Below are 144,179 nucleotides of genomic sequence, written 5' to 3'. Positions count from 1 at the left end.
CTTGATAGTATGTTATGATACTATAGATCATTGACATAGTTTTGTGAAGTCTTATCAGCGTGTGGTCTTAAATGCTGAATCATTAACTTCTTTTATTAGAAGAAAAAAGGCAAGAGTGGGTAGGTGCATGTAATATACCACGGTACATGATATACCCGTTGGCACAAATTTTCATGTTCTCATCAGCGTCTGGCATCTTACGTTGAATCATAAAGTTTTTAAGTAGAAAAGTAGGGTGAGAAAGGATTGGTGTGTATGATAGAGTACAGAACATAGCTGAACCATCGAGACAGAGTTTTGAAATTTTATCAGTGTATGACATTATACAATGAATCCTTAAGCTCTATTTTATAAGAATTGAAGTAACCCTTTGTCAATAGATGACTTGACAAGTATCTCTTACGCTGGTGACAATGCAATCAGGGTAAGCCATTGGGTAATGCTTGATGTTTCAGCAGAATATGAGACTTGATGCATACGATGTAACATCCTAGTTTTCAGGTATTTTCAAATTCATCTCTTTAAAGTATGTCATTTTGGTCCTTGTTTTGGAAGGAAGGAGTCGCAAGAAGCCCTAGTGGCAAGATTGTAATTTTGGGTGAAGGATTGATACGCTAAGCGTACTAGGGTATACCCTAGTACGTTGGGGGTACTCATGTCCGAAAGGAACCTTAAGTTTTAGGGTTTGAGGGGTATTTAAGCATCCTTATGGTCATTTATCCCCACCTTTTCTGCCCCCAAAGCCTTAGAGTCGTTCTTACAAAACCCTATCCCCCTTGAGTGTGATTTTGAGCCCTAAAGTGTGTTCTTGGTGTTTTAGAAGAAGGAAAAGTGCATCAAGAAATTTGGAAGCTTGAAGCAAGGATTAGATCTGGAAGTTTGTCTCTCTTTTCCATCATCTATAGGTAGAAAGTTCATACCTTTATGGTTCATTTGATAGATCTCATGTTTGGGTCTTTTTATGCTTCTTTTTGGTCCCAAATGCTCCATCTTGAGCATGACATGTTCTGGATGTTTTGATTCTTCCTTTCAGACCCTTGGAGGGGTCATTGGTCATAAAAATGAGGTCCTAATGGCTAGAAGTGTCTCATGCTCTTGGTAGAAGGCTCTTAATGGATTAACACCTCGTATTAGGAGCTTTATGGATGTATAAGGTCATAAAGTTGGAGATTTTATGACCCTAGTATGCCTCTAGACATTGGACCTGAAGTGCCAGCTTAAGTGTTGAAGCCATTAAGCACTTATGAAGAAAATAAGATTTGCGAGGGTACGCCCCATGTAGGGAGGTGTACGCCCTACATATGCAATTAGCCACCCCAATGGTGGATTTTGCACAACCTCGTGTACGCTGAGCGTACTTCCGAAGTACGCCCTGCTTACGCGGCAGTTTTGGGCCTCTTCGTTTTGGGCTTCGGTTTTGGGCTCGGATTGTCTCAGGCCATATTTGGGCCTTAGAAGCTTATTTTGGATTTTAGGCTTTTGGTCTTCTAGTTTGGGCCTTAGTTTTGGGCCAAGTTTGAGGAAGGGTAAAAAGGTCTTTTACCCTAATTTGGACTCAATGTGTGAGTCACAAGCTAGTTATTAATGGGTTGTCATTTTGGTGTTTGATAACACAAGGATGTTAGAGGATCTTCGGTCAGAGATTTATTTGCGTGTTCTGCTGTTGAGGTGAGTTTTCCTCACTATACTTACGGGTTGAAGGCACCAAGGCCGGCCCTTTGGATTCGATATCCTATTATGCTTTCTATTGTACAGTAGTGATCTGTTAGATCGGTATCCAAGTTTATAGGATGATGCCATGCTTAGTGATCTGTAGATCTGCCTGTCTGCCTGTAGACTGTTTATATGTTTATCTGTATATGTTGGCATTTTGTATTGGGTTGAGGTTGTACTGCTTCGTGCTGTAGCCAACAAACCCATGTGCATTCCAGATACGAGCTGAGGACCGGGCAGTATGCCAGACTCATACTGAGGGCTTGAGGGTATTCCATCCCGAGGATGACTAGACCCATTGTGTATTGGCATTCTAACCCGAGGGTTTATTAGGCCTGGGGTATTCCAACCCGATGGTTGACTGGACCCAATATGATAGTATGGTATGTGGTGAGACTGGATTACTTTGTGCGTCAGTCAACAAGCCTGGGGTATTCCAACCCGATGGTTGAATGGCCCGACATGTTTGGTATTCCAACCCGGTTGTTGATTGGACCAAACCGTTTATGATACGAGGATATTCCATCCCGGGGATGACTGGGCCTATCGTAGACATGCCTGGTATTCCAGCCCGAGGCTGATTGGACCAGGAATGAGTATTTGAGCATGTTATTGAATATGTGCTATTTGTTTGTGTGTTGGTACTTTGGGGGAACTCACTAAGCTTCGTGCTTACAGTTTTGTTTATGGTTTCAGGTTCTTCCGATGATTCGTGGCAAGGCGAAGACGTGACTGTACACATCCTTGGTTTTACAACAATTTGGATCTTGGGAGACTCTGATTTTAAATCATGTTTTGGAGATAACGTTTTTGTAAATACTTTTGTGAATAAATGGGTTGTTTTGAAAAGTTTAAATTTGTTAACATTTTTGGATATTTCATACGACAAGCATGCTTCCAGGGATAATGTCAAGGAATATATATTTAACCAAGAACATAACCACCCAAGCCTTGTAAAAAAAATTCTGATGTGGGCCAGGCAGTCTCATGTTGAATGATATGTCAATGCATAACGATCAGTGTGAGTGGGTGACTGAATGTCATCTCAGCATATGGTCTCGCTGATGAGATAGTTAGAGAGATTTATCACATACAACATCATGCTTCCAGGGACATGATTTGTCAACAGTTTCATACTTTTAGTTTGTTGGTACATGACAAAAATAATGAAAAAAATAAAAATAAAACTAAAGAATTAGTCAAACAAGGAAGCATTCAAAAAGGAGAATATGCAGCTTTATCAGAAAAGTCATAAAGACCGGATTTGGCGGATCCTTTGAATTGAAAGTTCATTAATGACTATCTTCTTTCCAAGAAATATACCACGATTGCTTCATCAATAAAAAGAACATAACAAAAACACAACCCACCACATTAAAATACAGATTCAAATACAAAAGTTAGAGAGAAATTTTCTCAACCTTTGAGGCGTTGTAGATGGATACCAAACTCCATATTTATCAAGGACAAAAGAGGTCCAACAAAACATAGTCTTTGTAACCAACGAGTTAGAAGGTTCCAATATTTTTAAACTTTGAGTTATGCATGCCAACAGAAGGAGACTCAAGAAACAAGGAATTGGGAACGGAGAAATGAGGGACATGGGGCATTGTATTGAAAATATGTTCTTTGGATCTCATATGGGGTTTTGTGTAGCAGTGAGAGCGACTACGGAAATTAGTCGATCCATACTCACTAGCTTCACCTGATCTCATTACAACAACAATAGGCTTCAAGGGAGGGCAAGAAGAGCATTCAGAACTTAATGTATAGACACAGTTCTTTTCCATCTTGTGTCAACCACCCTAACCATCATCTTCATACTGAAGGATGCAGGCACTGAAGAAAAGATGGAGAGGCAACCTTAAGTATAAGATCTTTAAACAAATGGTGTGCAAGGTTAGGCGAGCACGTCTTTTCTTTTTAAGAAAATGATATTTTTCAGCGTCAAAGGAAGGATATGAATGATCCTGAGACTAATAGATTAAAAGATAAGAAGCATACTAGTGAACATTATATATAGAAAATGTAAGCAAAAACATGTATACCCCTTTGGTAAAAGCAAAAGTAGAATTTTTTTTGTATTTTTTTTGAAGCAGAAATCTCAAATGTTTGAAATTATTCAAATAAAAGTAGTAAAGAAGAGAAAGCATAAAGAAGAATTGTTTATCAGATAGAAAGATCAATAAAACATGTAAGCATTGTTCTTCCTGATGGTATTAAATATGATAGAGTTCCCTGAGTCCACAACTTGTCCCTTCTCCTTGTTGAGAAAAAATTTCTAACCAGCGACACACAAAAGATTGATTGAGAGGATATTGTTTTGAAGTCCTTCAACAAAAGACACATTCTTCAGTTTAATTGATTTGCACTTTACATTCCCAAAACCTTTTATTTCTTCCTTGCTGTTGTCTCCAAGCATAAATTATAGGGCCATCTTTCTTCACATAATCATCCTGGAGAGACTTGAATCCTGTCATATGCTGCGAGTATCCATTGTCTAAGTACCAGATGTTCTCTTTACTCTGCAACACTAAGGCATGAATTAGCACACACATACCATTTTGCAATAGGTCTATTTGGAAGGAAAATGTTATAGCATTCAATTGGAAGATAATTTAGAGAATTTTCGTTTTGATCCATTTGTTATTTCAAACTATAATGTTGTCGGCACATTTTGTATTTTCATCAAATGTGCACTCGTTGATCTTGTGTGAAGGGTCTCCACAACGATAGCATATCTTGATTCTATTATTTTTCCTTTTAAAAATAGGCTTCCAATGACTGGACTCCTGTTCATTTAATTTAAAAACCCTTTATTTTGTCTTGTAACTGGATACGCTACACTATGAAGAAACATTGTCATTACACGCTGATGAGTTGGAAGATTCATCAGTGTCAAAAATGTCTGAAGGACAGTCAGTATCAATGTCACTTATAGTGAATTGAGGAAATTCACTAAGGATTTAATTCACTAAGTGAAATTCACCATTTAAAATGAGATATTTTAGCAAGACTTTGGTAGAGGGCAACATATATTCATGAGTTGGAGGTTGTTGTGATGGGTCAAGAGCGGACAAGTGAGATTTACATTAATTCTGTCCATTTGAGTCAGTGACACAATGTTTGTCAAATAAACTTCAATTTATAACGGAGTTACAGACAAATATAGTTTTAAAGTCCTTTTCAAGATCATAGGCGGTGTCAAAATTTTGTTCAGATTCAATATGTTCGAGTATTTTCACAGCGCCATCTATATTGCCACCAAGAATTTTCTCACATTGATCAGGAATTTGAGCGTTCATTATTTTCTTTAACTTGAAATGTGAATGTGCCCAATTGTGAACTATACGCTGTAACTTTTTGGCAATCTCATCAGATTTTTCCTTTTTAGTGAAGAAGAATTTGTCTGATAAAGAAAATTTTGCAAATTTTTTATTCAACTGTGAGAGAGAATTTTCAGTGGCCATCAATTTTTCCTTTAAAACCTTAATCTCTGATTTAAGTATGAGCTTTTCAGAGTTAGATTTTGCAACATCAAGAAGCAAATAATCAAACATATCAACTTTTTCATTAGAAGAGTAATTAACAAATTTCTTAACCTGATACATGGAAGATGAGTCCCAGTCTTGCATCTTTGAGTCCATGGCGGCTTGAGAAAGATCAACGTCAATAGTACTGGAACTTCTATTTGACTCCCCAGTGTGAAAATATGTGAACCATTAGACACTTCCCTTTTGGCTCCTCATCTTCCGAAGACTCTTCTTCTTCAACCCATTCCTCTGTTTTCTCTTGTTTAGCAACAAGTGCTTTTGTAATAGAAATGTTTTCTTTCTTCATATGAGCCGACAGCTTCTTGTAAATAACCTCGTAACTTTTTGAGTTTTTCGATGCTTTCTTTTCTTTGCACTCCCTGGAAAATTGACCAGTACTTCCACGATTGAAGCACTTTCCATCATCCTTTTTATCAGTGACATTCTTTCTTGCTGATGAACTTCTTCCTTTAGACTGAAACCTTTTAGGCCCACTCAACCTGCTTTCTTCATAGGGTTTGAAAATAAGTGCAACGCTAGAAACTAACTCATCTGAGTAAAAATTATCAGGAGTTTCATCCTAATCTGATGCTTCAAAGTCACTATCAGAAGTCTCCTTTCTAGAGAACAAGGCAACATATTTTTCCTTGTTGGAGTCCTTCATGATGTCTTTTTGAAGAGACTTGGTTTCTTCATAGTTGTGTAGATTTCCAAAGACTAAGTTTAGATCCATGGTCTTGACCTTCTCGCCGTTCTTAAGAACATCAACATGATGTCCTTAGCTTTTGCCCAAGGAATCCAAGAATTTTAACACCAACTGAGATGAGTGTTTAGTGGTGCCCAATCTGTGCATATCATTAACCAACCAATTAAACGTGTTAAAGGTTTGAGTCAAAGTCTCACTTTGTTGAGCAAAGAAGTGATCATATCTCCGGATCAAGTTGTTGATTTAAGTTGCTTGAACTTCTACAGTGCCTTCGTAAGCAACTATCAACGTCTCCATCATTTCGTGCACAGATTCACAGTTCTGAAGCAGGTGATAAATGTGATAAGGAAGATAATTCCCAATGGCAACCCTTGCTTTCACATCTAGACTCATGAGTCTTTTGTCTTCTTCATCAAAGCTTGTATTCGGTTTTGGCTTTAAACCACCAACGAGTGCATTATCAACCACAGGTTGATACATGGGAACATGTGGACCATTATTGACAATGTTGAGAATGTCATAGTCCATAGTTTCAAGAACAACCAGGGATTTTATCTTCCACATAGCAAAGTTATTTTCATCGAAAACTGGAATTTTATTTGTTGTTGAGGATTTGGGATGGTATTGAGATGAAGAAGACATGATATGTTGAATGTATCATAAAACCTGATCTGATACCACTTGAAGGTTTGCTTGATCAGATAGAAACAAGAAAGAACTAAGAACATCGATAGGTTCATAACATGTAGGGGATGAATTACGAGTTCAGGCGATGTATGAACCGTGTATTCATACGATGTACTCTACTGACATCTATTGAGGAGGAATCCCTAAAGTTGTACTGTCAATAGAATGATATGCGATGACCCGTAGGAGAAGCCCTTAGCGATGAAAAATATAAACTACGATGATAGGCGATGAACATTAGGAGAAGCCCCTAGTGATGAAAATCTAAAATGTGATGTTAGGCGATGAACCCAAGGATAAATCCATAGCAATGACGATATAAAAAATGCGATGCAAGTGATGATCCTTTGGAGAGCCTGTTAGAAATGAATAAAGAAAAAAATGGGGATGGGTAATTGGGTTAATTGTTTGATAATTAAACACATTAACTATATTATTATGGTTTGAAAACCCTATGTACTCACCAGGTTTCCCAACCTAACCCACTCAGATTCTTTGTATCACAGGTTGAGGTACAAAGGTACATGCATGATAAGAGATTCAAGAAGATGTGGACTGGTAGTCTAAGATACTGTAAGGCCTGCTTATGCTTATGTTTTGTATTAATTATGACAACCCAATATTTTATAAATCAATGAAAAACATTTCTTCGGAAATATTTTTACGGGACCAAATTTCGCATTTATAAATAACCTCTATTTTAAATAAGAATAAACAAAAAAATTTTAAATTGTCGTGAAAATGGGGATGCCACAGTTGCTATCAGAGCATTAGTTTAAACGAACTAGGAATTTAGAGGATTTCTAGACTTAGGTCCCGTTTGATAGTTGCTGACTGGGAAATATCTGTATGGGTAAGAAATCCTGACTGAGTAAGAAACCGTGTTGTTTGATTGTACATCTGACTGAATGTGCTGACTAATGAAAAATGACCATTTTACCCTGCCTTTCTATACGGTGATGTAAATTACACATAAATCATTTAAAAATCCAAATAAAAGTTATAAAAGGAATCATTATATTTATAAAGTTATAAATAAATTCATTATTTTTCAACAATTCAAACAATTCATTCATTGAACAAAAACGATTCAAAGCAACAGTAAACAAAAGAATACTTATCACACCTTCCCTGACCGATGGCGGAAATGCCGAGTGGTGATGGTACATAGATTACCCAAATAAAAGAGCGCAATGAGACTTATCTATCTTCAAGCTGATATTGCTTTCTTGCCTTGATCCCTACTCCATCATAGAAACACATGCAAGTTTTGGAAATGTCAACTTGATGTTGGTGAGTTCACAGGTTTTTAGATAAACATAATAAACTCTTTTGAAAACTTTTTATAAATTATTAAATTCGTGGTTTCCTATGCTTTATTATATTATCTCTTATCTTATTATCTTTTCAAGACATTCCGCTAATCCTAACTTATTATCTTTTTAGGATATTATTGATCCAAATTTAATATTTTTCTAGGATATTTACCGATCCTATCTTATTATCTTTTAACATATTCTATTAATCCTAATGTATTTTATCTACCACTCTAAGGCGTCCATTTTGGTAGTTGGAACTCTAAGGTAGTTGTAATGTATTACCATAAGCCTCCACAGTCGACATTGTTTGACTAGTGATTTACCCACACGACGCTTCATCAGACATTGAATAGTGAATAATAAGAAAGTTATCATGCCGAGATTGTAGCTAGAAATCACAGGTGGGGTGTCAAACCCGTATAGATCTATACATATCTTTCTGGATCTCGCAAGATTAACGATTACAGGTTTGGGGTAGCTGAATTTAATCAGGTTAAGGATGAATAATAATAGCTCACTAATGCATTAACCTTAGGTATTTTATCTTTTATCTTTCTTTGTTAGTGATTTCCTATAAGTGCCACAATATAAACCCCTTTAATTATATATTTGGTAATTATACCTTTTAGATCTCATAATTATCTTGTGTGTGTGTGTGTATATATATATATATATATATATATATATATATATATATATATATATATATATATAGATTGTTTGCCATAGATATATACCCTAATTATGGTTAATTTGAAAACCGGATATTTGGGCAGTGTAACGATTAGGTACAATGCATATTCGTATATTTGACCAGGATTACTTATAGGTAGTACGATATCCTAGGAAATTGGCCATTATAACGTCTGGGTAATAACTCTTCCTAGACTATTGGGCATCATAATTCTTAGGCATAAGATCATAGCTTACAACTAGGTATAATATCTATAGCTACATTATCCTTAGGTTTCACGCTTTATATAACAATTGATATTTATAGATACAAATACATTTTGATAAAGCAGTTTGATAAACATGTATCCCCCATATAAAACTTTTAAAATAGATAAATGGGGCCATGAACTCACTATAGTAGCGTAGTGTGAAGCATCCTTGCTACTGCATCCAAAGCTTCGCGCCATTAGGAGGACTTATGAAATAGAAAAAGAGATAGAGAGAGTGTTTTGGGGTGTGAGAAAATCTACTGATGAGCACCTGTATTTATAGTGTTTGTGCGCATGGTGCACTTCACGCACGACATGCACTCAACTCGTGGCTCCATCCAGAGTTTGCCACGTGTCACACTTCTAATGGTCCATGTCTCTCTAATCTCGACAATCTGGGTGTTAGACGTGAAAGCACTTGGCGTGCACCTCTAAATCTTTTTATAAAAAATCATATCTTCCTTATATGAATCTTGTTTCTTACCCGTATTTTATATTTTTCTAAAAATTGTGTGTTCTTCATACGAACTCCGTTTTTGACATTTTTCTTTTTAAAGTTCTTATCTCTCGGAGTACTATGATTTTTCTTTTAGTGACGTTGTCCAAAACTCAACCGATTTCTTTATACCATTTTGACATTAATAGCGTTACTAACACGTTTAATTTTTACTTTTTATAAAATCATAACTCCTCCAATCGGAGTCATATTTTTACAAAGTTTATATCCTTGGGACTACTTTGTTGTGTACTTTCCAAATACACTTACCATTATAAAAAGTGATGTAACTTTTTTGTCACTCATTTTTTACTGTATTATTTTTATTATCTAACTGGTCATATTTTTTCTGAAATATGAAAAGCTCTATTATCATCATTTTTCGATGCTAATCTCTAATGACGGTCGATGACAGGAAATTCCCAATTGTCACATTCTTCCCCTGTTTTATGCATTTCGTCCCGAAATTCGGACCTTAGGGTAACCTTATTAGGGGAGACCGCTTTCTTAATCAGGGATCGACCCATTTTCCTGTTAATTGGGACAACTAAATTTACTTCTTATTTTCCTACTTCTAATTTTTCAACTTTATCATTAGAATCTAACATTTTTCTTTTGAAAATCCATTAAAATTTATCCTTATTTTACACCAATAGGAAACCTAAACTTTTTATCTTAATATTGGTGTGGATTTTCGGACGGATTTCTATGTTCATTTGTCTATTATTACTTGTACTCAAATTAGATCTTTATATAATAATGATGAATACAACTTCAAGGTTTCCAATTCCCTTTTTAAACATTGCATAATGTCTACATGGTCTGAATGGTGGTCAGGTCAATCAAGGTTAGCATGGAATGGTTGTTATCATGAAATGACAACAAGAAGGTTACTCGTTTTTCCAAAAGGGTTTGTCATTCTATCCTTCATTTATTGGAATAATATTGCTTTCCTAGCAACCTGTCTCCTTATCGCTTGTTAACTTAAAGTATTTACTTGTATCTTTTCTTTTGTTGTTTTCTTCCTTATTACAACATGCCATTGTTGCTTTCCTAGCAACTTATCTTGAGAATGAAAATTTCTTATTATTCAAACAAAATCTCTCTTCCTTGCCCTTGGTCTTCTAAATAGATTAAACTCCTAAAGGTTTCTAATATCTAGGGTATCAAAAAATTTGTGTAAAAAGTGACAAGTTTCAAAATTTTTGATCATGCGCATCGGGCACACGATGTGCGCCACACACACCTGCAACATATCAGCAATAAAGTCGATTTTTGGCATCATTCTACACTTTTCCAACATTCCTTTGGTCCCCCCTTCTTCTGTCTCGACTGCGTCCCACCCGCACGACACACGCATTGTGCGCCAACTCCCGGCCTTTGATTTTTGCATCTTATTGGATTCTTCTACTTCCAGGTAACCTCTATACTTAATGCTATATCCTATTTAGGCTGAATATCGACTTTTTAGGGCCTTTTGAGGTTTTTATTAATCGATGGATTTTGGTTAATTTTCATGAAATGGATGAGAGATTTATCTAACCATACTACCGACTTTACTTCCTAGATACTCAATTTCGAGTTTATATCATCCATTGATTCTCATTTTGAGTTTTTAGAATTTGAAAATTTTCTAAATTTTTAGCTGAATCCATAAATTTGTAATGTTTTAGGCGAAATGAACTACTTATTTTTGCTCTAGAAGCTTAGTTGAATGTCCCTATGTGGTTATTAGTTTGAATATTGGACGAAACAGTAGGTTACCATGCCTGCTGTTCTTCGTGTTCTTGGAGCACACCGTACAGAAGTATGTGCGCCGCGAGTAGTCGCATGCAACACTCACCTTTGCTCGTTTGGTCCATTTCAACACCTTTTGAAACATTTAACTAATCTAGCTTATTCCTAACTGACTTTTGTCGATTTTTCTATAGATATGTAGAGACGAGGTTGACAAGATGCGGGTCAGTTACCTCATCACTGGCCATCACGTGCATTCCTACAGTTCCCCGATGATCTTCCTGATTGGAGTTACTTCATCTCTCGCCTGATCACTCTTCTGTCCAAGAAGATTGGCATTCCACAGGCTCTTTCCTGGAGGGTTATGAACGAGATTGGGTTGACAGCTCGTCTGGAGCCATTCCTTACCCGTGTCTTGCATGATGATAGTTGTCTCGAGCTTTTTTTTTGCCATGGATGGTGGCGGTTTGTTGGGGTTCGGTAGGTAATTTACAAGGAAATATGATGGGAGTTTTTTCAAATATCCGCTTCGACAAGGCGTCAACGAGATGGACTGATAGACCAATCCTTACTTTTCGCATGGGAGACGTATTGTCACACCCCGCTAAAGCGGAAACACAGGGCGTGGCAGTACAAAGGGTTTCATCGCAAAAGTTAAAAGACAACACCAACCATAGTATTAAAAATCATTACAAATTCACAATGGGTTTGAATAACTTTTAAAAGAAATTACAATGTAAATTGAAATACAACACATGCGAATGCTCCTAAAAGTGAAGTGTCCCTAAGTGCCACTTACTCGATGATTCCTGAAAAAGCATGTAAAACGAGCGTCAACTATAAAAATAGTTGGTGAGTACTCACAGATAAACAAAATAATACTGGTTCCATGAATTGAAATCAAAGTTTTGATAAAAGTTTCCAATAATAAAAGTATATTGTTAAGATGGGTAAATAAGTTTGTAAAAACAAAGTTCTTTGTCATCATGAGAGATAAGGTATGTTGCCCAAATAAGATGCAACATTCATATTCTCATGGAAGATAAAGTTCGTTACTCAAACGAGTAAACAAGTTTCATTTGCTAAAATAAGCAATCAATTTCGTTGCTACAAGGAGCAAACAATTTCATTGCTAAAACATGTATATAAGTTTTCAGTAATAAAAGTTCGTTGTTGTAATGAGAAACAAAGTTCATTGCTATAATTAATAAACAAGTTTATTGCTATAATAAGTAACGAGTTTGTATGTGTATGAGCGAACAATGAGTCTCAACCAAACCTATGACTGAAGCCCTATCAAGATCTATGCTTATCGTTCCATAGATGAATATGGTATCATGCACTCCAGCAATAGGGCGAGTGAGGAGTTGTCAATTCCTAATAGCGCTATCCATAATGACCATTGGCTCAAAGAGTTAATGGTTAGAGATAAGGGAAGGGCCTTAGTACGATAAGTTCTCATGTTCCGTGTTGCATAGACATACATAGAGAGACATAGCAATAAAATAGCAATCATGTTTGATACAAATCAATTTAAATACAACATTCAAATAATAGTTTTTCGGGACATGTTTTTCCACCCCAAAACATAAAAACTGAAAATAGGGGAGTGCGTGAATACTCACAATATGCATTGAGATGATGCAAATGATGCCTTGAGCTAAGTTCCACTTGTACCACTATCGATTCCTACAATAATGGTATTCGCTAGTGAGTCTCTAATCGAAATGTAACACTAGTATACTTACTACTACAATAGAATTATGCCAATATTGTGTCAAAATTTAATATTGATAAGTTACAAACATTTTTCTGTGAAAATTAAATTTCAATGAATCAATTGTTATATAACAATTTAAGTGGAAATTTCCCATTATTGAAATGCTAATATTTAACAATTTAAGAGGTGTTCCAATGATTAAATATTCAAAAACTAAATTAATTTAGTTCTAAAATTTCCCAAAGTTTGCATTTCAGTTTTAATTGAAGTGAAAGACCTCAAGATAAATTTTCTTGAATTTTTGATTTGTCTGACTATTTTTCACGATTTTAGTTTCTTGAATAACCATAAAATCTTGAAAAATACTAAACAGTTAATAAAAATTACCAAACTTCAGATTTTGGTTCTAAATGTACTAAAAGACTTCTAGATAAATTTTCATGGAGTATGAATATGTATAACCATTTTTCATATATTTAATTCTCTAAATAGATACAAATTCATGAAAAATAGAAATCAGTTTCCAAAATTACCCAAACTTTTTGTATTACTGTTATTAAACATTATTAAGCTGGGAAAAATATAAAAATTGATTTCTAAACTGCTTAACCAAATTTTATGATTTTTGAGCATTTATTCTAATAAAAATTGAAATAAATAGAAAACAGTTTCCAAAATTGCCCAAAATTTTTGTAACACTTTTATTATACATGTAGAAGCTGTGAAAAATATAAAATATATTTTTCAATTAGTCTTTCTATTTTTCTTTGTTTTATCCTCTTAAATAATCATTAATTGGAGAATAATCATCAAACAGTTAAAGTAAATTACCAATATTTTTGTACACTTCATTTACAGAGTAAATAATCTGGGAAAAATACCAAATGTGGTTTTTATATACTGAAATCCGATTTTGTGTATTAAGTGTATTTAATCTTAGAAAATAGAAGAAAAATAGTATACAGAAGAGAAAAATCATCAAAAATTTTATGTAGCCTCCTAATGTACTAAAAAGTGTTCTCGTAAATTTTCATGAATTTTGGGTGAGCAGAACTATTTTTTCTGTTTTTAGGCTATTATAAATACAAAAATCAGGGAAAAATAGGAATGCAATTATGAAAAATTCTGAAAATATTTTTCTAAGTCTTATACCTCTGGTAGAAGCTGCGAAAATTGTTATACAGCCTTTTCCAATTGTCTAAAGTGGTTTTATGATTTATTGGGGCTAAACAAAAAGAAAATTCAAAACCATATTAAACAGTAACAAAAGTCATTGAAACTTCATGGGAGATGTTTATTAACTTAAAGAACCATCCAAGAATTTTTCCAGAATTTATTTACTAGTGTAAGTATTTTATATGATTTAACACTCTATTTTCTTATTATTTTCATATAAAAAATAAAGAAAATATATATTGAGCTGAAAATTTCCAGAATGCATATTCATACAATTTAACAACAATGAAAAATTGTTTTCTTATTTTTTATGTTGAAAACCATGCCTAAAGACTCAATAAAATGTATAGAGAAAACTTGGTTCTTGTGATTTATGTAAAGATTATTGATGTTACTTTGACAATTTTTGCAACATGTTACAAAGACTTTTGAATCAAGATTTTTTTGTTCCTATTAATACATGATATTAAGAGTTTAAAATAATTTTTGAATGATTTGTAGTGATGAATAAGTCCTTTGAACATGCAACACAAAACAAATGTTCATAAGGAAAGTGCTGTTTGAGCAACAGTTTTGTAAAAATTGGTAAAACTCGAAATATTAGAATTTTCCAGTGAGGTCAGATGGGTTTGAAAGCTAACTCAAAATATTATATTTCAGAAAAAGAATCACGAATTTTGGCTAAGAAATGAGTGAGATATGACAGTTTAAAGTCAGGTAAAGAAATCTGGCAGATTGCATGCATGATGATTGGTTAGAAAAGTGGGTTTTCATCATTTCCTTGAGTAAATCTTTTCAAGTATTTTAAATATATCATGATAAACTCATATTTTAGTCATGTTTCCAGAGATCAAAAGATTAAAAATTATCAAAATGTATACATGCATTTATGAACAAAATTTTGTTTCTCAAAAACTCTTAACTTGAGTTTGATGTTTTACTCCTTAAAATCGATTTTTGCACTAAGATCATGAACATGCAACCTTGTTTATCATACATGCATGGTGTTAAAACACATCCATCATGTTGTAAAAACCATTTTAACAAAAAGAAAACAAGTTTGAAGAAGATGAAGAAGGAGAAAGTGTAAGAAAAAGAGCAAAACTTGAAGGAAAAGTGAAGTAGAAATCGATTTTACCTTCAAGAATACCACAAGATGATGAAGATTTCGAGTTTGAGGAGTGTTCTTGGGTTTGTTTTCTGGAAAATTTCTTGGTTCTTAGAGGGAGGAAGAGAGAATGGAGTGGTGTTTGGAGAGAAAAAGTAGAGAGAAGGTAGAGAGAGTTTTCTAGAGAGAGAAAGAAGAGAGATGTGTGTATGTTGGAGAATGAGAGTGTGAGAGAGATATGGGGAGAGAGGGATCCGATTTTAGGGGAGGAGAGGCTCTCTCTCTCTTGTTTCTTTTATAAAAATTCAAATCTTTTATAAAAATATCCAACTTTTTATAAAATGTGCACCTTAACCTAGTTTTTATGCATAAAACTCTTGATTTTTGACTTATAAATCAAGGGTAAATGTTAATAACTAAATCTTTATTTTTCATTGAATTTTATTTCATAATAATTATTATGATAAGATAATATTATAAGGTTCATAATTGTTTTTATAGGATTTTTAAGGTTAAAGTTTATAAATATGAGTTTTTAGGGCTTTTAGGGTTTTGGAGTTTAATAAACTTTGAATATCAAAATAAATAGAATATTTGAGACTTTAAATTATCTTATGGTATTATAACTCTTTTATAGTTATAAATAATGTTTGTAATTTATTTTTATCGGTTTATTGGCATTCTATGTAGTGATTCCGAGATTCAAGCGAAATTGAGGAATCAAGTATACTAGTCCTAGTCTTCAAATTTGACTTAAGTTTCTATGAGACTTTGAACTAACTTCTACTTCTAGGTCAAGTGCATGATGTGTGTACATGATTCATGAAATATTGTTCGAGTCAAAGAGTGATCCAAATATGGATAGTCACTACAGCTTAGTAGATGTAGAATTCACATATCAAGGTGAAATCTAAGTACACCATCCATTGTTTCTATCTGTTTCCAAGTTTCTAGTAGGTTATAACTTAGCTTCTAATTACTAAGTCTAATATGTGTTGTGCCTATATGTGCAACTAAGTTTATCAAATCTAGAACTAACTCGAATTTTGACGGTTGTCACACGTATCCCGCTCCTGCAACCTCATCGAGATGGGGAGACATCTAGGGATTTATACAGCAGAGGAGACTGTGAGTACTTATTTTTATGCTTATCTTGAAAGTTGTATTATTGAGCCACTATAGGAGTATGACTACATGCAGGTCTGGGGTCACGCTAGGGGGACCTATGTTTCAAGGACGGCCAAGGAGAGTGCCTTCAGATCTCCTATTTATTGATTGATTCATCGACTAGTCTCTTCTACTATGTCTCAATTCAAGGGGTGTGACAAGGTTCTTTCTGGGGACCTCTTCTATATGTGGTGCCTGACTTAGACTGAGGTTTGCCTCCATCTTCCCTTTGCCCTTACTCTCTATTTATCTGGTATGGATCTAGGTTTCATTCCTTCAAGCATGATTTGTGGGGGTCATTGGGTCACTCGGTTAGCCCTATCTTATGAGGTTGACATTAGCTGGATGGTTCCGATGCCTATCAGAGATTTGGGTACTTCCGCTCTAGGAAAGATACAGGTGTTGGTTCGAGGAGTGGGGCGGCAGTGGAGGGTTCTGGATGGCAATATTATGGAGCCGATTAGACATGTTAAGCTGGAGGACATCCCTGAGACTACCTTTGAGAGGCGTTAGAGACCTAGGAATGTAGAGCCTGACCAGCTGGAGCCAACTTTACGTGATGTGATGCAACATCTGGATGCTATACGGGAGGAGCATCGCTGGATCATGGCTTCGATTGCTGGGGTAAGGCAGCACCTTGGGTAGGACCATCCACCTTTTCCTCAGGAGGGTCCTTACGTTCCACCACCTGCTCAGCCTGGTCATGATGGTGCTGGTCCTTCATGCACACATCATGCAGATACTGATGATGAAATAAAGGAGGATACAGAGGACGAGGAGGGCGAGTATGAGAGCAGTGACGAGTAGGCGGACTGACACATTTGGTTTATATTTTGATACTTATTTCTGCTTATTTTGTGGGATAGTTTTGATACACTTATGTATGCTTTTGATTTGTGTTTGTATATATATGGTTTCTGTTTTTTCATTTATCGAGCCTGTATTTAGTCGATGTATTGGTTCAGTCAAGACTAAACATAGGTTATCATGCTACGTTTAGGAGTGAATCAACATTTACATACCGAACCAACTTAGATAATTGACTTATATATATATATATATATTGCGTTCTTGATTTGTATAATTTATTCAAAGTTGGCGGTTATTATTGTTTTATACTTCAAGACTATCAAAATATGGATTGGCTAGATGAGAAGTGTCGGAGGGTAATTAATAGTAATATTAGAGCTAGTCACCTCTCCTGTAAATAGTCTATCAGCAGGGTAATTAATAGTAATACTTTTATTTATAGGTTTGAGGGCAAACCTAATCGAAGTATATGTCCTAAGCTATAGTCGTAGTTCCTAAAGAAATACTAATTCGCTATAGCAACTAGCTCTAATACCATTCTGTCACACGTTCCCCAACCGATGACGGAAATGATGAGTGATGATGGTACATAGATTACCCAAATCACAGAGCGCAAACCGTAACGAAACTTATCTATCGTCGAGCTGATAGTCCTTTCTCGCCTTGATCCTTACTCCATCCTAGGAACACATGCGATTTTTGGAAACGTCAATGTAACACTCCGAAATTCAAGGAAATTTAAATTTTCAAAACCAACCATTAATCAACATTGTTTACTAAAAGATTAATTGTTTCAAAAGCATTATTTCAAATCAGAGTTTTCCTAAGACCCAGTGACATAAAACAGGAAGTTGTGTACGATCACGCCTTTGCCTTCCCACAATCCTCAGAAGTATCTGAAACGATAAACTAAAAACTATAAACTAAAGCTTAGTGAGTTCCCCCAAAGTACCAGCACACCACATGGAAAACAAGCATACAAATATGAGCAGCCAGCCTGACTGGATCGCCTCGTACGGCCTATAGCCTATCTGGACCGCTCTACGATCCTTTGGCATGACTGGACTGCCTTGCAGGCCCTACAACCTATCCATACCTCTCCACGGGCCGCCGTCCTGACAGGACCGCCTCACAGGGCCTAGAGCCTATCCCGTCATCCCTAGGTGTCTTCGCCTACAGCACAAAGCAGGATCGCCTCAACCCAACACAACATGTCGACATATGCAATAGATAAACATAAACATAGAACCAACAAATACAAATAATCATACAGATTTACCGAACAGTCATATACTAGCATATCACTATCCTATAACCAGATAATTCTCTATCCAAAAAAATCGGGTCAACGATCACCTAACCAAAACGAGGACCTAATCTCAATTAATCAGCTCAAAATACCCAAAATACCCCTAGATCAAACTTGGTCAAAGGTCAAGGTCAACGAGTCAACTCGGTCCACTCAACTGAGTACGTGGGGCGTACTCAACTCCTATGCTAGGCATACACAAGCCTTGACCGAGGTCGAGTGGTTGACCCCGTACGCATGGAGTACGCTGGGTTACGCCCGACGTACGCAACGAAACCCTTTTTCCTCAATAAGAGCTTAATGCATTAAGCTCTTACGTCCCAATTGCATATCCAAGGCCAAAATACCAGTAAGAGTCATAAAGTTTCCAACTTTATGACTTTGGATGCCCATTAAATGCTTAATACCAACAAACTTAACTTCTTAACACCTAAAGACCATTCTAGATCATGCATGGAGAATAACTAAGCATCAAGACCTCATTTTTATGACTCAAGACTCCTCATTGGGTCTGAAAGGACGACTTATTTGATTAAGAGCATGCCATGCTAAAAAATCACCATAGTTGGGACCAAAATGCCCTAAATGAAGAAATGATAAGATCTATAAGCAATAATGATCAATCTAGGAGCTCCATAGTCCTTCTACCACCTTCTTCTTCTTCAAGAACACCACCAAAACACAGAAATGAGCTCAAAATGCACTCTTCTCACTTAGGATTAGCTAGAGAGATGATTTTTAGGTAGAGGTTGATGAGGGTGAAGGTTGATGAGGGTGAAGGTCTTGGGGCCATAAAGAGGATTATATAGGGTGCAAACCCTCAAACTAGGGTTTTAGGACTAAACAGCATATGCGTTGCATACCTAAGGAGTACGTCGGGCGTATGCATGCAAGTCCCGCTTCCTTCATGAATGAGTACGCCATGCATACACCTCGAGTATGCACGCCATACAGACCAAAAATGGAAACCTTTTTTTAAAATTTAGGGTAAAATATGTACCTTCTTGGAACGGGTGTTACAGTCAACTTGATGTTGGCGAGTTCATAGGTTTTGAGATAAACATAATAAACTCTTTTGAAAACATTTTAAAAATTCTTAAATTCCTGGTTTCGTATGCTTTATTTTTTATCTCTTATCTTATTATCCTTTTAGGACATTCCGCTAATCCTATCTTATTATCTTTTTAGGATATTACTGATCCTAATTTATTATCTTTGTAGGATATTTACCGATCCTATCTTATTATACTTTAGGATATTTTATTAATCCTAATGTATTTTATCTACCACTCTAAGGCATTCCTTTTGGTAGACGGAACTCTAAGGTGGTTGTAATGTATTACCATGAGCCCCCATAATCGACGTTGTTTAACTAGTGATTTCCCACACGATGCTTCAACGAACGTCGAATAGTGAATAATAAGAAAGTTATCATGTCGGGATTGTAGCTAGCAATCGCAGGTGGGGGTGTCAAACCCCGTATAGATCTATACATATCTTTTTGGCTCTCGCAAGATTAACGATTATAGGTTCGGGGCAGTCGAATTTAATCAGGTTGAGGATGAATAAAAACAGCTCACTAACGCATTAACCTTAGGTATTTTATCTTTTCTCTTTCTTTCTTAGTGATTTCATATAATTGTCACAATATAAACCCCTTAATTTTATATTTTGTAATTATACCTTTTAGATCTCATAATTATCTAGTATATATATATATATATATATATATATATATATATATATTGTTTTCCATACATATATACCTTAATTATGGTTAATTTGAAAACTAGATATTTAGACAGAGTAACGATTAGGTACAATGCATATCCCTATATTTGACCAACATTACTTCTAGGTACTATGTTATCCTAGGAAATTGGTCATTATAACATCTTGGTAATATCTCTTCCGAGACTATCAGACATCATAACTCTTAGGCAAAATAGCATAGCTTACAACTAGGTATAGTATCTATAGCTATATTATCTTTAGGTTTCACGCTTTATATAAGGATTAATATTTATAGATATAAATATATTTTGATAAAGCAGTTTGATAAGCATGTATCACCCCTCCCCCGTAAAACTTTTAAAATAGTAAAATGGGACCGTCAACTCACTCTAGTAGCGTAGTCTGAAGTATCCTTGCTACTGTACCCGAAGCTTCACGCCATTGGGAGGACTTCCGAAATAGCAAGAGAGAGAGAGAGAGAGTGAGAGAGAGAGAGATAGATAGATAGAAAGAGAGAGAGAGATTTTTGGGGTTTGAGAAAATCAGAAAGTGATCACATCTATTTATAGTGTTTGTGCGCGCGACGTGTATTCGACTTGTGGCTGCATCCAAAGTATGTCACGTGTGACACTTCTGATGGTCCACGTCTCTCTAATCTCGATGAATCTGGATGTCAGACGTGCGCGTCAAGCATGATGTGCACGTGGCGTGCACCTCTAAATCTTTTTCAAAAATTCATATCTTCCTTATACGAATCTTGTTTCTTACCCTCTTTATATATTTTTGTAGCTCTCTAGTAGTACTACAACTTTCCTTAAGGTTGCATTGCTAGATTTTAACTTTTATTTTTAACCCGTATTTTATATTTTTATAAAAATCGTATCTTCTTCATACGAACTCCGTTTTTGACCTTTTTCTTTTTAAAGTTATTATCTCTCGGAGTACTACGATTTTCTATTTAGTGACGTTGGCCAAGACTCAACATATTTCTTTATACTATTTTGACATTAGCGTTATTAACATGGTTGATTTTTACTTTTTATATAACCATAACTCCTACAATCGGAGTCAGATTTTTACAAAGTTTACATCATTGGGATTACTTTGTTGTGTACTTTCCAAATACACTGACCATTATAAAAGTGTTGTAACTTTTTGGTCACTCATTTTTTACCCTATTATTATTATTATCTAACTGATCATATTTTTCCGAAAATATGAAAACCTCTATTATCATCATTTGCCGATGCTTATCTCTAATGACAGTCGATGACAGGAAATTCCTAATTGTCAGAATAACACTTGGACCAGATTGCCCCTGCTCCATTTTTATTCCAAAAGGACCATTCTCTGAGCACATAACTTTGAAAAATCTTGCTTTTCATGGAATTGAAAAGAAAAAGACCGCATTTCCCTTTAGACAAAACCGTATAACTCCAACTCTTGTAAAAAACAGACCCTCTCATCCATATCTTCAATAAATAACCTTTTATTCTACTAATTTTGGATTTTTGATCTAGAAAAACCAATTAAGAACTAACAAACATGGCTTACACTTACTAATCTTGAAATTAATCAAAAAAGACCAAACTACACTTTTCTTGAAAAAAATCCGAATCAGTTACCAAAAAACTTTATTCAATCTGTCAATGTAAAGATCCCACCGAATTGAAAGAATTAACATCAAAAAAACCTTCAAATTCTTATTCCCCTCTAACTTCATTATCCGAAAACTCCAACAGAGCAATAATCAAAAATTAAATAACACCAAGATGATGAATCAGAGCAATAATCCAAAACTAAAGAACAATCACGGATCGATTGAGAGAGGGAGAGACATACCAACAGATGTAGGGAAGGAGGAGGCGGTGTCGGTGGGTACGACGGTGTTGGACAGGGACGACGAAGGAATTGGTGAGAGAAGGCAAGAGTGGTGTTGATATTTGTTTTCCTTTGCAGATGTCGGAGGAAGGCAAGATGAAGGAACGCATGAGAACTGAGAAGGAGAAGGGCAAACAAGGGAACGAGTCTTTCTGTTTCAGTCAACGAATTTTTTTTGGATGATTGGGTAAGACCTTCAGGACCGAGTAAGATGCAACCTATAAGGGTATCAAACGCAATGAGCTGACCGAGTCATCCAAATAGGTCTGCCCTGACCAGGTCATCAACAAATCAGATAGAGCCTTAAGCTTAGAATGCTAAGCGATGTTCATGAGATGTGTGTCTATTATATTTTAGGTAGTACACAACTGAATTGATACAAGCACTAGCTTACTTTAGGATAAGATGCCTAATTTTCTTTTAGGTGATAAATCACTTATAGCATGCTTTAGGTTGCCTAATTGTTGTTAATTGATTAAATTTAAGCTCTGTTGCCGACCTAGAATTAAGAAATTTTATGTGTTCAGGTTTCTAAACGTTTAATTATGGTATTATAACTGGCATGTATATTTTCAGAGTGATAAGAAAGATTGTGCGTCTAAAAACCTTCTCTATCTATATTATCGTCTCGATACACTAAACGTCTGCTTTGGTGTATAGAATGTCATGGTGAGGACACGAAGCGGATTAGGAAATAATAATGGAAGTCAATAGCCTATGCCTAAGCATGTGATGGGTCATGCACCGGTCGTTGCACCTGCACTCGAACCTATCACAATGGCAAAAGTTCAGGAAATGATGCGAACCATGTTAGACTAACAAATGGAGGAGACAAAACGACTACTTCGGGAGAATAAAGATGAGCTTACTACTCTAATTATGCAATCTAAGTTAAATATAGAACAGTCGAAAGAAGGAAATTGTAGTAGAGTCATTAGACAGGCTGAACCACGAAGGAGTAGGGAGGATAATACCGAAGAAGAGGTTGATAGAGATGGATGCAAGTATGGAGACTTCATGGCATCCCAACTGAAAAGACTTTCTAGAAGGCCAACGCCAGTGACAGTGATGGATAGGATTTATGAAACAGAGATGACATTTGAGAGCTGCGACTGTAGTGATAGAAAGAAGACAATCTTTTGCAGCGAGAAAACTACCGAATGGTGTTTTAAGCTGGTGGAAACGAGTGGTCATCACTATGCCGAAAGGAGAAGCATGAAAGATGTAATGGGAAGAATACCTTGTACAGTTAAAAAGGAAATACTGCTCAGAAAGAGACAAATCAGAAATAAGCAAGGAATTCCAGAATCTGAAGCAAGGAGACATGAGTGTTAGTAAGTACGTTGTAATCTTTTTTGAGAAAATGAAGTTAGTTTCTCACCTGATTGCTACCGAATCCTCAAAGGTAGAAATTGTTGGGTCTAGGGTGTTGCGTCTTTGGGCTCGTTTAATAGTCCATTTTGTTTACCCGGTTTGGGCCTGTCCAACCGTGGTTTATTATTAGGGTTAGCTTATATATTATGCATGCATGTATAGCTTTCAGGTTAACGATTCTCATTAATAGCTTTTGCAATGTAACCCTTACACACCTCTACAGTCGAAGTTCTTCATCGAGCTCTTCTGAGGTGTGAGATATTAATCATTCGACACCATTTGATCCATTCGTGTGTTCTTTACTCGATTAATATTGTTTATCTGTTTAGAATCTATCGATCTTATAGCACATTATTCTCATCAATTGGTATTAGAGCAGGAGACTGTGTAATACATATGCATCTCTTCTGTTTGAAGAATCCTTTAGGGTTTCCGCTTTTGTCGAATATACAGAAGTCGTCTTCATCTTGTCGACGATGGATCTGGTGTTTGATAAAACCCTAAGTTCAACTTTACAAGTCTAATTCTTGCAGATTAAAAGAAAAAGTTCATCATGTCTCACGACGACTCTCAAATCAATCCAATCAACATCTCCAACAGTATAGGATCCACTACGAGGGTTCCCATTCTCTATACTCAAGGTTATGAAGTATGGGCACATCACTTTGAAGACTATGTCGTTGGATCTGAAGACAATGGCTATCTTATCTGGGAGGCAATAACATTGGGTCCGTTTGTTCACTCTGGAACGAATAGAATGATCAAGACTCAAAAAGAGTATAACCAACTCTTGGTGGACGTAGAGAAGATTCCTCAAGACGAAAAAGACAAGGTGTTATGCAATGTTAAAGCCATGAGTATGATCAGATTCGCTTTGCAATCCGACACTTTTCGTCTAGTAAGTTAATGCACAACAGCTAAAGAAATATGGGATAGGTTGAAAGAATTATATTCAACTGATGAGGATCTGGAGCACTCGATCCAAATCCTATTGCTCGCTGAATTCGGTGCTTTCGAACAAAAACCTGAAGAGAAACTCATTCAGACATTCGATCGTTTCAACCATCTGCTTAACAAGATGATGAAGCATGGTATTGAAAGGAAGGTGATCGAACAAAAGGTTACATTCATGAATGGCTTAAGGCCCAAATGGATGGCAGTGGTATCGACCGTGAAGGCTCATGAGCAATTTAAATCATATTCGCTGGCGAAACTGATGGGTATACTCAAATCTCATGAAAGCGTGGTGTCAAAGGAAGCGAAGGTAGTTTCGGGTGTCGGTTCACTGGCCCTTGTTTCTAAGAGCAAGAATGTAGCAGACGAAGAGGAGGAATCTGATATGTCAGAGTGCGATCTGTCTAGTGAAGAATATGCAATGATGGTTACAAACCCAAAGAAGTTTTCTCGCGAAAAGTTCCCTGTCAACAAGAACCGAAACTGGAAGGGAAGTGTAACGCCCGGGTTTCGGGGCTAAGCATTTTTAGACGATGTAATAGTCTAGGTCAACTATTGTAACTCTTTTGATGTAATAAAGATGAAATATTTGAGTATTATGTGAATTATGTGAATTTATATGCTTATTATTTATTTATAAATGTATAATAAAAAAGAATAAAAATAAGCGTCAAAATTAAAGTGTGAGATAAGCCCGATATCTTTACATAAAGTTGTAGTGGTCGAAACAAGGATTCCGGAGATATAAAGAACGCCGAAATCCGAGTTATAACGAAGAAGTTATGACCCGTCGAAGTTTCGCAATGGAACCGGCACGACACCGGGAAGCGTAAATAGTGAATTTACGATAAAGCGAGTTTTAGCCTTAGAGATCTAAACAAAAGTCGTAGAATATGTTAAACCAAGAGCGTCCATAAAAAGAACGTCCAAATATGACTTCGTATGAGGAAGTTATGATTTTTCGAAGTTTCGGCTTAGCGGTGTACAACCCGAAGTTCGAATATTAGATTGAGCGGTTTTTAGCCGACAAAACCTAAACGAGAATCGAAGATCTTGTTAATAGTAGCATAACGATAAAAAGACAGACGAAAACAGACGTCGGATGAAGAAGTTATGAATTTTTAACGGACCAATCCTGTCCTGGCCTATTAAAAATATAACTTTTAAAATAAAGTCAAAATTAGATGACGGAGTCTAAACGAACGTTGTAGAGTACGTTCCCGCCTACGCGTGGATATAAAGAACGTCAAAAACGGAGCTCGTATGCAAAAGTTATGATTTTTAGAAGTTAAGTGTGCAATTTGCGAAACTGTGATGACGTGGCAAGATCCTAGCCGTTGCTTGCTCCCCACGGTCTCGCATCCGATGAACGCCACGTCGCCTAGCGTCCAAGGCTGGTACGCCCAGCGTACCTTCGGACCTGATCCTCTTGCGAGTGCGAGCCAGCTGGTGCGAGCTGGCACCCTTATCCGAAGTTACGCCCCACGTAACTTGTTGAACGCCCCGCGTAGATCCGAACTTCGGCTCCTATAAATACCATGCGAGATTGCCCGGATTTTTCACACATTTTCACAACTCTTTCTCTCTCTACTTTCTCTCACTACCCCTTTAACCCCCCTAAACCCTAGGAAAAATCCCTAGCACCCTAAGGAAGCCCCGAGGCTCCCGGAGTCCCGAGAAAAAGGGTCTTTCGGTTCGGAAACGCTGCTCCGAGCAAAGCCCGGTTTTCTTTAAAATCCGATGTAAGTGAGCTACGCCTACGCAATTTTTAATATAACTTTTAAATAATTATAGTAATGTTATTAGTCCTTAAAATAATTATTTGGGCTATTATTATGAGTTATATTGAGTGTTATTTAACGCTTATATAATAATAATAATAGCTAGACTATTAATTAGTCACGGTTAACGTTAAAACTAAACTCTAGTGGTATTAATACTAGGTTTTGGTCAAGGAAAAATTGTTTTGAGATAACGAAGTGTTGTTCAAGTACCGAGTCACCACCTAATCAGGTGAGTGCATAGTTACTTTCATCTTACACATAGATATGAAGTATTTTATATAAATTACGTGCTATGTGTGCATATTATCTGAATACTTGCTGTCTATGTTGGATGAATGATTTTCATACACGTTTTTCATGATTTAAACTGTATATGTATTTTATATCTACAAAAATGTTGGGGTAAAACATGGGTAGATGTAATAAGACGATGTGTGATAAAATGATGAGAGGCCTCGATGTTGTTGGTGATCCAGTCATCTAGCGGAGTATAGATGATGACCATAGACTCTTCTAGACAGTCCAGTGGAACGCTAGCAGGCTCGCAACCTGTAGCTGTTTGTGAATGATGTGTTCACCGGTGTACTCCATCCCCCTCATGGTTGCCTTTAGGACATTTATTGCTGAGGAACCCCCTTAGCAGTGGTGTCCATCCCGATGATGATCCTTAGTCTAGATCTTCCCAGATTACCACCTGATAGACAAGTGGAGTTTCGTGTAGACTTGTTGCCAGGAACGACACCGATAGCAAAGGCACCATACCGATTAGCACCGACGGAGATGAAGGAGCTTATGACTCAACTTCAGGAGTTGTTGGACAACGGTTTTATCAGACCTAGTTCATCACCCTGGGGAGCTCCGGTGCTATTCGTGAAGAAGAAAGACGGAAGCATGAGAATGTGTATAGACTACCGAGAGCTGAACAAGGCAACGGTGAAGAACAAGTAGCCATTGCCGAGGATTGATGACCTATTCGATCAGCTGCAAGGTTCGAGCTATTTCTCAAAGATCGACCTTAGGTCAGGATATCATCAGCTGAAAGTGAGAGAACATGATATCGAGAAGACTGCATTCAGAACAAGATATGGACACTACAAGTTGTTGGTTATGTCGTTTGGACTAACCAATGCTCCAGCAGCATTCATGGATTTGATGAACAGGGTTTGTAAACCATTCCTCGATAAATCCGTGATAGTGTTCATCGACGATATTCTGATCTACTCAAGAAGCCAGGAGGAGCATGGCAAGCATCTACGAGAAGTGTTGGAAGTGTTAAAGAAGGAGAAGCTTTACGCTAAGTTCTCCAAGTGTGATTTTTGGATCCGAGAAGTCCGATTCTTGGGTCATGTGGTTAACCAGGAGGGAATAATGGTTGACCCAACAAAAATCGAAGCTGTGATGAAGTGGGAACGTCCGAAGAGTCCCACAGAGATTCGAAGCTTTTTAGGATTAGCCGAATATTACCGACGATTTATCCAAGGCTTTTCTTCGATAGCTGCTCCATTGACAGCTTTGACCCACAAAGGATCTACTTATACATGGAGCGAGAAGCATGAAGAAGCATTCGAGAAGCTAAAGAAGAAGTTATGGAAGCACCGATTCTTTCTCTACCCGATGGAGTTGAAGACTTCGCAGTCTATAGTGACGCATCTGGAGTCGGGTTGGGTTGTGTTCTGACCCAAAGAGAAAAGGTGATAGCATACGCATCTCGACAATTAAAAGGAGCACGAAAAGAACTACCCCACTCATGATTTGGAGCTGGCAGCGGTAGTATTTGCCTTGAAAATATGGAGGCATTACCTCTATGGTACGAAGTGCAAACTTTTCACTGATCATAAGAGTCTCCAGTATCTCTTTAATCAGAAGGAATTGAACATGAGGCAACGACGCTGGCTAGATTTACTCAAGGACTACGATTGTGAGATACTTTACCACCCCGGTAAAGCAAATGTTGTTGCTGATGCTCTAAGTCGAAAAGTCAATCTTGAAAGAAAAAGGCCAAGAGCGTTGAGAATAGAAGTTGTCTCGACAATTGTGGAAAGTATCAGGAAAGCTCAAGAAGAAGCTTCAGAAAAGAATGACCGAAAGGAAGAATGTTTGGGAAAGACGTTGGTATTCAGTACAAACCGTCAAGGACTGAAGGTATTCCAAGATCGGATTTGGGTACCTAAGACGGGAGGAATAAGAGATCTTCTGATGGAAGAAGCTCACAAGACCATGTACTCGATTCATCCCGGTAGCACTAAAATGTATAGGGACCTAAAACCCTACTACTGGTGGCCGACGATGAAGCTCGATGTTGCGAAGTATGTGGCCGAGTGTGTAACATGTGCGAGAGTTAAGGCACAACATCATAAACCGTATGGGAGTTTAGAACCTTTACCTGTACCCATGGGTAAATGGGAAGACATCACCATGGATTTTGTGACTAAACTACCCAGGACGAAGAACGGTCACGACATGATTTGGGTAGTCGTGGATCGTTTCACAAAGAGTGCACACTTCATAGCTGCCAACGAAAGGTGGTCTATGGATAAGCTTGAAAATGCTTACGTGAAGGAAATTATGAGACTTCACGGTGTTCCTCTAACAATTGTATCGGATCGTGATAGTCGTTTCACGTCAAGGTTTTGGAGAAGTCTACAAGAGGAACTGGGTACGAAGTTGTGTCTGAGTACAGCTTACCATCCGCAGACTGATGGTCAGAGCGAAAGAACGATTCAAACGCTTGAAGATATGTTGAGAGCATGTACCCTCGAGTTCCAAGGTAACTGGGATGAGCACTTACCTTTGGTAGAATTTTCCTACAACAACAGTTTCCACTCGAGCATCAAGATGGCACCTTATCAAGCCTTGTACGGACAGAAGTGTCGTACGCCGTCTTGTTGGTGTGAGGCTGGAGAAAAGCAGTTTATGGGCCCCGAGATAGTCCATGAGACTGCTGAGAAGTTAGAGGTGATTAGGGAAAGAATGTTAGCAGCGCAGGATCGTCAGAAGAGCTATGCTGATAAGAAGAGACGACCGACGACCTTCGAAGTTGGGGATTCGGTTTTGCTTAAAGTCTCACCGTGGAAGGGACTTATAAGATTCGGAAAACGAGGAAAGCTAAGTCCAAGGTTTATTGGACCGTTCAAAGTTCTTCAGAAGATTGGGAACCAAGCTTACAAGATGGAATTGCCCGAAGAACTCGATGGTATTCATAACACCTTCCATGAGTGTTATCTGAGGAAATTCACGGGAGAAGTTCCCGACATAATTCCGATCTCAGAGCTAAGAATGGATGAAAACAAGAGGCTGATTGAAGAGTCCGAGACAACTGTTGACCGTAAGACTAAGAAGTTACGACGCAAGATGGTCGACTTAGTGCTAGTCCAATGGAAACATTCGAATGGGCCGAATCTCACTTGGGAAACAGAGGATGACATGATGAGTCGCTATCCGCATCTGTTTGCTGACGCATGATTCCGGGACGGAATCATCCTAAGGGGGAGAGAATTGTAACGCCCGGGTTTCGGGGCTAAGCATTTTTAGACGATGTAATAGTCTAGGTCAACTATTGTAACTCTTTTGAAGTAATAAAGATGAAATATTTGAGTATTATGTGAATTATGTGAATTTATATGCTTATTATTTATTTATAAATGTATAATAAATAAAGAATAAAAATAAGCGTCAAAATTAAAGTGTGAGATAAGCCCGATATCTTTACATAAAGTTGTAGTGGTCGAAACAAGGATTCCGGAGATATAAAGAACGCCGAAATCCGAGTTATAACGAAGAAGTTATGACCCGTCGAAGTTTCGCAATGGAACCGGCACGGCACCGGGAAGCGTAAATAGTGAATTTACGATAGAGCGAGTTTTAGCCTTAGAGATCTGAACAAAAGTCGTAGAATATGTTAAACCGAGAGCGTCCATAAAAAGAACGCCCAAATATGACTTCGTATGAGGAAGTTATGATTTTTCGAAGTTTCGGCTTAGCGGTGTACAACCCGAAGTTCGAATATTAGATCGAGCGGTTTTTAGCCGACACAACCTAAATGAGAATCGAAGATCTTGTTAATAGTAGCATAACGATAAAAAGACAGACGAAAACGGACGTCGGATGAAGAAGTTATGAATTTTTAACGGACCAATCCTGTCCCGGCCTGTTAAAAATATAACTTTTAAAATAAAGTCAAACTTAGATGACGGAGTCTAAACGAAAGTTGTAGAGTACGTTCCCGCCTACGCGTGGATATAAAGAACGTCAAAAACGGAGCTCGTATGCAAAAGTTATGATTTTTAGAAGTTAAGTGTGCAATTTGCGAAACTGTGATGACGTGGCAAGATCCTAGCCGTTGCTTGCTCCCCACGGTCTCGCATCCGATGAACGCCACGTCGCCTAGCGTCCAAGGCTGGTACGCCCCGCGTCCAAGGCTGGTACGCCCAGCGTACCTTCGGACCTGATCCTCTTGCGAGTGCGAGCCAACTGGTGCGAGCTGGCACCCTTATCCGAAGTTACGCCCCGCGTAACTTGTTGAACGCCCCGCGTAGATCCGAACTTCGGCCCCTATAAATACCATGCGAGATTGCCTGGATTTTTCACACATTTTCACAACTCTTTCTCTCTCTACTTTCTCTCACTACCCCTTTAACCCCCCTAAACCCTAGGAAAAATCCCTAGCACCCTAAGGAAGCCCCGAGGCTCCCGGAGTCCCGAGAAAAAGGGTCTTTCGGTTCGGAAACGCTGCTCCGAGCAAAGCCCGGTTTTCTTTAAAATCCGCTGTAAGTGAGCTACGCCTACGCAATTTTTAATATAACTTTTAAATAATTATAGTAATGTTATTAGTCCTTAAAATAATTATTTGGGCTATTATTATGAGTTATATTGAGTGTTATTTAACGCTTATATAATAATACTAATAGCTAGACTATTAATTAGTCACGGTTAACGTTAAAACTAAACTCTAGTGGTATTAATACTAGGTTTTGGTCAAGGAAAAATTGTTTTGAGATAACGAAGTGCTGTTCAAGTACCGAGTCACCACCTAATCAGGTGAGTGCATAGTTACTTTCATCTTACACATAGATATGAAGTATTTTATATAAATTACGTGCTATGTGTGCATATTATCTGAATACTTGCTGTCTATGTTGGATGAGTGATTTTCATACACGTTTTTCATGATTTAAACTGTATATGTATTTTATATCTACAAAAATGTTGGGGTAAAACATGGGTAGATGTAATAAGACGATGTGTGATAAAATGATGAGAGGCCTCGATGTTGTTGGTGATCCAGTCATCTAGCGGAGTATAGATGACGACCACGGACTCTTCTAGACAGTCCAGTGGAACGCTAGCAGGCTCGCAACCTGTAGGTGTTTGTGAACGATGTGTTCACCGGTGTACTCCATCCCCCTCATGGTTGCCTTTAGGACATTTATTGCCGAGGAACCTCCTTAGCAGTGGTGTCCATCCCGATGATGATCCTTAGTCTAGGTCCCTTATGATAGGTGTTTAGGGACGTAATGTGAGGATAACGGGAACGGGTAATCGGGTTATTGTTGGTTGATGAATTTAATAAATTTATTTATTGTGGGTTGAAAACCCTATGTGCTCACCTGGCTCCCAAGCCTGACCCACTCAGTTTCATGTATTACAGGTAGTGGTGTTCGAGCATAGATGTGATGTTTTGGATGAGGGATTACGGTTATAGGCCTGTAGATATGAAATAATGTAGTAAGTATATTGTATTGTTTATGCTTTTGATCTGTATCGAGCATGACATCCCGAGTCTTTTAATGAAATACATTTCCTTGGAAATGCTTTTGATAAATCTTTATCATATTTTGTTTTGGGACAAATTCCGCAACACCTTTATTTAAAATGTTACTCTGATTTTCAAACAAGCATAAACAAAATCGGTCTTTTCTGGCCGTGAAAATGGGGATGTCATAGGAAGCTACAGTTCAGAAAAGGTGAAAGAAGAAACCAAGAACACCTCTCAAAAGGACGATGAAAAGAAGGAAAGTAAGCTTGTGGGAGACTCTGGTACGATTGCAACTACTGTCATGGCAAGAACCACTTTGCCAAGGATTGCATGCTAAGGAAGATGGCTAAGAAGAAGGATGGTGAAGATGACGAAGCTTACTACATGAGAAAGCTGGAGGACATAAAGAAGAAGAAAGAAACTAACGTTTCTATGAATGCTTTAATTGTGCAGGAAAATGTTATTGATGATGAGTTTGGTGGAGTAGAAGTCTGCTCTACAGACTCTGAAGATGAAGAGGTACGCAGACCCTCGCATGGAAGAGCTTATGTGGCGAAAGAAGGAGTTACTGAGTCGGCTGGAAGATGCTTAATGGTGTCAGCTGGGGTATCACAGATGAGGGGATACATAACCGAAGGTGAGCATTGTCACACCCCAAAACCAGAACGGCGGAAACGTTCGGGGGTGGAGGACGTCATGTACAGTATCACAACAATGCATAGTAGTAAACAAGCAACAACATCATCCATTGCATTAATAATATAATTTAATACAAGTGTGTTCTGTGAAGTTTAATAGACACCAAAAATGTAAATCAAAATATAAGATAAGTCTTGAAAGAGCTCCATCTTCTCAAAACCTAGCACCGGTACCTGTCTACTGGTGACCTGAGAATACAAATTATTTTGAAAGAGTTTATCAGCTTTAAAGCTGGTGAGATCATAAGTATTTTAGTGTCATTGTTTGTATGAAAGTGTTTGTAAGTACTTGAATGTATAAGTTTGTAAATGTTTGTATCTCCTAGAAAATCCTATATTTTCTACTAAACGTAGCCTTCTACCAAGGCATCAAATGAAATGTATGCAAGTTTCTTGTAAAAGTGTGTATTTTCCCAAATATGACTATCATTAACCAAAAATATAGTTTTTACATTACCGTTCATTGTGTGAAGATCACAAAGTGAATGCAATGGGGAAATAAAATAGTACTGTAGTGTTGTAATAGGTAACTACTGCTGTACTAACTACCTTAATCCAATTGTTAATTAAAGTAACGTGTGATATGCCTGTACCATACTACCGACTAAAAACACGACGATGAAAGACGTCGGAAGAAATGACATTTGGCACCCGTAGACTTGCAAGTCCCACTGTAGCGAGCAGCAAGGTGTAGGATAGTCAATCCAGTATAGATCTATACATAAACTCAACACTCTCCACTTAAGGAGATTCTGGATACAAAACGAGCCATGACAGGTGATGCCATGCCCCGTTACGTGGCTCACATAACTGTTGTAATGTACTTGTATATGTATTGTATGTACTAGCTGTATTGTATGTTCTCTCTCTGTCTAGTATGTATGTATGTTCTCTCTGTTTCTCATAATAGTATGTTATGTTTGTTTCTCATCACTACATGTTATGTTTGTTTCTCATCACTATCCGTTATGTTTGTTTCTCATCACTATCTGTTATGACTCATGAATGAACTGACTCGTTGTATGTTTCATTGTTCTAGTAATAGTATTTGTAACTTCCTAAACTGTACCTATTATAGTTTACCAGTAATGTTGTTTGTATGTATGAACATGTTTGTATGCCTTTGCTACCCAAAGGTATTGAAATGAAAGAAGGAACCTTTATATCTATACACATATACATAATATATAACTAAGATTCAAACGACCTTCGGACAAATAACCGATACCCTAAGTCCACAACCAAACAAGGAACAGGAAGCAAGGCGAGCTATCAGTCCTAAGTCCTTTCAATCCTACTTATATAACTATATCTATATAGATACACATTTGACAAAGTATAAGTTTAAAAGAGTTTAATGAAAGTATTTAACATGTAAAATAGTTTGTAAAACAGTTTGAAGTAGTTTGATTGATAACATAGTTTGAAAAGTAAGAAATCCACTTGTTTGGTAGTTATTAATCACATGTGATTGATATCATAACTATAATAGTTCAACTTGTATCCCCCCCATAAAAGCATTTAAAATCATTTAAAAGGTTGATTAAGGGGTATGAACTCACCTGTAGTGAGTGGTTTGGATGAACGGATGGTATAGGATGCTAAGTGTCAAGTGAAGACTTGAGCACACATACGGATCCTATTTAACATATAATAACACATATATGTATCCAATTAGTCAATTAACAACTAATTAATCAAGTTAAGACACCCTAGGACATGGAAAACACTTTGATTCAAGTGCTAGAAGTACCAAGGGTTGTATCTAAGGGTTGTATAGCCACTTAAAGGAGTTTTCGGTCCAAGTGTTATGTTTCTTGGAGTTTTCGGTCCATATGGTTTTCGGTCCAAATGCTTTTCGGTCCAAATGGTTGGCCGAAAACTCATGATCTTTGATGCATAAGGTGATTTCCAAGGGCTTTCAACAATCAATTAAGTGTTCTAGACTCAATACTAAGTATTAGGAAAGGCTTAAAGTCATTTTGAACCCTTCATAAGGGTTTTCGGTCTAAGGAGATGCACTAGACCGAAAACACCTTTTGTTCTTGGATAAATGACGATTTCCAGGCCCTAAATCAAGAGTTTCAACTAGATAACAAGTATAGGGAAGCAATACTTACGATTTATAGGCTAGTAGAGTTGATTTTGGACCAAAACACTAGTGTGTGTTCTTGGTGTTCTTGGTGTTCTTGAAGATCAAACCCAAAAGATGAAGTTAATGGATGAAATCGAAGGGTGTTACTAGTTAAAGCTTTGTAACAACAAATCAAATGGAAAGAATTCTTACAATTTTGAAGATCAAAGTGAAGAACTCGATTATTCTTGAGAGAGAATGGATGTTTCTAGCTTTGAAAAGGAAAGAATGATCCAAATGATCATGAAATATATGTGTAGGATGGGGTTTTCGGTCACCTTGACCGAAAACTCTAAGGTCTTGACCGAAAACTCCTTTTTGAAGAGGTTTTCGGTTTGCTTCATTACTAGAACTTCAACCAATTCATCCTAACACTGATTCCTTTGATGTACTAAGCTTAGAATACTCAAATAGACTCCAAATAGGGCTAAAAGTTAACAAACAAGACTAACTCTGATAAATTTGAATGTTTATACAAGCTAGAAATTTCGGATTGTCACAAGCATGAGGAAGCGAAACTAAAGGAAGACAAATGTTTCGCTGCCAAGCCTGTGAGTGAAAGGATCAACGATTGTGATCAGTTGATCAAGAAGGTAAAATCCATACTTGAATCTCTTAAAATACCAGTAACAAACTACGAAAAAGAATGAAATGAATTAAAATTCAAGTTTTCTAACTTAAGTGGAAGTCTTATGCAAACTCGCTTAGCGAATTCTAACCTAACTGACCAACTCAGCAGGGAAACTTCCAAGAGTGAGGAGAGAAGGATGTGGATTCAGCAGAAGGAGTCAAAGTTAGTTAGGGCTAGGGATGAACTTATTTATTTGCAACGTGACAATTTGAAGTTTTTAAAACAAAGAAATGTTTTATGTTTGATTGCTAAACGCTTATATACAAATATCACCCAGTTGCATCTAGATTGTGAGATAGTTAAAAAGATTCATGAAATGATTTTGCCCTTCCTTGAATTTAAGGAAGACGAAGTCATTGCTGAATGTGAATCTATATTGTCCTCAGATGAGATTTCAGTAACCTACAAATATGGACTGGACAAACGGCGGAGTTGACGTCCATGGTTGACAAAGATAATGTTGAAGGTTGCGATAACCACTTCTGGTCCGCTCCCATCGACAATGCAGACGAAACAGTTGGTTTGTCAGAGCAAACCTCATGGAGAGGTAAGGGACGATATATTCCCGAACCCCTCAACAAGCCCTCAAGCTTTGATAAACCCAGTTCAAGTGGTACAAAAGAAATACCAAACGAACCAATAGAAGCCTCCAGAGTGTCATCAACAACAACCGAAGCTCATAAGAAGAAAACGAAACCTAAGGCCAACATTCACTTGACTAAAGAGCAACTTGCTGAACAGAAACGACAGAGGAACAAAAGACACATGAAGAACCTCAATGAGAGAAAACATTTTTGGCAATCCCAAAACCCCACTTATGTTCGCTCTGAAAAGACTTCCAATATCAAGATGAAAGAGAAATCAAGAGCCACATCTCCTTCTTGCAATCACTGCCAGTCGAGAAGTGCGTTGAACCGAAAGTCAAGTTTCGGTCCCAACTCGTACTACACCAAGAACCGAAAGTCAGGTTTCGGTCCTAAATCCCATCCTCCTCACTCCCAACTAAAGTCCAACTCTGTGAAGGATATCAAAGGAAAGGGAAAGCTGTGCTCAGATTCTGAAATCCATAATAACAAAAAGTCAGCTAACCCTAGGACTCCAAAGAAAACCTCAACAGAGAAACCAACTAAAACATCCCAACTAAAACAAGAGAAAAATAAAATCAAATTTTACACCATCAAAAGAAAAGATGAAACCACTTTAATAAAAAGAACATATATGGTTGATCTTTCTGTTGCAATTCCCTATTCTGTAAAAGACTCACCAGGGCCCAAGAGACTTTGGGTTCCTAAATATGCTTAATTTTGCAGGTTATAAGTGACGAGCAGTTTGACGATGAATGGTATATTAATAGCGGCTGCTATCGTCACATGACTGGAAGGAGGGAAGAGCTTAGGGAGTTTCGGTCCCTTAAGGATGGTGGATGTGTTAAATACGGAAACAACTCATACGGAACGATCAAAGGGTATGGGATGATTACCAACGGAGAATTCTCAATACGAAAAGTTGCCTACGTGGAAGGATTGCAACACAACATCATCAGTGTTTCTCAACTAGTCGTGGGAACCGGTTTGAAAGTCTCGTTCGATGATGAGGGCTCAGAAATAATTGAAAAGCAAACGAAGAAAGTTCTATTGAAATCTAAGAGCAAAGGGGAGATGTATCCTCTAAATCTTAACCCGATAAAAGGAAAGCCAACAATATGCTTGCTGTCGAAGGCTAACTCAGATGAAAGTTGGTTATGGCAACGAAGACTATCGCACCTGAACTTCAAAGATATTAATAAACTGGTGCTTGGTGATCACGTGCATGGACTTCCTGTTCTCAAATTTGACAAACAACACCTGTGCGCAACATGCGAGATGGGCAAGCAAAGCAGAAAGAGTCACCCTTCTCGCATCAATACAAAAACCATCGAACCTCTTGAACTAGTGCACATCGAATTATGTGGTCCTTCGGCTATCGAAAGCTTCGGTGGTAGTAAGTTTATACTTGTTATTGTAGATGATTTTTCTCGCTTCACCTGGGTTTTCTTTCTTAAGAAGAAATCAGAGGCCATTCCCAAGCTGAAGGTTTTTATCAAGCAAGTGGAACTGCAGCTGCGAAAGGTGGTAAGAAACATAAGAAGCGACAATGGGCTAGAGTTCAAAAACAAAGACTTTGAAGAGTTTCTGGCTGAAAAGGGAGTAACTCACAACTTCTCTGCTCCCAATACTCCACAACAGAATGGGATCGTTGAAAGGCGAAACCGTTCTTTATGTGAAGCCGCCCGAACCATGCTGAGCTTCGCTTCTCTTCCACTATACTTCTGGGTTGATGCAATTGCTGCTGCATGTTACACTCAGAACCGATCCTTCCTCAACAAGCGATTTTCCATCACTCCATACGAGATTTTGAATAATCGCAAGCCAAATGTAAAGTTTTTCCACGTGTTCGGTTCAAGATGCTTTATTTTCAACTCCAAAGAGAACCGAAACAAATTTGACGATAAGGCAGACGAAGGGATCTTTATTGGTTATTCGCTTACTTCAAAAGCATATAGGGTTCTGAATAACGCTCGAAGAAGATTGAAGAAACCTACTATGTTACTTTTGATGACAATTACATGAAGAAAATACGAATAACCGAAAGTCCAACGGAGGAAATCTTTCCAGAATCAGGTCAAGTCTTGGTTCCTATTTCCAATCTATTTGAAGAGTACATGCTGCTCTTTGATGAACCAGAGAAGGCGATTCACTCAGAAGCGAAAGCAGCTGATAACAAAATTGACAACTTGAAAAAGATTATCGACGAAGCTGCAACATACATGGGTAGCGAGCCTCAACATCCATCCGAGAAACAACCTACAAGCGAACCTCAAGAATCTAGCAATGGTCCAACTTCAAATGACCCTCCAAATAAAAGCTCTACAATCCAGGGGGAGGGTTCGTCTACACCAAAAACAATCGAAATGCCTTTCCAGGGGGAGAATCCATCACAAACCCCAACCCATGCAGGCCCATTCGAGGGGGAGAATCAAGATTCTGACATGGGATAATCTTCACCATTTGAGGGGGAGAATGAAAATACAAATGACGAAGGCGATATATCAGAACTGGAAGAAGAGGTCAATGCTGAGCTGGATCCTGCCTATGATCCAAATTACCCTCCTCTCATAAAATGGACAAAGGATCAGCCTAAAACTCAAATCATTGGTGAATCATCTGAGGGTATTCTCACACGCTCTCAACTAAAAGCGAAGCAAACTGCTTTATTCTCTCAAGTAGAATTTTGCATGTTTAACTCGTTTGTTTCCAAGATAGAACCGAAGACTGTAAATGCTGCTCTTGATCACTCTGATTGGGTGCAAGCTATGCAAGACGAACTCCACGAGTTTGAACGAAATCGTGTTTGGAGGTTGATTCCCACACCAGAGGATGCATCCGTTGTCGGTTTAAAATGGGTTTTTAGAAATAAGTTAGATAAAGAGGGTAACGTCATTCGCAATAAAGCGAGGCTGGTGGTGAAAGGATATTTTCAGAAAGAAGGAATAGATTATGAAGAGACCTTCACTCCAGTAGCAAGGTTGGAATCAGTGAGAATCTTTCTGGCATATGCTGCACATAAAAACTTCGAAGTTTTCCAAATGGATGTAAAAAGTGATTTCTTGAATGGAGAACTAGAAGAAACGGTATACGTTGAGAAACCACCAGGATTTATGAACGAGAAGTATCCTGATCACTGCTACATACTGGATAAAGCAGTCTATGGTTTGAAGCAAGCCCAGAGAGCCTGCTATGAAACTCTGACACGTTTTCTCAAAATGTCAAAATTCAAACAAGGTTCAGTCGACCCAACCTTTTTTCGCAAGAAAGAAGGCGAACATTTAATGATATTTCAAATTTACGTCGATGACATCATCTTCGGCTCCACGAATCCTAGCTTAACAGCTGAATTTAGGAAGTTGATGGAGACTAAGTTTGAAATGAGCGCAATGGGTCCGATTAACTTTTTTCTTGGACTGATTATAAGAGAGGGACCAGAAGGCATCTTCATTAATCAGGAAGCATACACGAAGAATCTGTTGGCAAAGTTCGGCATGACAGGAGATTCCAAAGTAAAGGTACCAATGGCATTTGGCACGAAGCTGACTCCATCTCTTGAGAAACCGGCTGTAGATGTGACTCTCTATCGTCAAATGATAGGATCTCTAATGTATCTAACAGCTAGTAGACCGAACATAATGTTTTTTGTCTGCTATTGTGCCAGGTTTCAAGCAAACCCAAGAGAACCTCATATGATTGCAGTGAAAAATATCTTCCGGTATTTTAAGCGAACCTTGTCTCTCGGTCTTTGGTATCCTGCAAAATTCGGCTTCTTTGTTCAAGCTTTCTCTGACGCTGATCTTGGTGGATGTGGATTGGACCGAAAGAACACAACCGGCGGGTGCCAGTTCCTTGATGCCAAACTCATCAGCTGGCAGTCAAAGAAACAAACTTGCGTGTCTCTATCCACAACCGAAGCTGAGTACATCGCTGCAGCATCCTGTACATCACAAGTCATATGGATACAAAGCCAACTTAGAGATTATGGCTTAAGCATGAAGAAAATTCCTCTCTACTGTGACTCTGAAAGTGCGATTCGAATATGTCACAATCCAGTGCAACACTCCAAGACTAAACATATTGCACTGAGATACCATTTCATCAAAGACAATGTTGAAAATGGTAATGTTGAAGTTCACTTCGTTCGGTCCTAAGATCAGCTGGCTAACATCTTTACTAAGGCCTTACCAGAAGCATGCTTTAACAAAATACTCCAAGGCTTGGGAATGATGGAAGATGAATCGATACCAAAACCCCTTACGTCTCATTAAAGTTAGACAAGCGAAATAGAGCGAACGCTCGATTTATTTCGGTACCAGAATTTTCGGGAACCGAAATGAACCGAACGCTCGGTCTATTTCGGTTCCAGATTTTTTAGGAACCGAAATGAACCGAACACTCGGCCTATTTCGCTTCATCTTTTCTAAGGTATGGTTTCGGTTGTATATATTTGTAAAGCTTATTTATTCTTTCGCGTGTTTATCTTTAGTATTTATTTTCTTTTCTGTTTTTATTATTTTTCAGAAATTACAATAATCCAAAAATATTTTCTTTTCTGTTTTTATTATTTTTCAGAAAAATCCAAAAAAAAAACTACAAAAATATTTCTATTTGTTTTTAGTTTTATCTCTCAATTCTCACCTTGATTCAAGTTCACAGATGCGAAACACAATAACATTGGGGCAGGTATAACATTCTTATCTTTGTACTAGTTAAGTGTCCCTAGAAGCATGCTGTTGCATGTAGACCGAAGCCTCCAAGACTCTGAGTGAAGCCTTAATGATTCGATAAAATCCAATCGTTTCTTCTCAATCAGGCTGCTAAAATCACTCAAGTCATGAGCTACCTTACTCTTCTCATAGTGAGTTAAGAGTTTTCTGATTTGTCATTTTTAATTAGCAGAGGTACTTTCGGTTCTTTAACCACCTTATTTTATTTCTCCATCACGTTTCGCTTCACAATCGTAACCCTTGAGACTCTCAACAATCACCACTGAGGTTTATGGTTACACAAACATCTGTGTTGATGATCTTAGATACGTTCACCACGTGCTAAGTGAAACCCAATATCCATTACCTTGAATGAATTGACGGTGAACGCTAAAATGTTCAAGCTATTACTTGTTACCTCACGAAATCTCTTTTTATTTTTGCGTGATCTTTATGAAATTGTCTAACACCAAGACATTTCTTCCCATAAGATCCAGTTTCGTTTTTATTTTTGAGATTTCTTATCATCACCCAGTGACTACATATATTATCGAACCTACTTGTTCAACAGATCACATCAGTCTCACAAGTACTTTATCCAACTTTCGGTCTTATTTCAAGCACTGAAGTTCGGTTGAAGTTAAGCCACCCTTAAAGCCTTATTTTGAAAAGAAGCCTTTCAAAGTTTCTTAACAAACATTTGATCGTATTTTCACGGGAACCCAAATAGACACTTCTCAGTCTCTCTTGACTTTGAAGGAAGAGATTTGTGCCCGGGATCCACAGTTTCGTGTCTAAATAGACATCACTTAAATCCCACAAAGATTTTGCTTTATTTCTTTTTCATTGGCACACTCTTGCACGAGAATCCACGTGATTTTCACAAGTCTAGTTCGGGTTTCTAATGGCTATTTTTCAGATGTGAGGTTTCGGTTCCATATGCTATCATTCTGCATTCTCCTAAAGACCGAACGATGAGACCCTTAATTGAAGCGAAAGGATGAGTCACAGCTTGTCACAGCTGGCAAGGGAATTTGAATGGTTTTCAGAGATAAAGAGGCGGTAAGTAGATACAAATTTGAACCAAGTCACCAGATAAGAATTGAATTGAGCGCGTGAATTTGAAACAGTTTCTTCCATCACGCCTAATGACGTCTTCATAGGGAAACATAGCTGTCAAATCGCGCTTTTCCAGGCACCGTTTCCGAAGATCATGGAATCATTACTTGAGATCTTTTCTCTCTCCTGAGTATCGTATAAAAATTTCAGACTTTCCTCTCTCACCTTTTTACCATTCTCTAAAACTCTCTCAAGGACACACTGGTGATTCTACTGTTTATCTTCTTCTTCTTCAAACCTGTAATAATGGCTGAATTATCTTCAGTTCATGAACAAACTGCTTCATCACATTTGTTGGTCATCAAACCTAATCAGAATCTGATTATAGAACTGAATCCTTTTCTCTATGATTCGTATATGCTTCAAGTGGTTGAATGTCTAAAATATTCACCACTTGTAAATGCTCTCACCACGGTGGAATCTGTGCCCATGTCACTGCTATCTCAGGTGTACTCTTCTGTTGTCTATGACAAACGCAAGGATAGGATCTTCTTCGATATCTTCAATCACAAGACTTCAGTCTCTAAAGCCCGCTTTTGTTCTCTGTTAGGGCTTCCTACTGCCGATTCTTTGGTGAATCCTGAATCTATCACCACTACTCAGTTATTCACTATGTTCTACGACATGGGGTATACTGATGTCCTCACCACAATAACGAAGTTCAAGAAATCTTGTCTTCGGCCCCAATGGAATGGTATTTTTACTCTTTTGGTCAAGGGTCTATCAGAACGAAGTGCAGGTTCAGACGGTGCAAGCAAAGGGTTCATGACTATTCTCAATGGTCTCCACCATGGTCTAAACCTAGACTATGGAACACTTATTTGGGCTCAACTGGTACAAAGTCTTAATTCTTCCTCAAGTGACACCGAGATTTCTCGTGGTCGGTTCTGGATGCTCATAACTCACAGAGCGATTACGCATTTTAATGTACCTGTAATGTCGGACGCTCTGCACTCTTCGATTGCGACTTTTCACACAAAGAAGATAATTGTCACTGATGCAACCAAGTTCTTGTTCAATGGGACTATTCCTGAATCAATGTACCGAAGTGTTGCTGCTGTAAGAAATGTCATGGCAGAGTACATAAAACTTACTCTTACAGGACCAAGGCAATTGACTCCGGAGATGCAGAGTGCTCTGGATGCGGTTGAGAAACCAACGAAGAGGGGGAAGAAACTAGATTCCAAGAAGAAAGAGACCGAAGGTCTCTCATCTCAATCCGAAACGCCCAAAAAGCGTAAAGCTGACAAAGCGGCTTCTTCGGTTCCAAAGAAGAAAAAGGTGAAAAAGATGGCTAAGCGACCGAAGGCATCATCGCCTAGTGATTCAGATTATGTTCCTTCTAATGATGATCATGAGAAGTCAGCTGAAGGAGAAGATATTCAACATGAAAACTCACCGTGGGGAAACACACCTCCACGTTCTCCAACTCCAGAGGTACAACTCACTGATTCGGTTCCTACTCCTCCTCCTTCTCCAACTCATACTTCTATTCCTATTTCCATTGCACCATTACCACCACCTGTTTCTTCTATTCCCACTTCAACTATACATCTACCACCACATTTCACAAGCAACTTCAACAACACCAACCCCAACCGAACCTCCGGTTCGTGTCAACGTATCTGATACGGGGGCACTTACCTAAGGTATTGAAACCACTGTTCTAAACCCACCTCCATCCCCATCACCCTCAACCGAATCAGGTCCTATTCTCGGTGGAGCTGATATGGACTTTGAGTCGTTTTATTATAGTCCGTATCGAGTTCAGAGTGACGAAGATGATGATGTTCCAATTACCAAGCGTCACTTGAAGGATCTCAATCACAAACTGGATCAGCTACTGGGATCATCTGCTACTTCTTCCACTTCAGCTTACTCTGATGTTTCTATGAAGGCTCTCGTTGAAACTCTGATCAAGCAGCATGACCAGTCCATTGCAAAAGCCACTCAAGCGGTGGAAGCCTCTACTCTTTCTTTCAACAACGCTATTGGTGAGGTCAAAACTCTTCTTTCTGACTCACAGTCATTTATGGATTCTTTTCAAAAGACAGCGGACCTCAATACTAGTAAAGCGAATGAAGCCATTGCCTCTCTGTCAAAATCTCTTAAGGCTGAACGAGAAAAATTTGAAGCTGTTCGCCAAGATCTTCAAACTGATAGTGCTTCTCTTCTATCTTCTGTTGATTCGCGTCTGGCAAAATTTCAAGCAGATCTTGCATTGGATAACCAAATGAAGGACGAACTTGCTCGCTCCCAAACTCAAATTGCCACTCTCACTTTGGGTCTTACTCAAGCACAGAAGGATATTGACTCCCTCAAAACCGAACGCATAGTTATTAAAAGCTGTGTGGGTGACGTATATCTGCTTCTTTCAAATATTTTGGGTGCTCATGATTCCGTTTTTACACTCACTGTCCGACAACATCTGAAGGAGAAACTTCTTCCTGCTATGGAAATGTTAAGTAGGATTGAAGGTGTTACAGAGCCGTTTGCTACTCCGCAACAAGGGGGAGAAGATTCTCAACTTCCTCCTAAACAACCACGATCAAAAGTATCTGGGATCAATACTACACGTCAGCCGAAGGTCACCACTATACTTCTGGGCTGATGCAATTGCTGCTGCATGTTACACTCAGAACCGATCCTTCCTCAACAAGCGATTTTCCATCACTCCATACGAGATTTTGAATAATCGCAAGCCAAATGTAAAGTTTTTCCACGTGTTCGGTTCAAGATGCTTTATTTGCAACTCCAAAGAGAACCGAAACAAATTTAATGAAAAGGCAGACGAATGGATCTTTCTTGGTTATTCGCTTACTTCAAAAGCATATAGGGTTTTAAATAACACACAAAGAAGATTGAAGAAACCTACTATGTTACTTTTGATGACAATTACATGAAGAAAATACGAACAACCGAAAGTCCAACGGAGGAAATCTTTCCAGAATCAGTTCAAGTCTTGGTTCCTATTTCCAATCTCTTTGAAGAGTACATGCTGCTCTTTGATGAACCAGAGAAGGCGATTCACTCATAAGCGAAAGCAGCTGATAACAAAATCGACAACTTGAAAAAGATTATCGACGAAGCTGCAACATACATGGCTAGCGAGCCTCAACATCCATCCGAGAAGCAACCTACAAGTGAACCTCAAGAATCTAGCAATGGTCCAACTTCAAATGAACCGCCAAATAAAAGCTCTACAATCCAGGGGGAGGGTTCGTCTACACCAAAAACAACCGAAATGCCTTTCCAGGGGGAGAATCCATCACAAGCCCAAACCCATGCAGGCCCATTCGAGGGGGATAATCAAGATTCTGACATGGGATACTCTTCGCCATTTGAGGGGGAGAATGAAAATACAAATGACAAAGGCGATATATCAGAATTGGAAGAAGAGGTCAATGCTGAGCTGGATCCTGCCTATGATCCAAATTACCCTCCTCTCATAAAATGGACAAAGGATCATCCTAAAACTCAAATCATTGGTGAATCATCTGAGGATATTCTCACACGCTCTCAACTAAAAGCGAAGCAAACTGCTTTATTCTCTCAAGTAGAATTTTGCATGTTTAACTCGTTTGTTTCCAAGATAGAACCGAAGACTGTAAATGCTGCTCTTGATCACTCTGATTGGGTGCAAGCTATGCAAGACGAACTCCACGAGTTTGAACGAAATCGTGTTTGGAGGTTGATTCCCACACCAGAGGATGCATCCGTTGTCGGTTTAAAATGGGTTTTTAGAAATAAGTTAGATAAAGAGGGTAACGTCATTCGCAATAAAGCGAGGCTGGTGGTGAAAGGATATTGTCAGAAAGAAGGAATAGATTATGAAGAGACCTTCGCTCCAGTAGCAAGGTTGGAATCAGTGAGAATTTTTCTGGCATATGCTGCACATAAAAACTTCGAAGTTTTCCAAATGGATGTAAAATGTGATTTCTTGAATGGAGAACTAGAAGAAACGGTATACGTTGAGCAACCACCCGGATTTGTGAACGAGAAGTATCCTGATCACTGCTACATACTAGATAAAGCAGTCTATGGTTTGAAGAAAGCCCCGAGAGCCTGCTATGAAACTCTAACACATTTTCTCAAAATGTCAAAATTCAAACAAGGTTCGGTCGAACCAACCTTTTTTTGCAAGAAAGAAGGCGAACATTTAATGATAGTTTAAATTTACGTCAATGACATCATCTTCGGCTCCACGAATCCTAGCTTAACAGCTGAATTCAGGAAGTTGATGGAGACTAAGTTTGAAATGAGCGCAATGGGTCCGATTAACTTTTTTCTTGGACTGAATATAAGAGAGGGACCAGAAGGCATCTTCATTAATCAGGAAGCATACACGAAGAATCTGTTGGCGAAGTTCGGCATGACGGAAGATTCCAAAGTAAAGGTTCCAATGGCATTTGGCACGAAGCTGACTCCATCTCTTGAGAAACCGGCTGTAGATGTGACTCTCTATCGTCAAATGATAGGATCTCTAATGTATCTAACAACTAGTAGACCGAACATAATGTTTTATGTTTGCTATTGTGCCAGGTTTCAAGCAAACCCAAGAGAATATCATATGATTGTAGTGAAAAATATCTTCCGGTATTTGAAGCGAACCTTGTCTCTCGGTCTTTGGTATCCTGCAAAATCCGGCTTCTTTGTTCAAGCTATCTCTGACGCTGATCTTGGTGGATGTGGATTGGACCGAAAGAGCACAACCGGTGGGTACCAGTTCCTTGATGGCAAACTCGTCAGCTGGCAGTCAAAGAAACAAACTTGCGTGTCTCTATCCACAACCGAAGCTGAGTACATCGCTGCAGCATCCTGTACATCACAAGTCATATGGATACAAATCCAACTTAGAGATTATGGCTTAAGCATGAAGAAAATTCCTCTCTACTGTGACTCTGAAAGTGCGATTCGAATATGTCACAATCCAGTGCAACACTCCAAGACTAAACATATTGCACTGAGATACCATTTCATCAAAGACCATGTTGAAGATGGTAATGTTGAAGTTCACTTCGTTCAGTCCTCAGATCAACTGGCTGACATCTTTACTAAGGCCTTACCAGAAGCAAGCTTTAACAGAATACTCCAAGGCTTGGGAATGATGGAAGATGAGTCGGTACCAAAACCCCTTACGTCTCATTAAAGTTAGACAAGCGAAATAGAGCGAACGCTCGGTTTATTTCGGTTCCGGAATTTTCGGGAACCGAACGCTCGGTCTATTTCGGTTCCGGATTTTTCAGGAACCGAAATGAACCGAACGTTCGGCCCATTTCGCTTCATCTTTTCTAAGGTATGGTTTCGGTTGTATATATTTGTAAAGCTTATTTATTCTTTCGCGTGTTTATCTTTAGTATTTATTTTCTTTTCTGTTTTTATTATTTTTCAGAGATTACAATAATCCAAAAATATTTTCTTTTCTGTTTTTACTATTTTTCAGAAAAATCCAAAAAAAAAAAACTACAAAAATATTTCTATTTGTTTTTATTTTTATCTCTCAATTCTCACCTTGATTCAAGTTCACAGATGCGAAACACAATGACATTGGGGTAGGTATAACATTCTTATCTTTGTACTAGTTAAGTGTCCCTAAAAGCATGTTGTTGCTTATAGACCGAAGCCTCCAAGACTCTGAGTGAAGCCTTAATGATTCGATAAACTCCAATCGTTTCTTCCCAATCAGGCTGCTAAAATCACTCAAGTCATGAGCTACCTTACTCTTCTCATAGTGAGTGAAGAGTCTTCTGCTTTGTCATTTTTAATTAGCAGAGGTACTTTCGGTTCTTTAACCACCTTATTTTATTTCTCCATCACGTTTCGCTTCACAATCGTAACCCTTGAGACTCTCAACAATCACCACTGAGGTTTATGGTTACACAAACATCTGTGTTGATGATCTTAGATACGTTCACCACGTGCTAAGTGGAACCCAATATCCATTACCTTGAAGGAATTGACGATGAACGCTAAAATGTTCAAGCTATTACTTGTTACCTCACGAAATCTCTTTTTATTTTTGCGTGATCTTTATGAAATTGTCTAACACCAAAACATTTCTTCCCATAAGATCCAGTTTCGTTTTTATTTTTGAGATTTCTTATCATCACCCAGTCACTACATATATTATCGAACCTACTTGTTCAACAGATCACATCGGTCTCACAAGTACTTTATCCAACTTTCGGTCTTATTTCAAGCACTGAAGTTCGGTTGAAGTTAAGCCACCCTTAAAGCCTTATTTTGAAAAGAAGCCTTTCAAAGTTTCTTAGCAAACATTTGATCATATTTTCACGGGAACCCACATAGACACTTCTCAGTCACTCTTGACTTTGAAGGAAGAGATTTGTGCCCGGGATCCACAGTTTCGTGTCTAAATAGACATCACTTAAATCCCACAAAGATTTTGCTTTATTTCTTTTTCATTGGCACACTCTTGCATGAGAATCCACATGATTTTCACAAGTCTAGTTCGGGTTTCTAATGGCTATTTTCAGATGTGACGTTTCGGTTCCATATGCTATCATTCTGCATTCTCCTAAAGACCGAACGATGAGACCCTTAATTGAAGCGAAAGGATGAGTCACAGCTTGTCACAGCTGGCAAGGGAATTTGAATGGTTTTCAGAGATGAAGAGGCGGTAAGTAGATAAGAATTTGAACCAAGTCACCGGATAAGAAATGAATTGAGCGCGTGAATTTGAAACGGTTTCTTCCATCACGCCTAATGACGTCTTCATAGGGAAACATAGCTGTCAAATCGCGCTTTTCCAGGCACCGTTTCCGAAGATCGTGGAATCATTACTTGAGATATTTTCTCTCTCCTGAGTATTGTATAAAAATTTCAGACTTTCCTCTCTCACCTTTTTACCATTCTCTAAAACTCTCTCAAGGACACACCGGTGATTCTACTGTTTATCTTCTTCTTCTTCAAACCTGCAACAATGGCTGAATCATCTTCAGTTCATGAACAAACTGCTTCATCACATTTGTTGGTCATCAAACCTAATCAGAATCTGATTATCGAACTGAATCCTTTTCTCTATGATTCGTATATGCTTCAAGTGTTTGAATGTCTAAAATATTCACCACTTGTAAATGCTCTCACCACGGTGGAATCTGTGCCCATGTCACTGCTATCTCAGGTGTACTCTTCTGTTGTCTATGACAAACGCAAGGATAGGATCTTCTTCGATATCTTCAATCACAAGACTTCAGTCTCTAAAGCCCGCTTTTGTTCTCTGTTAGGGCTTCCTACTGCCGATTTTTTGGTGAATCCTGAATCTATCACCACTACTCAGTTATTCACTATGTTCTACGACATGGGGTATACTGATGTCTTCACCACGATAACGAATTTCAAGAAATCCTGTCTTCCGCCCCAATGGAATGGTATTTTTACTCTTCTGGTCAAGGGTCTATCAGAACGAAGTGCAGTTTCAGACGGTGCAAGCAAAGGGTTCATGACTATTCTCAATGGTCTCTACCATGGTCTAAACCTAGACTATGGAACACTTATTTGGGCTCAACTGGTACAAAGTCTTAATTCTTCCTCAAGTGACACCGAGATTTCTCGTGGTCGGTTCTGGATGCTCATAACTCACAGAGCGATTACGCATTTTAATGTACCTGTAATGTCGGATGCTCTGCACTCTTCGATTGCGACTTTTCACACAAAGAAGATAATTGTCACAGATGCAACCAAGTTCTTGTTCGATGGGACTATTCCTGAATCAATGTACCGAAGTGTTGCTGTTGTAAGAAATGTCATGGCAGAGTACATAAAACTTACTCTTACAGGACCAAGGCAATTGACTCCGGAGATGCAGAGTGCTCTGGATGCGGTTGAGAAACCAACGAAGAGGGGGAAGAAACCAGATTCCAAGAAGAAAGAGACCGAAGGTCTCTCATCTCAATCCGAAACGCCCAAAAAACGTAAAGCTGACAGAGCGGCTTCTTCGATTCCAAAGAAGAAAAAGGTGAAAAAGATGGCTAAGCGACCGAAGGCATCATCGCCTAGTGATTCAGATTATGTTCCTTCTAATCATGATCGTGAGAAGTCAGCTGAAGGAGAAGATATTCAACATGAAAACTCACCGAGGGGAAAAACACCTCCACGTTCTCCAACTCCAGAGGTACAACTCACTGATTCGGTTCCCACTCCTCCTCCTTCTCCAACTCATACTTCTGTTCCTATTTCCATTGCACCATTACCACCACCTGTTTCTTCTATTCCCACTTCAACTATACATCTACCACCACGTATCATTTCACAAGCAACTTCAACAACACCAACCCCAACCGAACCTCCGGTTCGTGTCAACGTATCTAATACGGGGGAACTTACCTCGGGTATTGAAACCATTGTTCTAAACCCACCTCCATCCTCATCACCCTCAACCGAATCAGGTCCTATTCTCGGTGGAGCTGATATGGACTTTGAGTCGTTTTATTATAGTCCGTATCGAGTTCAGAGTGACGAAGATGATGATGTTCCAATTACCAAGCGTCACTTGAAGGATCTCAATGACAAACTGGATCAGCTACTGGGATCATCTGCTACTTCTTCCACTTCAGCTTACTCTGATGTTGCTATGAAGGCTCTCGTTGAAACTCTGATCAAGCAGCATGACCAGTCCATTGCAAAAGCCACTCAAGCGGTGGAAGTCTCTACTCTTTCTTTCAACAACGCTATTGGTGAGGTCAAAACTCTTCTTTCTGACTCACAGTCATTTATGGATTCTTTTCAAAAGACAGCGGACCTCAATACTAGTAAAGCGAATGAAGCCATTGCCTCTCTGTCAAAATCTCTTAAGGCTGAACGAGAAAAATTTGAAGCTGTTCGCCAAGATCTTCAAACTGATAGTGCTTCTCTTCTATCTTCTGTTGATTCGCGTCTGGCAAAATTTCAAGCAAATCTTGCATTGGATAACCAAATGAAGGACGAACTTGCTCGCTCCCAAACTCAAATTGCCACTCTCACTTTGGGTCTTACTCAAGCACAGAAGGATATTGACTCCCTCAAAACCGAACGCATAGTTATTAAAAGCTGTGTGGGTGACGTATATCTCCTTCTTTCAAATATTTTGGGTGCTCATGATTCCGTTCTTACACTCACTGTCCGCCAACATCTGAAGGAGAAACTTCTTCCTGCTATAGAAATGTTAAGTAGGATTGAAGGTGTTACGGAGCCGTTTGCTACTCCGCAACAAGGGGGAGAAGATTCTCAACTTCCTCCTAAACAACCACCATCAAAAGTATCTGGGATCAATACTACAGGTCAGCCGAAGGTCACCACTAAACCGAAGAGTAATGAAGCTTCGGGTTCTAGTGTGTTGGACAAAAAGAAGGGTACTATGGGGGATTGTGATGATGATGAGGAATCTGAGGAAGATGCTTTAAAACTAAAGAAACGTGATGAGGATCTTGATGAAACCCTCAAGATAGCAAGAAGTGAAGAAGAAAGAGAGAGAGAAGGGAAAAGGAAGAACATGATATGTTAGAATGCAAGAAAGCGCTATTTCCTTTATGGACTCTGGAGAAACTGATAAAAGAAGAGATTGAGTCTCCTAGTTCGCATTGGCTAGAACCTGTGACATCTTTTGAATGTGAGAACACCAAGGACTCACAGTTTGATATGCCTATCACCCGGAGGGCATTTGTGTTCCACTGTTTTGATCATATTGCAAATGTTCCCTCTCTGGACCCGAAGGTTGATCGGGATCTTCTTGATTTTTATCTTAAGTATTCTCAACCACAATACTTGACGTGGAGTGCACAGAAGATTACATCTGTCAAAGTATTGAAGCCGGATTTAGCAAGAGCATTCATTAATGTTAGCTTCAGCATGACCCGAGGATCAAATAATTCGGTTCATGCGTTTTCTCTTGCTGATCTACCGAACCTGAATCCCCATGATTGGATTCTGCTGCACAACATTTTGCTTTCCAATCCACATCAGTATGAGTCGATAATTGATCATATCAAGAGAATGCTAGCTTCCTACATTCACGAGGTTGCTAAGATGGATCAGGAGATTGCTTCTGCTTTGAGGAAAAGGCCAACAATCAAACCCCTTGGAAATCCATGTGATGCTTCAAAGATGAAGATGGGGGAGATTGATTCAAGATATCGTGCTGTGATGTTTACTCGAAGCGAAGGTCAGAAGTTTGTGTTCTATCTTGATGATAAACATATGTTCTCTACATCTTGCTTGGAGCATATTCTAGACATCATTCATAGGTGTAAAGGGAACGAAGTAGCAGATAAGAAGAACTTCACAGATATGCTTCGGTGGTACATAGATTTTCGTCACGCTCTTCTTGCCATCATACCGAACTTATTCAAGACTGTGAAAAAGACCAGTCTTGCCCAACCCATTTGATATCTCGCCTCTATTGACGCAAAGGGGGAGATTGTTGGGTCTAGGGTGTTGCGTCTTTGGGCTCGTTTAATAGTCCATTTTGTTTACCCGGTTTGGGCCTGTCCAACCGTGGTTTATTATTAGGGTTAGCTTATATATTATGCATGCATGTATAGCTTTCAGGTTAACGATTCTCATTAATAGCTTTTGCATTGTAACCCTTACACACCTCTACAGTCGAAGTTCTTCATCGAGCTCTTCTGAGGTGTGAGATATTAATCATTCGACACCATTTGATCCATTCGTATGTTCTTTACTCGATTAATATTGTTTATCTGTTTAGAATCTATCGATCTTATAGCGCATTATTCTCATCAGAAATATTTGCTAATGGGCTAACAATCAATTTCGATCCACCTGTGAAATTAGCGAACCCTTGGGAAACAACCATCTGAATTGCCAAATATCTTGAATATATGATCAAAGGAAGAACCACCACTTAGGCTGAAGTCGGGAGAATAGGATTAATGAAGGATCCGCAGAATCCAACAAAAAGAGGAGTTTTTCGAAACTTAGCCCCAACGACAAGAAACCTGGGGACCACAACAAGTCAAAATGGTGTGAAAAATGCAAAAGGAAGCATTATGGACAATGCAAAGAAGAGTTGGCCTGCTTCGACTGTGGAAAGATTGGTCACTATTCTAGCAATTATACCCAAAGAATATGTTACAAGTGTGGAGAAGTAGGGCATATCACGAGTAACTGCTCAAGAAAGAAGGAAGCTTCACAAGCATCTCAGATGACTCTCAAGACGGTAAAGGAGGAAGCAGAAGTGGCTTCAAGAAGTCAATAGAAGGAAGTTGCTTATCCAAGATGTGTAATATATAAAGTAGTCATCGCATATAAAAAGTATTATAGGATGTAGCCTTATGTAAAAGACATGATGTATAATTAACTCGAATAACAATGTAATCATTTTAAAGAAGCAATATGATCCTTAGTTATGTTACGTACCCGATGTGTTAAGTTGCTATATGATTTTCTTGTATGGTGACTTCGAGCGAATTCTTGGGATGAGTATGAGTAGGTGTGAAAGGTAATAGAGGCCTATACTACCAGAAGCACAAGACTCGCACTTGGATCAGGGAAAGTCACAAGGTTAAGTCTCAAATTAGTTGAGCTATTTTGTTCATTTTCATCACTACCTTTGTTTCAGTGATGACTATGAAGATAACTGTTATTTCGACACTAGTGGTCATATCGAATTAAGTCCGACTAATCTACAAAGTAAGTTCGGCGTAGCTTCCGACTTTAGATTTAAGGAAATTGAAGCGATCAATAGAAGTATCCTGACGCTTTTAAAATTAAGCAGGATTAGAAATGCTACCTGTTATAATGTGATTACATCACATTAGAACATGAAGGAAGGTATCGTACATGCTGGAATCTGTCTCAAAGAGACTGGAGTCTAGCCATTTCATCATGCGATGGAAGGTCATTAGAACGTGACCCATAGGTTTATTACGGTAGTTGAAGTAAAGAATTATTCATGGATCGAGCCCATTTGAGTTAGAGCAGCAGTCTTAGATAAAGATCAAGCTTGAAACTCAAAGGAATGAATAGTGGATGCAAGGTTGAGCATCGCCAGCAGTCAAGAACTCCAAGAGTTAGAAACTCATTTGGAAAAACATAAGAGTTATAGTTATTACCTAGGATGAAAAGATAATGTACGGAATCATTATACAAGACTTGTTTATTTATGATTCTGGGAAGTAATCATCCTAAGAGGGAGATAATTGTAACGCCCACAGATTCGGGCAAGACAAATAAGCTATAAAATGACTTTTTGATAGGAGATTATTTAGGATAAATAATATTAACCAAAGTTATATTATATGTGACAAGGATTTTGTACATATAAAGAACTCCAAAATCCGACTTCGTATGAAGAAGTTATGCTTCTTCGAAGTTTCGCGGTTAAACCGACACAGCTCTGCGTATCGTAAAAAGTGAATTTTTGATAGATCGCTTATTAGCCTACGTGATCTAAATGAAAGTCGTAGTAATCGTAAAACCAAGAGTGTGTATATAAAAAACATCCAAATTTGACTTCATATGACGAAGTTATGATTTTTCGAAGTTTCAGTGCAGTAGTGCGGACACAGAAATCGAAATTTAAATCGGTCGATTATTAGCCGAAACAATCTAAACGAGAATTGAATATCTCGTTAATATGAACCCGTTGAAATAAAGATAGTCGAGAACGGAGTTCATATTAAGAAGTTATGAATTTCGCACGGACTTTAACAGTCTAAACGGGTCTAAATATGAATTTTTGTTAGAGAAAGAATTAGATGTTGAGACCTTAATGAAAGTTGTAGAATTCGTTGACAGGATTCTAGGGATATTAAGAACGTCGAAATCAGAGCTCGTGTGCGAATGTTATGACCATCCGAAGATCTGCGAAAAACCGCCTGGACTGATGAAGTGGTAGCTACAGAGTGCGCCACATGGCAAGTCAGCCGCTTACTTCTCCAAGAGACACGAAGACGTGGCACCACAAGATTGTGACACGATGCACCACCACATGGTGATACATGGAACATTCTAGAAGAAGGACGGGCATATAATCACAAAATACCACACAACATATAATAACAAAATACCACGCAACGTACGTATTATTTCGATGGGCTACCCTCGTGGTCTTTTACCTGAAATGCCATGGGCTACCCCCATGGTCTGATATTCAAGTGCCATGGGCTACCCACATGGTCTTCCATGCCTTGGGCTATCCGCATGGTCTTCCATACAAGTGCCACAGGCTACCCCGGGGTCTTCAGACAAGTAACACATAGACAATTATCATTGCACAAGCCAAGTAATGGGCCGACATTGGTGCCTTCGACCCATTGATATAGTAAGAAGACTCACCTCAGTTTGTTGGTAAATACTACTACTCGGCTACCAATCCGACAATCACAAACTGAATAAACACAATTTCCCTAATCAGAATTAGGTCACAGACTTCAAACATGGACCAAAATCCCTAAGTCCAAACTCCTAATATAAGGCCCAAAAGCCTTATTCCTTTAATAGGCCTAACTATCCTTGGTCTAAAAGCGATAACAGGCCACAAGGCCCAAATGACCCAACAACGCCACCTAAGGCCCAAAGCAAGTTCAAAGGCTCATCCACTCAAAATAGATCGAGGCCCAAAATCAAATAGGGCCCAAATGACCCAAAAGCCCAACACAAACCCAAAAGCCCAACAGATCATGATCATCAATACGCTTAGGGTACTCAGTCTTCAGCCAGTACGCACATCGTACATCTTAGTACGCCCAACGTACTAAGTTGTTAATCACATTTAGCCATTAAGTGCTTAATCCATCCAGTCACTTTGTTAACTTCTAAATCTTGGTTATGCCTTTGCATGCCTTGTGGGAGCCCAAAACCCCATTTTGTTCATTAAGACTTACTTTAACGACCTATACTCATGCATGGTGCCATAACAACCATCAAGAGAGCATTTTTATGCCTCTAACACACCAAAGGGACTAAGATCTAGCATTACAAGCTTTTGGAGTTGCTCAAACTCACAAAAGAGAATCCATGGACAAAAAATGACCTTATAGCAAACCCTAACTCTAATAATCAAAAGGATCAACAAGGTAGAAGCTTTTCACCTCCAAAATCTCCTTAAGATGATGTAGGCTTAGAATCTTGAAGCTCAACCATGACCAAGGCTTACTCACCAACTTCTTCTTTTAGCAAACACACCAAAAAGGGCCTATAATGTCACTTTTAAGCTCAAAGATCACACTCAAAGGTAACTAGGGTTTTAGGGACATTCAAAGGCAGTGGAGGCTAGTAAGAAAGAGGTTCCAAGGTCATAAGTGAGCTTAAATAGGGCTCATGCCTTAAGATTAGGGTTTTAGTGAAATGTTACGTACGCCCCGCGTACGCTGCGTACGCCCAGCATACGTGGCCCCTTGTCCTGACTCCGCATGCACAAGTACGCTAAGCGTGCATAGACGTACGCCCAACATACGAAAGGACCCTATTTACAATAAAATTTCATTCCAAGGACCAAAAGGGAACATACCTGAATCCGAGCATTACATACCTAGAGTTAAGTCTAGACATAGTGGAATCAGGGATCAAAGATTGAAAACATTCAGTTGGTTCTCGCAAAAATGATAGAGGTGAGACTTAGGTTTCCGAATAAGTGTGATTCGGAATGTCACCAGTGTGCGTCAGCTTGTGAAGATACTTTAAAGGAGTAAAAATTGGTTTCGGAAACTCGGTTTCGATACCAGGTGCTTTGGACCAAGAATGATGAAAGTTGTGAGTCATATGTTCATGGGACTCAGTCAAGTCAATAACATTATGAAATTTGTCAATGGCAATATTAAGATGCATATTTTTAGCAACTAAATCATTTCATTCACTAATTGAAAGTGAACATTTTTCGCTTAAGATAACAAATTTGTCCTTAGCTATTACAAGTTCCTTTTCTAAGGAGTCTATCTTAAGCTTGCGGTCTTCAAAGCATAATCTAAGTCCGGTCAACTCATTTTTCATCTTCTCTCTGTCATTTATGGCACTGGCATAGGCTTTTAGGGAAACTAGAATATTTGATTGAATTTGAGTCAAATAGGGTTCACAAACATTAATATCTAAGTTATTTTGATAGATCATGTGTCATACCTGTTGGATGATGCTTCGGCCAAAAGGATCATTTGTGCCCATGTAGCAATAGTTTGGTTTAGCATCATCATCATAACCAGATGACCAATAACCAGCCACATTCCACATCTTTTCGTGCCATGAGGCATAAGTTCTTTTCTTCACTATACTCTTTCTAATCACCTGATGACCAGTAACCATCAACATTCCATGTGACAGTGGCAATGAAGGCCTTCTTACTCTCATCTAGCTCTTGTACCCTTTTGTCATAGTAAGCTGAATCCTTGACCTTCGGTTTGATAAGAGGTTTGGATTCACAAACCCTTACATAGTGGTTTTCGAGCCCACACTTGTGACAAATGATCTTGGGTTTTTTAGCTGGAGGAGTCGAATGGGAAACCTGAGGTGGGTTTTTTGGAATGTTTGGTCAATATGATGGTAGTTTTCGGTTGGTTTTATGAGGATCTTGGTATAAGGGTTCGTTGTTTGATTAAAACCTGTTCGAAAAGGGATTTTGATTGTTTATCGATGGTTGTCCGTAACACTTCATAGTTATCAATGCAAACTCTTGTTAAAATCTGAGTTCATCAGCTACAACTTCTAGATCAAATATCTCTTCGAAAGGTGGAAGCGAAGGAGCAAGAATGAATGGATACAAGAGAGCATAATTTGGAGGAGGTGGATCGACCATGCTAATGAGATCTAGTGGTCCTCTAGACAATTCTCTCGGAGTTTGAGAATAATTTGACTCATGTCACTGAAGTTCGTCAAAAAGTTGAAAGAGAGTCAACTTCTTGTGAGAACCATTGCTTTAAAGACAATACTTGATGTTGCCCTAACCTTTTCCTAGGTTTATGATAAACTTGAGTTTGTACCCGATTGGAGTTCTTGTTACACTGTGAGCAGTCAGGTTCTTCACTAAAATTATGTAGCGATTTGTTGCAGAAACAATAGATTCACCAAGAGATGTAGTCAAAGTGTCATACTTATTCACCACCGATGTGAACCTTTTGTCTCTAATGTTTTCCGAACCCTAAAACAGGTCTTTGACTGTATACCATATCTCCTTTGCAGATTTTCACAGTTTCATGTGTTCAAAGAGATATGGAGGGATACTAAATAACATTTTGGAAAACATAATATCATCTGCATGCATATTCTCTTCGTCCATCAGGGTTGGAGGTGCAGGTCGAACCTCTTCTTAACCCATGATATTAGCAACAATATCTCTAATAGCTTGTCTTGTGGGAACATAAGGACCTTCAGTGACATATCTCCAAATATCAACACCTTTATCTTTTGATTTCAAGAATTATTCCATTCTCATTTGCCAATAATTATATTCTTCCACAACCAACAATGGGGCTTTTGTGGGGCAACCACACTATTTACGATTTGCAATAGGTATAATGGTTGATTTGGGTTAGTAGCATCCATTGTTATGTTGTTTTGAGCACAAGTGGTATATATAAGAACTTTTATCCTGATACAAAAACGATTAAGAAACCAAGGTAATCTCAATCAATGATAATCTAATCCTGTGGATTCAAAGGACAACCACTCAAGCTCTGATACCAATTGAAAGAACAAGGGATATCATGAGGATATTTTTGGAAAAGGTATAATAACTTATACCTTGAGTAAACAACAAAAATAGAGGCTAATAAGTATTTCCAGTCAAGTCTGGTTGATGTGTGTGAAATGCACTAGTTTTAATCCTACTAACTTAGACTCAAAAATAAACACACGAAAGGAAGTGTACCTATCGATTAGCAATATAGTTCAAGCAAGTAGGGTATCGAATACAGGGAACGGTAATAATTAAACTAAATACTAGAATTATCTAAGTAAAACAAGTAATAAAGAGGGATTTTCTCTAGTTTTGCAAGACTAGAAACTTAATCAATCAAATAACATTTGAACAAAGACAATTAACAACTAAGAAGAACAAAAAGGACAACTAGATTCAATGATAAAAGAGACTTCTGTTCAGATTTGATTCACTTATTCCTATGGTTGATTTCGTGGCAAGTGCAATGGATCAATATATCAATGGTTACCGATTTCTAATGTGATTAGGTTCATCCTCACTATTGCTAATCCTTTAGTAAACAAGTTAATTCAAACAATGGCCAATTGATTAAACTAACAAGTTTCCTAGTGTTGAGTTCGAATCAAGTAAGACTTATAATATTAGTTAATTAAATTGTTCAATTCAATCAACTCATATGTGGTTGTTCATCACACATGCTCACACGTTGATTTACTTATTTTCTAGTTAACCCTAGTTTCATGTTCACTATTCCAAGGCATACAATCTTGTGTTCACAAAACTATATGATTCAAGCAATCAAGAAGATGTTCATGCAACTCAATAAGTTAATTATTAACAGAAAATAATTATCATCAATACATAAGGATCTTTAACAATCTTAACAAGATGAATAACCAAATCAATAATAATCCAACCACTCAATCAAACCATAATAATAAGATCATCTACATCTAAACAGAAGTATAGAGTTTTTAGCTCATATCTACAGCAAATAACAATCTAAATTCAAAATCTAATGATTCAAACATAGTTCACACAAAAGATTAAGAAAAGAAGAATAATTGTTGACCTTTGATCTCTTCTAAATTGTTTCGTAGGTTGAATTCTGGAAAACTAGAGCTCCAAGAACCATTCTAATCTTCAATAACCGCAGCTAGCCTCCAAAAAGTGTTAGGTTTTCGGGCAAATACGTTCTCTATTTATAGATTCCAAAAATCAACCCAACTCGTCGATTTTTTGAGACCAACTCGACGAGTTTTTTTTTCTCAAATCCGTGTGTATGGAAATGCATCTTCAAATCAAGAATATTCGGATCAACTCGTCGAGTTGAAGGCTAACTCGTCGAGTTCCTTTGGATTTCAACCTTCTTTCTTCAAACTTCAATTTCCAAGCTTCCAATTGCTAAATCCTCTTCCTTTTTCGTCCGAGCATGTCTTTATTACTGAAATTGAAATATTAAGCTAATTCAGTACCTTTTTTTTTCCATAAAATGATATAAAATCAACAATAGTTAATAAGATAATGCATGAATTTTATAACTAAATATGCCCATATCAAAATACCCCACACTTGACTTTTGATTGCCCCCAAGCAGAACTGAATTTTAGCACACTAATATCACATAAGACAATCCCAATTGAACCCGGCCATTATGCCAAGACCGTAACGCATGCATTTGTGTCGAAACGTTTTTCCTAAGGACCCCTAACCCTAAATACTCACAATCTTCATAAACACGCGCCCACTTCTTTTGAACAACGCTCATTTTATGCATCCCTCCGAATCCATCCGCAGAAAACTTTCTTAACCTCAAGTCATTTTTGGTTAAATCCCCAAGCATACATACGGTAAAATAACCTAGAAAAGAAAAATACAATAAAATAAAAGACTTAATAAATTTTTTTCATGAATCTTTGATAATTTGTAGATCTTTTTTCATGTCTTCATACTTGTAGATTCTTTCAACATTTCAACACTCTTTTTTTTTACAACTCATTTTTTTCTCTCAAAATAAAAACCTAAAAAAAACACATGCTTACGCAAGGGGATTTAACTTCATCCTTTATTGATTAAAGGCATTAGTCTTATGTGCAATGACTACTTAAGCTTTCCTGAATACATTTATGGTACACGGTGCTAAACATGTTGCGTCCCTCAAACTAAGCACGGTTGTGTTTTTGTCCCATGATTTCACTAGAATAAAGGGGGGCCACAAATGAATTATAATGTATGTTGGATCAACTAAACATTTACGTCCTCATAGAATCACCAAACATAATACTAGCAAGGAATCCTAATTGCTTTTTACCAAAATTTTCTAAATTAGCCCTAGCAGTTTTTTATGCATTTTTTCTAAAATTAACCTAGGATTATAATTTCACTAATGTAATCAACCCCCTACCCCTCACTTAATTTATACAATGTCCACATTGCATGTTAAAACAATTAAAGAACATAAAAGTAAAGAGAGAATTAGAACAAACTCCCCTGGGTTTGAAGTTGCGAGGTTGATTTTCTTCTTTTTAAGCTCCATCTTCAGCTGACTTTGGCAAGGGAACAGCTCATCCACGCCTTGGGTGTCATAAGTCTCGTGTGGTTGACAGCTCTAAATATTCAGGAAAAAGCTTCTTGGAATCGCCTAGAAATGCACCTCACAAATGTATATAGTGCTCACCTCGAATGAAATCAAATCGAAGATTCGAAAATAAAAGACTGAGCAACTCGCCGAGTTGTAAGTCAAGACTCGTCGAGTTGGATTGTCACTTGGGCAGAAATCGCGAATTTTCTCTGGAACTCGTCGAGTTATATGTAACAACCCGTTATTTCGAATCAATGTAATAGTATAGATCAATTTGTATTTCTTTTTAAAATAATAAAGATAAATTTGTGTATACTATGTGCAATTACATAATCAACCCTCAAAAACGAAATGTTAAATAAACTTGTTTGGGATGAATAAAGTGGTATAGATTGTAACAAGAATTCCAAAAATATAAAGAAAACCAAAATCCGAGTTATAAAGAAGAAGTCATGACCTATCGAAGATCCGCGACAAAACCGGCAAAACACTGTTCAACGAAAAAAAGTAAGTTTTCAATAAAATGCTTTTTAGCCTTAGGTAGCTAAATAACAGTTGTAGTATTCGTTAAACCGAGAGTGTCCATAAAAAGAACCTCCAAATCTGACTTCGTATGAGGAAGTTATGATTTTTCTAAGTTTCGGTATAACAGTATACAGCTAAAAACTCGAAATAAAAATCGAGTGATTTTTAGCCGACAAAACCTAAACGAGAATCCAAGGTCTCGTGAATTATAATACAACAATAAAAAGACAGACAAAAACGGACGTCGGATGAAGAAGTTATGAATTTTTAACGGATTTTCCTATCCCGGTCTGTTAAAAATATTAATATTAAAAATAATGTCAATATTAGCCGACAAGATCTAAACGAAAGTTGTAGAATATAATCTCGCCTACGCGTGCATATAAAGAACGTCGAAAACAGAGCTCGTATGCGAAAGTTATGAATTTCGGAAGTTTTGGGCACAAAAACCGAAAAATCACGAAAACAGGGAATTTTCGCATGGCTAGGAACCGGCCACGTCACCCTCGCATGCGAGCCTCCCCCGTATCCAAGTTGCTGAGTCACCCGATGCGCGGCCCAAGCAGATTCCAACACGTGTCGCACCCGTGGAGCATCCGAAGCGAGCCACGTCGCCTTCCCTTGCGAGCCGCCCCGTGTCCGAAGCAGGTGAGTCATCCGTAAAAGCAGGTCCAATCCGAAGCCGACGCGTGCCCCCCCCCCCCCTCGCCAGCTATCTGACGCATGTTCTTCTCCCCTCTCTTCGGTCCGAACCCTCGCACCTATATAAAGGGTGCGAGATTTCCCGGTTTCTTCACCATATTTACTCCATTTTCTCACCTTTTTCACATTTTTTACTCCTTTAAACTTCCTTACAACCCCTTGAAGTCTCGGGTACCTCCTTACCACCTGAAGCAATCCCCGAAGTCACGAAGTCCTCAATTTAAGCTGAAACTCTGCCCGAGTAAAGCCGGATTTTCATCAAAAACTCTCAGTTACATCAAGAAAACTCCTTTTTAAGAAACGAAACGCTGCCCGAATCACCACCTATCATGTGAGTTCATACCCTTACATTTTCATGATTTTAACTATTTATTGAGTATTTGAGATATTGAAACTGATTTGGCATATTTGGTTATTTAGGGAAGCCTGTTTAGGGTTAATCATTTTATGATTCCCTACAGTGCCTTTAGAGTAGAAGTTCTTAGTCGAGCTCTTCTAAGGCATTGGTTTTATATTAAGACATAGATTTTATATTTATGGTATATCTTTATTGTTCCCTATAAATAATCATTAGGTTAACTTTTGGTGTAAGCTTTTTACCAGATTAGGGTTTTTCTCTGTACGTTCATGAGATAATCAATATACACAAAAACCTTTATCAAATTACTTACATATGATCGTGATTGATTCTTGATTGTTGATATTCTGCATTCGTCATCTCGGATTTATTCCTAACAAGTGGTATCAGAGCGGGTTCTTGTAGATCTCTGCGATTTTTGCAAGAATCGATCTTGTTTATGGCGATATTTTGTCATGAATCTCACCTTGTTCTTCAAGTTTTGTAAGTTTTCTGAAAAGAAAAAGTCTATACCTCGTTTTTATTGAAAAATCTTGTTAAGATCTGTTTTCTTCAACTCATTATTTCATCTGATTTGTTCTTGAATCATGTTCTGGAAGACATTTAGAAGAAAATTTCGTGTTTATTTGAATTTTCGTGTTCAGATCTACTTTATCTCTTTAAAATCCATCTCAGATCTGTTTTCTCTCTTTAGAAACCCTCCCAGATCCGTTTTCTCTCTCTAGAACTCTTATCAGATCTACTTTCTCACTCTTCAAGTTCTATCATTTGTTGAAGATCTAATGGATAAAATGAATTTATTGTTTAACTCCATTTTAGAACTTGGATTAAAGGTTACTAAACCAATCTATGGTGTTAACAAAGTGACCATGTTTCAAATCAGTGGTCGATTTGAATTTGAGAATGATTTTTGCAGCAAAAATCTGAACTCAAGAGTTTTGTCCCAGAGAGCCTTGAAAAAGATCAATGATAATATTAGATTAATCCACAAGATTCAGCGGGAAAATTATAAAAGACCCACACACCCTTTGATATTTTACTGCTTCACTTTTCTGAAGATCCTTAGTTGGGTCTCTTCGTATGTTTCTGAAAAGGTCTCTGCAAATGTTCAAAAGGAAAATAAAAAAACATCATATAAGACTGAATGATTTGGGTTATATACATCAATCAATCATAAGATGAAAAAACATGGCATTATTGTTCCTGGTGGCGAAGATCATTTAACTCATTCTCGAGTTCATCCTGATCAGAATGATTGTTCTCCAACTATGCATAAATTTTTTTGTTGTACTAAAGTCTGTCTTTCAAGCGCTCCTGTCATCCAGGCGGGTTAGGATCGATCGTCGGAAAGATATTGGAAGGGTTTAAATCAATGATCCGGTGAAGTTTTGAATGAAGAAGAACCAAATCATGACTTTTGCTATTATGTTGATTTAATCCAAATCGGGATTTTTGGAACGAGAGAGAGAGAGAGAGAGAGAGAGAGAGGTGGGTTATTCAGGCACTAATGGAGGCGACTGATGGAACATGCCCGCTGGTTTCTTTTGCCAAAGATTGAAGGGTTTGCTCGATGGTAGGCCAAGGTTGAAGACGACAGACGGATTGGTGGTAACCAAAATTTATAAATATTTTATGGATTAAATAGGGATTAATTAAATACTTATTTAGTTAGCAAAATAAAATAATAGGAGAGATTACATATTTACCCTTATTTAGGTTTTTGAAATGATTGATCCATATTGATTCTTACATGCACACAATAAATAGTTAGAATACATGAACCTATCTCTCTCTCTCTCTCTCTCTGTCTCACTATATATATATAATATATATATATATATATATATATATATATATATATATATATATATATATATATATATATACACCACACAATAGATGTAGAGAACGCATTAACCACTCTCTCTCTCTCTCCATATATATATATATATATATATATATATATATATATATATATATATATATATATATATATATATATATATATAGAGAGAGAGAGAGAGAGAGTAGTTAATGCGTTCTCTACATCTATTGTGTGGATGTATGGACCAATCAAAATTTAGAAAATATTAAATAATTAATAAACTGCTTAAGGATATAGTCGTAATCTTTACCATATTTGATTTTAGTAAATATTTAAAGTATTTAATACCCTTTAAATAAGGAAAATTAGTTTTAAATCTGACCTTCTCTATTCCCGCTGGCTATCCCTTTACTAGCCTTCACGCAGACCATCATTCCGTCGGACTTCACCTACATCTATCTGTTGGATTAGGTGTCTAAGCTCATAACTATAATTGGTATGTACTTGATTTGATTATGAGCATAGTCCTTTTGGGTTGCCTTCACTCATGCAACTTGACACGATGATTAGTGGAGAGAGAAAGTAAGATTTATTATGTGAATAATAAATTGGTACTCAAAATGATTTTATTAATATATTATAAGAATAATATATTATATGGAAATCACTTTATTAATTGGTGATTAATCAGAAATTAATTTAATATTAATTTTGGGATTAAAGGTACTGATTAATATTTGAGGGACTGGTTTTGCAAATCATTGATAGTTGCAAAAACTGGGCTGATGGACTCCATAGAGTGGAGTGGATGAAATCCTATAGTGAGGCCCTATAGATTTCGTCCAAGGGCTCTGAAGAGAGGGTCCATGGGCTGCTTAAGCCTTAAGCAAGGAATTAGGGTTTCCATCTGAAAACAACCCTAGCAGCCACAACTATATAAAGAACCCCTCCATAAGGAATTTCGGCCTAAGCTTTAAGAAACCCTAGATTAGCCGATTTTCACCTCTCTCCTAAGTCATTCTTTGCATTAAGTGTTTGTGACTATATTAGAGGTGCAACACTTTGGGCACTAAGCTTTCAAAGGTCAAGGTGGTTCTTGTTATTGCTACATAACAAGTGAGGTAATGTTTATAACCCTAATATATATGTGAATTTCGAATTGTATATTCTAGATTTAGGGTTATTGCTTTGGAGTTTGTATTTGCATGTTCAATAGAGAAAAACTTAGATCCAAAGCAATTAGGGTTGCATGTGCACCATAGGAATGTTGTAATGCTCAAAACCCATCTGTGGTATTACAGTCTAGGTTGTTTTTCTATTGAATTGGTGCAAGAGTGAATCGTCCAAAGAACAAGAAAGTCGAAATCAGCAGTTCTGGAGCATGAACTCAACGAGTTCACTTGCCAACTCGGCGAGTTGACTCGTTAGTTTCCATATTTTTCGATTTTTTGGCCAGAATTTGAATAGGATAATTGTTGGATTAGTTTCTAAGTCCATAACTATATTTGGTATGTACTTGACCCAGTTGTAGCATGGTCCTTTTGGGTTGCCTTCACACTCGTGACTAGACAGGATGACTATTGAGAAGAGAGGCTGATTTAATGTTAAGAATAAAAAATTAGGGTATAAATATGATATGTTAATATATTATATGAATAATATATTAATTTGGAATCATATTATTAATTAGTATTTAATCAGAAATTAATTAGGAATTAATTTTGGGATTAAAGGAACTAATTAAAAATGCAGGGGCTGTTTTGTAATTATTTGATAGTTGAGACTTGGGCCAATGGATCACCTTTAATAGGGCTTGGCCGAAAATCCTAGAAGGATCTATGAGTTTTCGTCTAAGGGCTTAATGTAAGGAGTCCATGGACTTGGTTAGGCCATAAGCTAAGGGATTAGGGTTTCCACCCTAAAACCCTAGTTGGCTTCAAGTATAAATAGCACCCTAAGGCACTAGAAATCGGCACCCCTTGGAGAAACCCTAGCAGAGCCGGTTTTTGGAGCTTGTTACCCTCCATCCTCTCTCTCATATTCATTCTCTCACTCAAGTGTATTTGTGAGCCATTAGAGTACTACACTTGTGGTAGTTGCTTTCAAGAGCTAAGGAAATTCAAGGAACTAGTTGTTATTGTTATATAACAATAAAGGTATGTATTCTATTCTTATTTGTGAATTTCGAAAATAATAGATTCATGCTAGGTTTCTTTTTGTGTTCATAAAGTTGTATGTCTAATAGTGAAAACATAGATCTTATTAGGGTTGCATGCACATATAGGATTGTTTGTATAAACCCATCAGTGGTATCAGAGCATTTGGTTTTGTTTTCAATTAGATTTGATACAAGAGTATGAACATGACAAACTAGGGTTTATGGCTAATAAACCCTAAGGCTTGGATTTTCGAAATTAGGGTTCCTAAACCCTAGTTTTGGAAATTTTATTAAGGTTTCTTAAACCCTTTTCCTTAGGCATCAAGGTTTCGATATTAGGGTTGTCTAACCCTAGGGTTTTCGAAATTGCCTTATCCCCAAGATAAGATTTCCAAATTTTAGGGATTAGGATAATGCCATCTTTGTAATTATCCCTTTAATTGTTTAAGTAGATAATTAAAGATCTTTGAATTATCCCATCCCAAATTTTCGAATTTTAGGGGATAAAGGAATTAGGTTAAATTAATTGTTTAATTTAATAAATAATCCTCCAAGATTTAATAATTTAAATTAATTGTTTACTTTTGGATAATTATTAAATCAAAGTTTTAAGATTTAAGATTTTAAAATTAAAAGGTTTTAATTTTCGAAAATTTTAAATTTGATTAAAACCCTAGTATTTTAAAATGTTTAAAATACAACCTTATACCCCCTTTATTTTTCATTCCACGCTCCTGCAAAAGGTAGGGTTTTTTTCTATGTTTTTACCTCTTCGTTTATATTGATATTCACATTAGTAAATAAATATATCTTCCTTTCTACAGTCGTAAACATCTGTTAGCTTAGTTAATCAAACGCAAACAGGTAGGTATTTCATAGTTTATATTTATTTCCGTGATTTATACTTTTTAATTTAGTGTATTTCAATTATATCACTTATCAAAACAGTAACTGTGTTCTTTCAAATATATTTTTATCAACAAAACTCATATATAATAAAAAAAATAACAACACTAATAATGCAATCCGCACGAACAAGCATCATATACTATATTAGTATTCAATATTCCAAAGGAAAACATTTTAATTTTGTGTACCTTTTTTGTGAGCATATGCTTCCATACTTTTAGCATTTACATCTTGTAGTCTACCAAATTTTCTGTGATTAAAAAGTATCAGAAAACAAATATATAAAAGTTTGGTCATAAACTAACATCACAACAATAATGAAAGTTCACATAATACAAAAACAAAAAAAAAATCACTACACTAATTGGGTAGATTTTGCATAGTGTAATGATTTTATGGAAAAAAAAATCTGAATATACCGTGTTGTATTAAAAAGAAATGGAAATAGGTTGCTATAATAAAAAAAAGTAAATGGTAGTAAGTTCACATAACAAACGGATAAATAAAAAAGAAAATGCAAGTGGGATTCAATATTTATCGTTCATCTATTGACTTACTAACATTCATTAAATTTGATTTAATCACATCCAAAATCAAATAATGATAGATACCATAATTTTATTCACATAGGTTAATGAACTTTACCCATGAAAACAACTACAAACAACTCCAAAACAGTTACTCTAAATCTTTCAACACCAATATTCAACGAAAAATAATAATTTATATTTTTAAAATGGAAATAACCTCTAACAAAACAACTTGCAAAGTAGACATCAGCATCAATGCACTTTTACAGTTAAACTCTTTGTTAAATAATTAGACTCTTTGTTAAATAATTAAAATATAGTATACAATAAACTCCAAGAAGCAGAAAGTTACCATAAATTGTGATTATTCTTGAACATAAAACATATGAGAACTTTGTTGGTAAAACCTTTGTCAACCCTGTAAAAATATACACACATAGGAAATGTTATAAAAAATAATGAATGGATTTAGGATAATAAAATTTGAAATCAATCAAGATTTTGCTTACCTGTTTTACAGTCTATATACTACTCCCGCAAACATAGAATTGTTAGTCTTCAACATCATAATTGCAGAGTCTGGATATATCAAATAAGAAACATGAGAAACATAAGACTTATATTCAATTTGTATAGGTGACATTCAATTATGAAATTATATGGTTAATTACCAGCAAATTTGCACCAGCATATCTACCAAATATGAAACCAACTCCACCAAATCCTTTAATAACAATCACTGCTGAAAGTACATGTTTTGTCTGTTCAAAACAACACAAACGAATTCCTACTGGAATCATGTATATTTCCAGTAGTTTTGTGAATCTTCTAGCCCATATACCACCATACTCCAAAAAACTAGAAAATAAAAACAATGAAGTTAGGCCTTCAAATGACCGGAAGACATCAAACAATGGTGTGATATTGAAGGATCTCAACAAACAAAATATTACCTGGCCAGGAGGTGGCGACAAATGCATTTACAGGGTGGAAGGAAAACCCTAAAACAACGGCGGATTCACCGAAACCCTACGCATAGCGGCGCAGAATTGACCTTAATCCTAGGAAAATCTGGCTTTGACTTCATCAAAACCCTAAAAAACGCAGATGCCGGTTGTTAGGGTTAGAGTCGTGATGATAGTGGTGAATGATGGCGGCTGCTTTTCGATGGTGGTGAGGAAGACATACGGTGGCTTTTTTGGTGGCTTTGAAGAGTATACTGTTGTAGATTGATTCCATCAAGAGGCGAGAATGGCGACGATTGTAGCGTTTTTCCACGAGGAACGTCGTTCGATTGTGTTAGAGACGAAAGGATAAGATTCTTTAAAGTATCAATTGAGTAAATGGAATACTCCATAAATTTTGTCCAATTAATATTTTAATAAACTTTATACCAAGGTAATTAATCTAGGACAACTACGTAATTTCACAGTTACACAAATAAATATTGTAATAATTTAGGCTTTAATTGAAATTACTATACATTAAATAATCTAATACCATGTAATTATTTAAAACACTTCATACATTAATAAGTAGAGGGATATCACCTCATACATTATATGTATGAATTTATCTTCCAGAATCGGTTTTCTCGCACGGACAACTTTATGTGGCATTATCCAGGGGATATCACGTGCCAATACAAAAATATTAGTGATCCCTGATGAACAATTCAATGATAGTGAAGTCTGTACTGTAAATGTGGTGTATAAAGAAGTATTGCATGATCAATAATGCACAATCAATCATGTGTTCATTTGCATTTGTAAAAAATCCTAACGTTTCATTTTTAATTCTTACTGCTTTTGCTGTTACGATGACTCTTACTGATAATTGTTTATATGTAGTAAACTATTTGCCCAAAAGAAAAAATTGTCTCTACAAACTAATTTTTGAATAAAATATTCGCACCCGACGCTTGGCGCGGGTAAATGGCTAGTATATATATATATATATATATATATATATATATATATATATATATATATATATATATATATATAAGATTAAGTTGGTCTTACCGTTAGTAGGCCTCATTCACGAAGCCGGTCTATAAAGGGGGTATAAGGTTGTTGCCTATAAAATAGCAGTTTAATGGGTGTTCACTCTCACCCACCGCTTCCTTGATTGGTGGAGGGTCGTTAGCCGAACGGGTAGGATAGGGCAACTAATTCCTCATTAAAAGTATAATGATTAATAAAGTAACTAAATGTTTTTTATAAAATTCTCAATCTTAGTTACTTTAGGAAAAATGTGAAAATGATGCTATTCCATGAAATTACACTTTGTACCCTTGCCAATACGTTAGTGGAGCGTGTGTGGTTAACCGCAAACTAATTTGGGTCTAGCAAAGGTGGCAAAGGGTGAATCGATGTTTTTCATAGATCAATGAAGCGTGTGTGGCTAACCGGCACATTGATTAGGTGACTGTAACACTGAGGACACCAAGTACATTTGCATGGTTATTCACACCTTGTTTGTGATCCTCGGTATCCCAGTCACAAACTTGAAGGGCATATCGAGATTTAAACATGCCATTGAAAAATTCAATGAATCTCAAAAGATCTAGGAGACATTTAAAACTTAATTTCCTTTTCGTTTTTCATGGTGGAAATTAGTGAATCGTCATTTAATTACCTTCAAATTATTTGTTGTTTAGATTACGACATCCCTCTTCTAAATTGCAAATAATGATGTTGGATCCTAGCCCTAATTTCTCATTTTTGTGTTTAATTGGGGATTCTTATCTAATCCAGCTTTTTCTCTTTTCTTTTTCACATGTCTAACTCAAAAAACAACAACGCTTCTGGCTCGAACTCTTCCGGCTCATTCTCACTCATGAATTTGTGTGGGAGGGTGATTTTCGATGGGACCAATTTCAATGATAGGATCTGCAACATTCGAATGGTTACCCGCTACGAGGACAAGGAGTATGTCCTCGACAAGGAACTGAAAGAAGTGAATGTCAACACTGCTACTCCGGAGGAGATCGTTGCTTTTAAGGCCCATGAGCGAGATGCTACGAAAGTCCATTGCATCATGCTCGCGACCATGACTGCCGAACTCCAAAATTCCTACGAGGACGTCTATCCCTATGAAATGCATCAGGATTTACTGGACAGGTACCACCAAAGTGCCAGGCAGGAGAGGTACGAGATCATCACTTCGATGATCACCACAAAGATGAGGGATGGAGATTCCGTCATGGCTCACCTGCAGAAAATGCAGAGATATGTCGATCGGCTGCTGAAGTTAAATGTTAACTTCGATGAGAAGTTGGCGATTGATATCATTATTCACTCCTTGCCTCCTTGTTACAATCAGTTCCGCATGACCTACCACATGAACAAGGAGGAGGTCACCTTGAGCAAGCTTCAAGGCCTGCTGAGGACTGCTGAGAGCAACCTCAAGGACAAATCTGTTGCATCAACTCATGCTCTTACTGCCCCCGTCTTGGCTATTGGGCAATGGAAGGAAAAGAAGAGGAAGGCTCCTTCAAAGAACCACCATAAGGGAAATTCCCATGATGGCACCTCTTCTAGTGGAACCAAGGCTGGTCCCGCTGCACCCTCCTCCAACCCTAAGGATGCAGAGTGCTACCACTGCCACGAGAAGGGGCATTGGACACGAAGCTACCCGAAATATCTGCAAGATATCAAGGATGGGAAGATCAAGTCGTCCTTCGCATGTATTTATACTATTCAATCTAATAACTTATCACATGCTATTTCTTGGGTTCTTGATACAGGATGTGGTTTTCACATCCGTTCTGATTTGCAGGGCCTAAGAAGAAATAAGGATGTGGAGCATGGGAAGATAAACTTGATCATGGGGAACAGAAAAGCGTCGCTTGTCACCAAGATTGGAGTTTACTCTTTAGTGCTTAGTAGTGGGTTAGTGTTGGGTTTTGTATATTACAACATCCTATGGTGCACACACAACCCTAAATACTATGGATCTATGTTTTCACTAATTATACATGCAATGACGTTTCCAAGGTATTAAGCCTATAACTAGCATGCAATTGTCATATACCATACAAGATACTAGTCAGGGTAACACACCTTTTGTGTAGCTTGAAGTCTTGATGTATTTGGCCTTAAGAGCTTAGCCCCAATAGTGTGGAAGCCTCAAATGAAGTCACAACACATCATGGACAAAGGTGGCTCTTGTGAGAGAATTCCATGCACCCAAAAAACACCTCCATGAACTCCAAGTACAAGTCTAGGCGTTTTTGGCTATGAATGGTCATATTTATATGTAGGATTCCAAGGGTCATGGGTATAATCTAAATCCATACCCATGGGTGTTATGATCCATGGTTCATGTGTTGGATTAGTGTCTAAGTCCATAACTATAATTGGTATATTCTTGCCCCGACCCGGCATGGTCCATTTGGGTTGCATGGCATCATGCATTTGGATAGACTAAAATGAGAGAAATAACACTTAAGGTTTATTAATATATTATAAGTTCTAATATATTAATAAGATTATTTAATTAGTATTGATCAAGAATTAATATAGAATTAATTAAGTGATCAAAAGAAGACTAATTAAATATATGGGTTAATTGTGTAAATCATCCATACTTATATAGTGGGCTAATGCTCCATGGATTATCAAGTTGGGCTAAAACCCATAGGATGCTCAATGGATGCTCCATGGTGAATTTGAACCCATGGATCCAAGGAAATGGAAAGCCATGACAATTAGGGTTTACCCTAATTGTGACTAACTACATAATGATCTTATGATTGAAGAAATCAGCCACTAGAGAAACAAGAGAGGGCAAACCGATTTTAGAAGTGTTCTACTTTATCTCAAGTTATTCCAAGTGTTCATGATGTTGTGTGAACCATTTGAGGTGTCACACTTGGGGCACTAGGCTCTTGAGCTCCATGAAATCAAGCACCAAACAAGAGGTATGTAATTCTACTAGAATTTATATTATGTGTACTTTATATTATGCTACTTAGAACAATACCTTGGAAAATTGATATTTGCATGTATAATAGAGAAAACATAGATCCAAGGTATTTAGGGTTGCATGTACACCATAGGAGTGTTAGAATGCTCAAAACCCAACAGTGGTATCAGAGCCTGGTTTGTTTTCTTTATACTTGATGCAAATTGCTGAAAAAGGTCGATTTTCTGCTCACTGCCCAGTTGACTCGCCGACTCCATCATGGAACTCGACGAGTCCATGCCTTTCTTTAACCAACTCGCCGATTCAGTTCATGCACTCGACGAGTTGGCAGCCCAGAAGTGCAGATTTTCGAGTTTTGGTGTTGGAATTGGTCTAGAATCATTACCTTTAACTGTTTTGGACTTATAAAACCTATTTTTTAAGTGGTAATGATTATGCTAAACCAATTTCAATGCTATGATCAAAGTTTCAAGTTTCATATGTGTTTATGTAATTCTTGAAAAATGTTGATTATGAATGTTCATGCTTATGAGTTTTGGTAGATCATAGGAATTATGTGCAAATTGTTTGTTAGTATAATTCTTGATCTTAATGAAATTGTATGGACTCCATAACTTGTCCTCAAGTTATGGATTACCAAAAGTTTTTTTTGTGTTTCCTTGGTTTATGAGTTAGTTTAGATTAATGAAAAAAAATTGTGTTTTAGTTGTTTTCAATCCAAATTAATCTAAAAGTAGTTCATAAAATGTGTTTTTTGTAACTTGTCCTCAAGTTACATAAAAGGTCACATTTATGAATCTTAAAACTCATAAAAGTGTCATAGGTTACATAAAATGAAGAGTCTTTTTCATTAAATTGTTTTATGACTCCATAACTTGTCCTCAAGTTATGGATGTTTAAGAGTCACTTATTTAAAAGTGTTATTAGAGAATAAGAGGTTACATTAAAGTGAAGAGTCTTCATTTTAATGAACCATTAAACTCATAAGTTATGAAATGAAAAGTCTTGAATAGTTTCAAAACTTGCCCTCAAGTTTTGGAATTTGTAAAGTTACCCCTCATGTATACTTTAATTCCAAATTGAACCTTAGAATTTTAAAAGTTTAAAATTCAACACTTATACTATTATTATAATTTTAATTATATAGATATGTATAAGATAAATTCAGTCTTACCGTTAGTAGGCCTCATTCACGAAGCCGGTCTATAAGGGGGGTATAAGGTTACTGCCTATAAAATGGCAGTTTAATGGGTGTCCACTCTCACCTACCGCTTCCTTGACTAGTGGAGGGTCGTTAGCCGAACGGGTAGGAAAGGACTATAATTCTCCCTTCATTAAAAGTATAATGATAAATACTAAGTAACTAAACACTTATTAACTCCCAATCTTAGTTACTTAGGAAAATGTGAAATAGGTGCTAACCCATGAAATTACACTTTGTACCTTACCAAGTCGTTAGTGGAGCGTGTGTTGTTAACCGGCACACTAATAAGGACTAGTAAGAGTGGCAAAGGGTAACTTGACTTTATTATAGATCGGTGGAGCGTGTGTGGTTAACCGGCACATCCATTAGGTGATAAAGTTAAGGGTACCAAGTCAATTTGCATGGTTATTCACACCTTGTTTGTGATCCTCGGCATCCCAGTCACAAACTTGAGAGGGCACAATCGAGATTCAAACATTCCATTGAAAGTTTAATGTATCTCAAAAGATCTAGGAGTTTCAAATCCAATTAAAACTTAATTATATTTCGTTTTTCATGGTGGAAATTTGTAAATCGTCATTTACCTACCTTCAACTATTTTATAACTCGGATTACGGCATCCCTCTTCCAGTTATAAATAGGTTGTTGGATCCTAGCCTTAATATTTCATATTTGGTGTTATATGAAGGACTTTAATTCAACTAACTTGAATTTCTCCCTTATAGATGTCTCCTTCAGACAACTATGGTCTTCCCAAATCTTTAGGAACAAGCTATCCTAATGAAGATGATATCCCAAATGGCAATCAAGGTGAAAGATCAATCCCTTTGTTGTGCATTAGTGGGACTGGAAATCATACTTCACTTCCTCCACCTCCTCCAATAAATCTCCCTATCCCACAAGTTTCAAGACTTGATAAGTTCTAAGTCACTCAATCCCTATTGGCAAACAAAGTCTATATGTGCTTAGGTCTTGGAGATTAAGTCACATATTGACAAGCCGTGAGAGTCGGGTGTCGAAGTCTCGAGGTAGCTGGCTGTTGACTTGGTTCTTCAGTCACTCCCTGATGAGAGATCACGACATGACCCTTTAATGATCTTATCTATTTGCTTGGTGCTGCTGAATCAGCAATGATTTGGAACACTGGTAAAGCTAATTTGATTAGAAGATCGACTTCCCAAAACTTCATGGACATTGAAAATGGTGACACTGGAAATCCAAAAAAACCTTTCTCTTCCCAATGGAAAGGGATCGGCCATAGTCAACTCGGTTGACCAAATGGTAAAGAGAAAGGCTAAGTCTGAGATAGTCCCATGTACCATTCCCAAAGAGTCCATATGTGCCTATTGCCAAAGGAAAGGGGCATTGGTTGCGAAGCTGCCGAATTTACCTGAAACCTCATAAGGATGGTAAAGTCAAAAGTTTGACTCTACTTCAGGTAAAGTCTGTTATCTAACTCTATTAAGTCTCTTTTGGAGATTCTTAATACATGATGTAATGTAATTACATTTTGATGTTTTTGAAGAATCAAAGGAAGCTTAAAGAAAAGGTGTGCTAATTCTGATCGCATGGTTCGATGACCAGAATTTTGAGCCACTGCATAAGAGTTATGAGATATTGCTTAGGAATAGATAACAACAAAGTTTTCATATGAATTTGCATTGTAAGGATAAGTTTTTCCGCAAGTTTTAAAATAAAAGAAAAGTTTTGATTTTATTTATTTTAAGTATCCTTACAAAGGCATTTGTGAAAAATTGTTGTTTATATGTTTCCATTGATAAGCAATATTGGAAAATGAATTTGATTCTTTCGTTTGTGGTAGTGTCATAATTTATCAAATAAGGAAAGATTCTCATCACCCAAGTTTCAGTTGGATAGAAACTTGGAATCATGCAAGTTGTATTGTGTGATGAATGAGATTTTTCATCTTTGGTAAATTAAGACTAATTCCTTGTTCACATTCGCATGTGAGTCAAGCGAAGGACTAAAGGATCGGGTACATTAGGTTGTGCACTAGTCAGGTCCACCACAAAGGTTGATAAGATTATTCGTTATGATTTACTAAAGTTTAGTAAATATGATTATGCTTACAAGTTTAAGTGTAATTCTGAAACATTGGAAAAGTTTCAATATATGGCAGAATGAATAAGAAGAATCAAATAAGGCAGAAAGATAAAAGTTTCTCCAATCTGAAGAGATGGGAGAGTACTTGTGTATCTTGTTTTATGATTATCTTAGTGATTATGGAACCATATCACAATTGATCCTCTAAGGACACCTTAGTGCATTTGTTGGCTAAGGAGAGGAATCGTGAATTGTGGAAATGGTTAAATCAAAAGATAAATCATACTTCGTTCCAAAACAAATCTTAGAGTCATACTCCAAGATTGAGCCTTAAGTGACATAATCTTTAGAAAGTTTATAACACTTGTCAAATGTAGAGTAAAATGTTTTTTTACTCTTGTACATTTAAAATTGGTAAGTTGTGATGTCTTGGAAAAGACAAAGACCAACTAAGACCAATTGTGTGAAGTGTTTAACTTGAAAAGAATCCACACTAATTCTTGAATATTTGTTTTGTCAAGGAATGGTTCTTGACAAGGGAATCTTATATGTCAAGAGGACAGTGGGAGTCTTGAGATAGTTTCAAGAACTAATCAAGAGGATTGTTAATCACTAGCCCACAACTTGAGGTTTGTAACCTATCGTGTTGACATATTCTTATTTCTGTGTCTATTCCAGTTAAAAGTTGACTATGCTTATGAGTTCTATGAGTTCTCAATTGTTTGCATAACAACCTGGAAGCAATGGTAGGCCCCTGTGCTGCCGGGTGGCAAGAAATTAAGATTGCACAAGTTTAGTCCATATGTGTTTGGATTTGCCACTAACCTTGTCTTGTGATTATGGTTATGACAAATTCACATGGAAAGGAACACATACACCATAAAATCTAAGTGTCATAAGGTTTCTCTCCGATTCATGAAAATGATGGTGAGGAAACTCTTTCACTAAGTAGATTTTAAGTAGATAGCAATTGTGAGAATAACAAAAGGTCTAAACATTATGATTACGACATCCCTCTTCATAATTGTTTAGACACACAAGTGAGCTATCTAAGGAAAAGTGTATGATTTTGATAAAGTCTTATCAAAGCAATTGCGTATCAGAAATTTGAACTTTGGTAAGAAAGTCAATAAAGTATTGATTTCTAAAAGTCCAGCTGATCTCTGGATACATGTCAAAGCTAGTGGGAGCATAAGTGTTATGCTAGTAAGATAATAATCATTATGCTAGTGGGAGCATGATTATTATGTTAATTGTTGCAAGTTAGCAATATTAATTATAGAAAACAAAAGTTTCAATTCGCCTTGAAAAAGTTGTTTTGCTATAATTAAGGGAGAGGATTTTATACTTCATTCCAATTCTACAAGCTTAGATTGAGATTTTAAATCACTTTAGTCAAGGATATATAAGAATTTTATGTTGGAATTGTTCAACATAAGGAAATTCTATATATGTTGCGTTCTCAAAATTCGATTATGATTACGGCATACCTCTTCATAGTTCGAATTGTGAGAATATGGCAAATAAAAATTTATAGCATGAATCGTGTCCCATATGCTTCAGATATAGGATCGATTGCATGTGCTATACTATTTATCCATTCTAAATTTTCCTAATGCTTAGGTTATTAAGAAGGGAAAAGGGATTAGAACTGGATATGACTAAAATGATTAAGCAATTGTTGAGAACAATCTGAGGTTTACCAAAGATTGGTTGGTTGTGGACAATTAGAAGTATAGAGTAAGGACCATATTGACATATTTTGAAAAGAGGCAACTCTTGTTCAGAAGTGATGGTCAAAATGGTAATATGGAATTGTTTCCATAGGTGGAAGTTATTCTTTGAATCTATGTAAGATTAGAGAACTTAATGCAAGAAGGATGTTCAAAGGAATGTACTTTGAATTTGAGACTTCGTTTCCATGGAATTTATCTTCATTGGAAGTCTTTGTAATGTTTGTTGCCAAGTCTTTGCGACTTTTGGGTATAGTCATTACAAGAGGATCATTGCATATAAGTTTAGAATCTAACATATTACAGTAAATGATAAGAGGATTGGGATTGTGAAATCAGCATCATTGAAATATTGTCAATCGATCTGTTTCACAAGGAGAGGACCATATGTAAACATAGTGTGCGTACTTGGAGTATGGCATAGCTATTGTTTGGACAAACATGGTGTGCATGCTTAGAGCATGGCATGACTATTGTTTTAATTCAAGTATTAAGTAGATATATCGAAACATTGGATAATAAGTAATCAATATGGTGCTTAGATAAAAGGTGTTTTTTATTTACACTCAAACTGTTGGGGCCATATAGGATTAGTATTATTCTTGTGTTTCACTTTGCATGTTTTAACTTCCAGAATAACTAGGTCATTCTTCCCGAATGACTAAGTTATTCAAACCATCCACAGTCGGTCATATGTTGGAAGTAGATATGAATCAAGACTGTCATGAATTTGGCTTGTATGATTTGTCTAATGTGCATTAGACATAGCAATGGTTGCTGCAACATTCATGAGTACTCATAAGGCCTGAGTATTGGATTCAACCCACACTCATTTGGATTCACTTCATGGATTCTATCACGAGTGAATCGTGAGACGATAATATCTTATATTCTTTAAACCTAGAGATATGAGTTGTTGACTATGAGTTGGTTATACATTAATTGCACAAAAACGCATTGGTAACTCGATGTTATAAAATGTGCCTTTGTGTATGATTCAACAAATAGTCAGTACCAGCATATGATTCGAAGTTTATCCATTCCTTTTACCCTCAAAGGGATAAAAGCGATATCTGTGGGCCCCTTGATGATTTAGTGATGACAAAACGTAAGTCTTCGGCCGGCCCTGGACTGATTTGATTTGTTCAATTAGTCAGTCGTCATAAATCAGAAATCGGGAAACAACAAATGGACAGAGAGAATGATTATAATCCATGTCTCAGTCCATATGATATCTAGAATGGAGGAATATATGATCACTTATCTAATGGACGCGTCATTGATTTGTTCAGAGTTCGGCAGCAACTTTTAAGAGCTACGATTGCTGGTCAGGTTATGAAGGCGTACTTGCAATAATAGTTATTAGACTTATCCAAGTGGGAGACTGTTGGATTAGTGTCTAAGTCCATAACTATAATTGGTATATTCTTGACCCGACCCGGCATGGTTTATTAATATATTAAGGTTTATTAATACTTATGGGCTTAGACATCTAATCCAACAGTCTCCCACTTGGATAAGTCTAAAACTATTATTGCAAGTACGACTCCAAAACCCGACTAGCAATCATAGCTCTTAAAAGCCGATGTCGAACTCTTACCTAGTCAATGACATGTCCATTAGATAAGGGATCATATATTCCTGCATTATAGATATCATATGGACTGAGACATGGATTATAATCATTCTCTTTGTCCATCTGTTGTTTCCCGATTTCCGATTTATGACGACTGACTAATTGAACAAATCAAATCAGTCCAGGCCCGGCCGAGCACGTACGTCTGTCATCACTAAATCATCGAGGGGCCCACAGATATCGATTTTATCCCTCCAAGGGTAAATGGAATGGATAAACTTCGACTCATATGCTTGCTCTATTTACGCACCAAATCACACACAACAATGCGTTTTATAACACCAAATTACTGGTGCGTTTTCACATTATCAATGTGCAACCGACTTGTAGAATTCAACTCATATCTCTCCGTTTGAAGAATATAAGATATTATCGTCTCATGATCACTCGTGATAAAATCCATGAAGTGAGTCAAATGAGCGTGGGTTTAATCCAATACTCGAATCTTATTCCAGGAGCACTCATGAATACTGCAGCTATGCCTAGGCCACCTAGACAAACTGCAGACCCATTCATGACAGTCTTTCCTAAATACCTACTTCCAAAGTATGATCGACTGTGGACGGTTTGAATGACCTAGTTATTCGGGAAGTCAAAACATGCAAAGTGAAACACAAGAATAATACTAATCCTATATGGCCCCAATACTTGTGAGAGTAAATAAAACATCTTTTATTTAATCACCATATTGATTACTCATTATTCATTGTATAATGTTTCGAATAATCAACTTTATACTTGAATCAAAACAATAGTTGTCCCATGCTCCAAGCATGCACACTATGTTTACCTATGGTCCTTTGTTTATGGAATAGATCAATTGACAACATTTCAAATGATACTCATTTCACAATTCTAAATCCTTATCGCAAATGTAAGAATACAAGATTCTTTGCCATTTACTGAAATCTGTTAGATTCTAAACTTATATGCATTGATCCTTTTGTAATGACTATGCACAAAAGTCACAAAGACTCGGCAACAGAAATTACAAAGTATTCCAATGGAGAGTAATTCCATGGAAACGAAGTATCACATTCAAAGTACATTCCTTTGAACATCATTCTTGCATTAAGTTTTCTAATCTTACAATGCATAAAAATCACAAAGACTCGGCAACAGACATTACAAAGTATTCCAATGGAGAGCAGTTCCATGGAAACGAAGTCTCACATTCAAAGTACATTCCTTTGAACATCATTCTTGCATTAAGTTTTCTAATCTTACACAGATTTGAAGAACAACTTCCACCTATGGAAACATTTCCATATTCACATTTTTGGCTATCACTTCTGAACAAGAGTTGTCTCTTTTCAGAATATGTCAATATGGTCTTTCCAAAAATTAACACTATACTTCCAACCGTCCATGAGCAACCAATCTTTGGTAAACCTCAGATTGTCCTCGACAATTGCTTAATCATTTTAGTCATGTCCGGTTCTAGTACTTTTTCCCTCTTAATGGCCTAGGCATTTGGAAAATTTAGAATAGATGAATATTATAGCACATGTAATCGATCCTATATCTGAAGCATATGGGACACGATTCATGATGTCTCACATAAAGACATGATACTAGACCAGTCTTTTGCTATAATATTTCTATTTCTATTTGCCATGTTCTCATAATTCGAATTATGAAAAGGGATGCCGTAATCATAATCGAATTTTAGAACGCAAATAATGTAACCATGACTAAATTTTATTAAAGACTCACAATCTAAGCTTTTAGAATTGGAATGAAGTATAATTTCCTCTCCCTTAATTATAGCAAAACAATTTTCCAAACCCTGCAACTTTGCAAATTGACACTTTTGTTTTCTATAACTAACATTGCTAACTTGAAACACCTGACATAATAATCATGCTCTCACTAACATTATAATTATTATCATAACACTTATGCTCCTACTAGCTTGGACATGTATCCAGAAATCAGGTGGACTTCTAGAAATCAATACTTATTGACTTTCTTACCAAACTTCAGATTTCTGATACGAGATGTTTTGATAAGAATTTATCAAAATCATACACCTTTCCTTAGATAGCTCACATGTGTGTCTAAACAATTACGAAGAGGGATGTCGTAATCATAATGTTTAGACCTTTTGCCATTCTCACTAGTCCATGTTAGTGTACCTGTTAACCACACATGCTCCACTAACGACTTTGAGAATGCAAATATCACAATTGCTATCTACTTAGTAAAAGCGTTTCCTCACCATCATTTTCATGAATCGGAGAGAAACCTTATGACACTTAGATTTTTATGGTGTATGTGTTCCTATCCATGTAAATTTGTTATAACCATAATCACAAGACAAGGTTAGTGACAAATCCAAAACTCATATGGACTGAACTTGTTTAATCTTAGTTTTCTTGCCACCCGACAACACAAGGGCCTACCATTGCTTCCAGGTTGTTATGCAAACAATTGAGAACTCATAGAACTCATATGCATAGTCAACTTTAACTGGAATGGGCACAGAAACAAGAATATGTCAACACGATAGGTTATAAACCTCAAGTCGCGTGCTAGTGATAAACAACAGGTTTTATTCTTGATTAGTTCTTGAAACTTTTTCAAGATCTTTAAAACTCCCACTGACCTCTTGACATATATGTTTCTCATTTCAAGAACCATTCCTTGACAAAACAAATATTCAAGAGTTAGTGTTGATTCTTATCAAGAAAAACACTTCACACAATTGGTCTTAGTTGGTCTTTGTCTTATCCAAGACATCACAACTTACCAATTTCAAATGTACAAGAGTAGAAAACATTTTACTCTACATTTGACAAGTGTTTCAAACCTTTCTTAAGATTATGTCACTCAAGTTACAATCTTGGAGTATTACTCTAAGACTCATTTTTCGAACGAAGTATGATTCATCTTTTAATTTAACCATTTCAACAATTCACGATTCCTCTTCTTAGTCAAACAAATGCACTAAGATGTCCTTAGAGGATCTATTGTGATATGGTTTTTCATAATCATTAGGATGATCATAAAACATGATACTGAAGTACTCTCCCATCTTTTCAGATTGGAGAAACCTTTATCTTTCTGTCTAATTTGATTCTTCTTATTTGTTCTTCCATACATTGAAACTTTTTCAATGTTTCAGAATTATACTTAAACTTGTAAGCATAACCATATTTACTAAACTTTAGTAAATCATGACGAATAGTCTTATCGTTCTCTGTGGTGGACCTGACCAGCGCACACCGAGTGTACCCGATCCCCTAGTCCTTCACTTGACTCACAATAAATTAGTCTTAATTTCCCAAAGATGAAAAATTCTCATTCATCATACAATACAGGTTGCATGATTCCAAGTTTCTACCCAACTGAAACTTGCGTGATGAAAATCTTTCCTTATTTAGTAAATTATGACACTTCCACAAACGAAAGAATCAAATCCATTTTCCAATATTGCTATCAATGGAATCGTATAAACAACAATTTTCACAAATCCCATTGTAAGGATACTTAAAATAAATAAAATCAAAAATTTTACTTTTATTTTAAAATTGTGGAAAAAATTATCCTTACAATGCAAATACACATGAAAACTATGTTGTTATCCATTCCTAAGCAATCTATCATGACTCTTAAGCAGCAGCTCAAAATTCTGATCTTCGAATCATGCGATCGAAATCCATCTTCGCGATCAGATTCAGCATACTCTTCTTCTAAGCTTCCTCTCCTTTTTCGATTGTACAAAACATCAAAATGCAACCTAGTCACATCATGTAATAAGAATCTCCAAATAGGAACTTAATACAGTTAGATAGTGGAATTTACCTGACTTTTACCATCCTAGTGAACTTTCAGGTAAATAAGGCAGCTTCACAACCAATGTCCCTTCCTTTGGCAATAGAAACATATGGACTCTTTAGTAATGGTACATGGGACTATCTCAGACTCAGGCTTTCTCTTTACCATTTGGTCAACCGGGTTGACTATGGCCGATCCTTTTCCATTGGGAAGAGAAGACTTTTCTAGACTTCCAATGTTTCCATTGTCAATGTCCATGTAAGTTTGGGAAGTAGATCTTCCAATCAAATTTTCTTTACCAGTGCTCCAAATCATTGTTGATTCAGTAGCAACAAGCAAATAGGTAAGATCATTAAGGGTCATGACGTGGTTTGTCACATAGTAGTCCTTTAAAGAACCTGGTATATGACTTAGGAAGTGACTGAAGAACCCAGTCAACAACCAACTTCCTTGAGACTTCGACACCCAACTCTCCCGACTTGTCAATATGTGCCTTCATCTCCAAGATGTGAGCACATATAGACATTGCTTTCCAATAGGGATTGAGTGACCTTGAACTATTCAAGAACTTGTGGGTTAGGGAGAGCAATTGGAGGAGGTGGAGGAAGTGATGTATGATTTCCAGTCCCATTAATGCACAACAAAGGGATTAATCTTTCATCTTGATCGCCATTTGGGATATCATCTTCATTAGGAAAGCTTTATCCAAAAGGATAAGGAAAACCATAGTTGTCATAACTAGACATCTATGGGGGAGAAATTCAAGTTTAGTTTATTTAAGCCCTTAATATAACACCCAATATGAAATATTAAGGCTAGGACCCAACACAATATTTTATAACTTGGAAGAGGGATGTCGTAATCCAAGCTACAAAATATTTGAAGGTAGGTAAATGACGATTTACCAATTTCCACAATGAAAAACAAAACTTAACATTAGGTTTTAAATGAATTGAAACTCCTAGATCTTTTGAGATTCATTGAATTATTCAATGTCATCTTTAAATCTCAATTGTGCCCTTCAAGTTTGTGACTGGGATGCCAAGGATCACAAACAAGTAGTGAATAACCATGCAAATCAACTTGGTACACTTAATGTTACAACCACCTAAGCAATGTGTCGGTTAACCACACACGCTCCATTGATCTATAATTAACATCTAGCTACCCTTTGCCACACATTGTCAGTCCCAAATTAGTGTGTCGGTTAACCACACACACTCCACTAACGACTTAACAAGGTGCAAAGTGTAATTTCATGGGTTAGCACCATATTCACATTTTCCTAAGTAACTAAGATTGGGAATTTATAAGTATTTAGTTACTTAGTATTTATCATTATACTTTTAATGAAGGGAGAATTAATGTCCTGTCCTACCCGTTCGGCTAACGACCCTCCACCAGTCAAGGAAGCGGTGGGTGAGAGTGGACACCCATTAAACTGCCATTTTATAGGCAGTAACCTTATACCCCCCTTATAGACCGGCTTCGTGAATGAGGCCTACTAACGGTAAGACTGACTTACTCTTATACATATATATAAATATTAAACCTATAATATTATAATAGTATAAGGGTTGAATTTTAAACTATTAAAATTCTAAGGGTTTAACTTGGAATTAAAGTATTCATGGGGGAAACTTTACAAATTCCAAAACTTGAGGGCAAGTTTTGAACAATTCAAAAACTTTTGGTTTCCATAACTTCTGAGTTTAATATGGTTTTTATGAAAGACTTTTCAAGTTCCATAACTTGAGGACAATTTATGGAAGACATAAAATCATTTTATGAAAACATTAAAATTAAGAGACTCTTCCAATTTCATAACCTATGAAACTTAATGTGCTTTTAAATGAAAAACTCTTCATTTTCCATAACTTGAGGACAAGTTATGGAGTTCATAAAAACCATTAAGATCAAATTACCAATTAACACAATAATCATGTAATTTTTTTTCTATGAACAAGATCAAACTCATAAGCAAAGATAATTCACATCAACAATTTTCAAGAACTTAGCTAATCACATAAACTAAAACAAGTCTTGAACTTTGACAATTATTTTTTATTTGGATGAGAATAAACATTACCATAACATCAAAATCAAATTTTATGAACAAAAACACTTTGTGGTAATGATTCTAATCCAAAACAGGCCAAAAAACTCGAATATATGCTGTCAGAGGCTCCAACTCGTCGAGTGCAAGAACCAACTCGACGAGTTGGATGAGTTTACACATGGACTCGTCGAGTCCCTCAATGGACTCGTCGAGTCCTCTGTCTAGAGAGCAAAAAATTCGATTTTTTTAGCTTTTAAAACTTATAAAACATCAAGTATAATAGAAAACAACCCATGGCTCTAATACCACTGTTGGGTTTTGTATACTACAACATCCTATGGTGCACATACAACCCTAAATAACTTGGATCTATGTTTTCACTAATTATACATGAAATGATGTTTCCAAGGTGTTAAGCCTATAACTAGCATGCAATTGTCATATAACATACAACATACTAGTTAGGGTAACATACATTTTCTGTAGCTTGAAGTCTTGATGTATTTGGCCTTAAGAGCTTAGCCTCAATAGTGTGGACGCCTCAAATGAAGTCACAACACATCATGGACAAAGGTGGCTCTTGAGAGAGAATTCCATGTACCCAAAAAACACCTCCATGAACTCCAAGTACAAGTCTTGGCGTTTTTGGCTACGAATGGTCATATTTATATATAGGATTCCAAGGGTCATGGGTGTAACCCAAATCCATACCCATGGGTGTTATGATCCATGGTTCATGTGGCCCAACTCTTTATGTATCCATACATAAACTTGGTCCAACATGGATCATAAGCCCGACACATATAAATATAACTAATTACCATAATTAGTCCTCATAGATTTAATTAGTCTCCTTTGATCACTAAATTAATTCCAAATTAATTCTTGATCAATACTAATTAAAACATATGATTTCATATTAATATATTATAACTTATAATATATTAATAAATCATAAATAACCTTCTCTCAAGAATCCATCCTAACAAATTGTCCTGATGATATGCAACTTAAATGGACCATGCTACTCTCGGGTCAAGTACATACCAATAATAGTTATGGGCTTAGACATCTAATCCAACAGTTAGGACTAGATTTGATAATTGTTGCTATTCGCCAGAAATGGCAATAAACATCATTTCTTTTCATGGTTTATATAAACAAGGATTTAGATTTTCGTTTGATAATGAAAAGGGTTCTATTAATGCTTTCTTTAGTGGTGTTTTCTATTTTGAATCATTGCCTTGTAATGGAATATATGAAACTGTGATGGTTATAGACAACTTAGGAAATGATGTGTTGCATATCGACTCTTCCAATAGTTTGGACAAAGCATGCTTGTGGCATTGTCGTCTTGGACATGTCAACAAGAAACGCATAGCCCAACTCCAAAAGGATGGAGTGTTGGAGTCATTCGACCTTAGGGACGATGACGTGTGTGAGTCTTGTTTACTTGGAGAGATGACCAAGTCACCCTTCACTGGTATTTGTGAAAGGGGTGAGGGTCTATTGGATCTCATACACACCGATGTGTGTGGGCCCTTTAGATCCACCACAAGGGATGCAAGCCGCTTCTATGTGACTTTCATCGATGATTATAGCAGGTATAGATATCTACTTAATCAAGAACAAGTCATAAACCTTTGAAAAGTTCAAAGAGTTTAAGCAAGAAATGGAGAATCAGTTGGGCGGGAAAATCAAGATGTTTCGATCCGATCGAGGTGGATAGTACCTTAGTCTTGAATTACACGACTACCTCAAGGAATGCGGAATCGTTTCGCAATTAACGCCACCTAGGACACTGCAGTTGAATGGTGTGGCTGAGAGGCGTAATCAAACCTTGTTAGACATGGTTGTTCCATGATGAGTCGGGCTTCGCTACCTATCTCATTTTGGGGGTATGCCTTAGAGACTACCATCCATATCCTTAACTTAGTCCCTACAAAAAAGGTTGCCAAAACACCTCACGAGATGTGGACAGAGAAAGCTCCCTCGTTGGCACATATCAAGGTTTTGGGTTGCGAGGCTTTCGTATGACGAGAGACTCACGACAAGCTCAAACCTCATAGTGAGCGGTGTATTTTCATCGGCTATCCACATAAGTCCTTTGGCTATCTCTTCTATAGACCGAGTGACAATGTTGATTTCGTTGCGAGGAGAGGAGTTTTCCGAGAGCGAGAACTCATAAGCCAAGAGGACAGTGGGATGCAAATTGATCTTGAAGAGCTTCAAGAGTCAAACGATGAACGAACCTCTAACACTGGCGCTTAAACCGAGGAGGAAACTCCTGTTGAACTGTTTGACGAGTCCCTACCTCTTAGACGTTCCAGTAGAGTTAGTGTTCCACCGAAGTTATATGGTTTTCATATTACTACCAAAGGTGATACGTTTATTAGTGATAGTACACTAGTAAATTTGGATGAACCTAACAGCTACAAGGAAGCCATGGCAGGCCCAGATTCTGCAAAGTGGAAAGAGGCTATGGACAGCGAGATTCAGTCCATGTATGACAACCAAGTACGGAATTTGGTTGACAATGTGTCGGGTCGTAAGACGGTCGGGTGCAAGTGGATCTTCAAGAAAAAGACTGGCATGGATGGGAAAGTGCACACTTATAAGGCGCGATTGGTTGCGAAGAGCTTTACTCAAACTCTCGGAGTTGATTACGATGAGACCTTCTCATCGGTTGCGAGGATAAACTCTATTAGGCTTATGCTTGCTATAGTTGCGTTTCATGATTATGAAATATGGCAGATGGACGTCAAAACCGCTTTCCTTAATGGGAAGTTGGCTGAGGATGTTTACATGAGTCAGCCAGAGGGTTCTGTCGATGCAAAGCATCCTAATAAAGTGTGTAAGCTTGAGAAATCCATTTATGGATTGAAACAAGCATCTCGTAGATGGAATCTTTGTTTCGATGATAAAGTCAAAGAGTTTGGCTTCCTACGAAGCGAGGATGAGTCATGTGTGTATGTCAAAGCCAGTAGGAGCATAGTTAGCTTTCTCGTTTTTTATGTCGATGACATACTACTCATAGGAAACGACATCCTGACCCTGCAGGAGGTTAAGTCCTGGCTTGGGAAATGTTTTGCTATGAAGGACCTCGGAGAAGCTGCTTATATTCTTAGGATACGGATAGTGAGAAACAGGAGTAAGAGACTAATAGGACTTAGTCAGAATACTTACTTGGAAAAGGTACTAAAACGTTTTAGTATGGAGAATTCCAAGAAAGGGGAGTTACCAATCCAAAGCAATACCAAATTGAGTAAGACTCAAAGTCCGAGTACCGAAACTGAAATAGCAGAGATGAGCCGAGTACCTTATGCTTCCGCAATTGGCTCGATAATGTATGATATGACTTGTACTCGCCCTGATGTGGCCTTCGCTTTGAGCATGGTCCGCAGATATCAAGGGAACCCTGGTAGAGTGCATTGGACCACAGTCAAGAATATACTTAAGTACCTTCGGAGGACCAAGGAATGGTTTCTTATCCTCTTAAGGGTACGAGGGTATAGTGACGCAAGTTTTCAGACGGACCGAGATAATTATCGATCTCAGTCAGGTAGGGTCTTTACCTTGAATGGAGGAGCAGTGACTTGGAAAAGTTCCAAGCAGGAAACCATAGTTGATTCAACGTGTGAATCAGGGTACATAGCAGTGAGCGAAGCGTCGAAGGAGGCAATATGGTTGAAGAACTTCATCGGAGACCTTGGAGTTGTGCCAGCCATAAAGGATCCTATGGAAATTTTCTGTGATAATGAAGGTGCAGTTGCTTTAACCAAAGAAGCGAGGGATCATGGCAGATCCAGGCATATCGACAGGAAATACCACTTCATTAGACATCGGGTAGAAGAGGGACTCCTCGTAGTGAAGAGGGTATCGTCATAGGATACCCCAGCAGACCCCATTACGAAGGGACTGATGTAACATCCGGTTTTGCAGGCATATTGTTTTAATTCAAGGATTTTGGAGGGACTCGACGAGTTGGTGCCTCAACTCGTCGAGTAAAGTCTCGACTTGGTGACGTGGTTAATGAATGGACTCGACGAGTCGGAGAGATGACTCGCCGAGTCAGCGCTGCTGAGGAAAACCCTAATTGTCCGGGTTTGTGACCTATTTAAAGGCTCTTAAGGCCTTCCATTGCGGCTACCCTTCAGAGGAGAGAACCCTAAACGAGTCCTGAGTGCTGTGGGCAAGAGAGAGAGAGCCATGTTGAGCTTCTTGGTGGGTGTCTTGCAAGGAAGAGGAAGGTTTCAAGCCAAAGGGGCCAAAGGAGGTTGTAGATCCGCGATTTACAATCAAGGAGCATCAGTTAGAGGTATCAATTCGGACCCCCTTTCTTCCCTATTTGAGTAGATCTTTCTTTTGTGAATTGGGGCTTGTATTACCTTCTTGGTGGGGTTTTGAATGCATCAAACCCCTCTTGTGAGCTGGTAGCATAGATCTGGACCTTGCAGGGTCCAGAGAGTCCGAAAGTGGGAATCCATGGTGGAGCAACCATTGGGCTTTGAAGTTAGGAACCATTAATGGAGTTTTATGGTTTATAATGCAAAATACACCATGCATGGACATCAAGATGGGACCTTTACGCGACTTTTGGGTATAAGAGGTCAGATCTATGAGTTAGAGCTGCAGATCTGACCTCAGGTGGTTGAATGAATAACCCAATGGAACCAACTTGCCGAGTCCATGTGATGACTCGACGAGTTGTAGCGGGTGTGACCCAGTAGTCTTGGCCAGTGTTGACTCATCAAGTTGGGAGTCAACTCATGGAGCTGAGCGAACCCTAGGAAGAGCATGGAGAATTCGAGGGGAATCGGCGAGTCACAGGTGTGCACTCGGCGAGTCAGGTCAACATGGAATGTTGAGCCAGATTGACTTCTGTTGACTTCATGAGTGGGCCAGTAAGGGGGCAGGTGGGGCCAAGGAGGGGTAAAATGGTCTTCTACCCATCCTGAGGGCCAAAAGAGGAAAAGAGGACTTAAGGTATAAAGAGTAATAAGACGGATAATGATTGAGATGTTTGTCTGATGTGTTAGGCGGAGGCTAGTCCAAGATTTCCGAGTGATTGTCGGTTACCTGCTAACCGAGGTGAGTCTTCTCATTATACGTTACCTAGAGTGGTATTTATGTGTGACCGGAAGGTATTATGTGCTTACTTGAGTTGTGCATCTTGTCTATGTGATATTATGCTATGAGTTATTTAGACCGGACCGGAAGGTCCAACGATATATGAGGTCGGAAGGCTCAACCAGACCGGACCGGAAGGTCCAACGATATATGAGGCTGGAAGGCTCAACCAGACCGGACCGGAAGGTCCAACGAGCTGCAGGATCGGAAGGTCGCAGGACCGGAAGGGCATCATGGGTAGGACCGGAAGGTCTACCAGAGTTGTGGAGCCGGAAGGTCCATTGAGACACATTGACCGGAAGGTCTCGTAGAGCCATAGCCTCGAGTGGCTATTTATATTTATGTGGTATTTTGGGGAACTCACTAAGCTTCGTGCTTACCATGTTATGTGTTATGTGTTTCAGGTTTCTCAGGATCGCGGGACGGCACCGGCTTGATTGTACACACCAGAGAGAGTTATGTTTTGAGAATCCTGGATTATTAATTAATCAAACATGAAGTTATGTTTTGTAAATTGAACAACCGAGATTTTTATACAATATGTTATGAAAAGTATGTGATTTTAAAATGAAATTTTTGTTTGAAAATTTACGTCGTGACAAGTTGGTATCAGAGCCTTGGTTTGAGGGATTCGGATGCACCTTCGGGTAAATCTGGACTCAAACTGAGGATTTGAGAAAATTTTCCAAAGAAATGATTTTTTTCTAAAGTGAACAAGAGTTTCTAAGAGAAAACGAGGAAGAGTAGTGTGTAGAATCAGCCAGAGCCCGAACGGTGATTTCCCAAAATAACCTTACTTTTGTATTATGAGATATTTATGAGATATGTTATGAGATATTATGCATGTTAGAGATAGGCTAGGTATTTCATATTTTAGGACTAGAGTGGCCTAGTTTGTGATGCCTTAGCCTAGGAGTTGCTGTTATCTGTGATGTGCTTTCGAGTATGTGCTTAGTAAGAATATCCTGCAGGAATCCTTTTAGAGAAGGATTTGAGTAGAGGAGTAATCTAGGAGAGATACCTAGATTAGCATTTGTGGAGCCTATTGAGAGAGTAGTTATATACCCGCGAGGGGTAGAGTTGCTGAGTTCGGTGATATTTTTTGAGTATGAGTAGAGCAAGTGGAGTTATCACCTGGAGGGGGTTTTACGAGTTTATTCGATGCCCGAATGCTACTTGCTTCGTGCTTTGTGGAACTCCCGATGATGGGAGTCAGCTACCAAGTGAATGTGACGATATTCAGGAGGTAGATGATTGGCATCATAAGGAGTTTCTCAGCAGCTGATGGCAGATAAGTGTGAGAACCTAGGAAGAGCCTAGGAAGTGACCTTAGTCAGATAAGTACGCTGACAGCGTAGAGCATTTCGCTGGGAAGCGAGCACGCATGATGGATTGGTGATTGAGAAGGTTGAGCAGCTACTTAGGGACTCTGGGATGGTCCGTGTCGAGAGTATGGGTAGATGTGGCAGGTAGTATGGGCCCGTACTACTGAAAGCAGAGGACCCATACTCGCTGCAGGGAGTATTCTGGAGGATCTAAGTAGCAGATCGAGAAGTAATGTCATGGTTCGAGTACCATGGTTTGAGGCGGATTGAGAAGAGAGAACATGGTTCGAGTACCATGATTCGTATCAGATTAAGAGGAGATAACATGGTTCAGGTACCATGATTCATAGCAGATCGAGAGGTGGTCACATGGTTCGAGTACCATGACACGTGGCGATTAGTGCTTCTGGTTTTACCGGTTGTTCCGTGGTGATTGTCTAGACTGAGATCAGTTGTGAAAGAGTATGGGGCCATAGGGCCATGATGAAGGAGTTTTAGTGGAGCATCCCTTGAGAGGGAAATCGAGTTAGCTCCGAGGGATTGTTGGTGAGATTCCAGTTGGAGTTGCAAGACTCAGAGATGAGTAGGGATGGGCGTTATGGGAGAATACGGACTTGGCTGAGCGACCGGCCGATAGTGGAGATGTAACTTTCTGTGACCTGAGTGGTGCTATTTCAGTTTTCTGCGGGAAGCAGAATAGATACTGAGTTTCTGGTTCAGAGTTGAAGGTAAACCCTGTGGGGTAGCAAGAATGGTGACCTTTTCACCAGAATATTTGGGCAGTATGATGGCTGCGAGGTATTCTTATACCAGGAAAGAGTCATTAGTGGGACTAAGATGGATGAGAACAAAGAGGTGCCTTGTTGGGGAAAAGGTGTTTTTATTAGTACTTCTGGTGGTTAAAAAGGAGTATATCGGGGCAGTGGACTTCGTGGTCTACACTGTGTATGGACAATGAGAATGAGGTCTATGCTTTTATGATTATTCCCGATTTGGGAGGCGGATCGAGGAGTTAGAGTCGAAGTGCGTGATGGGGAACTATTTCCAGGTTAGAGACAGATTGGATTCGAAACAGTGGGGTTTCCGGAAGTGTGTCAGTCTGAGGCTTCAAGGTGACTAGAGGCAGTCATGTGGGGAGGATTCCAAGATTTTGTCAGGGACGGGATATTTGGAGATTGTTTGGTTTCCTTTGGGAAGGCCCTGGGATGATTACGTAATACATTTAAGAGTCAAGTGTGACATGACTGGTGAGACAATCTACTGAGTAGATTGTGGATGTGCCCATTTGGGGATTGTTCGAACCCTGATTGGGGGACGACTGGTTTTCCCAGTTAGGGGATCAGTGATCCATTCCTGTGCGGTAAGAGAAATGGTTATGGAAATTTGCGATGCGGACGCATGAGCCCGAGGATGAGGCGAGGTGCCAGACAGAAAGACGTATGAGTTTGTGTTTAAGAAAGAATGAGTGGACCCACGGCAAGTGGCCGTGGATTGGGGAATTTATTGTGGCCTGTGATTTTCGGGGTTAGCATATGTCAAGTTCGAGTGCGATCGGATCGCTGGATTGCGAATGCAATAGTTGAGACTTACAGGCGAAGGTATAGATTGTGATCTATACCCCAGGAAGGGCAGCGGTTGATTTGTCAACCAATTTCAGGGTCGATATGAGTAGTTCCGTATGGGTAGTGACCAGTAGGGGGAGCTTCGGGTTTTCGTCAACGTGTTCTGAGCCATTGACGATGCCTCTGTGTTTCAAATTGGGAGAAGGAATACTCTGAGGTTACAAGTGGTGCGAGAGGAAGATCGGTTGAGAGATTCAGAAAGAGCAATGCGGCATCCGAGTATGGTGTCGTGAGTATGAGATCAGTGGTTTGGGTAAAACATCGTGAGATTCTGTGTTGGTATACCGAGGTATCCGGGTATGATGACCTTATTTCCAGATTATTTTGAGTTCTGAGTTAGAGATGGCAAGTGGTGTAGCAAGTATCTATGGTCCCAGTGGGAACACTTCGGCTAATTGATGTTAAACGAGATTATTTAAGAATGAGGATTGCAGTGAGAAAAGGAGTTTGTCATGTCGGTTGCCGTCAGGAGTAGTGACGCTTATTTATGGATGGGTATGTGTGCATCTACCTATGATGGGTCGTGGAACGTGGGTAATGGATGCAGTTTGTGGCGTCGACTTGAGGATGAGACCATGGGTGGTAAGAGAAAGTGTTGTAAGGCTGCAGGCAACTGCAACATCCATGAGTTAGCAAAGGGGTGTGGTGATACTACGGGGAGCCGTAGTATTCACCAACTAGCGAGAGGTTGTTGTGATGCTGCGGGGAGCCGTAGTGCTCACTAGTCAGTGAGAGATTGTTGTGATGCTGCGGGGATTCATAGTACTCACTAGTCAGTGAGAGGTTGTTGTGATGCTGCGGGGAGCCGTAGTACTCACTAGCCAGCGAGAGGGTATTGTGATGAGTACTCTCTGGTCAGAGCAAGAAGCAGAAGAGTTTTACGCTTGGGTAGCCCTAATATTTGAGTTTTTAGGAGCCTGGTGGTCGAACCAGGGATGAGACTGGGGTCTCCATATTTATCGGGAATCATTATACTCTGAATTGAGTTGTGGTTGTCGCAACCCAAGGGAATTGGAGAAGTGGTATACGCCCGGTTTGCGGGTCATGAGTCATGAGTTGAGTGCTTCATTGGGACGAGTGGTTCCAACTCTAAGTCGGAACAAACTCTCGAGTTTGAGTTTGGATCTGGTGGTGCGTTGGGTAGGCGAGATGAGATTCTGGATTCTAAAGTGGATTCCATGTTGAGGGGTACTGTTTATCTTCTGGTGTCCTAATCCTGTGTAGGTTAGTACTCGGGTACAAGAAGTACCGCGAGATGCATGGAACTATGAGCAGTAGTCGACAGAGGCTTATGATTCAGGTGTCCATGGAGCTGAGGCTTATGATTTTTAAATGTCTGAGGACACTTCTAAGCGAGCAGTATTATTCTATTGTGTCTGAGGGTAGGGTGTTGAGAATACATTGTTCGAATGGGTTCTGATAGTAGTTCAGTGGATGAGCCCTGGTGGGATGTGAACCCTTTCGTTCCTTGGGAGTTTTTTTGTGTGGATTCAGGTGTCCATGGAAAAAGATATCGGTGTTGTATGAGATCCTATCGGTAGTGCCTTTTGGGTTGTTGGATTCAACCTATGTGTGGTTAAGGAGCGATTTCGAGGGCGAAATCTAATTCAAGTGGGGGAGAATTGTAACATCCGGTTTTCAAGGCATATTGTTTTAATTCAAGGATTTTGGAGGGACTCGACGAGTTGGTGCCTCAACTCATCGAGTAAGGTCGTGACGTGGTGACGTAGTTAATGAATAGTCTCAACGAGTCGGAGAGATGACTCGCCGAGTCAGCGCTGCTGAGGAAAACCCTAATTGTCCGGGTTTGTGACCTATTTAAAGGCTCTTAAGGCCTTCTATTGCGGCTAACCTTCAGAGGAGAGAACCCTAAACGAGTCCTGAGTGTTGTGGGCAAGAGAGAGAAAGATAGCCATGTTGAGCTTCTTGGTGGATGTCTTGCAAGGAAGAGGAAGGTTTCAAGCCAAAGGGGACAGAGGAGGTTGTAGATCCGCGATTTACAATCAAGGAGCATCAGTTAGAGGTATCAATTCAGACCCCCTTTCTTCCCTATTTGAGTAGATCTTTCTTTTGTGAATTGGGGCTTCTATTACCTTCTTGGTGGGGTTTTGAATGCATCAAACCCCTCTTGTGAGCTGGTAGCATAGATCTGGACCTTGGAGGGTCCAGAGAGTCCGAAAGTGGGAAGCCATGGTGGAGCAACCATTGGGCTTTGAAGTTAGGAACCATTAATGGAGTTTTATGGTTTATAATGCAAAATACACCATGCATGGACATCAAGATGGGACCTTTACGCGACTTTTGGGTAGTAGGAGGTTAGATCTATGAGTTAGAGCTGCAGATCTGACCTCAGGTGGTTGAATGAATAACCCAATGGAACCAACTTGCCGAGTCCATGTGATGACTCGACGAGTTGTAGCGGGTGTGACCCAGTAGTCTTGGCCAGTGTTGACTCATCAAGTTGGGAGTCAACTCATGGAGCTGAGCGAACCCTAGGAAGATCATGGAGAATTCAAGGGGACTCGGCGAGTCACAGGTGTGCACTCGGCGAGTCAGGTCAACATGGAATGTTGAGCCAGATTGACTTCTGTTGACTTCATGAGTGGGCCAGTAAGGGGGCAGGTGGGACCAAGGAGGGGTAAAATGGTCTTTTACCCATCCTGAGGGCCAAAAGAGGAAAAGAGGACTTAAGGTATAAAGAGTAGTAAGACGGATAATGATTGAGATGTTTGTCTTATGTATTAGGCGGAGGCTAGTCCAAGATTTCCGAGTGCTTGTCGGTTACCTGCTAACTGAGGTGAGTCTTCTCACTATGCGTTACCTAGAGTGGTATTTATGTGTGACCGGAAGGTCTTATGTGCTTACTTGAGTTGTGCATCTTGTCTATGTGATATTTTGCTATGAGTTATTTAGACCGGACCGGAAGGTACAACGATATATGAGGCCGGAAGGCTCAACTAGACCGGACCGGAAGGTCCAACGATATATGAGGCCGGGAGGCTCAACCAGACCGGATTGGAAGGTCCAACGATATATGAGGCCGGAAGGCTCAACCAGACCGGACCGGAAGGTCCAACGAGCTGCAGGACTGGAAGGTCATCATGGGTAGGACCGGAAGGTCTACCAGAGTTGTGGAGCCGGAAGGTCCACTGAGACACATTGATCGGAAGGTCTCGTAGAGCCATAGCCTCGAGTGGCTAGTTATATGTATGTGGTATTTTGGGGAACTCACTAAGCTTCGTGCTTACCGTGTTATGTGTTATGTGTTTCAGGTTTCTCAGGATCGCGAGACGGCACTGGTTTGATTGTACACACCAGAGAGAGGGTTATGTTTTGAGGATCCTGGATTATTAATTAATCAAACATGAAGTTATGTTTTGTAAATTGAACATACGAGATTTTTATAGAATATGTTATGAAAAGTATGCGATTTTAAAATGAAAAATTTGTTTGAAAATTTACGTCGTGACAACTGAGTAGAGTTAAGCACTTGCAGCACGCTAGGAGCATTGGGCTGAAGGATGATATTAGTTTAGATTAGATTGTTTCGAAACGTGTAATAGATAAATTGTAATTAACATTTGATGATTAGATAAAGGAGTATTATTTATAAGTAAAGTTAGTGTCTTGTGTTAATTATTTACCTATTGTTTCACTTTGCATATTTTGACTTCCTGAATAATAAGATTATTCGAACAGTCCACAGTCGCTCATACTTTGGAAGTAGGTATGAAAAAAGACTGTCATGAATTGGCTTGTAGATTGTCTAAAGTGTAGTAGTGCCACACCCCCGAACCAGACGGCGGAATCGTCCGGGGGCTCGTGTGACTATCAATTGAAATATCATCACAATGAATATACATGAAACATAACACAATCATCACCAAACATTACATATTACAATTGGTATTGTTCACATCAAGTACATTGTCTTAGATTACATATTCCTAAAATATTAATTGTACGATGATTGACATTACACAAAATAAATTCCTACACATAAGAGTTTCCCCTGCTTAACGGTTACCTGAGAATACAAGTTATTTTGAAAACGGTCAACATATATAATGTTGGTGAGTTCATAAGCATGTTTGAATGAAAGTCTTTGTATTATTTGTAAAACCCAGAAAATCCGATATTTTCTGTAAAAAGTCTGAAAAATGATGTGAAAAATCGAGTATAGATGCATGTGTGAATTTCATAGTAAAAACATGTATAAGTATGCAGTCCAAATTTCTTTGTATTCTGTCACACCCCCAAACCAAGGATGGCGGAAACGTCCGGGGGTGGAGGACTTCATGTATAGTATCACAACAACGAGTATAATAGTGCTCAAAGTAATTACAACCAATCATAAATATAATTGAAAAAGTTACACTAAAGCATAGGTTTACATGATTCAAATCAATTACATTATGATGACAAAATGAACTGTTTGACGATTTATCGTCCCATCCTCAAAAGCTGTTGATTTCCTGTTTCACTGAATTCCTGAGAATACAAGTAGTTTTGAAAAAGTGTCAACAATTAAGTTGGTGAGTTCATAAGCTTTTGATAGTAAAAGTTTCAAAACCGATCTTTGTAATGAGTTGTATGTTACCAAGAAAAATCCAATATTTTCCTTATAAAAGTTATGTGGTCCTAAATACCAGGACCGAGAATAAACAAGTATTTGTCATACTTAAAGATATAAAAGTGGTTTTAAATCGGCATAAAACCCTTTTTAAGTTGAGAAAATCCGTAATGGATGTTGTGTAGTCTTAAATACCAATACTGAAAGTGTATAGTAATATCCGTACTTATTGATAATAAAAGTGATTTTAAATCGACATAAAACCCCTTTTGATTTATAAAAATTCCCGTAAACTTTATGTGTTGTTAACCCCCTATGTGAGTCGCTATAACCATACTATGACTGAATGAACCTGCCGCGGCGTTTCTCAGGCGCCGAAAATTGTTATGACATTTGTCACCCGTAGACCTGCAGGTCCCACTGTAGCTAGCAGCAAGGTGTGGGGTGTCAAACCCAATATAGATCTATACACAACTATCACGTTCTCCCTACAAGAGACTCTGGTTATAACTACCAGGAATTTTAACCCGTACTCTAGGAGTACTGAGAAGAATGTCTCACAATTTAAGTTAACAAGTTTACGTGTGGTGTGCGTGAGCGTAAAACCTTTTTCTGTGGGAATAAAACCTTCCGAAATGTGTTTGTTGTGTTGATGGAAACATAAACCATACCTATTATAGTTTATCAAAACAAGGGTAGTAGTAGTAATGTATGTAAACTATACTTAACATAGTTTATCCAAATGTTTGTATGTAATGGATGTACTTTGATTATAATAATTTGTTATTTCTATGCTTTATCTAGCAAAATCCATTTGTTAACTGTTGTATGTCCTTATACTAAGACAAAATGTCATATAATGCAATAACATATAATCATATAAAGATATACACCTCGCTCAACATGTTACAAGGTGTAATAAAATTGATAGCATTTTCTGTTGTTAACAATTTCTATTACTGTTCTTAGAAAATTTGTAGAAAAATCATCAAAGGTCCAAATCAGAATCCGTAAATTCTGAGAGTTTGGGAAATGAGTCTAGTTTGTTCATAAATTTTATTATGATTTTTAATGACCTCCAACTTGTGTGAAAAAGTCCATAATCACAGACTGGTCCGGATTGATGTTTGAAATGATAGGCAGTTTTGTAAAAATCACCATAAATTGTAGAAAAATTTTATGGTGATGTGCAAGTAGCCATTTTAAAGCTAAGAACTTGAACTACTTGCACCTTGTACAGTTTTGAAAATAAAAATGTTTAAGGTGACCAAAACAGTCCGTGAATGGAGTCCAACTTTTCTGATGAAAGCTGTTAGAAGAATTTAGTTGTGTTCTTGGTGTTTTAACTTGTATTCCCCCCTTTAAAACATAAGAAAACATGAAAATGTAGGGGTATGAACTCACCTTAAGTGATTTCAGTAGATGAGTGTTGGAGATGAGAAGTGTTCAACTCAAGAACACTTGAAGATGCCTAGAAGATTTTCGAGAATCTAACACCAAAGTGATGGAATTTATGTAAACAATCTATGATTGGAGTAGAATGAAGTGTAATTATCACAAAAAGGATGAATTATACTTACCAAGAGTGTAAAAAAGCTTGATGATCAGCCTTGAAATCCCGAAATTGAGGGAGAAAGTTTGAGAGAAAAGTGGTGTTTGATTTTTGGTGAAATGAGAGCAAGTGAGTGAAAATGAGGAGAGAAGATGAGTGTCCAGCTCTAAGAACGTGGGAGGGGCTGATGATTGAAAGTACAAGGAAGTGACTAGGGATGGTGGGGAGATGTGACTGGTCATAGAGTGGGTGTGGGTGGTTGCTTGTGTCATAAACTAAGGAAAAGTCAACACTCCACCTCTTGTACTTTACCCACTAAATCTTGGATAAGATTTATCCCGAAAAACGTGATTAATTAATAAATATGGGGCCTTATATGTTAAAATAAAGTTTTGGGTGAAAATCCCGCGTTAAAATAATTAAAATCGGGCTTAGAACGCAAAACTAGTCGAAAACCGGGAAGAAAATGGCAACCTGCGAGACCTCTCGGTGTTAGGCCGAGGTTCGGTCCCAAGGCTGCTGGGCCCGAAGGCGAAACGAGGCGAAAGGAGTAAGAAGCGAAATGGACCGAAAGGCTTAGGAGCGAAGGCGAAGGTAGAGTTCGGTCCGAGAGGCTTCGGGTTCGGTCCTTGCGAGGTTCGATCCGAGAGGCAGGTTCGGTTCTCAGCAGGCTTCGGTCCGAGAAGGTTCGGTTCCAAGAGGTTTCGGGTCCTAAGAGGAGTTTCGGTTCCTAAGAGGAGTTTCGGCTCCTTAAGTCCGTTTTTCGCGTAGACTTCCGTTTTTGGGCTTTTTTTGCCAATTTCGAGGGTCGGGATGCCCCCGAGTGATTATAAAAAGTTGAGAGAGATTTCACATTCTTGGAGAGATTTGGGAGAGATTTGACATTCTTGGAGAGATTTCTCATACAGAGAGAGATTTGGGAGAGATTTCTTTTGTGACCTTTTTGAGTGTTTGGCTTCGCAACGCAAGGTTCTTACACTATGTTAAGCCTTGTTCTAGTGTCGTACACACTCCCGATGAGTGTGCAATGGTGTGTTATCGTTTTGGTTCAATGTTTAGCATTATTAAGGCTACGGAAATTCGAATACACGAATTTTCCAAATGATGTTTCTCATTAAAATAGTGCATTGAATAGTAATTACCTAACGTGAACCCTAATATACAAGGGTTAATTTAGTTGATCGGTTTGACTTGTTGACTTTGACTTGACCAGAATTTGACGGTTGTCACATATTCTTTCTGTTGTAAGTAGAAGGTAATTGAATAATAATTTTTCCCCAGAAAATCCGATATTTTCTGATTATAAATGAGTTGTGGTCTTAAACCCTAAGACCATGTATTGACGTATGCATGATTTGTATTGACATGATTAATGTTCTGATTTCCGTAATGTTATGATGATAATGATCTCTATGTGATTCGTTATAACCATGCTTGATAAGGACTAATTCTCCTGTGTTGGCATTTTTCCAAACGCCGGTTTGATGAAGAAAAGGTTGTCACCCTAGACTGACCTAGTCTAACTGTAGCGAACAGCTCAGGTGTGGGGGAGTCACCCCCCGTATAGATCTATACACAAACTCTCGCTCTCCCTCCAGGAGACTCTAGTTATAACTACAGGCTACAATCATACACTCAGTGGTATCAACCGACATGACTCACTAGATCCCAATTGTTAATGTATAATCATTCGAATTTCACGATATAAGATGTATATGAATTTAGATTCTTGCACATACCAATTAAGAATTTATATGAATAGACAAATCCCAACCAACATGGAAGAGGGACAACTGTGGTCCATTAGGCATGAAAGTTATTTCCAGGCTTGATAAGTATGCGAAAGGACACTTTAAGGCCCATTAAGCATATAATGAACAGTCCAGGCCCAATCAGCATGTAAATGGGCCACCAAGGCCCAATAAACATGTAAAAGATGATTACGGCCAGTTAAGCATGTAATTGGGTTACTAAGGCACAATGGACATGTAAAGAATGAAATGGGGCCCAATAAACACGCAATTTGGACCACGAAGGCCCAATCAGCATGTATAGTGGTTATTAGACCCAACAGTCGTATAGTCACTGTATTTTGTTTGTTCGTTATAACATGGTTGTTTCTATCTGAATTGTTTAACGAAGATGATGTAAATAGTCCAATATTTTGTTATAAGGATATTTTTAGTCCATTACGTCAAAACTTTACAATCTCAGCCCTTATTTGATAAAAATGACATTTTCAGCCCTAATTTTATAAAGATGTCATTTTCAGCCCTTATTTGCTATAAATGACATTTTCGGCCCAAATTTTATAAAATTAACATTTTTGGCCCAATTTTTATAAAATTAACATTTTTGGCCGAATTTTGAAATAAGTGTCATTTTCAGCCCCCAAATTTGTAAGTTTTCATTTTTTACTCAAGTTTTGATTAAATAACATTTTAGTCCATAAAAATTTATATTTTTTCAATTTGGGCCCAAAAAGCCGTAAGGCCCAAATTAAGGCCCATAATGCAAAACTTTCCACTTTTGGTCCTTTGGAAGGTATGATTGTTATAAAAACTCATTTTTATACAAATGTGACCCTTTTGATCATTGTAAAACCGTAAGTGTCACAATTATCCCAATCTTTTGTTTACTTGTCAAAAATGATCCTTTTACAAGATTTTTGTTTTGTTTTTCACATCTTAGGCATGTATAACACTTTTATCTTTGTAGTATGATGATTAGAGTGTTTTAGTTTAGGAATCTCACCCATTTTTGTTAGAGTTTTCGATATCCATCAAGTTTTATCACATAATCACAACATAAGCTAAGAAAATCAGACATAACATGCATAAATACATAGATCTACACATAAACACTTGTATTCTCCTCCCAAAAACATGTAAAAACCAAAAACAAGGGGGTATGAACTCACAATGGGTTGATGATCTCGGTTGTGAAGAAGAAATTGGAAAGATCTCGGCCTTTAGCAAGCTTTCTTGAGTGGATTTCAAACTTAAGAATTCTAGGAAGCAAAATCACGAAAACATGTGTTGGTAAAGAGTGATTTAGCTAAAAAAAATGAAGTAAACCAACTTAAGTTTACAAGATCTTACTAAGGATTGATGATTTTGGTGGAGAATCCTCTTGAAACAACTCTAGATCTTCGAAAATTTAGAGGAGGAAGGAGGTTTTCTAGAGAAAGTTTCTTAAGAGATTTTTGAAAGAAATGAGGTGGTGAGGAGAGTGGTTTGGTCGAGAGGAAGAAAAGAGAGAAAGGGAGGAAAGAGGTTAGATGTGATGGAAGCCTTGATGTATGAGATTGGTCTTTACTTGGAGGATATTTAGCATGGAAGACCACCATGCAATCTTGAGGTGGCACCATAAGATCTTTTCTCTTTTTTTTACACATGGCCGAGAATCGGCCAAATGGAGTGAAGCAAAAATGATTTTGGGTTTAAATCCTTGTCTTTGATCGAATTTCATAGACCCAATAATATTTTTCGGCCCATTGGGCCCTTAAGATGGTTCACGGCCCAATGAAACTCCATTAGGTGGTTTAAGGTCCATTAGGGTAAATGGAATCATTTATGGCCCAACAAGGCCAATTAGAGGTAAGCTAATCCATTTTAGGCCCAATGGCCCAAAATGTTAGGTTTTTATGAATGTGGGTCCATTTAAAGCCCAATTAGGGTTTCTAGGCCCAAAATAGTCGAATTGAAGGCTTATTGGCCCATTAGACCCAATAAGAAAATCCTAGTCCATAGCAAATTTGAACCGGGGTTTCTAGGGTTTCTAACCCTTAGTTGAACATGAGAGATGTATTTGAATGAGCATTGAGTGATATTCACTTAGAGTACATGCTTTATAATAGTTGAATGATTACAGGAGAATAGAATTTCCTAGCTAAAATGCTAGTTGTGACATCATCCCCCGTTAGAGGGAATTTCGTTCCAAAATTCTTTCGAAAGATAGATTCACGAATGAGAGAATTGGTGAGGGTACTTTTGCTTCATCTGGTCCTCGCGTTCCCATGTGAATTCCGGTCCACGCTTAGCGTTCCACTGAACCTTCACAATTGGAATGCGACTCTGCTTTGTACGCTTCACTTCCCTGTCCAATATCTCGACTGGTTGTTCGACGAACAGAAGATTCTCGTTAATCTCGATCTCTTCCAAAGGAATGACAAGAGTTTCATCTGATAGGCACTTTTTCAGATTTGAGACGTGGAACACTGGGTGTACGTTGTTGAGCTCGGCAGGTAGTTGCAGCTTGTAAGCCACTGGACCAATCCGGGAAAGAATCTCAAACGGTCCAATGTATCGCGGGTTCAGTTTTCCCCGTTTCCCAAAGCGGATCATCCCTTTCCAGGGGGAGACCATCAATAACACTTGATCCCCGACTTAAAATTCTAATGGCTTTCGCCGCTTGTCAGCATAGCTCTTCTATCGGTCTCGCGATGCTTGAATTTGACCTTTGATTTGGATTATGTTTTCGGTCGTTTCACGGATGATTTCTGGTCGTGTGAGAGTACTGGCCGGCGATTGCCCTTTTGCTAGTTGGGTGTCATCCACCTCAGCCCAGCATAGAGGCGATCTGCATTTACGACCATAAAGAGCTCTCATTAAAAGTATAAAGAAAATACAAAGTAACCGAACCTTTTATAAATTCACAATCTTAGTTACTTTAGGAAAATGTGAATTTGATGCTAACCCATGAAATTGCACATTGCACCTTATTGGTCAGTTAGTGGAGCGTGTGTGGTTAACCGACACTAATGTGGACTAATGAAGGATGGCAATGGGTTTCTCGTAAATTATAGTTGATCAATGGAGCGTGTGTGGTTAACTGGCACATTGATTAGGTGATAAATGACATCGAGAGTACCAAGCTAATTTGCATGGTTATTCACACCTTGTTTGTGATCCTCAGTATCACAGTCACAAACTTGTAGGGCATAATCGAGATTAAACATGCCATTGAAAAGTTCAATGAATCTCAAATGATCTAGGAGTTTCATTTAAAACCTAACTCGTTAAAATTATGTTTTCATGGTGGAATTGGTAAATCGTCATTTACCTACCTTTTGATAATTTGCAATTAGATTACGCCATCCCTCTTCTAAATTGTAAATTATTGTGTCGGGTCCTAGCCTTGATATTTCATTTGGGTGTTATATTAAGGATTAAATCAACTAACTTAAATTTCTCCCCTTTTGTAGATTCAATCCTTTGGAAAAAGCTTTCCTTCTGAAGATGATGTTCCAAGTGTCGATCAAGGTGAAAGATCATTCCTTTCTTCGAGCATCGGTGGAACTGGAAATCATACTTCTCTTCCTCCACCTCCTTCAGTGATTCTCCCTGACCCACGGTTTCATCAACTTGAAAATTTCAAGGTTACTCAAGCCCTATTGGCATGCAAGCACGAATATGGAAACTCTGTATGTGCACATGTTCTAAATATGAAGTCACACCTTGACAGACTGGGAATGTTAGGTGTCGTTTTCCCAAAGGAGCTGGCAGTTGACTTGGTTCTTCAGTCACTTCCTGAGTCGTATGGTCAGTTTGTTAAAGACTACTATATGACAGATCACGACATGACCCTTATTGATCTGACATATTTGCTAATTGCTGCTGAAGCAGAAATGCTTTGGCGCACCTGTCAAGCAGATTTGTCTGGAAGATCTACCTCCCAAATTTCTATGAACATTGTTGATGGCAAAGGTCATAGTCCGGAAATGATTTCTCCTCCTAAGGAAGAGAGATCGGCCATGGTCGAAAAGTTTGTGTTGGAAAATAACACATTAGTATGGCCTTAGGACTATTTTGTAATATCCATTACATGTTAGGTACATTTATATCGTGTACTATAATGTTTGTCATAATGACATATCAGGTCCCTAGGATTAATTATATGTAGTATGATGGATATGACATTTATCCATAAGTTGAGGGATCAAAATTGTATGGTTCTAATACTTTCTCATAAGGTGTAATTGATTAATTGAATACACATTATTTAATAGAGGAAACGTTTGAAGGGGATACATTTTTTTTCTCTTATTTCTCCTCAAACCTCTCTATAAAACACCATAACAGTGTATGTAATTCCATCCATCAGAATCAATCACTTAGACACCATTATGTGAAGTGGAAGTATCATAATATGAAGTTAGTCATCTTCAATATCAAAGGATATAATATTCTCCGAGTAAGTGTTCTTTAATTTATTTAGGGTTCTTGATGATTATATAAAAATTGATATTGGATTATGCCTATTTATATAATATTCTGGTATCAGAACATGGTTTAATTTTAGATTATCAAGCCATTATTTCAGATTTGAAGTGTTGTTTGATAATAGTCGCATGCCCTAATTGAAGTAACGATCCCATGTTATCTTGAAAATGGAATTTTGAAATCTGTATCCATTTTAGTGTTTGAACTCTAATGATTGTGAGTTGATTTTAAAATTAGAGATCAAACACATTGGGTAATGATTACTGCCTCCTCTAAAAGTCACATGAATGATGCCTGCAATCTTAAGATTTTCCTATTAAAATTCATTTTTTAGTTGCATGATTTGTAGCGCTTATAAGTGCCTAACTCAAATCAACCAAAAACCAAATTATTTTGGGTAGGCAATTTCCAGTAAGAGCCATGTTTTATATGTTCTCCCTAATTTTTTATTTTGTTTGTCTTATAATAAGAAACGATTATGTTCGTAAGTGTTAATTGGGTATATTAAAATCTAACTATATATTAGGATTAGTGTTTGATGGAATTTCATTCTTAATGCTCATCCTCCAAATTATTCAATTTGGTTTGTTATGATTTCTATGTTACAACTTAAAATTCATGTTGAAATTGGTGGCGTAAGTGGTTTCAAATCTTTGCAGTGTTGAGGCCTAAGACTAAGAGTCATTGTCGGCATAATATGTTGAATATAATGTCGTTAACAATGAATAAAAGAAAAAGAGAAAAGAATGAAATACTATTAATTTTATTATAATTACTTATTAAAAGGAAAATTTGCAAATCCACTTTGGCGTTTGTTTTTTAAAGAAAGTGATTTAATAGTCACACATGAGTTTTAGTTTTTAGATTCATTTGATGAATGATTTACTGCTTCAACTCATATAAACTATCATGTTTAATGCCTACAACCTTTGAAATTTCAAACTGAAATTCATATGTCCATTACTTAATTTGTAATCTTTCATTGATGCTTTATTAAAATTAAACCAAATGCCAAATAGCTATGATTTTGGAGCAAAGTATAGTACGTTTTGTGAAGGATATCCCTCGTGAACAAAATCTCTTATGAAAAATCATTTTAAATGGTATATGTTGTGGATAAGTAATGGGATCATATAGTTATTTGCCACTATAATAAAATTTAGATATTTTAGTTGGCATTTAATTGCATATTTCCTGCCATCATGAAGTTGTGCTTTATCTATTCCAAATTCAAAATAATTCGTTATTTATCAAGCGAAACTTTATGTTACTAATAATCCTACAGTATTGTCCTTAAGTATGAACTGAAGACCACTTAATGATGCAATTTAAATTTATTATCATATTATGCTTAATAGGTAACCACATGATTTTGTTTGTGACTTCATTTGTATGTTGACGAGTGGTATCTTTAATGTCAAGCTTAAGTCACTGGACCAAAGAAAGGTTACATAAGTTTTGACATTAGAGTTTATTAAACACCACATTATGCAACTGTATGAGCTGTTGTTCAAGGAACCCAAAGGCTAATTGTATAATAAGTTATGCAGTGAAATTTCAAGCATAAGATGCATGAATGTTGTATTTTTGCCCAAAGGTGATTATGATATTTGTGTAGCATAGTATGATTTTAGTACACCATTATTTCCAGTTGTTGGTCTAGCCAAAGCAAAACTGATAATTGGTAGGGTGTCTATAAAACCTATTATTTTGGTGTTAATAATAAACGTATTGGTATGTTTTATCATGCTATCCCATGAAATGACTTTACTATAATAATAAAAAAGGCGCAACTTAAAAGAAAGTGATGAGGATATTTCTAATAAGGTCCAAAATATGGGTACCGTAAACTTTGTTGCAAATATTGTCATTACAAGGTCGTACCTAATGGAATTTTTGGCTTGCAAGGAAAGATGGATTATATGCATTTATGATTTATAAGTTCAATTGTACGTATGTTTTTTTTTTTCACTACAGGGATTTCATACAATCCGAAAGTTGGATTGAACTTAATGAACAATTAATGTTGGGAATGATGAAGACTTGAATATAGAAACACTTGGCAATCCAAGTTATTTTCCATGTTGTTTTTCTGGAAGTGGTTATTGTTAATGTCTTAAAGACACTCTTTATGTATCGAGTATAACTTGAAACTAATTATTAGTATCTAAGTTAGCGAATGTTAGCAATACTTTTACAATTGGATATAATAATGTAATTGTTAGTTTCAATTCCCATATTGTTGGCTATGGTTGTTTGGAGGAATACCTCTATAAATAATAATTAAACAACCATTTTTTGGAACCTTCAATATCGTTTAATATTGACGAGAACTTAAATTGAGAAGTTTGAGACTTTATCCACGTTGTGACATTAAGGCTTAGGCCACAAATCACAATATAGGATGATACGTGTCGTAAAATGTTCTATTGTAACTTGACTTCACATGATTCAATAAATGCATCACTTGCATCCAAAGGAATAAATAAGGATCTACAAGATGCTCAATTTACAAAAGCTTATTAATATTGACCTCTGTAGATCTTGACAAAGGTATGTGGTCAAAATCACATATAACTTTTATTGATTATTATTTTTGATGCATGTATCCGTACTTGATGAATGGAAAATCTAAATCTCTTAAAATGTTTAAAATGCTTGACGCCAAAGTTGAAAATCAACTTGTCCATAAATTATAAGCATTAAGATTAGATATAAGTGTCATATATTATGGTAGGCATACAAAACTTGGAAACGGACCCCGATCTTTCTTTGAATTTTGCAAAGATCATGGGCTAATTAACCAATACCCCATGCCGTGTACTCCTCATTAAAGAATGTTATTGAGAAGAGGATTAGAAACCTAATGGACATGGTGAAAAGTATGCTTGCAAACACCAAGTTGCCCTAATTTTGGACCTCGACATTAAAAAACGGCAATCCACATCTTAAACAAAGTTCATTTACAATCTGTTCTTAAAATTCCTTTTGAGTTTTTGACAGGAAGAATACAACCTTTAGGTATTTAAGGGTGTGGATGTACGGCCGAAACAAAAATCTACAATCCTGAATCACATAAACATGAAAATTGTAAGTTGTTTCTTCATCAACTATCCTAAAAGCGTTAAAGGTTACCGACTTTTTGTTCCGTCACATAGTACCATAAAGAAATGAAGCACGTAGGATTTTTTATGAATGCAAAATCAGTGGCGGTGGTTTATTGAGGGATTTTGACCTTCAAGAACCTTCAATTATAATTCAAGTGCCCATTACTATTAGCACTTCATTAGGAGATTCTAGTTTTGCCTCATAAAAATCCTTTTCAAATGCATGGGTAAATGAAACACCATAAAAGATCTCACTCAAGATGTTGGCATTAAAACCCATGAAATAGCATATACGACTTCTTTTATGGTCTAAGCGACTCATAAACTTTGACGATTACATGAGACCGATCTTCACAAAGGGGAGGAAATAACCCTGTCATGGAGAGTGATGCCATAACTTGTGCTCAATCAACTAAGTGTAATAAATCTTTGATTGAAGACCTTAATTTAATGTAAACGAATGATGTTTGGGACATGCCAAATTCCCAAAGGGTTTTCAAACCCATAAGATGCAAGTAGGTCTTTAAGACCAAATTGGACCCTAATGATGAACATTGAATGTCATAAAGTTCGTTTGGTCACTAAAAGGTATTCACAAAATAGGGTATTTATTACCAAGAAACATTCTCAAATTTTTCTCGAATTGACTTCCTTAGGATCATAATGGCTCTAGTATTTCATTTGGATTTAGAGATACATCAAATAGATGTCAAACAATTTTCTTAACTAAGAGTTACACAATGATGTTTACATAACCCACACAAATAATTACATTTATAAGGTTTAAGAACATCTTATGTGTAAACTCAAGGAACAAATATACATGCAGAATCAAGCTTCATGTCGATGGTATCTAATGTTCGACAAAGTGATGAACAATAATGACTTCATTAAGAACCATATGGATCGGTGTATATACCTCAACGTCAGTGGGAGGGACTTTATCATACTCATACTATATGGAGATGACATTATTTTGTCGGGTAATAACAATGATATGTTGCACAAATCGAAACAGTTATTGTCACATCACCTCGATATTAAGGATCTCGATGAAGCCTAATATGCAATAGGCATATAGATACATTGAGGAATCCAAAGGGATTTATACATGTCCCTAAATACATGTATTGAGTGTGTAGTAAGTCTATATAAAATGCAACAATACTTCCCTTCAGTTCCTTCCACAGTTAAGGTACACATTTTCGGTGGCATGCTTAGCCATTATCATTAAATCATGGTCTAAATCACTAGGAAGCTGCCAATAAAGTTTTATAATATTTTCATGGGACTAATAATGGCAAACTTGTTTAGTGAAATAAGTAAAAACATATAAGTGATATGCTTCTTGGATATGTCTTTACAAAATGCAAAGATAAGTAGTCATTAGTAGGATACATCAGTATGTTATTAGTCGGCCAATATTATGGGAGAGTCGTAAATAAACATTGATGACTATATCAACTATGATGGATAAATTTGTTTTTCATAGAAACATTCCATGAAATGTTGTTGATGAATTAAATCACATGACTCATGATCATAAACTCCATTTACATGCCATTAAAAGAAAACTTTTTGCTAAAATATTGCCTCTATAAGTTTTCCGGTCATTAGCAATAATTATAGTGGAATGAGGCTTTACCTCGATACAAAATATTTGTTCGTTTAAGAGCAAGTGGGGGAAATAATATTTGTATCGAACACATTGACACTAATAATATTGTCACAACTAGGAATTTTGACACCTTGTAACAACAACAATGATAACCTTTGTGAACCAAGATGAGAAAACATGTATGATGCCTATTCAATAACAACAAAACTTCCATCAAACACCTTATACAAGCACTGCAAATAGTCGACAAAGAATTGGAAGCCCTAGAAATCCCGGTTTAAGTCCATTTTGGATAAGGATCTTCTTATTGGGCCTATAGGACCAATAAGCCTCCAATTTGACTATTTTGGGCTTAGAACTCCTAAATGGACTCTAATTGGACCCATATACATGAAACTTAATATTTTGAGCCTTATAAGCCTAAAATGAACTAGGTTATCTTTAATGGGCCTTATTGGGCCATAACAAATCTAATTAGCCCTAATGGTCCATAAAACTCATTCTAGAATTATTTTGGGCCGTGAACCCTCTCCCAAGACCAATTGGGCCATAAAATGGACTAAAGCACCAAAAAGGCCCAAATTTCCTTTCTTCTTCTCCTCTTCTCGGCCCAACTACACAAATGAGGGAGGGGGAGTTGACTTTCCACTTGCCACCTCTTTATTATCTTTTGGACTTCCATGCACTCATCTCATGTTCCCATGCACATCCTTTCAACTCTCTCTCTTTCTCCTCTCTCTTTATCTCTCGGCCGAAACCAACTCAAACACACACACACACACACTCTCAAAAATATCTCTCAAACACATAAAAACTCTCTTCTTCTTCATCAAATTTTCGAGAATTAGAAGCATTCCAAGGAGGCTATTCCACAAAAATCATCATCTTAGGTAAGTTCATGCTTGGATCCATGATCTAAATTCTTTGTTTTATCAAAAATCTCCTCTTAACTCAATTAAACTCATGATCACCATCTTAGAAACCTCTAAGTTCGAGATCTTCAAAGAAGGGTTGCTAGGACCAAGTTTTCTTCATTTCTTCCTTCTAAATCAAAAACAACAAGCAAAGGTGAGTTCATACCCCTCTCTTTTCGGTTTTTATATGTTTTATGGGGGAGAATACAAGAAAATGTGTAGATCTATGTGTATGTGTATGCTATGTATGATTTTATGCATGTATGTGCGATTTTATGTGTTTTTGTGATGAATATGAAATCAAAAGGGAAGAAATCTCGAGATCTATGCCATAAGAAGGAAAACAAACATGATCTAAGTTATATTACACTAAACAAGTCTAGAATATTAACTTATAAGATTGTGATAAACATATTTCAACATAAAACCCATTTTTGGGCTTAAATTGTCAAATGAACAAAAGTTGGGTCAAAAATTGTCATTTACGGATTTCTTAAGGGTCAAAGGAGTCAAACCAGTTACAACAAATGTTTTTATGAATATTATGCTCTTCAAAGGACTTGAAATGTAATTATTAGCTTAATGGGCTAATATTTGGGCTTTTCGGCCCAACAAGCCCAAAGTTGCGAAAATCATGAATTTAAAAGGGCTGAAATGGTAATTTCTTCAAAACAGGGGATAAAAAGTTAAACAAAACTATTCCAAGGATTAAAAATGCCTTTCTTTTCCAAAAAGGATAAAAAATGTAAGGTTTTTGGATTTTGGACCAAAATTGTAAAAGTTGCAAAAGTTTGGGTTTTAAACCGAAAAACACTTTTCTGGAAGGGCTGAAACTGCCAAAGAATAAGTTTGAGCTAAAAATATCATTTGAACAAGTCTATGATTCAAAAGTGTCAAGAAAAGAGTTTAAGGGCAAAAATGTCTTTTTTTTATATAAGGGACTAAAATTGTCATTTTTATTAAAAAAGGGTTGAAAAGGTCAAACCAATATTCTGAAGTCAATTATTTTATTTCTAGAATATTGAGTCAAAAATACTAAACTACGACTTACAAAAATTGAAAGATGAATACACGTATAACTCCGAATATCGTTATAAACAAAATCGATCGGTCTCGAGTCGATACAAGAATAACAAATCGTTCAATCAAACCTTCCAACAATTATACAATACCTAAAACAAGTAAACAATCAAAACTTTGGGCTTGAAAGTTCCAATCATGCTTGTTGGGCCTTTGTGATCCATCCACATGATTTTCGGGCCCAAGAGATAATAATAATAATAAATGTTATTGGGCCTTCGATGACCCCATTTCATATTAAGGGGACCCTCAATGGATTTTAAGTGCTATTGGGCCTTAGTGGCCCACTAGCACTGCTAGTAAGGTCCAAGTAATCAAATGCGAAATGGACCAACGTGTCCTTCGTATACCCAACAGCCTGAAATAACTCACGAAAGTAGCAGGACTTTGTTTTCCTCTTCTCCTCGTTTGTTAGGCTTATGCGTAATCAAAGTAAACAAAGTCAGGTCGTTAATCAATAGTAATCAATGTTATTTGGGTTAAGTGAGTAATAACGGGCGATACCTCCAAGGGTCGTTCGTAGTCTGTAGTTATAATTAAAGTCTCCTGGAAGCAGAGCGAGAGTTTGTATATAGATCTATACGGGGGTGACTCCCCCACACCTCAGTTGTTCGCTACAGTTAGACTCGGCCAGTCTAGGGTGACAAAATCTTAAGATCAATCCTGGCGCACGATAGGTAGCCAAGACAGACGAACTAGTCATTATTATGCATGGTTATAACGACTCACAAAAATAAATTAATCTAATACCATCCGAATAATCAAGGAAGAGTAATCAAAATCATTCATTGTGGCAGTATAACAATTTGAGAAGTAACCGTATTTTATGTATTCGGAAAACATTGGGTTTTTCGTGGAAATCAACATCACTCGCTTGTGTCCTTCTATAACTATAATACAAAACTCCTTTCTTTTTTTTATACACGTTTTGAAATCATTCATGCATCAACTTATGGATCTCCACACTTTGATAAACAACTGTCTTTTCAGAAAATATCGGATTTTCTGGGTTTTACAAACTACACAAATCATTTTTATCACAACCCTGCTTATGAACTCACCAACATTTCATATGTTGACCGTTTTTCAAAATAACTTGTATTCTCAGGTAACAGGTAAGCTGCATGGTAATATCAAGTACGTTAGGATGTTATGTTTTAAAAACTCTCGAACAATTTATGTTATGAATGTGTAATGTTTAAGCCAATGTACTGGATGTGAACAATATCAGTTGTAATGTATTGATGCATGGTGATGTTTATGTTATGATTCATGTATATTCATTGTGATGATATTCAATTTAAGTCACGCGAGCCCTCGGACGTTTCCGCCGTCCGGTTTCGGGGGTGTGACAGGTTGGTATAAGAGCTATGTTTATAGGGAACTGGCATATCTAACCACACATTGATATGCAACTATAAACCAAAAAGGGACTAAAGCAACTCTGAACAAAACAAATAAAACACAACGATAAAAATATCTTCACTTGTGTGATGTAGGAAAAAGAACATAATGCCAAATCAAATAAGATAACACTGACATCTCGGTTAATTCGGGACTGTTCATGGTTGTAGTAAGGGGGAATGTAGCCTGATCAACTACATTTTCTCCGAAGTACAACTATCACATGCTCCGGGAAAACCTCGATGGTTAGTAAATTTAAAAACATACCCCTTGATACCAAGAAAAGAACATCAACTCAAATTGCATAATAACTAAAACATCTTAGGAATAATGTTAGTACATTTATATACTCTCGCAGACAGTATGGCCGGCTTCCATCACCCCGGAGATCCGTATTTCCCTAATCATGGAAATAACAGATGGCTGGAGGAGGAACCTGAAGAAGACCCCGAGGAAGGGTCTGAAGAAGAACCTGAGGCGGAAGTTGAGGGCGGACCTGCCAAGCCAGTGGAGGTCCTGGAAGAAGAAGAAGCCGGAGAGGACTTCGAGGAAGAACCTAGCGATGATGATGATTCGGACACAGAGTCCGAAGTCATCAACCCCCCTTACCCGACTAGGGTGCCCGTTCACCGGATGGGCCCGACCGGCCCTACACCCCCCTGGGGTATCGATCTTTGGAGGTGGAGCAGACAGCAGGGACAGCGACCTCCATTCGGCATGTCACGCGAGTTCTACGACTTGAGGGAGGGAGGACCAGCTGATCGCGCACTTCCGGTCATGGTGAGACGACTGCGGAACACTGGCGACCTGGCTCAGAGCACCGCTGATCAGATGCACCAGATGCGGACTAGAGTTGAGCGTGCAGAACAGGAGACGTGAGAGGTTATCCGAGAGTTCCACATGAGGCAGGTGAGATGGGAGACTCGCCTCCGAGATGCGGAACGACAGGTGGCTCACCTTCAGGGAGCGTCCACTTCTTCAGAACCACCCCCTGGCGCATCCCACCATGACTAGGACTAGTCATATCTATCTTTAGTATTATGCTTAGGTGATCCATGCTATGTACCATCGACTCTATGTTTAAGTGATTACACTACTCATAGAGTCGTTACGCTGCCAAACTTGCACCACTTATGTATGCTCTTCTGAGCAAAATTTTCATGTATCAAAAATGCGGATAATATTAATGAAAAATTTTATGTGTTCTATTGAGGTTGTGATCTGCTATGTGTTATATATACATGATTGTATGCTAATTTGTGAAACCACTTAAGTTCATGCAAAACACCTAGTTTATAGGACCACGATCTCACAAAAATCATAGGCACTCAACATCTTTCCGTTCCATGACAGAAAGATGCCTCAACGACCAACTCGTGGAAACCCTGGACCAACCCCACCCGAAGTCAACTCAGCTGCATTCCAAGCAGCTGTATCTGCTGCGGTTACTGCAGCCATGGCGTAAATCCACCAAGGGAACAATGGTGGAGTCAATGGACTAGGGGCTGGGAGTTCGAACAACGGAGCAAATCAAGGACTTACCAAGACATGCTCTTACAAGGACTTCACCAACGCCAAGCCACGAACCTTTAATGGCATGGGTGGAATGATAACTCTAAAGAGATGGATGGAAAAAGTGGAATCGGTATTTAAGATATGTGAATGCCCCGAGGAGGTGAAAGTGAAGTTCGCCGCATGCACATTCGTTGACCAAGCTCTTACTTGGTGGAATGGACATGTAGAGGCCATGACTCTCCCCGTAGCCAATGCTATGCCGTGGACGGAGTTGAAAGAAATGCTGATGGCTGAGTACTGCCCGCGAGGCGAAATTCAGAAAATGGAGCAAGAGCTGTGGAATCTCACCGTCCGAAATTCCGACATAGATGCATACATATCAAGGTTTAGTGAGCTGTCACTGTTGTGCCCTGGCATGATTACTTCAGAGGGAAAGAAAATCGAACGATTCATCTGGGGATTAAACTCCCCAATTCAAGGAAATGTGATAGCTGCAAATCCTGAAACTTTCGACAATGCCAAGAGATTGGCTAAGAAACTGTACGACCACAACAACAAGAAGGGCGAGAAGCCATTGGAAACTGAAGGAAAGAAGGAGAGTGACAACAAGAAAGGAAAGAACAACAAAAGAAAAGGACGACAAGGCTCAGAATCGTCAAAGAAGCAACAGACAGTGACAGTCAATGCTGCAACCACCCAAGTTCCCTCCACACCACATGCTCCAGCCTCAGCTAATCCAAGTGCCCCTAAGCAGTATTCTGGGAACCTCCCAAAGTGAAACAATTGCAGTCTTCATCATAATGGCGAATGCAGAGAGATGCACTATACCAGTTGCAATCGGAAGGGTCACACGGCAAGGTATTGCAGGACCTATCCTCCCCAGAACCAACAACAAGGGAACAACAACAACCGCAACAACAACAACAACAACACCAACAATAGCAGCAATAACACAGGATCAAGCCCCACCTGCTATGGATGTGGAAAGACTGGGCATATCCGTCGAAACTGCCCCAACATCAACAACCCTGGAAACGGAGGAACAGGAAGAGTGCTAGCTATGGGTCAGGGAGAAGCGATGCAGGATCCCGCTGTTGTTACCGGTATGTTTCTCCTAAACCACACTTATGCATGCATCCTATTTGATATCGGGGCAGAACGAAGTTTTGTGAGTAATAAATTCAAACATTTGTTAAAACAACAACCCCAGAAGCTTAATGAAACCTTTACGGTGGAAATGGCCAATGGGAAAACAGAATCCACTGGGGAAATCTACAACGGATGTACCCTGACCTTAAATCATCACGCCTTTCAAATAAACTTAATGCCTGTTTCCATTAGGAATTTTGATGTGATTATCGGCATGGATTGGTTAAGCCCCCACCATGCTGAAAATTATGTGTCACGAGAAGGTCGTTTGCCTTCGCCTCCCGAATCACGAAACCCTGATTATATACGGAGACAAACCCAGCACGAACCTTCGTCTCATCTCGTGCATTAAGCCACAGAAGTATCTACGAAAGAAGGACTTGACTTTTCTAGCTCATATAGTGGATAAGTCCAAAGAAGAGATCAATATTCGAAACATCCATGTGGCTTGCGATTTCCCGGATGTCTTTCCGGAGGATCTTCCAGGAATACCCCCAGAAAGACAAGTCGAGTTCCGAATTGATCTAGTGCCAGGAGCTACTCCCATCGCCAAATCGCCCTACAGATTGGCTCCTGCGGAGATGCAAGAGTTGTCCAGTCAACTCAGCGAGCTTTTGGACAAAGGATTCATCCGACCCAGTTTCTCACCTTGGGGAGCTCTGGTTCTCTTTGTTAAGAAGAAAGACGGTACCTTTAGGATGTGTATTGACTATAGGGAACTTAACAAGCTCACTATCAAAAACCGCTATCCACTTCCGCGAATCGACGATCTATTCGACCAGCTCCAAGGAGCAAGTCACTTCTCTAAGATAGATTTGCGATCTGGATACCACCAACTCAAAGTCCGGGAAGAGGATATTCCCAAAACCGCTTTCCGAACTCGTTATGGACATTATGAATTTGTCGTAATGCCCTTCGGTCTAACGAATGCCCCTGCCGCATTCATGGACCTAATGAATCGAATCTGCTGACCATTCCTCGACAACTTTGTCATCGTTTTCATCGACGATATCCTCGTCTATTCCCGAAGCGAAGAAGAACACGGCCGACATCTCCGACAAATCCTGGAAACCCTGCGAACCGAAAGGTTATACGCAAAACTCTCTAAGTGTGAGTTTTGGCTCCGTAGTGTGAACTTTTTGGGTCATGTTGTTAGTCAGGAAGGGATACATGTAGATCCTTCTAAAGTCAAGGCTATCGAAGGATGGGCGATTCCAACGACACCCACCGAAATTCGTCAATTCTTAGGTTTCGCAGGCTACTACAGGAGATTCATTCAAAACTTCTCCAAAACAGCCAAGCCACTTACCTCGCTTACACAAAAGGGCGTACCCTTCGAATGGACGGACAAGCAAGAAGCTGCATTCTGAACTCTGAAGCAAGCACTCTGCAGTGCGCCGGTGCTATCACTACCAGAAGGAACATAAGACTTTATAGTTTACTGTGATGCATCAAATCAGGGTTTAGGCTGTGTACTCATGCAGCGTGGAAAGGTGATAGCTTATGCGTCCCGGCAGCTGAAGACACATGAGGTGAATTATACCACCCATGACCTGGAATTAGGAGCTGTGGCCTTCGCCCTGAAGATTTGGAGGCACTACCTTTATGGTACCAAGTGCACCATTTTCACCGACCACAAGAGTCTCCAGCACATCTTAGATCAAAAAGAGTTAAACATGAGGCAACGAAGATGGGTTGAATTGCTGAACGATTACGAGTGCGAAATCAAGTACCACCCAGGTAAAGCTAACGTAGTAGCTGATGCCTTGAGTCGGAAGGATTACTTGAATCGTCGTCTGAAGACTCTCTCCATAACCATTCGATCCCACCTAACCTCTCAAATCAGGGCAGCTCAGTTCGATGCCATGAAGGCAGAAAACAAAACGAGCGAAGCGTTGCGTTGCGTGGAATGGAGAAGAACTTTGAAGTGAAGGAAGACGGAGCATATTACTTCATGAACCGCATTTGGGTCCCTAAATTTGGGGGATTCAGAGGAGTAGTCATGAACGAAGCCCACAAGACGCGATACTCCATCCATCCGGGTTCAGATAAAATGTACTTGGATGTTAAGCAACATTATTGGTGGCCTAACATGAAGGCAGAGATTGCCACCTACGTTAGCAAGTGCCTCACGTGTGCTAAAGTAAAGGTGGAATATCAGAAGCCCTCCGGATTACTACAGCAACCAGTAATTCCCGAGTGGAAATGGGAAAGGATTACCATGGATTTTGTGACCAAACTACCCAAGTCGACGGACGGTTTGGATACCATATGGGTAATAGTTGATAGATTAACAAAATCCGCTCATTTCCTGCCAATAAAAGAATCATACAAGATGGAGCGCCTGACAAGAATCTATATCAAGGAAATCGCGAGACTCCACGGAGTGCCCATATCTATCATCTCAGATAGAGATAGTAGGTTTACTTCACGCTTTTGGCAATCGCTTCAGAAAGCTATGGGAACACAACTTGACATGAGCACTGCCTACCACCCACAAACGGATGGTCAAAGCGAGCGAACCATTCAAACGCTAGAAGATATGCTTCGCGCGTGTGTGATAGACTTTGGAAAGTCGTGGGATACCCACTTGCCTTTGATCGAATTCTCATACAACAACAGTTATCATTCAAGCATCAAAGTCGCTCCTTTCGAGGCATTGTATGGGCGTAAATGTAGATCACCGTTGTGTTGGGTAGAGGTAGGGGACACTCAGTTAGCAAAAGGACAAACATCAGACAATGCACTAACGGGACCAGAAATCATACGCGAGACGACCGAGAAGATAATTCAAATCAGAACCCGACTGCAATCATCACGACACAGACAAAAGAGCTACGCCGATAAGCGACGAAAGCCCTTGGAATTTAGAGTCGGGGATAGGGTGTTATTGAAGGTCTCTCCCTGGAAAGGGGTGATTCGTTTTGGGAAGCGGGGAAAGCTAAACCCTCGATACATTGGACCCTTCGAGATTCTTGCCCGAATCGGTCCAGTGGCTTATAGATTGCAGTTACCCGCTGAACTCAGCAGTGTACACCCCGTGTTCCATGTTTCCAATTTGAAAAAGTGTTTATCCGACGAAACTCTCGTCATTCCATTAGAAGAAATTGAAATCAACGAGAATCTCCTGTTCATCGAGGAACCAGTCGAAATCATGGACAGGGAGGTGAAGCGTACTAAGCAAAGTCGCATTCCGATTGTGAAAGTTCGATGGAACGCGAGACGCGGACCGGAATTCACATGGGAACGTGAAGACCAAATGAAGCAGAAGTACCCTCACCTGTTCTCGCATTCTCAAATCTAGCTTTCAAAAGAATTTCGGGACGAAATTCCCTCTAACGGGGGGATGATGTCACAACTAGGCATTTTGACACCTTGTAACAACAACAATGATAACCTTTGTGAACCAAGATGAGAAAACATGTATGATGCTTATTCAATAACAACAAAACTTCCATCAAACACCTTATACAAGCACTGCAAATAGTCAACAAAGAATTGGAAGCCCTAGAAATCCCGGTTTAAGTCCATTTTGGATAAGGATCTTCTTATTGGGCCTATAGGACCAATAAGCCTCCAATTTGACTATTTTGGGCTTAGAACTCCTAAATGGACTCTAATTGGACCCATATACATGAAACTTAATATTTTGGGCCTTATAAGCCTAAAATGAACTAGGTTATCTTTAATGGGCCTTATTGGGCCATAACAAATCTAATTAGCCCTAATGGGCCATAAAACTCATTCTAGAATTATTTTGGGCCGTGAACCCTCTCCTAAGACCAATTGGGCCATAAAATGGACTTAAGCACCAAAAAGGCCCAAATTTCCTTTCTTCTTCTCCTCTTCTCGGCCCAACTACACAAATGAGGGGGGGTTGACTTTCCACTTGCCACCTCTTTATTATCTTTTGGACTTCCATGCGCTCATCTCATGTTCCCATGCACATCCTTTCAACTCTCTCTCTTTCTCCTCTCTCTTTTTCTCTCGGCCGAAACCAACTCAAACACACACACACTCTCAAAAATATCTCTCAAACACATAAAAACTCTCTTCTTCTTCATCAAATTTTCGAGAATCAGAAGCATTCCAAGGAGGCTATTCCACAAAAATCATCATCTTAGGTAAGTTCATGCTTGGATCCATGATCTAAATTCTTTGTTTTATCAAAAATCTCCTCTTAACTCAATTAAACTCATGATCACCATCTTAGAAACCTCTAAGTTTGAGATCTTCTAAGAAGGGTTGCTAGGACCAAGTTTTCTTCATTTCTTCCTTCTAAATCAAAAACAACAAGCAAAGGTGAGTTCATACCCCTCTCTTTTCGGTTTTTATATGTTTTATGGGGGAGAATACAAGAAAATGTGTAGATCTATGTGTATGTGTATGTGTATGCTATGTATGATTTTATGCATGTATGTGCGATTTTATGTGTTTTTGTGATGAATATGAAATCAAAAGGGAAGAAATCTCGAGATCTATGCCATAAGAAGGAAAACAAACATGATCTAAGTTATATTACACTAAACAAGTCTAGAATATTAACTTATAAGATTGTGATAAACATATTTCAACATAAAACCCATTTTTGGGCTTAAATTGTCAAATGAACAAAAGTTGGGTCAAAAATTGTCATTTACGGATTTCTTAAGGGTCAAAGGAGTCAAACCAGTTACAACAAATGTTTTTATGAATATTATGCTCTTCAAAGGACTTGAAATGTAATTATTAGCTTAATGGGCTAATATTTGGGCTTTTCGGCCCAACAAGCCCAAAGTTGCGAAAATCATGAATTTAAAAGGGCTGAAATGGTAATTTCTTCAAAACAGGGGATAAAAAGTTAAACAAAACTATTCCAAGGATTAAAAATGCCTTTCTTTTCCAAAAAGGATAAAAAATGTAAGGTTTTTGGATTTTGGACCAAAATTGTAAAAGTTGCAAAAGTTTGGGTTTTAAACCGAAAAACACATTTCTGGAAGGGCTGAAACTGCCAAAGAATAAGTTTGAGCTAAAAATATCATTTGAACAAGTCTATGATTCAAAAGTGTCAAGAAAAGAGTTTAAGGGCAAAAATGTCTTTTTTTTATATAAGGGACTAAAATTGTCATTTTTATTAAAAAAGGGCTGAAAAGGTCAAACCAATATTCTGAAGTCAATTATTTTATTTCTAGAATATTGAGTCAAAAATACTAAACTACGACTTACAAAAATTGAAAGATGAATACACGTATAACTCCGAATATCGTTATAAACAAAATCGATCGGTCTCGAGTCGATACAAGAATAACAAATCGTTCAATCAAACCTTCCAACAATTATACAATACCTAAAACAAGTAAACAATCAAAACTTTGGGCTTGAAAGTTCCAATCATGCTTGTTGGGCCTTTGTGATCCATCCACATGATTTTCGGGCCCAAGAGATAATAATAATAATAAATGTTATTGGGCCTTCGATGACCCCATTTCATATTAAGGGGACCCTCAATGGATTTTAAGTGCTATTGGGCCTTAGTGGCCCACTAGCACTGCTAGTAAGGTCCAAGTAATCAAATGCGAAATGGACCAACGTGTCCTTCGTATACCCAACAGCCTGAAATAACTCACGAAAGTAGCAGGACTTTGTTTTCCTCTTCTCCTCGTTTGTTAGGCTTATGCGTAATCAAAGTAAACAAAGTCAGGTCGTTAATCAATAGTAATCAATGTTATTTGGGTTAAGTGAGTAATAACGGGCGATACCTCCAAGGGTCGTTCGTAGTCTGTAGTTATAATCAAAGTCTCCTGGAAGCAGAGCGAGAGTTTGTGTATAGATCTATACGGGGGTGACTCCCCCACACCTCAGCTGTTCGCTACAGTTAGACTCGGCCAGTCTAGGGTGACAAAATCTTAAGATCAATCCTGGCGCACGATAGGTAGCCAAGACAGACGAACTAGTCATTATTATGCATGGTTATAACGACTCACAAAAATAAATTAATCCAATACCATCCGAATAATCAAGGAAGAGTAATCAAAATCATTCATTGTGGCAGTATAACAATTTGAGAAGTAACCGTATTTTATGTATTCGGAAAACATCGGGTTTTTCGAGGAAATCAACATCACTCGCTTGTGTCCTTCTATAACTATAATACAAAACTCCTTTCTTTTTTTTATACACGTTTTGAAATCATTCATGCATCAACTTATGGATCTCCACACTTTGATAAACAACTGTCTTTTCAGAAAATATCGGATTTTCTGGGTTTTACAAACTACACAAATCATTTTTATCACAACCCTGCTTATGAACTCACCAACATTTCATATGTTGACCGTTTTTCAAAATAACTTGTATTCTCAGGTAACAGGTAAGCTGCATGGTAATATCAAGTACGTTAGGATGTTATGTTTTAAAAACTCTCGAACAATCTATGTTATGAATGTGTAATGTTTAAGCCAATGTACTGGATGTGAACAATATCAGTTGTAATGTATTGATGCATGGTGATGTTTATGTTATGATTCATGTATATTCATTGTGATGATATTCAATTTAAGTCACGCGAGCCCTCGGACGTTTCCGCCGTCTGGTTTCGGGGGTGTGACAAATATGCTAGCGGATCCGATAATGAAAGGTCTACCACCCAATTATGTGAACATGTCGTCAATATGGGTTTAAAAATACACCTAGTATTCTGTAATTCTAGCATAGTGTTTCAATGAAACTTTTAATTTTAATTATTCAAGTACTTGATTATTATTCCTCCATAATATGCAATTTGCATATATTAATAACTTGTGCACAATTACGTTTTATATAGACAAATATAATGCATGACGACTTAACTCTAAAGTCATTTGGCTTAAATTAATCTTAAGTTTCATATGAAGTACCATAGTATGATTGGTGGGGGTCCCGTATCTAAAATGGATGCGTAAGGCTGTACTTTTCTACTTGTGATATTAATATGAAACATGATGAAATTATCTTGGCCAAATAATGAAACGTGTATACAAATAGTCACTCGGCCAAGTGGGAGAATGTTGGAAAATAACACATTAGTATGGCCTTAGGAATATTTTGTAATATCCATTACATGTTAGATACATTTATATCGTGTACTATAATGTTTGTCATAACGACATATCAGGTCCCTAGGATTAATTATATGTAGTATGATGGATATGACATTTATCCATAAGTTGAGGGATCAAAATTGTGTGGTTCTAATACTTTCTCATAAGGTGTAATTGATTAATTGAATACACATTTAATAGAGGAAACGTTTGAAGGGGGATATGTTTTTTCTTCTCTTATATCTCCTCAAATCTCTCTATAAAACACCATAACAGTGTATGTAATTCCATCCATCAGAATCAATCACTTAGACACCATTATGTGAAGTGGAAGAATCATAATATGAAGTTAGGCATCTTCAATATCGAAGGATATAATATTCTCCAAGTAAGTGTTCTTTAATTGATCATAAGAGAAAGGCAAATTCTGAAATAGTCCCATGGTCATTCCCAAAGAGTCCATAGTTTCTATTTCCAAGAGAAGGGGCATTGGATGCAAAGCTGCCGTATCTACCTGAAAGATCGCAAGGATAGTAAAGTCAAACTGTATGACTCTACTTCAGGTATATCCACTATCTAACTCTATTAAGTTCCTATTTATAGATTCTTAATACATTATGTGATAAGATTGCATTTTGATGTTTTGTAGGATCGAAGAAAAGGAAGGAAGCTTAAAGAAGAAGCAAGTTGAATTTGATCGTGATAGATGGATTTCAATCACATGGTTTGATGATCAGATTTTTGAGCTGCTACTTGGGAGTTACGATAGATTGCTTAGGAATATTTAGAAACATAGTTTTCATATGTATTTGCATTGTAAGGACAAGTTTTCCACATTTTATCAATAAAATAAAATTTTGATTTTATCTTATTTTACGTTTCCTTGCAATGGCATTTGCGAAAATTGGTGTTTCTATTTCTATTGTTAGCAATGTTGAAAATGGATTTGATTCTTAGTTATATTGTTTGTGGTAGTGTCTTAATTTACCAAGTGAGGAAGGATTCTCATCACCTAAGTTTCAATTGGATAGAAACTTAGAATCATGTGATATTGAATTGTGTGATGTGTGAGAATCTTGATCCCTGGGAAATTGGGATTAATTCCTTGTTCACATGTATATGTGAGTCAAGTGAAAGACTGAAGGATCTAGTACACATTGATGTGAACAGGTCAGATCCACCACAAAGGATGATGAAGGTTATTCGTCATGATTTACTAATGGTTCAGTAAATATAATTGTACTTACAAGATTAAGTATAATTCTAATACCTTGAAAAGTTTCGAAGTATAACAGAACAAATAAGAAGAATCAATTAGGCAGAAAGATAAAAGTTTCTCCAATCTGAGAGGAAAGGAGAGTACATTAATATCGTGTTTTATGATCATCCTAATGATTATGGAACCATGTCACAATTGATCCTCTAAGGACACCTTAGTGCATTTGTATGGCTAAGAAGAGTCAGGAATTGTTGAAATGGTTAAATCAAAAGGATGAGTCATACTTCGATCCAAAATCAAGTTTAGAGTTATACTTTAGTTACTCAAAGTTGTACCTTGTGTAACATGTTCTAAGTAGGTTTATAACACCTCATAAAATGTGGAGTAGAAATGTTCCTTACTCTTGCAAATTTGAAATTGGTAGTTGTGATGTTTTGGCTAAAATAAAGACCAACTAAGACCAATTATATGAAGTGTTTTCTTGATGGGAACTCACACTAACTCTTGAATATTTGTTTGTCAAGGAATGATCCTTGACAGAGAATCTTATATGTCAAGAAGTCAGTGGGAGTCTTGTCGATCTTGAAAAGTTTCAGGAAGACAATCGAGAATAAATCTACTAGTAATCACCGCACACGACTTGAGGTTGATAACCTATCATGTTGACAGGATCTTGTTTCTGTGCCCATTCCAATTAAGTAGACCATGCATGTGAGTTCTATGAGTTCTCATTTAATCGCATAAGGCAAAGCACCTTGATTAGTGAAAGTACATTGATATGTATATGTGAGCTGCTCAATAACTTGGAAGCACTGGTAGGCCCTTGTGCTAACCGGATGGAAAGAAATTAAGATTAAGCAAGTTCAGTCCATGTGAGTTTAAATTTGTCATAAACCTTGTCTTATGATAGTGGTTGGAAATGACAAATTAACATGGATGGGAACACATACACTATAAAATCTAAGTGGTAAGAGGTTTCATTCTACTTCATGAAAATGATTGTGAGGAAACACTTTCACGAGTAGATTTTAAAGGATTAGCGTAAGCAGTTGTGGTAATTGCGTTCTCAAATTCGAGTATGATTACGGCATCCTTTTTCATAGTTTGAATTGTGAGAAATGGAAAATAGTTTGAACATTCGGGACTTATTGTTATAAGTTCTGAAAAGGTTTAGACACACACATAAGCTGTCTAATGAAAGGTGTATGAGCTTGAGAAGTCTAGATAGAGACTTATCGAAGCAGCACGTATTAGAAATCTAAACTTCGGTAAGAAAGTCAATAAGTATTGATTTCTACAAATCCAGCTGATTTCTGGGTACACGTCAAAGCTAGTGGGAGCATAATTGTTATGCTGGTAAGAATATAATTGTTATGCTAGTGGGAGCGTGATTATTAATGTAAGGTGTTGCAAGTTAGCAATTCTATCTTTAGGAAACAAAGTTCTAAATTTGCAAAGTTGCAGAATTTGGAAAATTGTTTCGCTATAGTAAGGCTTAAGGGAGAGGACAATTATACTTCATTTCGAATCTAAAAGCTTAGATTGAAATTTTAATCAAACTTAGTCATGGACATATATGAATATCATGTTGAAATTTTTCAACATAGGAAACTTTATATATGGGAATATTTTAGCAAAAGACTGGTCAAGTATCATGTCTTTATGTAAGACATTATGAATCGTATCCCATATGATTCGGGTATAGGATCGACTCCATATGCTATAATATTCGGTTGTTCTGATTTTTCCAAATGCCTAGCGCATTAAGAGGGAAAAAGTACTGGAATCAGATATGACTAAAATTTTTAAACAACTGTGAAGGACAACCTGAAGTTCGTTGAAGATTGGTTGCTTATGGACAGTTGGAAGTATAGTAAAGGATGGACAATATTGACGTAATTCTTAGTAGATAGGATTCTATTAAAAATAGATTGTCATGTGGCAATTATGGAAATGTTTCCATAATGGGAGTTGGATATTAAGAATCTCTATGTAATTTAGATACTTTTATGTAAGAAGGATGTTCAAGGAATGTACCTTGAATGTGAGACTTCATTTCCGGGGAATTGTCTTGTAACAATCTCAATGGAATGTTTTGTAATATCATTGACCAAGTCTATGTGACTCTGGAGCCTAGACATTACAAAAGGATCATTGCATGTAAGTTTAGACTCTAACAGATTCTAGTAATGGCAAGAACTTGGTGTTCTTACACTTGTGATAAGAATTTGGAATTGTGAAATGAGCATCATTGGAAATGTGTTCAATTAATCTATTTCACAAGGAAAGGATCATAGATAAACATAGTGTGCATGCTTGGAGCATGGGATGACTATTGTTTTAGTTCAAGTATTAAGTTGATTGCTTGAAACATTATACAATGAATAAGGTCTAATCAATATGGTGATTAAATAATAAGTGTTTTATTTATATTCAAAAGTTTTGAGAGCATATTGGATTAGTTTGTTCTTGTGTTTCACTTCGCATGTTTTACTTCCCGAATAATAAGATTATTCAAACATCCATAGTCAATCATAATTTGGAAGTAAGTAATGACGTAAGACTGTCATGAATCTAACTGTAGATTGTCTAAGGGCTTAGACATAGCAAATGTTTGCTGCAGTGTTCATGAGTACACCTGAAATAAGAATTTGAGTATTGGATTAAACCCACGCTCATTTGAATAACTTCATGGATTTTATCACGAGTGATTGTGAGATGATAATATCTTATATTCTTGAAACAGAGACATATAGTTGTTGTTTACAAGTCAGTTGTACATTGATAATACGTAAACGCATTGGTAACTTGATGTTATAAAACGTATTGTTGTGTGTGATTTGATGAGTAAATATTACAAGCATATGAGTCGAAGTTTATCTGTTCCTTTTACCCTAAATGGGATAAAAGCGATATATGTGGGCCCCTTGATGATTTAGTGATGACACCCTAAACGCTTGGCCAAGCCTGAACTGATTTGATTTGTTCAATTAGTCGGTCGTCATAAATCGGAAATTGGGAAACAGAACTTGGACAAAGAGAATGATTATAATCCATGTCTCATGTCCATAGGATATCTTGTAGAACGGAGGAATATTTGATCCCTTATCTAAAGGACGTATTACTGATACGATCAGATTTCAACAGCGGCTTTTGAAAGCTACGATTGCTGATCAGATTTTGAAGTCATACTTGCAATAATAGTTATCAGAGTTATCCAAGTTGGAGACTATTGGATTAGGTGTATAAGCCCATAACTAGAATTGGTATGTACTTGATTTTATTATGAGCATGGTCCTTTTGGCTTGCCTTCACTCATGCAACTTGACAGGATGACTAGTGGAGAGAGAAAATAGGATTTATTATGTGAATAATAAATTGGTACTCAAAATGATTTGATTAATATATTATACGAATAATATATTATATGGAAATCACATTATTAATTAGTGATTAATCAGAAATTAATTTAATATTAATTTTAGGATTAAAGGAACTGATTAATAATGGAGGGACTGGTTTTGCAAATCATTGATAGTTGCAAAATCTGGGCTGATGGACTCCACAGAGTGGAGTGGACGAAATCCTATAGGGAGGCCCTATAGATTTCGTCCAAGGGCTCTAAAGAGAGGGTCCATGGGTTTCTTAAGCCTTAAGCAATGAATTAGGGTTTCCATCTGAAAACCCTAGCAGCCACAGTTATATAAAGAACCCCTCCATAAGGAATTTCGGCCTAAGCTTTAAGAAACCCTAGAGTAGCCGATTTTCACCTCTCTCCTAAGTCATTCTTTGCATTGAGTGTTTGTGACTCCATTAGAGGTACAACATTTGGGGCACTAAGCTTTCAATGGTCAAGGTGGTTCTTGTTATTGCTACATAACAAGTGAGGTAATGTTTATAACCCTAATATATATGTGAATTTTGAATTGTATATGCTAGATTTAAGGTTATTGCTTTGGAGTTTGTATTTGCATGTTCAATAGAGAAAAACTTAGATCCAAAGCAATTATGGTTGCATGTGCACCATAGAAATGTTGTAATGCTCAAAACCCATCACTATCATCACCGCTGTCGACTCAGGTAAAGAGAAATGCTCCTCAATTCTTTCTTTGTTCTTAGTGAACATCCTTCTTTCCCCTTTCATTAAAACTTTAGGTTTAATTTAAGCCAACCAAGATTTAGACTCATATAGGTTTTCAATTCATTTTCATATCATCCAACGATTTCACACGAATTTCATGATAAATCTACTGTTCCTCTCATATCATATATAAATTAGCATAATTGATTTTTTTTTCTTATGTTCAAAAGGAAACAATTATGTGTATATATTTTTTTCTTTTTCCGTTTCAAGGTTTTTTTTTAAGATCTTACTTGATATTTCAAATGAAAGCGTATGTATATTATTGAAATTGTATTATTTTGGGTAAATTACACCACTCGTCCCTCGTGCATACGCCAGAAAGCGTGTTTAGTCCCTATTTTCAAAAATTAACTCGGACAGTCCCTCGTTTGATTAAAACTTGCACGCTTCGTCCCTGATATGCATTTTTGTTACGAATGTAGTCCCCGCCAGATCTAAAATGACCATAATGCCCTTTGTGTATTTTTTTCCATTTAATTTAATGTTATTATTATTATTATTATTTTAAAAAAAAGGTAAACATATCATGGCTACCCACCTGTTAGGCGTGTCAAGCCCAACAAATAAAGGGGTACGATATACTCCAAAAAATAACACTACTATATTACACTAAAAGGTAGTACAAGGCAAACAGGGTCGATCCACAGAGACACGGGACAATCAGTCTATACCTCTTTGCGTAAGGTACTATGGTTGCCAACACTAAAGAGGGGGGTTTTGAATGCAATGATTAAAACAAACAATTAAAAACACAAGTAATCAACTAAATGAGTGAATTAAATTTATAATTTGTAAGGACTCCAACTCTATGTATGACAACTTGGCGATGTGATTCAAAGATGATTAGATATTGGCTCAATTCTATCTAAGTTGGTACTTGAAAGTGTTAATAAGCTCTAACACTTCCCATTCACTACATTAGTTAACCAAAACAAGCTCTTTGATTAACCCTAACCTTACTAACCTAATCTAAACAAGCTCTTAAAATTAGATTAAAAGGTTGCATTAAACTTTATGTGAATGTTCCCAACAACACTCAATACTCCTCACAAGCTCGGGAGTGTAAGAGTGTGTGAATAAGATTTTCACTAAATCCATTCAGAGGAAATCAGTTTAGTGCTTGTTACTTAGTCCAATTCACAAAACAATTACGGATTTTGCAATTAGATAACTTGAATGACCTAATCGTAATTCAAATGGCCAATAAGAATCACAATTATATACAAACATTTGATTAAAGCAAAATCAAATTCACTAGATAGAAATTAAAAGCAAACATCAAGTCATATGACTGAAATCATAACTCAAGAAGTCAAAACATAAAGTTGGAGAAACTAGGGTTCTAGCCACACATGACTAGAACAAGATTAACATGTCTAGAAAGGAAATTAAAGTACTAAAGTGCTTACAAAGATGAAATTAAAATGTTTCCAAATGAACTTCTTCAAGCTACAAACTAAAAACTTCTTCTAAGAGTCGTCCTTGGTCGCCTGGAGTGAATGAGAGTCTGTGTCCCCACTAAAAATCCTGAAAGTAGATCATAAAAGAAAACTGCCCCAGGAAGTTATGTGACAAACACGGCCCCGTGTCAAATTGTGAAGAAATGACACGGCCCCATGTCACTCAAATAGTTGGAAAATTTTCTAATTCGCAACCAATGTACGTTGATAAACCATTTGACACGACCCGTGTCAAAAGAGACACGGCCCGTGTCAACTCTTCTGTGACAAATTCTTGTTTTCTTCAATTTTGCTCCGAAAAATCCGCATCTTTGTTTCCGGCCCTTTTTCACGATCCCGATTCATCTCCAACCTCCAGAACCACCTGAAATGGCATAAAAAGTGTGGAAATAAAGTGTGCCAAATTTTGTCCCAAAACAAGTAAAATGCATGGATTATTACTAAATTGAATTGCAAAAGAGTAAATTAAACATGTTTCAATGGTGCATAAAATGCACCTAACAAATTTCCTCAAGTTTAGACCTTTCTTGTCCTCAAGAAAGAACAAAAGATAGACATAAACTGGAGAGAAGATAAGAAGAAAATAAAAGTATAGATCTTTTTTTTTACAATGCAATGAATCAAACAAAACATAACAAAACAAAAATGATCCAACCCAATTGACCTTGCTTTTTTTTCACAGAGTTGAGAATATACCTATCGTGCCTTGAGCTAACTTGGTTTTGGCCCCAAAAACACATTTTCATTAAAAACAATACTTTAGGCTCTCCTTAATACAACTCATCAGAATCGAAGATTACAACACTTATTCACTTTTAATAGCATCAAGTCAATTCATGGAACAAATTATGGTCTTACTCTCGTGAAAACATATGTGACAAAAACATGCTCAATCATATTTGTTTTACAAAATAAAACAATGACCGACTCCAACTATTTGTTGATTAACAACAATCTTTTTCTAAAAAAAATCTTTTCTAAGAATTCCCTAAAATTTACCCAGATTGGTTACAAATTACAAACCACTTACACCAGTCAAAGTAATTAACATGCAATCCCAATTTCATAAGTTCAAGTCCAGGTCCAAAGGAATCTTTTGGGAGCCAAGCATTTTTCCTAAATATATTATTCAATTAAACTATAAACATAAACATATACACTATCTAATTATATTTTCCTACAAATAAAGCTCATGGCTTTCTTTGAAATCTTTGTAACGGGCTTCCAACCAACACATCCAGATCAGATGACCTTGGTGTACTAGATTTAAAGAGATCCCTCGGGTTTACTTGCCCGAACCCAAAGGCCACAGATTAGCTTTATTTGAATACCTATACATATCTATTTTTTGTTATTATTAAGTTCATGACTTTCTATGGAATCCGTATAGCGAACTTTCAACCCAATCAGTCCCAAACAATTCAGCTTTAGGCGATTAGATGTAGAACACCCCTCGGAGTTTACTCATTCGAATCCCAAAGTTCACAGATTAACTTAATAATATATTTTTTTTTTTTAATTTTTTAATTTTTTTTAACAAAAACTAACACTCTTATCAATTTATTTTCTAGGCCTATTCTTTATATTTTTGTCCCCAAGCAAGGTATATAAAAGGGAATAAGCAGCAAGGACTTTTTAGAGTGTTGGAAGGCTCGGGTCACTGAAATTTTATCTTCTTTTATTATTTATTGAATTTGGCATTTTAGATTCAATTGAGCACTTACTACTCATAAGACCGGTCACATGTCCCAAAGATTGACTCATACCTATCGTTATGCTTCAGTGTTGAAAACCTTTTTATTTTTTGTTTTGCACGAATAGCTTCAGGAGGTGTGCACGTGTGTGATTGGACCGCTTTAAGGTTTTAATGAAGAACGAGCAAGTTTAATCTCAAAGCATACGACTCACTTATCAACTCAACTATTTTAAGAAGATTCGGTTGCTTGGGATTGGATCAAAACAAAAATAGAATAAATATTTTTTTTTTTTTGATTTTTTTTTAGACAAGTAAGTAAAACCATGCAACATGAAATACCTCATACCCCTCCCCAAGCTTAAAAATAAGCATCGTCATCGATGCTTGGAGAGGGACTCTACTCTTTTTTTTTTTTTGAAGTTTTAGGTGTCATGGCCTTCAAATGCACAAAGGTAATAGATAACTAATTCCAAATCAAATTACCCACCAATAACTACCAATAATCACACAAAGATACAAACTTTAAACAATTTCAAGCAACTAAATAAGTATTGGAAGGAATATACCGGATTTGTGCTTGAGTGTGTGACTTTTGTGGTGAAGATTCCTCCTTTGTCCTCCCCAAACTTATCCTACACAACAAGGCAAGCGAATTAACACAATTGATGGTCAATCTTCAGACCTAGGGTTTGTGAGAAAAACTCGGATCCACCATGAAAGGTCCAATAAAGAGCTTCAAGATGAAGTGTAGGGAAAGAAATTTCATAACTTGGGAGAAGATTTCACTTGGAATTAAGGAATCTAAGGTGGTTTAAGAGTGAAATCGGTTTTGTGGAAGAAAAGTGGAGAGAAAAACAAGTGAAAGCAGTGGGTGTGGTGAAAGAATGAGCAAAATCCGTTTTTTTTCTTAAAAACGCTACAGCACGTCAGACACGGCCCCGTGTCAAATGAAGGCAAAATGACACGGCCCTTGTCATTCCCAGACTTGATAAAATTTCAGCCAACTTTCGGACACGACCCCGTGTCAAATATGGTAAAAAATGACACGACCCGTGTCAAAAGTTCTGTGAGATTTCACAATTTTTTGGTTTCGGCATCCTCCGGCACTCAAAATTCATTTTTTCTTTTTTGGTAATTCATTTTTAATTATTAGAAAGCTGAAAAGTCATTTGGAACAATTAAAAACGATGAAATACAAAAAACGAAAAAAAATGACGAAAATACCCCCGGGTTGTCTCCCGGTTAGCCGCCCTTGTTTTAAGTCGTTGGCTCGACTTGGCCCCTGAATGTGCTTCATTGTAAGTATGTGGGCCTTTCCAACACATCAACCTTCTTGTATGCTTCTTATCACCAATAAACTCCAAAATCTCCAGCACATCGTTATTTATATCTGACTCCTTTGCAAGTTCTTTGGCTTTGCTCCTGTCTAGTTTTCATGACAAAACTAACTCTAGAAATTCATTGTTAGACAAGTTTAAACTTTTTTTAGTTGAGGGTTGGATCATATTCACAAGATTGACAGATTGAACATCGGAAGGAACCTTTTTTGCTTCATGAATATTGAAGTTGATAACTTCACCATCAAATTCCATAGTAAAAGTTTCAATGTAGACATCAATTTTTGTTTTAGTAGTTTTAAGAAAAGGTCTACCCAAAAGTATGGAACTTGAACTTGGAGAGTTATCATCTCCCATATCTAGAACATAAAAATCAGCCGGGAAAACAAATACATTGACTTGCACCAACACGTCCTCTAGTACACCTTTTGGGTGTACTATTGACCGGTCGGCAAGTTGGATGATCACACCGGTTTTGCTCAATGGTCCTACACCAATTGATTTAAAAATAGAATATGGTAGGATATTTATGGATGCACCTAGATCGAGCATGGCTCGAGGTACATAAAGATTCCCCAATTTGCAAGGCACGGTAAAGACACCAGGTTCCTTGCACTACGGGGGCATCCTCTTTTGCAAAACCGCGGATACATTTTCCCCGACTCTTATAGTTTGGTTTCATTTTATTTTCTTTTTAGATACACAAAGATTCTTAAGGAACCTTGCATATCTAGGTACCTGCTTGATGGCCTTGAGGAGTGGGATGTTTATTTGAACTTTTTTAAACATTTGCAAGATCTCACTCTCCTCCCGTTCTTTCTTTGTGCTCTGTAATCTTTCGGGAAATGGAGCAGGTGTGGCTTTAGATTCAGTGACGAAGGGATTGTTTTTGGTTGTTTTATCTTCCATCTTCTCTTCTTTGGTTGCCTCTTCGACTACTATTTCTTCTTCATCTTGATCAGCTGACACTTTTGGACCATTGTAACTCTCTCCGCCTCTCAATGTGATGGCACACACGTTGTGCCTTGGGTTCGTTTCTGTTTGGGCGGGCAACTTTCCTTGAGATTCTAGTTTACTTACGGAAGTAGCAAGCTGTGAAAGTTGTTGCTCTAAGTTCTTTATGCTTGCTTTTGTTTCTTGTTGGAAAGCTTGTGTACTAGTTGCCAAAATCTTCACTATGTCTTCTAAGGACATACTTGATGAACCCGCTTGTTGAGGAGGGTGTTGTGACTGCCCTGGTTGAAAGTTCTATGGTGGAAAAGGTGGTCTTTGTTCGTATTGATGTGGTTGACTTGGTTGATAACTTCCCTGTTGATTTCCTCCCCAACCTTGATTGTTGTTCCATTTTTGGTCACCCCATGGCTGATCGTATCCTCTTTTATCTGATCCGGAATAGCCTCCCATGGCTTTTGCTTCTTCATAATCTTCTTCTTGAAGTTGTGGGCACATATTAGTTGGGTGTCCCACTTGAGTGCAAATACCACAAGGGCAGGGTATGGGTTGCACACCTTTGTTTTTAGCTAACATCATTACCACTTTTGTAAGCTCGGACAATTGAGCTTCAATTTGAGGAGTTTGGACTTCTTTTACACCTCGGGGTGCATCCGTGTACCATTCTTCATCATGGCTTGAATGCTTAGAATCTTCAGTCATGTTTTTGATTAGATTGCGGATTTCGGTTGGAGTCTTGTCGGGTAAAGACCTGCCACTTGACGCATTAAGAAGTCTTCTTTCCATTGGATTCATGCCTTCAATGAAGTATTGGAGGAGCTGGTATTCGGTAATTCCATGCTTGGGACAACGTGCACAAAGTTTCTTGAATCTCTCCTAATATGTGTGGAAAGCTTCTCTTTTATGTTGCTTGATTCCAATGATTTCCCTTCGTAGGGCTGAAGCTTTCATTTCCGGGAAGTATTTGTCCAAGAAAAGGCGTGCAAGATCTACCCAAGTAGTAACCGTCCCCGGTGGGAGGTCATAGAGCCAGTCTTTTGCTGCATCTTGCACCGCGAAGGGGAATGACCTAAGCTTGATTTGATCCTCCGTGACATTGTGTGGTTTCATGCCCACACACACAACATGGAACTCAGTGAGGAACTTGTGAGGATATTCATTTTCCAGGCCTCTAAAGGTTGGGAGTAAATGGATGAGCCCGGATTTTAGTTCTAAGTTGGTGGCTGCCGGATATGTGATGCAAATAGGTTGTTGAGTAACCTTTTGCCTTGCCCATTGGCGAAGGGTTTGCTCTAGTGGTGGATTTGGAGGTTGATTCCCTCCATGGTTATCTCCCATGGTATGAGTAGGAATTGAAGTTTCTGTGGGTGTAGACGTTGGGATGTTATGAGTAGGTGAAGAAGGTGGAGTGGTATTTATGGATGAGGATGGTTGAGATGAGAGTGAGAGGGTTTCTATTTCAGTTTCTGACACACTTGAGAGGGGTATATCCTCCCAAATGTTAATGACCGGAGGGGTAGATGATGAAGAATTACCGGAACCCGGTTGCCTCTTACGAAGCTTGGCTTGCTTCCGTAACTTCTATGCAGTCTTCTCTATCTCCGAGTCAATTGGCAATGGTGTACTTGTACGAAAAGATCTAGGCATAAACAATTAGTAACACCGTTTCCCAGTCAACGGCGCCAAGTTGTTAGGCGTGTCAAGCCCAACAAATAAAGGGGTATGATATACTCCATAAATAGCACTACTACATTGCACTAAAAGGTAGTACAAGGCAAGCAGGGTCGATCCATAGAGACACGGGACAATCAGTCTATACCTCTTTGCGCAAGGTACTATGGTTGCCAACACTAAACAGGGGGGTTTTGAATGCAATGATTAAAACAAACAATTAAAAACACAAGTAATCAACTAAATGAGTGAATTAAATTTAGAATTTGTAAGGACTCCAACTCTATGTATGACAACTTGGCAATGTGATTCAAAGATGATTAGGTATTGGCTCAATTCTATCTAAGTTGGTACTTGAAAGTGTTAATAAGCTCTAACACTTCTCATTCACTACATTAGTTAACCAAAACCAGCTCTTTGATTAACCCTAACCTTACTAACCTAATCTAAACAAGCTCTTAGAATTAGATTAAAAGGTTGCATTAAACTTTATGTGAATGTTCCCAACAACACCCAATACTCCTCACAAGCTCGGGAGTGTAAAAGTGTGTGAATAAGATTTACACTAAATTCATTCAATGAAAATCAGTTTAGTGCTTGTTACTTAGTCCAATTCACAAAACAATTACGGATTTTGCAATTAGATAACTTGAATGACCTAACCGTAATTCAAATGGCCAATAAGAATCACAATTAGATACAAACATTTGATTAAAGCAAAATCAAATTCACTAGATAGAAATTAAAAGCAAACATCAAGTCACATGACTGAAATCATAACTCAAGAAGTCAAAACGTAAAGTTGGAGAAACTAGGGTTCTAGCCACACATGACTAGAACAAGATTAACAAGTCTACAAAGGAAATTAAAGTACTAAAGTGCTTACAAAGATGAAATTAAAATGTTTCCAAATGAACTTCTTCAAGCTACAAACTAAAAACTTCTTCTAAGAGTCGTCCTTGGTCGCCTGGAGTGAATGAGAGTCTGTGTCCCCCCTAAAAATCCCAAAATTAGATCTTAAAAGAAAACTGCCCCAGGAAGTTATGCGACAGACACGGCCCCGTGTCAAATTGTGAAGAAATGACACGGCCCCGTGTCACTCAAATAGCTGGAAAATTTTCTAATTCGCAACCAATGTACGTTGATAAACCATTTGACACGGCCCGTGTCAACTCTTCTGTGACAAATTCTTGTTTTCTTCAATATTTCTCCGAAAAATCCACATCTTTGTTTCCGGTCCTTTTTCACCATCCCGATTCATCTCCAACCTCCAGAACCACCTGAAATGGCATAAAAAGTGTGGAAATAAAGTGTGCCAAATTTTGTCCCAAAACAAGTAAAATGCATGGATTATTACTAAATTGAAATACAAAAGAGTAAATTAAACATGCTTCAATGGTGCATAAAATGCACCTAACACCACCCCCACCCCATTTGTCCCTTCCTAAATCTCCATCTTCCTCACACGAACCCACTCCCCTTAAAGTAAAAATCTGGCAACCGGACCACCACCTTGCACCACCACCAGAAAATGGAGCAACACCATCGAAAAATGGAAAACCGTCGAAAATCTTCACCCTGTTTCTCTCCTTCTTTCTCATACACCTGGATCTACCTCTCTATAACTTCACCAAAAAAACCCAAAATTTCCATCAATCGCAAACCCTAATCCCAAATTCTCATTAAATCTATTAGCTTTAACGAAACCAATTCAATCTTTTACTTTGGCCTATAGAGCAAATTAAGACCACTCCGATCAAATATGATTCCAAGACCAAGAACCTTATTATTGATCTTGAGATAAATCGCTTCATCAAGCTGGACACGAAGCACGAGCTCATTTGTAGCCTTCTTCAAATCCATTTCAAAGTTTTGTTTGTAAATATTACTAGGAACACGTCGATTGAAGCGTTAGGAAGGAGGAGACATATCTAGTGACCCATTTGAGGGAGAATAAGAACGTGGGCTGTAACACAAAGCCTTGCTAGCGTATTCTCTTGTCACTTCATCCACCATTTTATCGACCTTGATTTACAACAGATTTACAGACGATGAGGGAATGAGATATGAGCTTGAAAGTGGGGGCAAAAGAAGAGGACTTCTCTGCTGCCATCGCCGGAGAAAGAAGGAGAAAGTTATGTGGTCTCGCCAGAGAGTTAAGTTTTGGGTGGTTGTTGGTAATGGTAAGAATGAAGGAGACGAAAGAAACTGGGGAAAGGGAAAGGGAAAGGGAAAGGGAAAGAGGGAAGGGTTTGGTAGAGATATTTTTTTTCATTTTTTTAAGTCTAAAAATGATTAACAGATAAAAGAAAATTAAAAAAGAAATTATTAAGGGCAAACTAGTCTTTTTATGTCTAGGGGATGAAGGGTGCAAGTTTTAAAAAAATGAGGGACGGTCCGAGTTAATTTTTGAAAATAAGGACTAAACACGCTTTCTGACATATGCACGATGGACGATCGGCATAATTTACCCTATTATTTTTATAATAATTATGTCTGGTATATATTTGATGGGCTGATTCATGATTTAAACGAAGAGCTACCACCATTCTTTCCACATGGTTTTAAATATTTTAAAGAATCAAGCATATTCGTATTACTTTAATCCATACTTTATAATGATATTTTTGAAAGGGTTTCTTTATTTATTAAATTATGATTATTTCACTAAACGTTTTTGTGTCTTTTGATGCAAATAATTCCCTTGCTAATTGATTTGGAATTCAAAAGTATGATTTTTTTTAACATAAATATGATTTTTTATTTACTAAAATGAGTTCGTCTAAAAAAATATAATATGTTATTAGTATTTGTTTGGGATAATTACGTAAAAAAGTAATATATTTTTCGATTTGTAGATATTTGATCACTGAGTTTTTTTTTCATCCATATTTATACATTCATCTTGTTAAACTGTACACATTCAGTCCTTATCAATGACAAGTCTAGAATAGAAAACCACATGGTTCATTAACAAGGTTCAACCGGGCCGATTCAAGAGAAAACCGGGTTCATCTTGACCGACTCAACTAGAAAAATGTACAGTTTAACTTGTATAAAAACTAGTGGTGAAAAACCATAGCCCAAAGTGGTAATTCCTTAAAAAAAAACCAACTTAAACTTGCAGTAATGCTGGTAGGGGTGTTGATCGGGTAATTTTTTCGGGTTTCGGGTAATTCGGGTCGAGTAATTCAGGTTTTTCATGTTAAAAAAAATACTCGTTACCCGACCCAAATTAAATTCGGGTAATTCGGGTTGTATCGGGTCGGGTTTGGGTCATTCGGGTATTACCCGAAATATATAATTTTTTTTTAATTTCATCTGAAAATAAATTTAATGAAATAAATACGTCGTGCTTTACTAGTCTTGTTTATATAAACAAACGAGGAATAAACGAAGTTACTCAAGCTTTGAACATTGAGATTTTTTAGTCAATAATAATACCTGAGATATCAAGTAATTTTTTAACAACTTAATCTAATCTAATAAGATGTTAAAAAAACAAATACTTAAAGATCTTAATTTAAAAGTTTAAAATGTTTAAGATAATTGTAGCCATAAGTTTTGCCATGTTCTGAAGTTTCGTCGAGATAATGAGTTTGTTAATTGCAATAAAAACTATAATCTAGAAAACAGCTAAGTTTTAAAGAACAAGATGATATATAAACAATTACTTTTAATATTGTTAGTGTCATATTGTCATAATAAAAGAGATTCATGTTTTACAATAATGATAGTTAGTTTAAGCGTGATCAAATACCTGCTACAGTGTACAAGGTCTACGAAAAAAAAATTAAATAATTCGGGTAATTCGGGTATACCCGAAACCCAACAAACGTACCTTTTACTCGACCTGAAAAAAAAAATCGGGTTACCCGATACCCGAAAAAATCGAGCGGGTAATTCGGGTATCGGGTATTTTCGACAGGACTAAATGCTGGTATCAGACATCAACAAGTTTTATGGCGTGAAAGAGTGAAAAATGAATTATGTATTTATAATGGAAAACCTCTCACCGTTATCTTCTTGGAGTCGATGTGGGACTCCTTCATGCCACCAAATATTATATGTCTTTTATTGTCTATAGTTTATACTTCTTTTTTCCTTCTTTTTTTTGTCCAACACTATAAAGTAGGTCTTAATATCTATCTTTTTTCCTTCTCCTTTTTGCCAAATACTAAAGGTAGATCCTTCATATTTTATAAGGTAGGTCATAATATTTTTGGTATATATTTTGTTGTATGTTTTGAAAATTTAGGTGGGGTCAAAGGACCCACCTTACCATAATGTAAACTCGCCACCGGTCCTTATACCCAACTACTTCAGGTAAGTCAGAAAAAATGATTTAAAAGGGTAATATATTTATCAATTTGTACACATTTAATCCTTAATTTTTTTTTTTGCACATTTAGTCCTTAATATTTTTTTATTGTAAAATAAGTCCTTGTTTTTTTGTAAACATTCAATATTTATGACTGATTTCTTTAGGTTTTTCTTACGTCATCCTACATGTGATAATCATTAATGCGGTGTTTGAGGCTGTTGATGCTTATGTCCATTGCGACATGGACTGCTTGGTTGCTTAGGTATTGTGGTTTGACTTAGGTCTTGTGTTCTGAACGTCGTAACTTCTTCACACGATCTCGGATTTTAACGAGCTTTATATCCACACGTTCGTATTTGAACCTAATACAACTTTCGTTAAGATTACTGCCGTTAAAAAGTAATATATTTTTACTTATGATTTTATAAAAAAACATTCGCATATTCACAAAGAATGCATGGATATAAACATTTTTTTTATAGAAAGTAATATATTTTTACTTGCGATTTTTATTTCCATGCGTTCTTTATGATTTATATGTAAAAGTTTTTTTTATAAAATCGTAAGTAAAAATATATAATTTTTTAACGAGGGTAATCTTAATGAAAGTTGTAGTAGACTCAAATACGAACGTGATTCACAAATTCACAAAGAACGCATGGATAGAAACGTTTTTTATTAAAAGTAATATATTTTTACTTACGATCTTTATGTCCATGCGTTCTTTATGAATTTATGTCTAAAAATTTCTTTTATAAAATCGTAAGTAAAAATATATAGCTTTTTAACGGGAGTAATCTTAACGAAAGTCGTAGTAGACTCAAATACAAACGCATGGATATAATGACCGTTAAAATCCGAGATCGTATAAAGAAATTACGACATTCAGAACACAAAACCTAAACCAAACAACAAGACTTAAGAAACCAAGCAGTCGAGGCCGCAATGGACATAAGCATTAACAACCCAAACATCTCATTAATGATTGTTCCACGTAGGATAACGTAAGAAAAACCTAAAGAAATCAGTCATAAGTACTGAATGTGAACAAAAACAACAATGACTTATTTTGCAACAAAAAAAATATCAAAGACTAAATGTGCAAAAAAAAATATTAAGGACTAAATGTGTACAAAGTGAGAAATATATTTCCCTTTAAGTCATTTTTATCGGCTTACCTAGCTGGTCATAATGACTGAATATGTATAGTTTAACAAGTTGAAGGTGTAAACACGGACGATAAATATTCGAACAATATATATATATATATATATATATATATATATATATATATATATATATATATATATATATGAAAATGTTTAAATGAGAACAATTATGAAACCGAGAACGCAAGAACAAATCTAGGCCACGTATTTCTTTTTGCCGCAAAACTCTCCCACTTACCGGCGCGACAGAGGAATATAATATTCATATGTAGGTATATATATATATATATATATATATATATATATATATATAAAGAAAAGTTAAATAGAGAACCATTATTAATCAAGGAACCAAGAAATCAATCTGAAGCTTCAGAATTTAAAGCGATGAACGATAAAAGGAATGGTCGTAGACTTTTATAATGGACGCACATGCACTGGATTATAACAAAACCCCCTTTCTTTTTTCGTTTAATTTTTTTAGGTCATGTTTTTATCTAAAAAAAATCGAATATACCGTTGTTCGTGATTTTTCGTCATCTTTCCATAGAAATCCATATTGATATACAAAAAAATAATTTAAAAAAAAACCATCTTCGTTTCTTTGTTTTTTGAAAAGTTAAGGCCTATTTTTTATCGAAAATTTTTATTAAATATATCAAAAATCATATTTTTTTGGTACTCTTTAAACATAAATCATATTGATTTAAAAGAAACGAAATTTCAGTATAGATTCACATTGTGAATCAGCCCAGATTCACATTGTTAATCTGAGCGGATTCACAATGTGAATAATAGTAAGTCAGATTCACATTGTAAACATTAAAATTGAAATATTTACAGTTCAAATTCACAATGTGAATCTGAACTGATCGAGGTTTTTTTAATCGATGTTGATGTTAGTTAATAGAAGACAAAAAAATAAAAATTTTGGTATAATTAGTTTTTTGGATAAAAATAAACTTAGATATTGAAAAAAAAAACAACAAAACGAAATGAGTTTTTTTCGGAAAAAAAATTATTTTTTATATATCAGCATGGATCTCTATGGAAAGAGGACGAAAAATCGTGAACAACGTTATATTCGGCTTTATTTCCCTATAAAAGACGTGGCTTAAAAAAATTAACGAAAAAAAGAGGTGAGTTTTCTGGTATGATCTGGTGTATGTGCGTCCAATATACAAGTGTATATCCATTTCTTTGGCCATTGATCGATTTAAAATTTAACGCTCACAATTGGTTCATTCTTTCTTTGTTAATAATGGTTCTCTATTGAATCTCACCATATATATCTTATACTATATTTTAAAACATATTAATCATATCTTGAATTTTAAGAGGTATAAGATACAAAGTTTTTTGTACAAATCAATTATGATAAATAATCATTAGTACTTGCCAAAATTTTAAAAGCTTGAATTAAGAACGTTTATTAAGTGTTAATTCATTATATAAATTAATATATATATTTGTTAAACTAGACACTGATATTAATTAATTACATCAAATATATAAACAAACAATAGAAATATAAAGTCTAAACATAAATATTTTATTTAAAAGTGGCAATTTTTATACATAATAACTAATAATAAAATCTAATAATAATTTCCCGTAAAAGAAATATCTGCCAAAAGAGCTATTTAACATCGCCGCTTTGTACGGACAAACATCTACTATATATATATATATATATATATATATATATATATATATATATATATATATATATATATATATATATATATATATATATATATATATATATATAGAGAGAGAGAGAGAGAGAGGGAGGAATGATCATTTGAGAACCTATAGTTTCCAGAGAATCCGAGAAGTAAAAGAGGAACGTTAGATCAAAAGTTTTAATGGCCTAGATCAAAGATAGCATATTTGTAATTAAGAACAACTTTAATGGTAACTTAGACTTTTATAATAAAATCACAGGGGTATATTGGACAAAAAATATAATTCCCTAATAACTATTTTAATTAATTTAGGAAATCATTTCTTTCATTATTTAAACATCGACTCTTACCTTTTCTCTCTCTCTCTCTCTCTCTCTCTCTTTCCCTAATAACTATTTTAATTAATTTCGGAAATCATTTCTTTCATTATTCAAACATCGACTCTTACCTTTTCTCTCTCTCTCTCTCTCTCTCTCTCTCTCTCCTCTTCATTGCCATTGCTCCGTCTTCACGATGGTGGCACCTTCGCCTGGCATCGATAAGAGATCGAGAGAGGTCCTCTAGCCTCCCTCCCTTCTTCATCAACAATCGATTGTTCATCATTAATTGAAAAAAGTGATTCATCTCCTGGATCTCAAATGCATGCCTAGGAATCAATTTGTGCAAAATCTGTTCTTCGAAATTGATTGTCGGTAGAGCTTTGGTATCGATTTTCTAGTCACGATATCAAGCAGTTAGGGCTTAAATCATTGAAGGTATCCTAAAATCGAATCTACCTGTGGGTTATTATGAAGGTAATTTTCTTCTAACCGATTGAATTTTTGGTTTTTGCTCGGTTCCTAATATTCAATTCATAATCCTCGTC

The sequence above is a fragment of the Lactuca virosa genome, chromosome 8 (genome assembly GCF_052849685.1).
Source record: "Lactuca virosa cultivar CGN04683 chromosome 8, Lactuca_virosa_CGN04683_v6, whole genome shotgun sequence".
NCBI lineage: Eukaryota > Viridiplantae > Streptophyta > Magnoliopsida > Asterales > Asteraceae > Lactuca > Lactuca virosa.
This window is presented reverse-complemented; position numbering follows the sequence as displayed.